The 116,984-nt window shown below is 50.2% G+C and overlaps 3 protein-coding genes across 3 annotated transcripts; 1 reads left to right on the forward strand and 2 right to left on the reverse strand.

Annotated features, from left to right (window-relative positions):
- Positions 1–2,505: 2,505 nt before the first annotated feature.
- Positions 2,506–14,326, reverse strand: LOC149431337 (spermatogenesis-associated protein 2-like protein). Its single transcript, XM_089665651.1, is given in 5 exon segments — positions 2,506–8,532; positions 10,943–11,008; positions 11,010–11,247; positions 13,398–13,591; positions 14,187–14,326. Coding segments are annotated over 3 exon segments (1,266 nt in total). The 5' UTR covers position 11,247; positions 13,398–13,591; positions 14,187–14,326; the 3' UTR covers positions 2,506–7,569.
- Positions 14,327–27,086: 12,760 nt separating this feature from the next.
- On the forward strand, positions 27,087–45,897 carry LOC149431338 (uncharacterized). Its single transcript, XM_089665650.1, has 6 exons — positions 27,087–27,281; positions 31,253–31,360; positions 34,704–34,843; positions 36,970–37,066; positions 41,880–42,004; positions 44,498–45,897. The coding sequence occupies exons 1-6, from the start codon at positions 27,197–27,199 to the stop codon at positions 44,672–44,674; spliced, it is 732 nt and encodes a 243-aa protein (XP_089521776.1). The 5' UTR covers positions 27,087–27,196; the 3' UTR covers positions 44,675–45,897.
- Positions 45,898–54,278: 8,381 nt separating this feature from the next.
- LOC149431339 (VPS9 domain-containing protein 1-like) lies at positions 54,279–115,758 on the reverse strand. Its single transcript, XM_089665649.1, is given in 16 exon segments — positions 54,279–55,952; positions 58,185–58,289; positions 70,816–70,882; positions 76,128–76,318; positions 78,763–78,892; positions 85,889–86,313; positions 89,062–89,147; positions 93,027–93,111; positions 93,178–93,230; positions 93,369–93,431; positions 96,256–96,367; positions 96,423–96,615; positions 96,618–96,677; positions 107,285–107,374; positions 108,897–108,969; positions 115,568–115,758. Coding segments are annotated over 16 exon segments (1,932 nt in total). The 5' UTR covers positions 115,667–115,758; the 3' UTR covers positions 54,279–55,852.
- Positions 115,759–116,984: the final 1,226 nt, after the last annotated feature.

Below are 116,984 nucleotides of genomic sequence, written 5' to 3' on the forward strand. Positions count from 1 at the left end.
CCACTGCAGGACGAGAACACGTCACTCCCGGGGCCCGAGATACACTCCACTGCAGGACCAGAAACATGTCACTCCCGGGGCCCCAGATACACTCCACTGCAGGACCAGAACACGTCACTCCCGGGGCCCCAGATACACTCCACTGCAGGACCAGAACACGTCACTCCCGATGCATGGTGCCACCCGGGAACCGAGATACACTCTACCGCAGGGAGAAGGAATTCCATTGGCTCTCAGTCATTGCGTTCCTCACAGGTGTCAAACACAAGGCCCACGGGCCGAATCTGGCCCTCCAGGCCATTTCATGTGGCCCTTGCACCTCTCCTGCAGGTACCCTTGTCTCAGCAGTCGGCAGCAGAGGAGGATAGAACACCTCCGCCAGATCCTGCATTTCTCAGTACAGCTGCAGCCCCCCCTCATCTCTGCCTCCCCCGGTCTCAGCATTCAGCAGACTCTGGTAACTGACTCCAGCCCTCCTCTGGTCCTCCTCCAGACCTGGCACTTTCTGCTTTCCAGCTCTGCCCCTAAAGGGGGTGCATGGTGATGTTATGGAGGGTGGGGGATTCTTGATTGGGGTGCTCTGGACATCTAGTCAAGTGTAAAAGACTATGTTTATATGTTTGCCGCCTGCAGGAGTCCACTTCCAGCTGTTGTTGTTATTTTACTGTCGTGGTTTTAAATGACATCCTGGAATCTGGTTGGTCCCTTTGGGCGACAGTAAATTCTGCCCTTTAGTACATTTCTCCCCCATCAGACCCCCCAGGATACATTTTTACAGAAATAACACTTTTATGTAATTTTTGCTTTTTTTCAGCTTGTGAGCCGCAGCTGATGCCGACGTTCCCTCATCACCGCAACAAGAGGGTGAGCAGCGTCGGGGTGGAGAGCCAGGCTAAACGCTGCAAACCGTGAACCGCCGTACTTGTGTCTGCGAATAGGAGTGGAGCCGCCATGTTTTCCAGTGCAATGTGAACTGTCTGGAAGATGTCTCTGCAGTAAGAGCAGACAATAGTGTAACCGGGAATTCGGTGTCACCTGTCATTGGGCAGCTCGAGTATGAGGACCGAACTATGGAGAACCACGGCCAAGGTTTCCTCTGGGTGCCTGGAGTCATCCTGGTCCTCTCTGATGAGGACTACATTGCAAAGCGTGACATATGGGGGGAGGGGGTTGGCTGCCCTTTCTGAAGGTGGGAAAGGGGTTTGGCTGCCCTATGTTGGGAAGGGAGTTGGCTGCCCTTTGTGGGGGGGTTGGGTTTGGGTTGTTTGCCCTTTGTGAGGGTGGGGGTTGGCGGCGGCTGCCCTTTGTGGGGAGGGATACTCAGCGGTGATCTATGAGTGTTTCTGATGGCTGCCAAGGGCTGTCCAACCAACTGCCATCCTTGCTGAGCTTTGTGGTGCACCCTCTTCTGTTGTGGACATCGATTTCCTGTAGCTGCTGTGGCATCGGACTACGCCACCCCCCCCCCCCCCAGCGCTTATGAGGACCTAAACCAAGAATGGCGTTCCTTACCCCTGTCCCTTGTGTATATCAGGATGGGGGGGGTGGTCCTCCTGCACTGGCATCAGTGTATATGAGGGGGAGGGGGGGGGGGGTCCTCCTGCACTGGCCTCAGCCTATTCATTTCAGAGGTGTCTGTCCTGTCCGCCATTTTTATTTGAGAAGTTTTATAACAAAGTAAAGAAAAACGTTTCCCGACATTTGTAGTCTTTTCTGCAGAAAAAATAACCCCCCCCCCCCAGCTCCACTTGCACCACACAGAATCGCATGCGATGTGACTGTGATCCAGGGCTGAAGGAGTGGCAGTGATCTGCAATTGTTTGAACGAATCCCGGGGGTCTGCGATCCTTTTGCTCCCATCAACTTCCATTGGTTCCCTGAGGTCACCCTCCTTGGCGGGAGAGACTCCGTGTTACCCAGAACAAGAAGAATCCGAATATCAATCAGCGAGAAAGCTCCAGTCAGTCCTTCTGCTGTCGAGGGACTACAAGTCCCAGAATGCTTTGCCAGCTGTGCCGCCAGCACTTTTCATGAGGAGCATCCTGCAGGCCATACACGGGTCAAATACTGAACAAATGTTCTTTTGAAAATTGTCATTAAGAATTTAAGTTGGAATTTCGCACCATCAGTGGGACCGATTTTGGAGCGGCCATCCAATGTAAGCGATCGGGCACAATGGAAATTTTTTTGAGAAGCAAACTAATTTCTAATCAATGATGGGAGAATTGTGCGAGAAAGGAAATCGACAAAGAGATGAGCGCGAGCCGCGACCTGGAAAGAAAAAAAAAAAAAAGATTCTCGGCCACGAAAATAATTCTTTTCTGTAGCAACATGTGAAATGAAAGACTCGGTTGGTCAAATTTCAAAATCAATGGCGGCGCCATCGGGTTACAAAACGCACAAAATTTTCCGATTTTCTAAAGAAGATTTAGGATTTGACCCGTGTATGGCCGGCGTTATTATGGGGGAGAATCGGGGAAAACATGAATTAAAGAAAACAAGAAATCTGATCAATAACATTTATTTGTTTTCCTCGTACAATCGCTTCATTGGAATATTTATTAGTAAAAATCTACAAAAAAAAAAGAAATCCATTCACGTTAAAAAACAAGGAAAGTTCATCGGCCGCCATCCCCCTCCCCTATAGATTTGGATCTGGTCACTCTCCTATCTCAGACAATAAATCGCAGCTCTGGGCTGTAGTTGTGACGCCCCATGCAGACGGGGAGAGACCATACGGCAGGGTTGCTATGCCGACGCATTTGAGGCGTGGCCTACTTTATCAAGTCAAGCTGGCGGCTAATGGAAAACTCCCGATCTCTACTTGCGATTGGGAGCTTTCTGGTCATGTGACAGCCAATCACGGCAGTCATGTGATCAGAAACCTTGCCCCACCTCCCGGCATCTGGAACCCCTTAAAAAAGCCTTAAGGTGCCAACGCCAAGAGGTTGCAGTGGTTGTATCGCCGAAACATTTCTTACATTAATGCATTCCCTGCATAAAAGGTGAAAGAATGTCCCAGTATTTGTATCGCCCCTCCCCCTCCTACCTACCCGAGCCTGAACTTGGTACAGCACTGTGCCCATCTGCAGAGGCTCTTCTCCCCGCTCTCAGGTTTTGCTGGATGGTTCCCGGTGCTGTCAGTCAACTCCTACAATACGGGGGGGGGGGGGCGGGGTTGGTTTCTGGCCGAGCCTCACTATGTCTATAGATGCAGGCAGCGCAGCTCAGGATCAAGCCCTCAGGTGTGCCACCATAGGAAGCTGAGAAATGAAGGCGACAGTGAGGCACCCGACGAGGAGGATCAGAGCTGCTCTGCGCCAAACCATCATACAGACCAGGGAAGTATATTATGTTTGTTATTAAGAAAAAACAAATTGACTTTAGAAGTGCTAGAAAATTTATTGTACCTAAGCAGTACCTTAAAAAATTGACAATTTTCTAATTCGTACTAAAAAATATCTGTGCACTTCCTGTGCCGAAACACTGGTGTACCTACAACCTCATAGCTGGATATCTGCAGCGTAGAATCATCTAAGGCACTGCTGCCTCTGACTGCTGGTCTCAGGAGATTGAGTGAGGGCTCTGCTGGTCTCGGGATTGGGTGAGGGCACCACTGGTCTCGGGATTGGTTGACGTCACCGCTGGTCTCAGCAGATTGGTTGAGGGCACCGCTGGTCTCAGCAGATTGGTTGAGGGCACCGCTGGTCTCAGCAGATTGGTTGAGGGCACCGCTGGTCTCAGCAGATTGGTTGAGGGCACCGCTGGTCTCAGGAGATTGAGTGAGGGCTCTGCTGGTCTCGGGATTGGGTGAGGGCACCACTGGTCTCAGCAGATTGGTTGAGGTCACCGCTGGTCTCAGCAGATTGGTTGAGGGCACCGCTGGTCTCAGCAGATTGGTTGAGGGCACCGCTGGTCTCAGCAGATTGGTTGAGGGCACCGCTGGTCTCAGCAGATTGGTTGAGGGCACCGCTGGTCTCAGCAGATTGGTTGAGGGCACCGCTGGTCTCAGCAGATTGGTTGAGGGCACCGCTGGTCTCAGCAGATTGGTTGAGGGCACCGCTGGTCTCAGGAGATTGAGTGAGGGCTCCGCTGGTCTCGGGATTGGGTGAGGGCACCGCTGGTCTCAGCAGATTGGTTGAGGTCACCGCTGGTCTCAGCGGATTGGTTGAGGTCACCGCTGGTCTCAGCGGATTGGTTGAGGTCACCGCTGGTCTCAGCGGATTGGTTGAGGGCACCGCTGGTCTCAGGGGATTGGGTGAGGGCACCGCTGGTCTCAGGGATTGGGTGAGGGCACCGCTGGTCTCAGGGGATTGGGGGAGGTACTGCTGGTCCCAGGAGACTGGGTGAGGTCACTGCTGCTCTCAGGGGATTGGGTGAGGGCATTGCTGGTCGTAGGAGATTGGGTGAGGGCACTGCTGTACTAATCACTGTTCTCCTTGCTGGAATAGCAGCTGTATCTAGAGACCTGCAGTGCAAGGATCTCCCTGCTTCTTGCTTTGGCTCTGTGCTTCCTCTACCTTCTGAATATTACTCCTCCAGTCATCAAGGGACAGCTCTGACCTAAAGAATCAAAGCCCCGCCTCTACCAATAGGTCCACTTCCACACTGAAACAGTGCAGACTATGGTATGGAAGACTGCAGGGTGCAGACAGAGTGCAGGGTGCAGACTATGGAACGGAAGACCGCCGGGTGCAGACTATGGAACGGAAGAGAGCGGGGTGCAGACTATGGAACGGAAGAGCGCGGGGTGCAGACTATGGAACGGAAGAGCGCGGGGTGCAGACTATGGAACGGAAGAGAGCGGGGTGCAGACTATGGAACGGAAGAGAGCGGGGGTGCAGACTATGGAACGGAAGAGAGCGGGGTGCAGACTATGAAACGGAAGAGCGCGGCGTGCAGACTTCGGAGCGGAAGAGCGCAGGGTGCAGACTATGGAACGGAAGAGCGCGGGGTGCAGACTATGGAACGGAAGAGCGCGGGGTGCAGACTATGAAACGGAAGAGCGCGGGGTGCAGACTATGAAACGGAAGAGCGCGGGGTGCAGACTATGGAACGGAAGAGCGCGGGGTGCAGACTATGGAACGGAAGAGCGCGGGGTGCAGACTATGAAACGGAAGAGCGCGGGGTGCTGATGGAGTGCAGGGTGCCTGGTCCCTTGTCCTCTGCTGGACTTTTTGTGCTATCGCTGTACAGGTCCTCTTTAAGGAGTCTCATTAATTTACTACCATCCCCTTCTGAAACCGCTATATGCCTGTCAATGATCCAATCCCGCACCTTCAGTACCCCGAACATAGAGGCAGATCAGATCTGACACTTCTTATGAGGAGACAGAAGATGGAACGATCCAGAGGAGTTACAACGGAGCGAATCATTGGTGTGACTATAAATAATTGCATAAACACCGTCACTGCGTGTGGGGGGGGGGGGGGGGGGAATGGCACCATATGATGGAGTTCCCAATTTCAACAACCCCTCCATCCTAGCTGAGGCAGACGGATGTAGATTTCCCCGTCTACATTCCAGCCAGTCCGCTGTCACCCGCCTGTGACACCGCCGCAGCTCCGACACCGCCGCTCTCACCACCGCAGCTCCGACACCGCCGCTCTCACCACCGCAGCTCCGACACCGCCGCTCTCACCACCGCAGCTCCGACACCGCCGCTCTCACCACAGCAGCTCCGACACCGCCGCTCTCACCACCGCAGCTCCGACACCGCCGCTCTCACCACCGCAGCTCCGACACCGCCGCTCTCACCACAGCAGCTCCGACACCGCCGCTGTCACCACCGCAGCTTCGACACCGCTGCAGCTCCGACACCGCCGCTCTCACCACCGCAGCTCCGACACCGCCGCTCTCACCACCGCAGCTCCGACACCGCCGCTCTCACCACCGCAGCTCCGACACCGCCGCTCTCACCACAGCAGCTCCGACACCGCCGCTGTCACCACCGCAGCTTCGACACCGCTGCAGCTCCGACACCGCCGCTCTCACCACCGCAGCTCCGACACCGCCGCTCTCACCACCGCAGCTCCGACACCGCCGCTCTCACCACCGCAGCTCCGACACCGCCGCTCTCACCACCGCAGCTCCGACACCGCCGCTCTCACCACCGCAGCTCCGACACCGCCGCTCTCACCACCGCAGCTCCGACACCGCCGCTCTCACCACCGCTGCAGCTCTGACACCGCCGCTCTCACCGCTGTTCGGCTTTCAATGTCTTCCTGAGATGAAGCCGCACTGCACAGAAATGGGAGAAGCAGCTCGCCGTCCTCCAGCACCCAACAAATGTATAGTCATGCTGACCAATGGGGTCCTGTTGACCATGGAGGACCTTGTAAGGTGCAAAACAAAGAATCTGCTATTGCTACCATGGCGACCGCACGCTCCATAGGTGTACTCCTTTACCGACCTGAAACAAGTATGGAAGTTCTGACTTCACTGGATGCATACTTGTTTCTGGTCAATGACTCGCCAAGCAGTGGAGGAGGGATAGGGGTGACGGCTTTGAAGGTTGTCATGGGGGCTGCTGCAAGTCTGGACAGGCACCTACATCCTCCCAGACCATCCTGGCATTTCAAAGACCTGACAACACTGATGTTTTCCCGCCCCTTCCTGCCTTCTGCACATTTCTATTGGCTGTGGATGACTGAGGGCTGAGCTAACACTACAAGGATGGGTCAGGGCTTTGTCTGTCAAAATGGTGGCTGTAAACCCTCCATATCCCCAGTGACCGGCCTCAGGTGATACACAGAGAGGAAAAAGACCCTCCTACATACGTTGTACCTGTGTATCTGCAGTCCTCTCTACATCTGTTTACAGTACATAATTTATACAGCTTGTCTGAGCTTTCAGAAAGCAGGAGGCTGAAGTTACATTCTGCAGAGATCAGTGAGCCGATTGAAGGAAGGGAAAAGGAGCTCCCTCCCCCCTTCACACAGCAACAAAACTGAGGCTGTCAATCACAGGCTGTGCGCTGGAGCTCCCGTCACCTTTTTATCTCGTCAGGAGAACTTGTCAGAAGTGACTCATGCAGAGGAAGGAGGCAGCAGACAGAAATGACACTAAGCCCTGGTTCACATATATGCGGCTGTGCGGGCACAAGAGCCCATTCATTTGAGTGGACTCCCGTGTCCCGGGACACGCAGGGAAGTCCCTACACTTCTTTGGAAACCACAGCCCACCCCGGAACCTCGGCTCCCAGTGCGGTTGCAATTTTCAGTGCAGGCGGCGTGCCATTAGAATTAATGGCACCCGCCCGCGGGTCCACATTCTTTTGTGGGGGTGGTGCGGCTGTACGGATCCACAGCGTCACCACCCGCACAGATGTGAACCGAGCCTTAGTGCTCTGGACTGAGACAAGGACACACTACAGAGGGATGCGCTTTGTTCACATTTCATGTCTGAGGTTTAGAACCACTTTAATGGAAGGATCTGGGATGCTGGTACAGCAATCAGCAGCAGTTTGCAATTAAAAAAATTTGGGAAGAGTAGATTCCATTTCTGTATCCTGATTGGTTCCCTGGTGGTAACCGCTCTGCCCATTCCCCTAGAAATGACGGTAGAGATCTATACTTCACTTCCCCTCTCCAGGGCGCCGTCTACACACAGCTGGGTCAGGTCCATGAGGCTCCTCCGTAGCCACAGTTGCTGGTCCTTCTCCAGCATGATCATTCTGGCGCAGTGCTGCCTCCCTCGGCACTCCTCCAGCTGCTTGCAGTTTATGTAGTGCAGCTCCCTGCACTGGGAACAGCGGTAATGCGGTAAATTCCCCGGGTGTAAGCAGATGTGCAGCTTGTACTGCCTGCCCTCTTCCTGCATCACGGCCTCCCGCTTCTTGGTCGGAGTCAGCGGAGTGAGCGCATGGCCGGAACTCCTACACGCGGTCAGCCGCGGACAGGAAGAGCTGTGGAGAAGGCGGCACTCCGCACAGCACTGCTGTAACGATCCATCCGTGTACACGCAGTCATGCATGGTATACTCCGCCTGCATCTGGAGCGACGCAGAGCCGGCGTCCTCTCCTTGCGGGAGAAGATCCCCTTTCCTCTTGAGGAGCACAAGCCGCTCCGTTCTTTCCCTGCATCTCCCGTTCACGTGCTGCTCCCAGGTCTCGTGGCAATGGTCGCAGAATTTGGGTCGGTACAATTCGCCAACTTTATCAAAGTCACAGCTATTGAGTGCGTCCGCGGTGGGAGGAGACTTGGGAACCTGGGCGGCTTCCTGGATGAGTTTCTGCAGCCTCTCCATACATGCAGCTTCTCCTCTCCACGTCTTCCTCTCCTGGATGAGGTCGGCTCCGTTCACCAGCGCCGGTCCGGAGATGAGGACGATGTCCGCCAATATGCGACACTCCAACTGAGCAGCAAGGAAGCCCAGGGCTGCCGTACTGAGCATGTGCGCTAAAGGCGGGGCACGGAGAGACAGGCAAGCCCCGCCTTCCTGAGGTTCGTACCCCAGTTTGCCGAGAGCCAATAAAATTCCATCTTGAGAGAGCGCCGGCTCCAGGAGGTGGACATAATGGCCAGAGTAGGTCTGTAGGGAGACAAGGGAGATGACCAGCGTGGGTGTGAAGCCAGAATACAAAAATACAGCATTCAATCCAGATTACCAAAATATCACAGAGAGGGGTTCTAAATTCTGTACTCAGGTTCCGGGTGTGTCCCACTCACTCATACAATGATGATAGCAAAGATACAGCGTCATGAAAAACTATTCATACCCCTATAACAGAAAAACACAGAGAACACCGAACTCAGAAGTGCCACCTTGGCGTGAACTCCACAGGCCGGATATGATGTCACTGGTTAACTCTGCCCAACACGTTTCGTCCCTCCCCGTGATGTCCTATCCGGCCTGTGGAGTGTGCGCCGAGGTGATGCTTCCGGTTTGGCGTTGGCAGGCGTTTTGCAATGCAGTGAAACATGTATGTATGTAAAGTTGGCTTTACATGCAGCCAGCAACCCGGGACATCCAAATATATTGGTCTTTATTCACCACAGGGTGACCACAGGATAAAACATCTTCCAAGGTAGCCATGATGAAGGCCTTATGGCCGAAACACGTAAACTGTTTTATCCTGGGATTACCCTGTGATGAATAAAAAACAATTTACTTGGATGTATGTAAAGCCAGCCATCTTCACCTCCTTGAGACCACCAAAATGGGAAGCATCACCTCAGTGAGCACTCCACGGGCCGGATAGGACATCACCGATGATGGGGAGGGGCGAAACGTGTCGGGCAGTTAACCAGTGACGTCACATCCAGCCTATGGAGGGTACACCAAGATGGCACTTCCGGGGGTTCGGTGTTCTCATCTGTTATATTATGTTTTTTACCGCTTCCCCGCTGCCCTGTAGCAGATATACTGCTAGAGGGTGGCACGGGTGCGCAAAATCGTATATATATATATATATATACACATACGTGATTTCGCATTTCCGGGTAGGGGGGTGCGCACTCTACCCGCATCGCCATTCGTGGCCGTCAATCACCGGGCTCCGCCCAGTAATTACCGAGCATCTCCAACTGGGAGGAAGATTGTTTTGTTTACTAACAGTCCTCCTCCCTGTCGGCTCGGGCACACTGCACAGCACAGCCATCCAGATCAGTGTGATCACAGTGAAGCACACAGACACCGCCCCCCCTAGTAAATCACTCCCTACATATAGTTAACCCTTTGATAGCCCCTCACATTAACCCCTTCCTGCCCAATGCCATTAGTACAGTGTCAGGGCTTTTTTTTTTTTTTTTAGCACTGATCACTGTATTGGTGTCACTGGGGATGTCAGTGACACCAAGTCAGTTACCCCCAGTGTCAGCATCGCTGATCGCTGCCATTACTGGTAGAAAAACAAAATCCCCGTATCTATACCGCCATTTGTAGACGCTATAACTTTCACGTAAACCAATTAATTTACACGTATTGGGTTTTTTTTTTTTAGCAAAGACACGGAGCGGGATACATTTTGGACGAAATTTAGGACGAAATTTGATTCAATTGTTTTACTGAACACGTTTTATAGCAAAAAGTCCAAAATATTGTTTTTTTTTTTCTCAAAATTGTCGGTCTTTTTTTTGGTTATAGCAAAAAAAATTAAACCGCACAGGGGATCAAATACCACCGAAAGAAAGCTCAATTTGTGGGAAAAAAGTTCGTAAATTTGAGTGCAGTGTTGCATGACCGCGCAATTGTCAGTTAAAGTAATGCAGCGCCGTAATGCAAAAAATGGCCTGGTCAGGAAGGGGGTAAATCCTCTGGAGGGGGTAAACCACTGAAAGATCCCCTTATAGCAGTTTTACCGCTACAGGGCAGTCCTCCAGTACAAAATCAGGTCTATATACACGTGATTTTGCACTTCCACCATAGGGGGAGGGCACGCCGCCGTCGGTTTGCTTCTGCTGTGAACACTAACAAGAGAAGCTGATCTGTGAGTCCCGGTAAACAGATGTTCGCCGGCACCCGCCAATCGTCAGGCAGGACAAAGAACAGAGCTCTGCCTATGTAAACAAGGCACTGTTCTGACAGGGAGGGAAGTGAAGGATCTTGTGTCCCTGCGAACATGAGCCTTCACTTCCCCAAGTAACATCGCCACCTACTGTACACCAAGCACATTGCAAGGCACACAGTTAACCCTTTGATCACCCTAGATGTTAACCCCTTCCCAACCAGTGACACCAGCACAGTGATCAGTGTATACTTTAGCACTGATCACTGCATTCGTGTCACTGGTTCCCACAAAGTGTAAAAATGCCCGCCGCAATATTGCATTCCCACTATAAGTTGCTGATTGGCGCCATTATTAGTATAAAAAGAGAAATCCATTTCCAGTAACCGTCCCGCAGTTTTTCAGACGCTGTAACTTCTCCGCAAACTAATCAATATATGCGTATCGGGATTTTTTGTAGATGTAGCAGAATACATTTTGGGAGACCTCACTCACCTTTATGGTATAAAACTCTTTTCTCCAAGGAGTGAAGTAAAGATGAAGGGCCGCCTGCTCCAGGGCCCTGGAAGGCATTGGCCATACGATTCAGGGCGGAGAGAAGATCTGATTGGTCCTGGAGGCCGCTGGCAATCAAGGAGAAGGCATCATTGTGGAGAGCGTTGTGCAGGTCGGGCTCTTCCAGGATCGTCCGTCTCACCGCGTCAATCAGCTTGGTGTCAGCGCAGGGAGCGGCATCATCCTGAGTGCAGGCAACGAGCAGCCAGCTCTGGTACTGAGCCAGCAAGGAGTCCACCGCCATCCTGGGGGAGACAATGGAGACAATTCTACAGATCTGTAACCAATCGGCTGGGAACACAAACAGATCCCAGAGCCGTGACTTCCTATCTGTTGTATGTAAAGTCCTCACATTTCAGCAAAGAGAGAGAGATTTGCTACACTCTTTGCTCCGGGTACCCTGCTCCCTGTCTCTCCCGAGTGTCAGTGCTCCGGGTATCCTGCTCCCTGTCCCTCCCGAGTGTCAGCGCTCCGGGTCACCTGCTCTCCGTCTCTCCCGAGTGTCAGCGCTCCGGGTCACCTGCTCTCCGTCTCTCCCGAGTGTCAGCGCTCCGGGTACCCTGCTCTCCATCTCTCCCGAGTGTCAGCGCTCCGGGTACCCTGCTCCCTGTCCCTCCCGAGTGTCAGCGCTCCGGGTACCCTGCTCCCTGTCTCTCCCGAGTCTCAGTGCTCCGGGTATCCTGCTCCCTGTCCCTCCCGAGTGTCAGCGCTCCGGGTATCCTGCTCCCTGTCCCTCCCGAGTGTCAGCGCTCCGGGTATCCTGCTCTCTGTCCCTCCCGAGTGTCAGCGCTCCGGGTATCCTGCTCCCTGTCCCTCCCGAGTGTCAGCGCTCCGGGTACCCTGCTCTCCGTCTCTCCCGAGTGTCAGCGCTCCGGGTACCCTGCTCTCCGTCCCTCCCGAGTGTCAGCGCTCCGGGTACCCTGCTCTCCGTCTCTCCCGAGTGTCAGCGCTCCGGGTACCCTGCTCTCCGTCTCTCCCGAGTGTCAGCGCTCCGGGTATCCTGCCCTCTGTCCCTCCCGAGTGTCAGCTCTCCGGGTATCCTGCTCTCCGTCTCTCCCGAGTGTCAGCGCTCCGGGTCACCTGCTCTCTGTCTCTGCCGAGTGTCAGCGCTCCGGGTATCCTGCTCTCCATCTCTCCCGAGTGTCAGCGCTCCGGGTATCCTGCTCTCCGTCTCTCCCGAGTGTCAGCGCTCCGGGTATCCTGCTCTCCGTCTCTGCCGAGTGTCAGCGCTCCGGGTACCCTGCTCTCTGTCCCTCCTGAGTGTCAGCGCTCCGGGTACCCTGCTCTCCATCTCTCCCGAGTGTCAGCGCTCTGGGTATCCTGCTCTCTGTCTCTGCCGAGTGTCAGCGCTCCGGGTACCCTGCTCTCTGTCCCTCCTGAGTGTCAGCGCTCCGGGTCACCTGCTCTCCATCTCTCCCGAGTGTCAGCGCTCCGGGTATCCTGCTCTCCATCTCTCCCGAGTGTCTGCGCTCCGGGTATCCTGCTCTCCATCTCTCCCGAGTGTCTGCGCTCCGGGTATCCTGCTCTCCGTCCCTCCCGAGTGTCAGCGCTCCGGGTACCCTGCTCTCCATCTCTCCCGAGTGTCAGCGCTCCGGGTATCCTGCTCTCTGTCCCTCCTGAGTGTCAGCGCTCCGGGTATCCTGCTCTCTCTCTCTGCCGAGTGTCAGCGCTCCGGGTACCCTGCTCTCTGTCCCTCCCGAGTGTCAGCGCTCCGGGTACCCTGCTCTCCATCTCTCCCGAGTGTCAGCGCTCCGGGTATCCTGCTCTCCATCTCTCCCGAGTGTCAGCGCTCCGGGTACCCTGCTCTCTGTCCCTCCCGAGTGTCAGCGCTCCGGGTACCCTGCTCTCCATCTCTCCCGAGTGTCAGCGCTCCGGGTATCCTGCTCTCTGTCCCTCCTGAGTGTCAGCGCTCCGGGTATCCTGCTCTCTCTCCCTCCTGAGTGTCAGCGCTCCGGGTACCCTGCTCTCCATCTCTCCCGAGTGTCAGCGCTCCGGGTATCCTGCTCTCTGTCCCTCCTGAGTGTCAGCGCTCCGGGTATCCTGCTCTCTGTCCCTCCTGAGTGTCAGCGCTCCGGGTATCCTGCTCTCTGTCCCTCCTGAGTGTCAGCGCTCCGGGTACCCTGCTCTCCGTCTCTCCCGAGTGTCAGCGCTCCGGGTATCCTGCTCTCTGTCCCTCCTGAGTGTCAGCGCTCCGGGTATCCTGCTCTCTGTCCCTCCTGAGTGTCAGCGCTCCGGGTACCCTGCTCTCCGTCTCTCCCGAGTGTCAGCGCTCCGGGTATCCTGCTCTCTGTCCCTCCTGAGTGTCAGTACTCTCTGAGTGACTGTTCTCTCCTGTCTGCCCCCCCCCCTCATTCCTCCCAGACAATGATCTCAGCACTCACTGCACCTCACTCACCTGCCAGCATCCCAAGCTCACTGCTTGCTGCAGCCCCGCCCCATCAGCTGATTGGTCCCAGGCGGTGATTGGTGGATGAACCAGAGAGTGGTGATGACACGGGAAGCGTCTGGTCAGAGGCAGCTCTGTGCATACAGAGTCCTCCTCACGCTGCTGATCCTCGGGGGAGGTGCTGCTCCGTCATCTGATGGTAACTGTAATAAAGGGAACATGGAATGTCACTATCAGGGAGCTCTGACATCCAGCACACCTCCCCCGCCACCAACAACCATGTGGGGAGAAGGAGGGGGGGGAAGAAGGAGGGGAGGGGGGGGGGAAGAAGGAGGGGAGGGGGGGGGGAAGAAGGAGGGGAGAAGGAGGGGGGGGAAGAAGGGGGGAAGAAGGAGGGGAGGGGGGGGGGAAGAAGGAGGGGGGGGGGAAGAAGGAGGGGAGGGGGGGGGGAAGAAGGAGGGGAGGGGGGGGGGGAAGAAGGAGGGGAGGGGGGGGGAAGAAGGAGGGGAGGGGGGGGAAGAAGGGGGGGGGAAGAAGGAGGGGAGGGGGGGGGGGAAGAAGGAGGGGAGGGGGGGGAGGGGAAAGAAAGGGGGGGGGAGAGGAAAGAAAGGGGGGGGGAGGAAAGAAAGGGGGGGGAGGAAAGAAAGGAGGGGGGGAGAAGGCAGGAGGAAGAAAGGAAGGAGGGGGGGAAGAAAGAGGGGGGGGAAGAAAGAGAGGGGGGGGAAGAAAGGAGGGGGAAAAGGAAAGGGGGGGGGACCATCCCCGGGAACAGTCGGTAGGTCCCCCTCCGGTACTCACCGTCCATCCCCCGCTCTTCCTCCTCTTTCCTCATCAAGACTTCCGGGTTCTTGCAGTCGCCGGGCTCCAAAAATCTCGCGAGAGGACACCGTTAGACGGGGGCGGGACCCAGCCGATCACATGACTGGTCCTGCAAGTCACATGTGTGCCCTTAGTTGGGCGGGTTGTGGTGGGCGTGTCTTGGGTGAGATATGTGTAGGCGGGGCTGGAAGTGGTGTCTGCCTGGCTGTGTTGTGGAGCTCCATTGATGGCAGTGCGCTCCTCTGTATACACCGCGGGGAGGGGTGATATCTGTGACACTCCACCCACCAGGAGCGCAGGAGAAGTCGCTGAGCATTACTCACAGCCAAGCGCTGCAGTTTCCCGCACAGAGAAATGGGGTTGTGCTGATGTGAGGGGCGCCATGGAAATAATGGGGTCCCTGGACGTCTGATACCGCGCCAACTGCAGATATGTGGCTCGACGCACAGCCAGTTACACCGCAGTGCGCAAATGCACCAATGATGGGGCACTATTCCTCCCACTGACACCAACGATGGGGCACTATTCCTCCCACTGACACCAACGATGGGGCACTATTCCTCCCACTGACACCAACGATGGGGCACTATTCCTCTCACTGACACCAACGATGGGACGCTATTCCTCCCACTGACACCAACGATGGGGCGCTATTCCTCCCACTGACACCAACGATGGGGAGCTATTCCTCCCACTGATACCAACGATGGGGCGCTATTCCTCCCACTGATACCAACGATGGGGCGCTATTCCTCCCACTGACACCAACGATGGGACGCTATTCCTCCCACTGACACCAACGATGGGGCGCTATTCCTCCCACTGACACCAACGATGGGGCGCTATTCCTCTCACTGACACCAACGACGGGGCGCTATTCCTCCCACTGACACCAACGACGGGGCGCTATTCCACTGACACCAACGACGGGGCGCTATTCCTCCCACTGATACCGATGATTGAATGCTATTCCTCCCACTGACACCAATGATGGGGCACTATTCCTCCCACTGACACCAATGATGGGGCACTATTCCTCCCACTGACACCAATGATGGGGCACTATTCCTCCCACTGACACCAATGATGGGGCGCTATTCCTCCCACTGACACCAATGATGGGACGCTATTCCTCCCACTGACACCAATGATGGGACGCTATTCCTCCCACTGACACCAATGATGGGACGCTATTCCTCCCACTGACACCAATGATGAAACGCTATTCCTCCCACTGACACCAACGATGGGGCACTGTTCCTCCCACTGACACCAACGATGGGGCACTATTCCTCCCACTGACACCAACGATGGGGCACTATTCCTCCCACTGACACCAACGATGGGGCACTATTCCTCCCACTGACACCAACGATGGGGCACTATTCCTCTCACTGACACCAACGATGGGGCACTATTCCTCTCACTGACACCAACGATGGGGCGCTATTCCTCCCACTGACACTAACGATGGGGCGCTATTCCTCCCACTGATACCAACGATGGGGCGCTATTCCTCCCACTGATACCAACGATGGGGCGCTATTCCTCCCACTGACACCAACGATGGGACGCTATTCCTCCCACTGACACCAACGATGGGGCGCTATTCCTCCCACTGACACCAACGATGGGGCGCTATTCCTCCCACTGACACCAATGATGGGGCACTATTCCTCCCACTGACACCAATGATGGGGCACTATTCCTCCCACTGACACCAATGATGGGGCACTATTCCTCCCACTGACACCAATGATGGGGCACTATTCCTCCCACTGACACCAATGATGGGGCACTATTCCTCCCACTGACACCAATGATGGGGCACTATTCCTCCCACTGACACCAATGATGGGGCACTATTCCTCCCACTGACACCAATGATGGGGGCACTATTCCTCCCACTGACACCAATGATGGGGCACTATTCCTCCCACTGACACCAATGATGGGACACTATTCCTCCCACTGACACCAATGATGAAACGCTATTCCTCCCACTGACACCAATGATGGGGCACTATTCCTCCCACTGACACCAACGACGGGGCGCTATTCCTCCCACTGATACCGATGATGGAATGCTATTCCTCCCACTGACACCAATGATGGGGCACTATTCCTCCCACTGACACCAATGATGGGGCACTATTCCTCCCACTGACACCAATGATGGGGCACTATTCCTCCCACTGACACCAATGATGGGGCGCTATTCCTCCCACTGACACCAATGATGGGACACTATTCCTCCCACTGACACCAATGATGGGACGCTATTCCTCCCACTGACACCAATGATGGGACACTATTCCTCCCACTGACACCAATGATGAAACGCTATTCCTCCCACTGACACCAATGATGGGGCACTGTTCCTCCCACTGACACCAACGATGGGGCACTATTCCTCCCACTGACACCAACGATGGGGCACTATTCCTCCCACTGACACCAACGATGGGGCACTATTCCTCCCACTGACACCAACGATGGGGCACTATTCCTCCCACTGACACCAATGATGGGACGCTATTCCTCCCACTGACACCAATGATGGGACACTATTCCTCCCACTGACACCAACGATGGGGCACTATTCCTCCCACTGACACCAATGATGGGACGCTATTCCTCCCACTGACACCAATGATGGGACACTATTCCTCCCACTGACACCAATGATGAAACGCTATTCCTCCCACTGACACCAATGATGGGGCACTGTTCCTCCCACTGACACCAACGATGGGGCACTATTCCTCCCACTGACACCAACGATGGGGCACTATTCCTCCCACTGACACCAACGATGGGGCACTATTCCTCCCACTGACACCAACGATGGGGCACTATTCCTCCCACTGACACCAATGATGGGGCACTATTCCTCTCACTGACACCAACGATGGGACGCTATTCCTCCCACTGACACCAACGATGGGACGCTATTCCTCCCACTGACACCAACGATGGGGAGCTATTCCTCCCACTGATACCAACGATGGGGCGCTATTCCTCCCACTGATACCAACGATGGGGCGCTATTCCTCCCACTGACACCAACGATGGGACGCTATTCCTCCCACTGACACCAACGATGGGGCGCTATTCCTCCCACTGACACCAATGATGGGGCGCTATTCCTCTCACTGACACCAACGACGGGGCGCTATTCCTCCCACTGACACCAACGACGGGGCGCTATTCCACTGACACCAACGACGGGGCGCTATTCCTCCCACTGATACCGATGATGGAATGCTATTCCTCCCACTGACACCAATGATGGGGCACTATTCCTCCCACTGACACCAATGATGGGGCACTATTCCTCCCACTGACACCAATGATGGGGCACTATTCCTCCCACTGACACCAATGATGGGGCGCTATTCCTCCCACTGACACCAATGATGGGACACTATTCCTCCCACTGACACCAATGATGGGACGCTATTCCTCCCACTGACACCAATGATGGGACACTATTCCTCCCACTGACACCAATGATGAAACGCTATTCCTCCCACTGACACCAATGATGGGGCGCTATTCCTCCCACTGACACCAATGATGGGGCGCTATTCCTCCCACTGACACCAATGATGGGGCACTATTCCTCCCACTGACACCAATGATGGGGCACTATTCCTCCCACTGACACCAATGATGGGGCACTATTCCTCCCACTGACACCAATGATGGGGCACTATTCCTCCCACTGACACCAATGATGGGGCACTATTCCTCCCACTGACACCAATGATGGGGCACTATTCCTCCCACTGACACCAATGATGGGGCACTATTCCTCCCACTGACACCAATGATGGGGCACTATTCCTCCCACTGACACCAATGATGGGGCACTATTCCTCCCACTGACACCAATGATGGGGCACTATTCCTCCCACTGACACCAATGATGGGGCGCCATTCCCCCCACATTGTATCATTATATACATTCCATTATACATTGTATCTCTCTAACTCCTGGCATAGAGAGAAAAAAAAAGTTTGTTAAAAAAAAAAGATAAATATTAAAAAAGAAAAAATAATGAAAATCCCCAGATGAAGGTTTGATCTGGTACAGTGCCGGGGTTAGTGTTTGGATCTAAAGTCCAAAGGTCAGGATTTCCTAGATTGTAAGCTCCCAGGATCAGGGCCCTCCATCCCCTCATGTATCACATTGTATTGTTCTGTCACATGTTCTGCCCCCCCTGTAATGTACAGCGCTGAGCCAACTATGGGGGCTTTATAAATACTCTATAATAATAATAACAACTTGGTGTCAGTGTGTTTTAGGCACTATTTCCGGGCCGTACTCCGGGTACAAACAACACATAACACACATATATGGTGTCGCTGCGATCGTCAGGAGATGGAGAATTTATTTTGGGTTGTTCTTTGGTGGTCGGTTATGGTCGTAACAAGAAACACAGCTAAATAAAACAAAATGTTTTTTTACTATTTTTGGCCAGTTTTCCTTTGATAATAAAAAAAATCAAGAGATATCCATTATCATTCACCACAAATGAAACCCAATTTGTCCTAAAAATCTCGGTATAATCCGCCCGGATGTACGAAGTAGTGTTGATGATACGGACGGTGCGGGAAACTGCAGCGCTTGGCTGTGAGTAATGCTCAGCGACTTCTCCTCCTGCGCTCCTGGTGGGTGGAGTGTCACAGATATCACCCATATCTGTGACACACCACCCACCAGGAGCGCAGGAGGAGAAGTCGCTGAGCATTACTCACAGCCAAGCGCTGCAGTTTCCCGCACAGAGAAATGGGGTTGTGCTGATGTGAGGGGCGCCATGGAAATAATGGGGTCCCTGGACGTCTGATACCGCGCCACCTGCAGATATGTGGCTCGACGCACAGCCAGTTACACCGCAGTGCGCAAATGCACCAATGATGGGGCACTATTCCTCCCACTGACACCAATGATGGCACACTATTCCTCCCACTGACACCAATGATGGGGCACTATTCCTCCCACTGACACCAATGATGGGACACTATTCCTCCCACTGACAACAACAACGATGGGGCACTATTCCTACCACTGACACCAAAGATGGGGCGCTATTCCTCCCACTGATACCAACGACGAGGCGCTATTCCTCTCACTGACACCAACGACGGGGCGCTATTCCTCCCACTGACACCAACGACGGGGTGCTATTCCACTGACACCAACGACGGGGCGCTATTCCTCCCACTGACACCAATGATGGAACGCTATTCCTCCCACTGACACCAATGATGGAACGCTATTCCTCCCACTGACACCAATGATGGAACGCTATTCCTCCCACTGACACCAATGATGGAACGCTATTCCTCCCACTGACACCAATGACGGGGCACTATTCCTCCCACTGACACCAATGACAGGGCACTATTTCTCCCACTGACACCAATGACGGGGCACTATTCCTCCCACTGACACCAATGACGGGACGCTATTCCTCCCACTGACACCAATGACGGGACACTATTCCTCCCACTGACACCAATGATGGGGCACTATTCCTCCCACTGATACCAATGATGGGACACTATTCCTCCCACTGACACCAATGATGAAACGCTATTCCTCCCACTGACACCAATGATGGGGCACTATTCCTCCCACTGACACCAATGATGGGACACTATTCCTCCCACTGATACCAATGATGGGGCACTATTCCTCCCACTGATACCAATGATGGGGCACTATTCCTCCCACTGACACCAATGATGGGACACTATTCCTCCCACTGACACCAATGATGGGGCACTATTCCTCCCACTGATACCAATGATGGGACACTATTCCTCCCACTGACACCAATGATGGGGCACTATTCCCCCCACTGACACCAATGATGGGGCACTATTCCTCCCACTGACACCAATGATGGGACACTATTCCTCCCACTGATACCAATGATGGGGCACTATTCCTCCCACTGACACCAATGATGGGGCACTATTCCTCCCACTGACACCAATGATGGGGCACTATTCCTCCCACTGACACCAATGATGAAACGCTATTCCTCCCACTGACACCAATGATGGGGCGCCATTCCCCCCACATTGTATCATTATATACATTCCATTACACATTGTATCTCTCTAACTCCTGGCATAGAGAGAAAAAAAAAGTTTGTTAAAAAAAAAGATAAATATTAAAAAAGAAAAAATAATGAAAATCCCTAGATGAAGGTTTGATCTGGTACAGTGCCGGGGTTAGTGTTTGGATCTAAAGTCCAAAGGTCAGGATTTCCTAGATTGTAAGCTCCCAGGATCAGGGCCCTCGATCCCCTCATGTATCACATTGTATTGTTCTGTCACATGTTCTGTCCCCCCTGTAATGTACAGCGCTGAGCCAACTATGGGGGCTTTATAAATACTCTATAATAATAATAACAACTTGGTGTCAGTGTGTTTTAGGCACTATTTCTGGGCCGTACTCCGGGTACAAACAACACATAACACACATATATGGTGTCGCTGCGATCGTCAGGAGATGGAGAATTTATTTTGGGTTCTTCTTTGGTGGTCGGTTATGGTCGTAACAAGAAACACAGCTAAATAAAACAAAATGTTGCTTTTTTACTATTTTTGGCCAGTTTTCCTTTGATAATAAAAAAAATCAAGAGATATCCATTATCATTCACCACAAATGAAACCCAATTTGTCCTAAAAATCTCGGTATAATCCGCCCGGATGTACGAAGCAGTGTTGATGATACGGACGGTTTTACTAACACGGGTCAATGTTGCAGAATTGTTTTTAGGCGTTTAGATTTGTTTTCCCCTCAGGCATGACGGGGTTAAGCAGCTGAGAACAGAGGTCAGCCAATCACTTATTTCGAATAAAAAGCAATTTATTATACATACATACACAATGTTTTACCTTTTTCATCTCTGTGTTCATCTGCTCGGGTTGCTTCATAAGTTGCGGGTCGCACGGACTTTCAATTTAAAGCTGTTTTTTTTTTTTTGCATGGTTCCATTTTGTCCAGCTTGGCACAATGTAAAGCCGAAAGGTGTAACAAAGGTATAGCGAGCGCTACAAGCAAATTAGTGTAAGCGGCTGGAACACCAAGAAAGGTAACCAAACAACCTTACAATAATCAATAAAAGGAGAACAATAGGTGCAGCGCTTGAATCAAAGTGCAAAAAGAATGCTCTGTGAAGGTATATAAGCATATAAATATAAATGCTCAAAAAGGTCGGTGAACAGTGCGCTTAATTAATAGAAAATGTTAAAACAAAACACACAGTCCACATCCCAAGTCAATGGTTGTAGGAGGGGTGAAAAAGAATCCTAGGAGCGAATAGAGTGCGCACTCACCAGAAGTGCGTATATAATACGCATGTAGAGAGGTATACTTTGCAGAATGCCTCTGGCATCAAAGCTCCGGTCAGATCACACTCCACACCATCCCCTGTCTCACCACGAAGAGCAGTATCCGTCAAACAGTATGGGCGTCAAAAGTACTCCTTAGTCCAGATAGGCACTGTGGGAGATGGTGCTCTCAAGGAGAGCCCAATAAAGGACGCCACATAGTGTAATGCTGTTTGACTTGGGTTTATTAGTCAAAGCAAATACATGAAATACTGACCATAGAATGCTGGCCACATGTAGTGGCTAGATGTCCATGTGCTGTAGCCCCCTCTGACGCGTTTCGTGCAATGCACGTTCTCAAAGGGCGTAGGGCTGAGAACATGCATCGCACGAAACGCGTCAGGGGCCTACAGCACATGGACATCTAGCCACTACATGTGGCCAGCATTCTATGGTCAGTATTTCATGTATTTGCTTTGACTAATAAACCCAAGTCAAACAGCATTACACTATGTGGCGTCCTTTATTGGGCTCTCCTTGAGAGCACCATCTCCCACAGTGCCTATCTGGACTAAGGAGTACTTTTGACGCCCATACTGTTTGACGGATACTGCTCTTCGTGGTGAGACAGGGGATGGTGTGGAGTGTGATCTGACCGGAGCTTTGATGCCAGAGACATTCTGCAAAGTATACCTCTCTACATGCGTATTATATACGCACTTCTGGTGAGTGCGCACTCTATTCGCTCCTAGGATTCTTTTTCACCCCTCCTACAACCATTGACTTGGGATGTGGACTGTGTGTTTTGTTTTAACATTTTCTATTAATTAAGCGCACTGTTCACCGACCTTTTTGAGCATTTATATTTATATCTATATGCTTATATACCTTCACAGAGCATTCTTTTTGCACAATGTAAAGCCGACCACATGCGGGTCGAATTGTTGAAGAATTCTCTTTCGAAAATCTTTTCTAAGAATTTTCATTCGAATTTCGCACCATCAACGGCCAATTTTCAAGCAATCATCGAATCTGAGTGATCTGGAATGTTGAAAATTTTTTGAAAACTGAACAAATTTCTAATCAATGACGGGAGAATCGTGCGAGAAATGTCATCGAAAAAGAAACGAGCCGCGACCTGGAATGAAAAGGAAATTCTGGGACATGGAAATTCTTTTCTGTAGCAACACGAGGGGAAATGAAAGCTTCGGTCAATTTTCGATATCAATGATGGCGCCATTGGATTACAAAATCCATGAAATGTCTGATTTTCTAACGAAAAATTGTTCGGAATTTGACCCGTGTATGGCCTGCATAAGTCTACACTCACCGGCCACTTTATTAGGTCCACCTGTTCAGTTGCTCGGTAACACAAATTACTAATCAGCCAATCACAAGGCAGCAACTCAATGCATTTAGGCATCTAGACGCGGTGAAGACGACTTACTGAAGTTCAAACCGAGCCTGTAGCCCATAGTCCCATGATTCCATAGCCTGTAGCCCATAGTCCCATGATCCCATATTCCGTAGTCCATAGTCCCATGATTCCATAGCCTGTAGCCCATAGTCCCATGATCCCATAGCCTGTAGCCCATAGTTCCAGGATTCCGTAGCCTGTAGCCTGTAGCCCATAGTCCCATGATCCCATAGCCTGTAGCCCATAGTCCCATGATCCCATAGCCTGTAGCCCATAGTTCCAGGATTCTGTAGCCTGTAGCCCATAGTCCCATGATCCCATAGCCTGTAGCCCATAGTCCTATGATCCCATAGCCTGTAGCCCATAGTCCCATGATTCCATAGTCATTAGACCATAGTCCCATGATCCCATATTGCGTAGCCCATAGTCCCATGATAGTCCCATGGTCCCACAGTCTATAGCCCCCCATTCCATCATCCCACGGTCAATAGCCCATAGTCCCATAATCCCATAGCCTGTAGCCTATAGTCCCATGATCCTAGAGTCTATAGTCCCATGATCTCATAGTCATTAGCCCAAAGTCCCATGATCCCATATTCCATAGCCCATAGTCCCATGATAGTCCCATGGTCAAACAGTCTATAGCCCATAGTCCCATAATCCCACAGTCTGAAGCCCATAGTTCCATGATCCCATATTCTATACGCCAAAGTCCCATGATCCCATAGTCCGTAGCCCATAGTCCCTTGATACCATAGTCCCATGATCCCATAGTCCATAGTCCCATGATCCCATAGTCCGTAGCCCATAGTCCCTTGATCCCATAGTCCCTTGATCCCATAGTCCCATGATCCCATAGTCTGTAGCCCATAGTCCGTAGCCCATAGACCCATGATCCCATAGTCCATAACCCACAGGCCATAGTTCCATGATCTCATAGTCCATAGCCCATTTCGGGAGCAACCAAGAGAAGGTGGCTACATTCCTACATACAGGGGGACGATGGAGAACAAACATAGCCGAGGGTGGAAGTCAGGTCACAGCAGCAACAAATCTATATATCAACAACAGATCTCCCAGCAGCCAGCATCAATACACTCTTCAGCAACAATGGACTCCATTTCTCAACAGTAGATCCCTTCCAGCAACAACAATAGAACCCCCACCAGCAACAATAGATCCCCCACAGCAACAATAGAACCCCCGCCAGCAACAATAGATCCCCCACCAGCAACAATAGACCCCCCACCAGCAACAATAGACTGCCATGCAAAAATAGATCCCCTCCAGTGACAACATATCCCCAAGCAGCCAGCATCAGCAAACCTTCCAGCACCCTTTGCCATTACATACATTCAGTGCTGGAGGTGCCGGAACTGCGTTCCCCCGCATTGCTGCTGAACAAACGCCCTTTGTTTGTGGCGGTATCACACGCTGTATTTTTCAGATGTAGCTCATAGGGGTCTGGTTTGGATACTAAGGAGAACCCCAGGCCAACATTTTTTTAAAAATGGCGTAGGGTCCTCCCAGATCCATACCAGACCCAAAATCCCTTAGGATTGGGAGGGGACTCGCACACCTTTTTCTTTTTTTTTTTTATTTTGGTGTGGGGTTCCCCCAGAGCCCAGAGCAGACCTAAGGGCCGTTTTTTTTTTTTTGTGTGTGTGTGTGGGGTTTCTTTAAAATCCATACCAGACCCAAAGGGGACCGTATGGAGGGGGGGGGGGGCAGGGGGGCTTCACGCTGTTTTATTCATCAATTGTAATTGCCGGCATGTTTTGTGTTCATTCGGCTGTCAGTGGGACCCCCGCTGACAGCTGTGAGTTATCCGTTGTTAAGGATGCGGCGGCCGGCTTCCCTAACAACCAGCCACCGTGTGATAAATTACCGCATGAAAATATACATTAATTACCGCAATAACGATATTTTACCGCAAGAGTTACTTATCGCAAAATTCTTAGTGAATTGCACATTTGCAAAAAAAGTACCGCATGCGTTATTTTACCGCATTTTTTTCAGTCGTTATTTAACCCCCTCACGCTGACCGTACGCAAAAATATGGCCTCTTGGCAGCTGGGCCTTGACGCCGAGCGGCCGTATATTTGCGTACCATTGGAAAACACACATGTGCTGAGAGTGCACGCCCTGCGTGCTTCCAGCACACGTGTCGGTGTCCCACGGAAAGGTCCCGATCTCCCCTTGCGATTGGGACCTTTCCGATCATGTGACCGCCGTGACAGCGAATCACGGCGGTCACATGACCCTAAAACCCCACATCCCGTCGTTTGAAACCCCTTAAAGAGCCAGGAGGCGCCGGCGTGAAGAGGGTAACTCTTACTGAATTGACTCCTTGGACCAGGGGTCTGCAAACTTTCGAAACAAAGTGCCAGTTTACTGCCCTTGAAACTGTAGGTGGGCCGGACTGTGGCCAGTGGGACTATAAAATGCCCTGGCATTGGTGGAAGTAAACAGTGCCATAGGCTTGGTGGTCACTTGGGGAAAACAAATTATATCACTGGTGTCAGTGGGAGTAATAGAGTCCCATCACTGGAGAGAGGAATAGTACCCCATTGTTGGTGTCAGTGGGAGGAATAGTGCTCCACCTTTGGTGCCAGTGGAAGGAATAAAGTCCCATTGCTGGTGTCAGTGGGAGAATTAGTTCCCTATCTCGGGTGCCAAAGGGAGGAATAGTACCCCATTGTTGGTGTCAATGGGAGGAATAGTGCTCCACCATTGGTATCAGTGGGAGGAATAGTGCCCCATCATTGGTGTCAGTGGGAGGAATAGTGCCCCATTGTTGGTGTCAGTGGGAGGAATAGTGCCCCATCATTGGTATCAGTGGAAGGAATAGTGCCCCATCATTGGTATCAGTGGGAGGAATAGTGCCCCATCATTGGTATCAGTGGGAGGAATAGTGCCCCATCATTGCTATCAGTGGGAGGAATAGTGCCTCATCATTGGTGTCAGTGGGAGGAATAGTGCCCCATCATTGGTGTCAGTGAGAGGAATAGTGTCCCATCATTGGTATCAGTGGTAGGAATAGCGCCCCATCATTGGTGTCAGTGGGAGGAATAGTGCCCCATCATTTGTGTCAGTGGGAGGAATAGTGCCCCATCATTTGTGTCAGTGGAAGGAATAGTGCCCCATTGTTGGTGTCAGTGGGAGGAATAGTGCCCCATTGTTTGTGTCAGTGGGAGGAATAGTACCCCATTGTTTGTGTCAGTGGGAGGAATAGTACCCCATTGTTGGTGTCAGTGGGAGGAATAGTGCCCCATCATTGGTATCAATGGGAGGAATAGTGCTCCACCATTGGTATCAGTGGGAGGAATAGTGCCCCATCATTGGTGTCAGTGGGGGGAATAGTGCTCCACCATTGGTATCAGTGGGAGGAATAGTGCCCCATCATTGGTGTCAGTGGGAGGAATAGTGCTCCACCATTGGTATCAGTGGGAGGAATAGTGCTCCACCTTTGGTGTCAGTGGAAGGAATAGTGCCCCATCATTGGTATCAGTGGGAGGAATAGTGCTCCACCTTTGGTGTCAGTGGAAGGAATAGTTCCTCGTATCAGTGGAAGGAATAATTCTCTAAGGCCTGGATAAAGGCAAGCAAAGGGCCACATCCGGCCCGCGGGCCGCAGTTTGGAGACCCCTGCCTTAGAGACATTGATAATGAAGTGTTGCCCTACAGATCAGCCAGCAGAGGGCGTCCGCTGACAACAGAAGCAGTGTGCACTATGTGATTGCTTGTTTGCTTCCTATGGGGTCACCAATAAAATATTTATGAAGTGTTCGGCCATGCCGGGGATTATGCGGAGCACCCCTTAACGTATTATCACAGCGCCCTTCTTGTGATATCAACATTTTGCTTAAAAAATAAATAAAAATCTAAATCCAGATGCGTGTCATGCTGAATTTATCAAGACTGTAAAGACACTGACCCCAAGAGCTTGCAATTCATCCTTCAACACACCTAAGTATTTAGACATGTCTGCAATAATTGCAGTGGCAAGGCATCTATAGAGTTAGGAGAAGGATGGGTCGGAGGGTGGGATTTGGCTAGTTTTGGGGGGGAGCTGTTGGGGAGGAATGAGGGATTTCGGGGAGGGACCATATAGAGCCTGCTATTAATATTGGATCTGAAATCCTGATCCCAAACTGATTGCTTTGTCCCCTCTGAGTCTCACCGAGCTTGTCTTCAGCGGACGTCTCGTCTGGTCACCATGTCCACCTCTCACAGGCTGGTTTTGGTTCTGGGTGGAGCCGGCACTGTTGGATCCGGAATTGTGAAGTGTCTCCTGGAAAGAGGTACATTTTGGGTTATTCTTCTTCTTCTGGTTAGATGATGGAAGAAATGTGAGAATTGCCAGCAGGGGTGACCCCAGAGCTTTGTCATCACGCCATGAGCCCAACCCAACCCAACCCAACCGACTGGTGGGAAGAGGTGGCAGATCTAGAGGCAAGCTTAGATAGACGCCATAACCCTTCCTTGTCCATCCTTCCTTCATCACATAAACACTAAATGTTCAAAATAAATCATTTCACACATCTACACACACCTACACACACCTACACACACCTACAGACACCTACACACACCTACACACACCTACACACACCTACACACATCTACACACACCTACAGACACCTACACACACCTACACACATCTACACACACCTACAGACACCTACACACACCTACAGACACCTACACACATATACAGACACCTACACACATCTACACACACCTACACACACCTACACACACCTACACACACCTACACACATCTACACACACCTACCGACACCTACAGACACCTACACACATCTACACACACCTACACACATCTACACACACCTACCGACACCTACACACACCTACAGACACCTACACACACCTACACACATCTACACACACCTACAGACACCTACACACATCTACAGACACCTACACACATATACAGACACCTACACACACATACAGACACCTACACACACATACAGACACCTACACACACCTACAGACACCTACACACATCTACAGACACCTACACACATCTACACACACCTACACACATCTACAGACACCTACAGACACCTACACACACCTACACACATCTACACACACCTACACACATCTACAGACACCTACACACACCTACAGACACCTACACACACCTACACACATCTACAGACACCTACACACACCTACAGACACCTACACACATCTACAGACACCTACACACACCTACACACACCTACACACATCTACAGACACCTACACACACCTACACACACCTACACACATCTACAGACACCTACACACACCTACAGACACCTACACACATCTACACACATCTACACACATCTACAGACACCTACACACACCTACACACATCTACACACATCTACAGACACCTACACACACCTACAGACACCTACACACATCTACAGACACCTACACACATATAGAGACACCTATACACATCTACACACACCTACACACATCTACAGACACCTACACACATCTACACACACCTACCGACACCTACACACACCTACACACACCTACACACACCTACACACATCTACAGACACCTACAGACACCTACACACACCTACAGACACCTACACACATCTACAGACACCTACACACACCTACACACATCTACACACACCTACAGACACCTACACACACCTACAGACACCTACACACACCTACAGACACCTACACACATCTACACACACCTACACACACCTACAGACACCTACACACACATACAGACACCTACACACACCTACAGACACCTACACACATATACAGACACCTACACACACCTACAGACACCTACACACACCAACACACACCTACACACATCTACACACACCTACAGACACCTACACACACCTACAGACACCTACACACATATACAGACACCTACACACACCAACACACACCTACACACATCTACACACACCTACAGACACCTACACACACCTACACACATATACAGACACCTACACACACCTACACACATCTACAGACACCTACACACATCTACAGACACCTACACACATCTACAGATACCTACACACACCTACACACATCTACACACACCTACACACATCTACAGACACCTACACACACCTACACACATCTACACACACCTACAGACACCTACACACACCTACAGATACCTACAGACACCTACACACATCTACAGACACCTACACACATCTACAGACACCTACACACACCTACAGACACCTACACACACCTACACACATCTACACACACCTACAGACACCTACACACATCTACAGACACCTACACACACCTACAGACACCTACACACACCTACAGACACCTACACACACCTACACACATCTACACACACCTACACACACATCTACAGACACCTACACACATCTACAGACACCTACACACACCTACACACACCTACAGACACCTACACACACCTACAGACACCTACACACACCTACACACATCTACAGACACCTGCACACACCTACACACATCTACACACACCTACAGACACCTACACACACCTACAGACACCTACACACACCTACAGATACCTACAGACATCTACACACATCTACAGACACCTACACACACCTACAGACACCTACACACACCTACACACATCTACAGACACCTACAGACACCTACAGATACCTACACACACCTACACACATCTACACACACCTACAGATACCTACACACACCTACACACACCTACACACACCTACAGACACCTACACACACCTACACACACCTACAGACACCTACACACACCTACAGACACCTACAGACATCTGCAGACACCTGCACACATCTACAGACACCTACACACACCTACACACACCTACAGACACCTACACACATCTACACACACCTACACACATCTACAGACACCTACACACATCTACACACACCTACACACATCTACAGACACCTACACACACCTACACACATCTACAGACACCTACACACATCTACAGACACCTACACACACCTACAGACACCTACACACACCTACAGACACCTACACACACCTACACACACCTACAGACACCTACACACGCCTACAGACATCTACAGACACCTACACACACCTACAGACATCTACAGACACCTACACACACCTACACACATCTACAGACACCTACACACACCTACACACATCTACAGACACATCTACAGACACCTACACACATCTACAGACACCTACACATACCTACAAACATCTCCAGACATGTCCAGAAGAAGGCAGGTAGGAGATGTCTGGAGTTGTGTCCAGAAGAAGGCAAGTAGGAGATGTCTGGAGTTTTGTCCAGACAAAGGCAAGTAGGAGATGTCTGGAGGAATGTCCAGAAGAAGGCAGGTAGGAGATGTCTGGAGGGATGTCCAGAAGAAGGCAGGTAGGAGATGTCTGGAGTTGTGTCCAGAAGAAGGCAAGTAGGAGATGTCTGGAGTTGTGTCCAGAAAAAAGCAGGTAGGAGATGTCTGGAGTTGTGTCCAGAAGCAGGCAAGTAGGAGATGTTTGGAGTTTTGTCCAGACAAAGTCAAGTAGGAGATGTCTGGAGGAATGTCCAGAAGAAGGCATGTAGGAGATGTCTGGAGGGATGTCCAGAAGAAGGCAGGTAGGAGATGTCTTCAGTTGTGTCCAGAAGAAGGCAGGTAGGAGATGTCTGGAGGGATGTCCAGAAGAAGGCAGGTAGGAGATGTCTTGAGTTGTGTCCAGAAGAAGGCAGGTAGGAGATGTCTGGAGTGGTGTCCAGAAGAAGGCCGGGACGGACTTTCTTAGCACATAAATGGAATTCATTATACAAAAGATTTAAAATACTTTACAGGATGCAATTAGGGGGTATTTCTGCATATCTAGACCAGCATTTCTCAAACTTTTCACTCCAGGGGAACCCTCAAAGAAAAAAAACAGTTCTCAAGGAACCCCTGCTGAAACCAATTCATTGGGGGTCAGTGGGAAGAATTCTCCTTACAGTGGAGATCAGAACTTCCACCCTTGCAGACAGGTAAAGTCATGGGTGTCATGCAGCTGACTCTGCCATGTGACGTTGACCCCTATGTAGGAACCATCAGATGGGAGGTCAATCATCTACAGCTCAAAGAACCCCTAGCAACCTCTGGAGGAACTCCGAGGACAGTTGTGGATGAAAATCCAGGTGGAGGCAGTTGGAGCTGCCATAACATACATATAGTAAATGGGATCATACGTGAATTTTTGTGTCGCAGGGTTCCAGGTCGCTGTGATTTCCAGGGAAAATTCCCGTCTTGAGAAGATGAGGAATTTTGTACCAGCACAGTACAGAGATAACCTGCACACCATGGTCGGAGATGTGGGTAAGAGATAGAGGGGGAATCATATGTCATGTATCCTGCCTATTACCTGCTACCATGTATGTATGTATTTATGTTTGTATGTATGTTTGTACGTATGTATGTATGAGTGTTTGTATTCATGTATGTATTTATGTTTGTATGTATGTATGTATTTATATTTGTATGTATGGATGAGTGTTTGTATGCATCTATGTTTGAATGTATGTATGTATGTTTGTATATGTGTATGGTTGTATGTATGTTTGTTTGTATATATGTACAGTATGTATGTATGTTTTAATGTTTGTGTGTATGTATGTTTGTATTTGTGTATGGTTGTATGTATGTATGTTTTAATGTTTGTTTGTATGTATGTATGTATATTTGTATGTATGCTTCGTTGTCTCTGCTGGAAGGCTGAATGTAATCAGCTCCATCTGGACTTGATAGCTGAAAACCTAAAGCTGGCCATACATGTGGCCATTTTCAGACATTTTCAGCCACTTTTTATCCAAAGAGAACTGCAAATACAATTGCAAGTAACCGCAAAAAAAAAAAAATGAAGCAACTTATCACCCGCAAGTTTGATTGATCAACAGAATCTGATCGATTGTGAAAATCAAACTTTGCAATATATTAACGACTTCGATACAACTTATTTTTGATCCAATCTAATTGACAGTCGGGGGAAAAGCAGCACTTTCGTAGAAAGCGATCGGATATTTTGTACGTGTTCAGTCGGGGGGTTTTGATCCCGTCTCCTTGCGGTCAGTCAAATCCAACTTTTTATGTCTTGCTTTGTTTTGTGATTTAAACAAAAAATGGAAGGAAAAGTTCGATTGCTCATCAAATTGTCACGTGTACGGCTCAGTGTCTGCAATCTCCATTCCATCCATAACGTATTACCAGAAGAGCTGCATAGACCGACCATTAGAGGTAGAAAGGGTTTCTCACTTTGAAGTATCGCTGTCTCAGCTAAACAAAATGAACTGGCGCCATTTTTTTGCCCATTGATTTCGGTTAAATATTTTCATGTATTGTTTGGAGGACTTTAGTCGACCGCAATATTTATTGAATGATTTATTGTGCATTCATTTTCACGCTAAAGAATATTTTATATGACTGAATCAGCTCTGTACTCATTGTTATATGGCGCCATTTTTTGGCGGAGACCCGGTTTTTGGCATCAGGTCGGTTTCGGGGAAGATTTCTTGAACATTTTCTTTAAGTTTCACAAATTGGATTTCACCTTTGAAGTGCCGGTCTGGTCACACTACAAGGACAAGTCTGCTGCTATGCATTATTGACCGCCATTTTTGGCTGAGACCCGGCTGTGTCCCCCCCCCGACATTTAATAATACCAGACGTGCTGTCTGGCATCAGGTCGGTTTCGGGGAAGATTTCTTTAACATTTCCTTTAAGTTTTACAAATTGGATTTCACCTTTGAAGTGCCGGTCTGGTCACACTACAAGGACAAGTCTGCATCTATGCTTTATTGACCGCCATTTTTGGCTGAGACCCGGCTGTGCCCCCCCCCCCCCTTCTCAAGATTTAATAATAACAGACGTGCTGTCTGGAATCGGGTCGGTTTGAGGGAAGATTTCTTGAACATTTTCTTTAAGTTTCACAAATTGGATTTCACCTTTGAAGTGCCGGTCTGGTCGCACTACAAGGAAAGGTCTGCCGCTATGCTTTATTGACCGCCATTTTTGGCTGAGACCCGGCTGTGTCCCCCCCCCCGACATTTAATAATACCAGACGTGCTGTTTGGCATCGGGTCGGTTTCAGGAAAGATTTCTTTAACATTTCCTTTAAGTTTTACAAATTGGATTTCACCTTTGAAGTGCCGGTCTGGTCGCACTACAAGGAAAGGTCTGCCGCTATGCTTTATTGACCGCCATTTTTGGCTGAGACCTGGCTGTGCCCCCCCCCCCTTCTCAAGATTTAATAATAACAGACGTGCTGTCTGGAATCGGGTCGGTTTGAGGGAAGATTTCTTGAACATTTTTCTTTATGTTTTACAATAGGATTTCACTTTTGAAGTGCCGGTCTGGTCATACTACAAGGACAAGTCTGCCGCTGTGCATTATTGATCCTATTGACCGCCATTTTTGGCTGAGACCTGGCTGTGCCCCCCGAGATTTAATAATAACAGACGTGCTGTCTGGAATCGGGTCGGTTTGAGGGAAGATTTCTTGAACATTTTTCTTTAAGTTTTACAATAGGATTTCACTTTTGAAGTGCCGGTCTGGTCGCACTACAAGGACAAGTCTGCCGCTGTGCATTATTGATCCTATTGACCGCCATTTTTGGCTGAGACCCGGCTGTGCCCCCCGAGATTTAATAATAACAGACGTGCTGTTTGGCATCGGGTCGGTTTCAGGGAAGATTTCTTTAACATTTCCTTTAAGTTTTACAAATTGGATTTCACTTTTGATGTGCTGACCTGGTCACACTACAAGGACAAGTCTGCCGCTATGCATTATTGATCTTGTTGACCACACATTGGCCAAGCTTCAACTTTCTGAGTCAGGGTGGGCACATATGGGATGATAATAGGTAAATGAAGGATGGGGGGTTAAAAAGAGAGCAAATATGAGCAATTTAAAGGAATTGTTTGTTACTAAATGCCAAAATTTCCTAAAAGACTAAATTATGGAAACATGGCAAAGCATAAACGGCCATATTGGGGTTGATGTACTAAAACTGGAGAGTGCCAGATCTGGTGCGGCTGTCCATGGGAGCCAATCAGCTTCTAACAGTTCAGTTAAGCTTTGACAATAGAACCTGGAAGCTGATTGGTTTCTATGCAGAGCTGCACCAGATTTTGCAACCTCCAGTTGGGTTGATTTACTAAAGGCCTGTGACGTTGGCGTTGCTCCAGAGCTTAGTAAATGAGGTAAAGCTTTACTTTGCAAAGAATACCCAATCACATACAAGGAAAATTTTCAAAAACTGCAGATTGGATGATGGAAGTCAACTGAGCTCCCCCTCATTTACTAAGCTCTGGAGCAACTGCACTTGCAAGGTCTATTTGCCTTTAGTAAATCCACACCATTGCCTCTCCTCGATGAGGGATCTCAGTGTGGGCAAAACATGACCAGTTCTGATCCAACAATAATCTGTGCAGTCTGGTTTACTCTAGAACACAGGACCTAGAATTCCTTTTCGTCTAATCCCAGGTCCATGGGACAGACCTTTAGCTTCTCCACATTCCTTACCATTTTTCGATGTGTCACCACATCTGTTGGGCAGATCCGGAGGATGAAGGGTGTGCGTTGCTATGATGGGAGTTGGCTGTGCAGCAGTCGAGCCCGTGGCTATGTCTGCCTTTCTGACCTTTTGTGTTTGGGTTGTGTGCAGGTTCGGAGGAGGGGGCGCAGAAGGCGGCAGACGCTCTCACCAGTCGCGTGGGGAAGGTGACCGATGTGGTTTCATCGCTGGGGTTCAGCTGGTGGCAGGGTGGTCCGCCCCACACACAGTCACTTCAGGAGCTGCAGAGGGTACAACAGTCTGATATAATGTGTGAAACCATTTTTGCCACCATTTTTTATTTTTTCTTCAATGAGAAATGGAATGAAATGTTAATGTTTTGGAACCAGTAGTTCCCCCAAGCAACCAGATTCCATGATCCAGCTGGTAGATTAAAACTACTTGACTGTCAAATTTGTCCAATAGAAGCCCATGAAAGTAACTTACTGTTTCATGGATATGCTGGTCCTTGTGTTGAACATCCAATGTCTTTAAGCAATTACTCACCTCCTAGGCCTCCATTTACCCCCCTCCCTAGCCAGCATACCCTCATTCTGAGCTTACAGGTAAACCATATTCACAGGGCTTTTTTCTCAGAAAATAGGTACAGGTACTCCCCACTTTAGGAGTCACCCCATGCCTCCGCCCCCTACCCACCGCCGAGTACATCCCTTGGCTCCACACCTTACCCACCTTCCAGAATCACCCTTTAAAAGAATACACAAGTATCATTTTGAGGTGATAAGTAATTTGTATGGATTTGTTAAAAATAACAAGAAAAGCAGTAGATAGATGGCTGCCTCGGGAGGAGAGCTGGGTGAAGGTCTCAGCAGGAGGGTGAAGGTCTAAGCGGGAGGAGAGTTGGGTGAAGGTCTCAGCTGGAGGAGAGCTGGGTGAAGGTATCAGAGGGAGGAGGAGAGCTGAGTGAAGGTCTCAGCGGGAGGAGAGCTGGGTGAAGGTGAAAGTGGGAGGAGAGCTGGGTTAAGGTCTCAGCAGGAGGAGAGCTGGGTGAAGGTCTCAGCAGGAGGAGAGCTGGGTGAAGGTTTTAGAGGGAGGAGGAGAGTTGGGTGAAGGTTTTAGAGGGAGGAGGAGAGCTGGTGAAGGTGAAAGCGGGAGGAGAGCTGAGTGAAGGTCTCAGCAGGAGGAGAGCTGGGTGAAGGTCTCAGCAGGAGGAGAGCTGGGTGAAGGTTTTAGAGGGAGGAGGAGAGCTGGGTGAAGGTCTCGTCGGGAGGAAAGCTGGGTGAAGGTATCAGAGGGAGGAGAGCTGGGTGAAGGTATCAGAGGGAGGAGAGCTGGGTGAAGGTATCAGAGGGAGGAGAGTTGGATGAAGTTATCCGAGGGAGGAGAGCTGGGTGAAGGTATCAGAGGGAGGAGAGTTGGGTGAAGTTATCCGAGGGAGGAGAGCTGGGTGAAGGTATCAGAGGGAGGAGAGCTGGGTGAAGGTATCAGAGGGAGGAGAGTTGGGTGAAGTTATCCGAGGGAGGAGAGCTGGGTGAAGGTATCAGAGGGAGGAGAGCTGGGTGAAGGTATCAGAGGGAGGAGAGCTGGGTGAAGGTATCAGAGGGAGGAGAGTTGGATGAAGTTATCCGAGGGAGGAGAGCTGGGTGAAGGTATCAGAGGGAGGAGAGTTGGGTGAAGTTATCCGAGGGAGGAGAGCTGGGTGAAGGTATCAGAGGGAGGAGAGCTGGGTGAAGGTATCAGAGGGAGGAGAGTTGGGTGAAGTTATCCGAGGGAGGAGAGCTGGGTGAAGGTATCAGAGGGAGGAGAGTTGGGTGAAGTTATCCGAGGGAGGAGAGCTGGGTGAAGGTATCAGAGGGAGGGATACTAGCCTATTAGCCTTTCCAATGCTCCCCTATTGCTCCAGCCACTTGTAGAGGGGAAGCAGGTCATTAATCCTGCTTCAGCTCCAATACTGGGGGTTTAGATCGATAGCTGCCTCATGCAGAAAAAGAAAGCTGAGTGAAGAGAGCTGGGTGAAGGTCTCATTAGGGGGAGAGATGGGTGAAGGTCTCATTAGGGGGAGAGATGGGTGAAGGTCTCATTAGGGGGAGAGATGGGTGAAGGTTTTAGAGGGAGGAGGAGAGCTGGGTGAGGGTCTCATCAGGAGGAGAGCTAGGTGAAGGTATCAGAGGGAGGATTGCTGGGTGAAGGTATCAGAGGGAGGATTGCTGGGTGAAGGTCTCAGCGGGAAGAGAGCTGGGTGAAGGTCTCAGCGGGAAGAGAGCTGGGTGAAGGTCTCAGCGGGAAGAGAGCTGGGTGAAGGTCTCAGCAGAAGGAGAGGATCCCCTAACGAGAGAACCTGTCCCTCTGCCATGGATGGTTTTGTTACTCAGGAACATGTCAGGTGCTGATGTCTTTCCTTTCTCCTTCTCTCTAGGTGCTGGACACTCTCCTCCTCAGCACATTCACCTCCTGGAAGGCCTTCTTCCCACTGGTGAAGGACAATCCCAATGGAACCTACACATTCATCACAGGTAGGTTCTCCTGTGAGAAGGGGGGTGCAGGTTCTAAAAGGGACAATTGGGAGTAATGCTAAGAGGCCAATCACAAGGTCCAAGCTTTATCGCAGTCTTAGAATTCTGGGGCCATTTTATACAAACTGATATGAGATGTCTGTACTCCTAATAATGACGGGAAGAGAAAGGGGGGAGTCTCCTCCTTCCACCTCTGTCCAGAGTCTGATGGTCAGTTATGTCCTGTCTGCTGTAAGCCCATCACTACGCGACCTGCGATCTGTGACCTGCGACCTGCGACCTGTCCTCCTATCACCCACCTGTCCCAATGTCGGCCGCTTTGTCCTGACCTGGCTGGAGGGATGGGATTTACATACAGAACTTCACCTGAGCAAGACAAACCAGAGATACTATTTACAGGCATTCATTTCTAATATTCAAAGTAAACTGCCCCATCCATCTATCCCATCCTTGTGTCCATCCATCCATCCATGTCTCCACCCATCCATGTGTCCATCCATCCATCCATCCATCCATGTCTCCATCCATCTATCCATGTCTCCATCCATCCATCAATGTCTCCATCCATCCATGTCTCCATCCATCCATCAATGTCTCCATCCATCCATGTCTCCATCCATCCATCCATGTCTCCATCCATCTGTCCATGTCTCCATCCATCCATCCATCCATCCTTGTCTCCATCCATCCATGTCTCCATCCATCTATCCATGTCTCCATCCATCTATCCATGTCTCCATCCATCTATCCATGTCTCCATCCATCCATCCATGTTTCCATCCATCCATCTATCCACCCACCCAAGTCTCCATCCATCCACATCCATCCATGTCTCCATCCATCCATCCATGTATTCATCCATGTACCCATGTCTCCATCCATCCATCCATCCATCCATCCATCCATGTCTCCATCCATCCATGTCTCCATCCATCTATTCATGTCTCCATCCATCTATCCATGTCTCCATCCATCTATCCATGTCTCCATCCATCCATCTATCCACCCACCCAAGTCTCCATCCATCCACATCCACCCATGTCTCCATCCATCCATCCATCCATGTATTCATCCATGTACCCATGTCTCCATCCATCCATCCATCCATCCATGTCTCCATCCATCTATTCATGTCTCCATCCATCTATCCATGTCTCCATCCATCCATCCATGTCTCCATCCATCTATTCATGTCTCCATCCATCCATCCATGTCTCCATCCATCCATCTATCCACCCACCCAAGTCTCCATCCATCCACATCCACCCATGTCTCCATCCATCCATCCATCCATGTATTCATCCATGTACCCATGTCTCCATCCATCCATGTCTCCATCCCTCTATTCATGTCTCCATCCATCTATCCATGTCTCCATCCATCCATCCATGTCTCCATCCATCTATTCATGTCTCCATCCATCCATCCATGTTTCCATCCATCCATCTATCCACCCACCCAAGTCTCCATCCATCCACATCCATCCATGTCTCCATCCATCCATCCATGTATTCATCCATGTACCCATGTCTCCATCCATCCATCCATGTCTCCATCCATCCATGTCTCCATCCATCTATTCATGTCTCCATCCATCTATCCAAGTCTCCATCCATCCACATCCATCCATGTCTCCATCCATCCATCCATGTATTCATCCATGTACCCATGTCTCCATCCATCTATCCATGTCTCCATCCATCTATTCATGTCTCCATCCATCTATCCATGTCTCCATCCATCTATCCATGTCTCCATCCATGTCTCCATCCATCCATCCATCCATCCATGTTTCCATCCATCCATCTATCCACCCACCCAAGTCTCCATCCATCCACATCCATCCATGTCTCCATCCATCCATCCATGTCTCCATCCATGTCTCCATCCACCCATCCATGTCTCCATCCACCCATCCATGTCTCCATCCACCCATCCATGTCTCCATCCACCCATCCATGTCTCCAGCCATCCATCCATGTCTCCATCCACCCATCCATGTCTCCATCCACCCATCCATGTCTCCAGCCATCCATCCATGTCTCCATCCACCCATCCATGTCTCCATCCACCCATCCATGTCTCCATCCACCCATCCATGTCTCCATCCACCCATCCATGTCTCCATCCACCCATCCATGTCTCCATCCACCCATCCATGTCTCCATCCACCCATCCATGTCTCCATCCACCCATCCATGTCTCCAGCCATCCATCCATGTCTCCATCCATCCATCCAATGCGTACAATGAGGCATTGCATACTAGCACATTATGAAGGACTTACCTTATAACAAAGCCCTCCAGTGACGCTCTGTCACCACTGCAAAGGCTTCCATCTTCACCCGATCTTCCTTCACGAACTGCTGAACGGCCTAGCCGCGATGACGTCACCCTGAGACATGCGCCGGCTCTGGTAAAGAGCGAAGGTCTGCACGGCGCGGGTCTCGCAGATATTCATGTCACCTCCGGGTACACTTTGTTATAGGCTCACCTGAAATAAAGAGTTGACTACGGCTGCAAACCGATAAATGGCCGACACTCGTGGGGGTGTCTTGTGAAGCAGCTCACAGAACAAAACATATATATTGTCCAATCTTTAAGAAAAACTGCAGCGCTAGGAGTGAGACCAAAACTTCCACCATCCCCCATCCAGAACAAAAGGGACTAGAACCCAGTGACCCCCCCAATATCATGACCTGGTTCCAGTAAACACCATAACGGGACCGCCACCAAAAAACCTCCAGGATAAAACTCAGCAGATTGCAAGGATTGCCCCTGATGACGTCCCATAGGATGAAACGCGTAGGGTGGAGCTAGAGCGTGATGACGTCATATGCTGTCAGCCTATGATCTGGCAGTGTTTCTATTTGAGTTTAGGCTGAGATTCCCTTCATTTCGCTGTATGTTGGAGCGTAGTCACCCTCTCTTGGGGCGTACCATGGGATGTGTAGTGTGCAGAGCCGTGTCACCTGACTACCACTAAGGTGCACTGCTTGTTCCAAATAAATGGTAGAGAGGGGGAAAAGGAGAGGTTTGGGCGGGGCCAGATTTAGAGCTCAGGGGGGCCCAGAGCACCTCAGGTTCAGGGGGGGGGCCCTAATACAAAAAGTTGGTTTATATTCTCAATGACAGTCACACATTTTTTGAAAATGCATTTACACCTCATCCTGAGGTCATGCGTGTGCACACGCATGCAGTCATAGCGCCCTGGGTGTGGTTCACTTGAGCCACCAATATTCATTTTTAAATGGGATACAATATACCAGCCCAGAGCAGAGCTTTGTTCAGCGGGAACGCGGGAGGGGGGGGGGGGGGGTGCGTAGTTCAGGCACCTGAATGTATGTAATAACAAGGGGTGCTGGGATGTGCTGGAGGATCTATTGCTGCTGGCTGCTGGGAGTCACTGAAGGGGATCTATTTTTGTGTGGTCTATGGTTGCTGGAAAGGTCTGTTGTTGCTGGTGGGGTATATATTGTTGATGGGGGATCAATTGTGTCTGGAAGGGATCTACTGTTGGGGGAGGGGTCTTTTGTCAAGTGTTGCTGGCTGCTTGAAAATCTATTGATGCTGGCTGCTGGGAGATCTGTTGTAGCTGCTGGGGGTCTATTGTTTTTTTCGGTGGTATTTTGTTTTGGGGGTCCATTGTTGCTGGAAGAATCTGTTGTTGTTGGGGGGGGCTATTGTTGGTTGGGGGCAATTGTTGCTGAAAGGGATCTACTGTTGAGGGAGGAGTCTAATGTTGTTGGAGTCCATTGTTGCTGAAGGGGATCTACTGTTGAGGTAGGAGGTCTTTTGTCAATTTTTGCTGGTTGCTGGAGAATCTGATGCTTGCTGCTGGGGAGATCTGCTGTAGCTGCTGGGAGGGTCTATGGCTGCTGGGGGGGTCTATGGCTGCTGGGGTGGTATTTTGTTTTGGGGGTCCATTGTTGCTGGAGGAATCTATTGTTGCTGAAAGGCATCTACTGTTGAGGGAGCGGTCTAACGTTGAGGGAGGGGTCTAATGTTGAGGGAGGGGTCTAATGTTGCTGGCTGCTGGGAAATCTGTTGCTGCTGCCAGGGGTCTATTGTTGCTGAATTAGCACGATTTCAAAGCCGCAGCAGTGTGAACCGGGGCTAAAAAGCTTTCCTGTAGTCCTGCGATAGGTTTTCTATTGGTTGTCAGGCCGAATCTCACCCAGAAATCGGAGGAGGGCGTGCGGGGAGGGAGCGGGCGATAGATAAGGCCTTTATACTCACCTGTAGCCATGGTTACCAACAATCCAGCCCTGACTTCTCCTCTTCTGTTTACTTCCTGTTTGGGGTCCTTCTTCAGATGTCCACATCACTGCCTGCCTGACACTTCCTATTATATGGTCTGGGGGGATCTTGGGTGGGGGGGGGAAAACATTATTGGTATGAGGTGGGGGGTGTCATAAAAATAGATTTTTCCCGGAGTGGGACCCTCATATAGAACTAAACCCCCTCCTGTCCTTTACAGCCCAGGAAGCCGCCATCTTTGACCTGGCGTTGCCATGGCGCTGTGGCTTTTGCTGAGTAAAGCTGGGAGATCGCCATCTCTGGCCCGTTTTGGAAATGCTCGTTGCCCTGCCGTCATCCCTGACTTCTGTACTCACCGAATTACTGACCTGGAACAAGCATGCGGGCAGTGAAGTCAGAGTTCTTCATTTGCTTTCTTGTTCTAAGGAGAGTTTGAAGCCATTAGGTCAGCTTGAAAGCCAGGCAATCAGCATTTTCAGAAGACGCTCATAGTTCTGTATTTTGCACGGCATTGCTCAGGCTTTACATGGTGTCCTTGTGTCTCCCTCCTACAGGTGGCGCCGGTGAGCGCCTGCTGATGCCCGGTACAGGATTCCTGACTTTAGGCGCGGCGGGGGCGTTGGCCTTCTCCCAGGTGGTGCGGGAGGAGTATCCGGATATTCCCTGCAAACTAAACGAGGTTTGTAACACATTGCACCTTCACACAGCGGCTGGGGGGGGGGGCTGTAAGATTAGGCAACTGACCCACAGTTTTACCTCCCCCTGTCCACCCAAATGCTAACAAAACCCCCAATTCTTTGGGGTCAATGGGAAACACACCCCTTTCATTGGTGGCCAGTGGAAAGCATGCTCCCCTTACCTTGGTAACCAGGGGAAAGCATGCTCCCCTTACATTGGTGGTCAGTGGAAAGCATGCTCCCCTTACATTGATGGTCAGTGGAAAACATGCTCCCCTTACATTGGTGGTCAGTGGAAAGCATACTCCCCTTACATTGGTGGCTAATGGAGAGCATGCTCCCCTTACATTGGTGGTCAGTGGAAAGCATGCTCCCCTTACATTGGTGGTCAGTGGAAAGCATGCTCCCCTTACATTGGTGGTCAGTGGAAAGCATGCTCCCCTTACATTGGTGGTCAGTGGAAAGCATGCTCCCCTTACATTGGTGGTCAGTGGAAAGCATGCTCCCCTTACATTGATGGTCAGTGGAAAGCATGCTCCCCTTACATTGGTGGCCATTAATATTACAATTGTCCTTTTATGGTAACAAGGGGCGTTACATAGGCGGGCTCATCTCTAATCAGGACTTGAAGGGATGCAAACGTAATGAAAACTTTATTAGCATCGTGTGTGCAGGAGCGCCGTGTGCAGGATTACCGTGTGCAGGAATGCCGTGTGCAACAATGCCATGTGCAAGAGCGCCGTATGCAGGAATACCATGTGCAGGAGCGCCGTGTGCAGGATTACCGTGTGCAGGAGCGCCGTGTGCAGGATTACCGTGTGCAGGAATGCCATGTGCAGGAGCGCTGTGTGCAGGAATACCATTTGCAGGAGCGCCGTGTGCAGGATTACCGTGTGCAGGAATGCCATGTGCAGGAGTGCTGTGTGCAGGAATGCCGTGTACAGGAGCGCTGTGTGCAGGAATACCATGTGCAGGAGCGTCGTGCGCAGAATTACCGTGTGCAGGAGCCCCGTGTACAGGAATACTGTGTGCAAGAGCACCATGTGCAGGAGCGCCGTGTACAGTTCCTTTCAAGGTTCCTGCCTGTAGGTAGGCCCCTTCCCCCTGGGCCCCCTCCCAGGCTCTTACAGCTCTTCCTCACACTCCTCCATCTTCCACCTGAACTCTCAGCCACACTTAATGGTTGTCCTGGCCCCATGCCAAGGTTCCTACTTGGGGATTGGGCAGAATCCTCTAAGTGTGTAGACCAGCTCCTCCTCACCCCCACCCATTGCTTCTAGAACTTTCTCCAATTTTCTAGAGCAGGGGTAGGTATCAGGGAACTGACCTGCAGAGCCTCCCAGCCCTGACCTAAAATAACCCTCTGACTCAGTCCAGGCTGCCATTCAGCCTTTCTAGCTGAAAAGACCTAGCTAGCTCCCCCTAGCTACCTAGGAGGGTGCTACAGTTAGAATGATGCTTTCCACACTCCTGTCTTCTGCCCACAGCCTCTAGGTGGGGATGATGTCACTTTCCTTCCGGCGAGATGCTGGGGAATACAGAGGAGCCTAAATCTTAGGAGAAGACACTCTCGCAATGGATTGAGGTGCCTTTTCAGGAGACTTCACCTGCTCTGTATTCCCCATGACCAGAGAGCCCCCACCCAGCAATGCTGCAGAGGGGGGTAAGTTTAGTGACAACATAAACAAGTGTAACTATGTGGTGTCACTGATGAATATTGAGTACTAATATATCCCTAGTCATCCCAATAATTTCAACAGCATCCAGTATACATGAGACTTTAAATACACCTTCCTGGGAGGAGCCGCAAAACATATGATTGCCACAGAAAATTTGTTAAAATATTACAATTTTATTAAATATAATATTCTATAAAAAAAGGTTCCCCCGGCGTATCCAGGGGGACGGGAAAAAAAGGCCGCAGGTGAGGAGGAGAAGTCCCCTTCTTGCAAGTCCCCAAATTGCCAGGAAATACCGGTGGTCCCAAAACCCAAGAACCGCCAGTAACAGATGCAGCTGTCGGGCCAGGAATGACACCACCGGAAATGACATCAGTCACAACAGGAAGTCACGGTCAATTTCTCGCCAGGCGCCATAGAACCAAAGTGAGATTAAATCAGACTTTGCACATCTAGCGTTCGATGTTCCCGTATTGTACATATATGTTGTCGTTAATATAAGGATCCTGTCCCCGGACACGTTGGGGAAATCTCATTTTTGGGAATATTTAATAAGAGTGTCATATTATATTTGGTATTTTCTTTGGCAATCCTGTATTTCGGCTCTTCCCAGGCGCTGGTGTGTAAAGTCCCATGTCTACTGGATGCCGTTTCAGGTAAGTCAAATTTAGCTTTTTTTATTTAAAGATACATTGTGCACCAAGCAACAGGGGGTGATTCTTAGGGAGGGGCCAGAAAGGTTGGCGTGGTACTGTATGGTCTGCATGAAAGTCGATTTGGCTTCTGTCAGAGACTGAGAATTTCTATTATTTGCAGGTGAAGATCAACATGGGAGTGGCCCTTCCAGAACGCCTCGGACCCGGCTACGTGAGCCACCTGGAGGTGGGAGAGGCAGTTGCCTCGCTGGTGGAGAAAAGACGAGTGTCACATACTGTGTTGTGCGCCAATTCCACCACTGACCTCAAGACTCTTAGCTTAGAAGGCAAGCTGTGAGCACCGGGACACTTCTCCACCTACCGCCCGATTCCCGGTGTACTGTGACCACCCATCCACTGCTACCTTCTCAATAATTTCATCACTCAGCATCCTGCCCAGATCACAGAGGGCCCCACACAAGCCACCACCCTCCATCTGCTTCAGACCGCCATTGTTCAGCATCATTCAACATTGTACTGAAATATCCCACGAAAAGTAAGTATATAGCAAGATACCAAGAGCTTCACGTTGTCCATCACCACCTTGCAGTGGATGGAGAAACCCTACACAAGTGGATTATGAAAGATGACATTTGGAACATACCATTCTGTTGAAGGAGACAGGAGGACTGACTGTACTTTGTACGAGTTTTTGAACAGGGGAGGGTATCTCCTAAAGCATTGTTGTTCACCCACCAGCAACTTCTATGCATTCCTTGTCTTAAAAGGGCTGTCCACATTTTACTAAAGGTTGACAGTTGTGTCCGATCCAGAAAGGAAGAGGCGGCATCTACTCCCTCCACCGTTGCTGACCGTAGCAGTGGAACAGCTATGCCTTGGCACCCAAGGTGTGGGAAGTGAGTCACCTGACTTTCCTCCTAGATCTTGGCCATGTGTGTTTGCCATCGTACAACTTATTGTTTTCTAATGGGGTGCAGTGGCATACCAAGAGGGATATTTACTAAAACTGGTCTGCATGGAGCCAATCAGCTTGTAACTTCAGCTTTGACAATAAAAACTGGAAGCTGATTGGTTACAATGCACAGCTGCACCAGTTCTAGTAAACTTTCTGTTCACTTTTAGACTTTAGTGTCAGACGGGAAGTGTATTGGAGCCATCAGAGGAGAGAGAACAGAGGGAGAGCAGAGATGTATTCTATCCTAGTTGGGAGACCTGATGGTGCCCAAGGTCTGGAGATCCATTGGTTACCCTGGAGGTCACATCTGGAACAGTGACCCACCTAATGTGCTAACTGGGAGTGGAAATCCCTCTGCTTTACTCTGGATCAAGAGCCAATGTCATTTATTGCACTATATTGGACAACTTTTGTTACAAACGTCCACATTTATCTCATGGCCCTAGTGTTCGGAATTTTTAAAATTGAAGAGATGGTTGAAGCCGCCCCCTCAGTACAATATAACCTCTGACAGCTCCCAGTCTGGACCTTCTCCTTGCCTCCCATTTTATCTCGGTGGACCTAATCTGTGCAAATTAAAGAATAAAAATCTAATAAAAAAACAATGCTGTCTGTATGAGAGAGTACAAGCTTGGATAACCCGCTGCCCCCTGAGCAGTGCCGGATTACCAGACAGGCAGAGTAGGCACCGGCCTATGGGCCCCACACTGTTTAAGGGCTTTGTGAGAACAGATCAACGTACTATTGATCAGGGGTGGACTGACAACTCATGGGGCCCCCGGGCAATAGGGGATCATGGGCCCCATGTCCTTGCCCGCACTCAAACCACACCCAAAAAAAGCCTATGAGAGGTACCAGGGGCATCTCATGGGGCCCCCTACTAAATGGTGAGTCCGCCCCTGCTATTGATGTGATCTTGAAAGAAAATGGAAATGAAACTTTCTTCAATTATTTAGATAGAAAACAATGAATCAACTGAAACAAAAACTTTCCACTAAAGACTGTAGAGAAGATCCTGTATGAATGTAATGCACCCAAATCACAACCTCCAGTCCATAAAGCAGAGACATCGGCTTCACATTGTCGTTTGTCTCTTAGAATCTCATCTTTCAGCCGTCAGTTATGTTGGTGCAATCTCCGGCGGTGCAATGTACAGGAGTGATGATGTACACAGGGCGTGGATAAGGGGGTACCACCAGGGCTCCTGTACGGGCCCCAAGCCTTCCCCCACTCTCCCTCCTGAAGGATCCTATTGTGCGTTTGCCATTCTCAGTGGGAAGGAGAGGAGGCAAGCCGGAAGTACTGCGGTGGGGGCCTGAGCATCAGGGGAAACGTATGGTGCACAGGGTGGGTGATGGGTGCGGTGGGGGGGCAATTACCGGAACCGATCCCCTGTATGGTTCTCTCTGCTGCAGCTGTAAGCCGGCTTCTTCTCCTCTCCCTCCCGCTGGCTTTCAGCTGCTGCAGAGAGAACCATACAGGGGATCGGTTCCAGTAATTGCCCCCCCCCCCGCCGCACCCATCACCCTCCCTGTGCACCATACGTTTCCCCCTGATGCTCAGGCCCCCACCGCAGTACTTCCGGCTTCCCTCCTCTCCTTCCCACCGAGAGTGGCAGGCATACAATAGGATCCTTCAGGAGGGAGAGTGGGGGAAGGGTCTGGTAAATATGTCACACTTACCAGCCTCTTCCTTACCCGAATTAACACAATGGGTGATTGATACTGATCACTGTGTTCACTCATAATTGAAGCATAGCAAACTGTTGTTTTTTTTTGGGGGGGGGGGGGGGGTACTGTCAGGTTGGCTGTATGAGGCCCTGTGGTTTCTAACAGCAGCCCAGAATGTACAGGAGTCAACAGTCAGTTGTATTCTGACCCTACCGTCTGACTGGTGCAGCACCCAGTCTGCCCATTCTCGTCTGACCTCAACAAAGCCTTTTCCTCCACACAACTGACACTCTCTGGAGATTTTCTCCTTTTCGGACCATTCCCTGTAAACCCCAGAGATGGTTGTGCGGGAAAATACCAGCAGATCAGCAGTTTTTGAAATTCTCAGACCAGCCCGTCTGGCACCAAAAACCATGTCACGTTCAAAGTCACTTCAATCCTCTTTCTGATGTTCGGTTTTAACTTCAGCAAGTCGTCTTCACCACGTCTAGGTGCCTAAATGCATTGAGTTGCTGCCATGTGATTGGCTGATCAGCCATTCGTGTTACCGAGCCATTGAACAGGTGGACCTAATGGAGAGTTCGGTGAGTGTGTCATTTTATAAACGTATCAATAGAACAAAAACGTTTTAAATGCCGGCCAAGGCAGGGGGACCATGGATGAACTTTGTATGTGCCACCAGAAATCACACAAAAATGATACAATCACCAATTGTTCTACAGATAAAAATCTATCCATTCACTCACATCGGACCCTTCGCGATTGGCGATTGGATGGATCGTCACTCGTAAGTGACTTTTTCCATGAATTCTCTTAGCAATCATTTTTACAGGGTAGGTTGCCAGGTCTTTCCCCAACCCCCACCATGCAGGAGATCCCACATGGCCAGGGATGAAATGAGGACAATTTAGACAGGAGCCAATTAACCTACCAGCATGTCTTTGGAGTGTGGGAGGAAACTGGAGTACCTGGAAGAAACCCACGCAAGCACAGGGAGAACATGCAAACTCCATGCAGGAGGCGCCATGGTCGGGAATTGAACCCATGACCCATTTACCGCACGGCCGACGTGCTAACCACTAAGCCACTGTGCTGCCCACAGATAAAAATAGTACCCTACAAAACACCATTCAAAACAATACCTATACAGGTCGTCTTGCAGTATGAAGACATACAGGAGCAGGGTGCCAGTCACACAGTCCATGCAGTCCCAGCCTTGGCCATTTTCAGTGAGAGGCTATCGGCAGTAAGAACAAGACCCTAAAGTCCCATTAGTGTCCCTATCCTATCAAATGTCCCCATTGTTGATTCAATACCAGCAGATCTGCTTCTCGTTTTAGTACAGTACCTGCCTTCGATGAAGTGTGTGGAAGCATTTGAAGATAAGGGGAAAAAATGAAAGAACATTTTCAGGAATCCCTTTAGATGTGCATTCTCCCTGGTTACCCCTGTAGGCTGAACGAACACCGAGAGAATGTACATCGAAATCAGTGCTGGGATTGTTTTGGCCTTGGCACCATAACCAACATCCTAAAAAGTGCGGCATTTGATTTAAAAGGTGTGTGCTTAAACAAACGTCATTCGCCAGACTTTCCTGCGAGTCTTTTCTGAACATAGCAAATAATGTAGACGCCTTTCATTATAAATACATTCTTAAGCATTTCAAGATGTAACCCGAGATTTCACAATAGACAGCGTTCGGCTTTCCATACAATGTTGATGTTCTGAATAGTTGGACGTCTTCCCAACATGAAGAATTCTCTCTCCATTGTCCTCCATAATGTTCCACGACACGCAGTGAAATCTTTTGTAAAATTCTTTATTGAAAATAACTTAATTTCAGTCACAAAAGTAATAAACCTTCATAGTTTCCGGCCACAGTCTGGGCTTTCCCAAGCATCGTGCAGCTACTTTCACCAGCATGCTTTGGCCTAGCTGAGCCTTGTAGTTCCACGATAACGAGAGGGCCGCAGGCTGCCTAACCATTCTACATACAACAAAAATAGACCCAAATAGAATATTCAATGTACAGCGATTTGTCAGAACACGTCGGTTTTATCCCGCTAAGGGCAGCCATACAGGAAATGATAAAAACAAGTGAGACAGCAGAATCCAGCATTGGGTGCAATGACCTGGCAGAGGAAATGACGGAGGAACGTGGCAGCTGCAGATTTGTGGCCGGGCTTATATATCGAGAATTTCTACCAATCACTGATTTCACCGAAATAAGAACCTTCATTTAGTTATGTGCCTCATTGGTGCATCGGAGGATCCTGGGAGCAAAGGGCAGAGCTCCTGGTGGTGTAAGTATCAAGGAATATCAGGCAGACGTGTCACCGCACCTCATTCCAATGACAGATCTGCCCCTTTGGGCTGGAAAGCCTTAACACTTGGGGCGCCATTATTCCAAATCTCTGCCGAAAGTCCCAGGGGCCACTACTGCTGTCTGCACTGACGCTGGAGAGGAACCCTTGAGATACCTTTCCAATCACAGGGAACCCCTCCTTTACTGTATCTACAACTGATACATTAGTGTGATGGTCAGGGAGAAGAATGTCCCTTACATTGGGGGGGTCAGTGAGAAGAATGTCCCTTCCATTGGGGGTCAGTGAGAAGAATGTCCCTTCCATTCGGGGTCAGTGGGAAGAATGTCCCTTCCATTGGGGGTCAGTGGGAAGAATGTCCCTTCCATTGGGGGGTCAGTGGGAAGAACGTCCCTTCCATTGGGGGGTCAGTGGGAAGAACGTCCCTTCCATTGGGGGTCAGTGGGAAGAACGTCCCTTCCATTGGGGGTCAGTGGGAAGAACGTCCCTTCCATTGGGGGTCAGTGGGAAGAACGTCCCTTCCATTGGGGGTCAGTGGGAAGAACGTCCCTTCCATTGGGGGTCAGTGGGAAGAACGTCCCTTCCATTGGGGGTCAGTGGGAAGAATGTCCCTTACATTGGTGATCAGTGGAAGAATGTCCCTTACATTGGGGGTCAGTGAGAAGAATGTCCCCTACATTGGGGAGTCAGTGGGAAGAATGCCCCTTACATTGGGGGGTCAGTGGGAAGAATGCCCCTTACATTGGGGGTCAGTGGGAAGAATGCCCCTTACATTGGGAGTCCCTTACATTGGGGGTCAATGGGAAGAATGCTCCTTACATTGGGGTCAGTGGGAAGAATGCCCCTTACAACGAGCTAAAAAGATCAATGGTGTCCCTGGGAATTTTTTCAATGCTCAAGAAACCCCTGGCAACCTCTGGAGGAACCCTTAGTTAATAAACCATGATCGAGAGCAGTGGTTTCCAAACTGCATCCCGGGGGCCAGATGTGGCCCTTTGCCTTTAGCCAAACCTTGGGGCGCTATTCCTCCCACTGACACCAACAATTAACCATAATTACTGCCACTGGCACCAACAATAGAAGGAACTATTCCTCCCACTGACACCAACAATGGGGCACAATCACTGCCACTGCCACAAATGACGAGACATTATTTCAATCACCATTCCTTTGTGTTCTCAGTTAAGTTACATTGTCCTTAGTGTGTGTATTTCTTCCATATCTGTGCAGTAGCCCAGCATGAAACAACTTCTGTAATTTGCCTGTGTAGGAGCTTCCTGTGATAATGACCAGTCCCTGACGCCCTCTCTCCTTGTGCAGGGTGACTGGTTTGGTCTATGCCCCCTCCTGTAGTGGGTGGAGCCTGATGGACCCCTCCCACAACTCTGCCCTCTCTCTTTGCGCAGGGTGACTGGTCTTGCTTCCACCCTCCTGCAGACAGCCTGAAGTGGGAGGACCTGCTCTGCTCAGGCTATCTGCAATGCAGCCTTATCACTGCTACTTTAACAAGGTGATATCTGGGTTTGCACTGGCATTTGGTGCACACAAGATTATGTCTATTATTTGTGATTATTAGAAAATATAATGAAAAATACAAGTTTTTGGCCCAGAGTTAAGGTTTATAACAGACCACAGAACACTAGCTGACTGTCACTCATGGAGGGCTGTGGTTCCTGCACTTCCCCTCCCTAGACGAAAGCATGAGATAAGTGACAGAGATACCAGAGAGGGGACAGGAAAAGATCCGACAGGTAGGTACAAACACACATGCCCGAGTGCAATATCCGGTGCAGCTCTGCATAGAAACCAATCAGCTTCCAGGTGTTATTGCCAAGCTGACCTTAGAAGCTGATTGGCTGCCATGCATGGCTGCACCACATTTGAAGTCCACCAGCTTTAGTAAATCTCCCCCGGAGGGAAAGAACTGAAAGAGAAGCATCCCATGTAGCATCCAGGGGCGCAACAGTCCTGCATTTGATATTCTATGGCCACCCTTAGAGGATACGACTTTATCTATGTCAGGTTCCAGCAGTTGGCATTTATATAAAAACTTTAAAGGCAACCAGTCATGAAAGAAATACATTGGCAGATAGCGTACCTCCTTCTGGAAAGGACCATGTGCACCTCAATACTTCTGAATCAGAAAGGCATAGCAAAGCCTGACATTTCTTGTTCAGGTCAGAAGTCAGAGATTTACCTTCACAGACAGGCAACTAGCATTTTCAGGAGGAAGCCAAAGTAGTCCCAATGACAGGTTTCCTGTAATAACATCATCATTTCCACAAGCTCATGGACATTGCAAATTCAGTGCCAGAGAAAGCATTGATCAGTAACTATAGAATGTCTTCAGCCCCAGTGTATTCAATATAAACGAACCAAAAGTTTGTGGACACCTGACCATTGGGGTGTCTGTGGGGATTTGTGCCCCTCTGTGAGGTCTGATACTGAAGCTGGACTAGAAGACGTGGCTCACAATCAACGTTCAAGGTGTTCAGTAGGGTTGAGGTCAGGGATCTGTACAGGATACTGGAGTTCCTTTCACACCAAACTGGGCATCCATGTCTTTATGGAGCTGGCTTTGTATACAGGGGACAGTCATGAGGAGACAGAAAAGGGTCTTCACCAAACCATGTCTTTGTGGACCTTGGATGGCTCATTCCAAAAACCATGGCTACTGTTATGGAGTTCCCCCATGACCATTATTATGGAGTTGCTCCCTTTTCAGCTATAACATCCTCCACTTTTCTGGGAAGGCTTTCCACAAGATTTTTTTTTGGAGGGGGGGGGGGTGTCTGATGGGAGTTTGTGTCCATTTGTGAGGTCAAGTACTGAAGATGGATGAGAAGACATGGCTCACCATCGGTCTACCATTTCATCCAAAGGCTGTTCAGTAGGGATGAGGTCAGGGCTCATTGCCAGACACTCCAGTTCCTCCTTGACCTCAAACCTACTGAACACTTTTGGGGTGAGAAAAACCTCATGCCAAAGGTGTTACATAGGGTTAAGGGGAGGTACTGATGTTGGGTGAGAAGACCAAAGATCTCCCAAAAGTAGGGTTGAGGTCAGGGCTCTGTACAAGACAGTCAAGTTTCTCCTCCAAACTGGTCATCTATGTCTTTATAGAGCTGGCTTTGTACACAGGGGATGGTCATGGGGGACAGAAAAGGGTCTTCACCAAACTGTTACCACAAAGTTGGAAGAGCACAATTGTCTACAATGTCTTTGTATGGTGGAGTATTACCAGGACCTCTCAGGTACCAATGTTGGATGAGAAGACCCGCTTCACATGCTGGGCCTCACGTTGGGCACCAGAAAAAAAAAGTCCTGGCTCACAATTGGTGTTCCAGTTTATCCCAAAGATGTTCAGTAGGGTTGAGGTCAGGGCTCTGTGTAGCCACTCGAGTTCCTCCACACCAAACCAGGTCTTTATGGAGCTGTCTTTGTACACAGGAGACAGACATGGGGCGAAAGAAAAAGGACCTTCCCCAAACTGTTGCCACAACTGTCTTAAATGTCTGTTTGCTGCAGCATTAATAGTACCATTCACTGGGAACATCAATCATTTGGAGTGTTCATATACATGTGATGGTCAGGTGTTCACAAACTTTTGCTCATACAGTGTAGGTAATCATATGTTTTAGTAAAATGTAAATTGTCCAAAGAACCAGATTCCAGAGTTACAGTTAGAAATTGTCACCTAACTTACTGGTTCCTACAGGCAACACCCGGTCATCCCTTTCAGCCTCATCTCCGGTGATTCTGTAGATCAATAAAGTAGTCATTTAAAGGAGAACACCAGCTGGTGTTCACTGCCAAAACGTTGCTGCCGGGAGGAAAGACATCTAGGAGAAGTAGGCAAACGCCCCGTGTGCAGGAGGCCTAATGGTCACCAATCTGGTCCCCATAGCGGAGCGCACATTTCTAATAAATGTAGCTTGCATATATGGGGAGTCACAAAGATCTGGCTAGCTACTGTCTGCAGTTCCCCATAAACAGGACGACCGGCTTTGAGACCAATTTTTCATAAGCAACTAATTATGCCTTGAAGAAATGAATCCGAGAACATCCTACACAGGTAATCTACTGCTTTCCACGCAATGCGTTTTGCTGAAGTTCTCCTTTAAATTGCCTACAAACCCACATGGAAGAAAAATATATTTCAAATATATTTAAAAAATTTTCTTCCCAAATATATTGAAATATATTTTAAATGCCACAATTTTGGCCGTATTCAATATATTTAAAAAAAAAAATTATATACATACATATACACACACACACACGTTGAAATGTGTTTTTATTACAAAATATATGAAAATAATTTAAAAAAAATACATTTCAAATATACTGTATGTCTTTAAAAATACAAATCTACATTTTTGGAATGCATTTACAAAAATATATGTTAAAATGACTTTTTTATATGTTAAAAAAAAATCTGACTATATTTAAAAAATATATATTTTTAAAAATGTATTTTTTTAAAATATATTCTTCAGATTTTTTTTATCTTTAAAAAGATATTTTTTTTTAGATATATTCAGATTTTTTTTTAACATTTAAAATAGTCATTTTAACATATATTTTTACATATTTTTGTAAAGGCATTCCAAAAATGTAGATATGTATTTTTAAAGACATACAGTATATTTGGAATGTTTTTTTTTTAAATATTTTCATATATTTTGTAATAAAAACACATTTCAACATACAGTGTGTGTATATGTATGTACGTGTGTATGTACGTGTGTATGTATATATATATATATATATATATATATATATATATATATATATATATATATATATATACATACATATATATACACACACACATATATATATATATATATATATATATATACATACATACATACAATTTTGATCTTATTCAATACATACATACATACTTACACACATTTTTATATATATATATATATATATATATATATATATATATATATATATATATATATAAATAATGTGTGTAAGTATGTATGTATGTATTGAATAAGATCAAAATTGTAGCATTTCAAATATATGTCGATATATTTGGCAAGAATATTTTAAAAATATAATTCAAATAAATGTTTCTTCCATGAGGGAAGCTTATCTTTCTAGACACCAATGGGCATCTTTCAGGAATAACGGGGGGGGGGGGGATACTGTCAGGGGGTATAAACCTGAGCAACAGCTATGCCCGGGACCTGCAGAGAGCGACGTTCCATGCACAATGCATGACATGCGAACGACATACTGCGATTGCATGGACTTTAGTGGTTGCAGCTTGGACGGGTCACATCTGAAAGTCCAGCTGGGGCATCACTTTCTTGCGCATACTCCAAGCATTTTATTCATATCAGCTCTTTGGCTTCCATGCACAGGATCCCCAGATTCTGAGTGCTCCAGCCTTATGCAGGCCATAAATGGATCCAATTCTGAATTAATTTTCTTTAGAAAAATTGGAAATTTTGTGCGTTTTGCAATCCAATGGTGCCCACCAGTCATTTCGAAATTCGACCAACCAAGCCTTCAAATCCCCCTCGTGTTGCTACAGAAAAGAATTTTTGTGGCCAAGAATTTTCTCTTCTTTCCAGGTCGCGGCTCATTTCTTTTTCGATTACATTTCTCGCACGATTCTCCCATCATTGATTAGAAATTAAGCCGGCCGTATGCGGGTCAAATTCCGAAATAATTTTCTTTTGAAAATCTATTTAGGAATTTTCGTTCGAATTTTGCACCATTAATGGGTCACAGAAACGGCCGATTTTTGTGTGACCATCAAATTTGAGTGATCGGCATGTTGGAACATTTTTTGAAAAACTAATGAATTTTGAATCAGTGATGGGAAAATCGTGCTGGAAATAGAAGTGAAAAAGAAATGAGCCGCGACCTGGAAAGAAAAGAAAATTCTTGGCCACGAAAATTCTTTTCTGTAGCAACACGAGGGGGAATTAAAGGCTTTGTTGGTTGAATTTCGAAATCAATGGTGGCGCCATCAGGTTACAAAATGCATGAAATTTCAGGTTTTCTAAAAAAAAATTAGTTCAGAATTCGACCCGTGTATGGGCTGCATTAGTTTGTATTTCAAGAAATTTCCAACAGGCCCGATCACTCAAATTCGATGGTCGTTTGAAAATCGGCCATTGTTGTGGCCACACTAATGGTGTGAAATTGAAACGAAAATTCTTAGAAAAGATTTTCAAAAGAAAAATCTTCTGGAATTCGATCCGCGTACGGCCGGCTCAACCTCAGCTTGTTCAGTCAAGTGTTAGCAAGAACACCCGTAAGCTGATTGGTTCCAGAACTGCACAGGATTCTGGGTGATGCAGCTTTAGTCAATAAAGCCCTGAATCCAGAATCAGCTGCAGCTCATCAATGCGGATGAACCTTTTGGGGTGCAGAATGAAGAAGGCTGGGAGGTCAGAATTTGGGGTTCAGTTGCTCAGTTCTATACCCCCTTTGGTTTTCAGTTTCACATTCATGGGGAGCAGATTGACCAGTGTGTGCCATTGGCTGTATCTACAGAGATAAGGTGCATTATAAGATATTCCCGTATTGGCCCCTCAGATAGCAGGCGGTGATGGGGGGACCGGGAGGGACTCCAGATATACCAGAGCGCTCTGCAAGGAGGTCAGACAATATCCTTCTTCTCCGATCAGATACCTGAGGAAGAGGAGCAGAAAGAGACATTTCCAGGTAAGAAGTCATAAAATCCAACATTCACTATATCCGCTCTCCCCGGACCCCGCATTCACTATATCCGCTCTCCCCGGACCCCGCATTCACTGTATCCGCTCTCCCCGGACCCCGCATTCACTATATCCGCCCTCCCTGGACCCGGCATTCACTACATCCGCTCTCCCCGGACCCCGCATTCCCTACGTCCGCTCTCCCCGGACCCCGTATTCACTGTATCCGCTCTCCACGGACCCCGCATTCACTATATCCGCTCTCCCCGGACCCCGCATTCACTATATCCGCTCTCCCCGGACCCCGCATTCACTATATCCGCTCTCCCCGGACCCCGCACTCACTATATCCGCTCTCCCCGGACCCCGCATTCACTATATCCGCTCTCCCCGGACCCCCCATTCACTGTATCCCCTCTCCCCGGACCCCGCATTCACTATATCCGCTCTCCCCGGACCCCGCATTCACTGTATCCGCTCTCCCCGGACCCCGCATTCACTATATCCGCTCTCCCCGGACCCCGCATTCACTATATCCGCTCTCCCCGGACCCCGCATTCACTATATCCGCTCTCCCCGGACCCCGCATTCACTATATCCGCTCTCCCCGGACCCCGCATTCACTATATCCGCTCTCCCCGGACCCCGCATTCACTATATCCGCTCTCCCCGGACCCCGCATTCACTATATCCGCTCTCCCCGGACCCCGCATTTACTATATCCGCTCTCCCCGGACCCCGCATTCACTATATCCGCTTTCCCCGGACCCCGCATTCACTATATCCGCTCTCCCCGGACCCCGCATTCACTATATCCGCTCTCCCCGGACCCCGCATTCACTATATCCGCTCTCCCCGGACCCCGCATTCACTATATCCGCTCTCCCCGGACCCCGCATTCACTATATCCGCTCTCTCCAGACCCCGCATTCACTAACGCGTTGCCAGGTCTGATGAGTCTGGATTTCAGCTGCGACATTCAGATGGTAGGGTCAGAATTTGGTGTGAACAACATGAAAGCATGGATCCATCCTGCCTTGTATCATTGGTTCAGGTTGGTGGTGGTGGTGTCATGGTGTGGGGGAGATTTTCTTAGGTCAGTGGCAACCCTAGGTGGGTGCGTTCCGCACTGGGTGAAACCTATCTCACGGGGTGACACCAAAACGTTTTACAGGAAGCCGATGATCTCCGCAAGATGGATGGTATCTGCGGTAACATGTGGTGTCACCCCTCCAGAGGTGGGCGGTCCCTGTCATGCACACACAGCCTGGTTCTTCCCCTCCCCGTGTCCCCGTCATTCCCCCGGACCGGTGTTGCAAGATCAGTTAACCCCGTGTAGGTTGCAAGCCGACGATCCCGGCAAGATGGACCGGATCTGATGATTGGGGAGCATAATGGATCGGAGTCTGGTCCATTCTGCTCCCCAATCCGCACATCCAATCCATCTTGCGGGATCGTCGGCTTGCAACCTACACGGGGTTAACTGATCTTGCAACACCGGTCCGGGGGAATGACGGGGACACGGGGAGGGGAAGAACCGGGCTGTGTGTGCATGACAGGGACCGCCCACCTCTGGAGGGGTGACACCACGTGTTACGGCACCGGGTGACACCAGCCCTAGGGACACCCCTGAGCAAGGTGGACCTAATAAAGTGGCCGGTGAATGTATATTGTACATTCCCATCAGTCCCCGTCCTCAAGCAGCGTACAATCTAGAGGTTTTATGGATTCAGTCCGCGGAGAGGGGTGTGGTGACAGGGTCTCTTTACTAAAGACTTTTTTTTTGTACAAATTATTATTTTTAGATACATTTTCCAAATCTCTCATTTTTTTCAGACCGTCCTCTTAGATCTGTGGGTGACTTCAGAGAATTCTCCCCTCATTAGGAAAAGTAGTGTGAAAAAAAAATAATTCCCAGCAAATCTATCAGAAAAAAGGGCGACCAGACAGCAGATGTGGTGGGAAGAGAGTCGGAGTGGCCGAAGGAAATCGAGGGAGACGGCAGTCTGAACATTTAGCTCAGGGAAATCTCGTCAGACAATAAAGCTGTCACAGCAGCAGACATGTCAGCCGGGCGGCTAGAAGTGAGTGACATTACAAGGCCAGAGCGCTTGCCGTTCATTAATGAATCGCGGGGCAGAAAATCGTGACACTTACATAAACTGTCACATTAAAGTGCATGGCGGGCAAGGAGACGCGTACTCACCCCTCGTATATGAACTCCTCCAACGCGGCGCACTCTGACACCAAGTGGGACATGCCGCTCCTCAACACCACAAAGGCCAGGATGGGCAAAAGGTCGTCCGCGCCACTGGAAAGGTCAAAGAGAAAGCATGGTGAGCGGCTGGGCACCGCAGACAATCAGCGTACAAAGAATCTCCTAACCCCTCGCCTACCGGGCACTGACACCCCCTTCCTGCCTAACGGGCACTGTCCCCCCCTTCCTGCCTACCGGGCACTGTCCCCCCCTCCCTGCCTACCGGGCACTGCCCCCCCCTTCCTGCCTACCGGGCACTGCCACCCCCTTCCTGCCTAACGGGCACTGTCCCCCCCTTCCTGCCTACCGGGCACTGTCCCCCCTTCCTGCCTACTGGGCACTGACCCCCCCTTCCTGCCTACCGGGCACTGTCACCCCCTTCCTGCCCACCGGGCACTGTCACCCCCTTCCTGCCTACCGGGCACTTCCACCCCCCTTCCTGCCTACCGGGCACTGCCACCCCCCTTCCTGCCTACAGGGCACTGCCACCCCCTTCCTGCCTACCGGGCACTGTCCCCCCCTTCCTGCCTACCGGGCACTGACACCCCCCTTCCTGCCTACCGGGCACTGCCACCCCCTTCCTGCCTACTGGGCACTGTCCCCCCCTTCCTGCCTACCGGGCACTGCCACCCCCTTCCTGCCTACTGGGCACTGACACCCCCCTTCCTGCCTACCGGGCACTGACACCCCCCTTCCTGCCTACCGGGCACTGTCACCCCCCTTCCTGCCTACCGGGCACTGTCACCCCCTTCCTGCCTGCCGGGCACTGACACCCCCTTCCTGCCTGCCGGGCACTATCACCCCTTCCTGCCTACTGGGCACTGTCACCCCCTTCCTGCCTACCGGGCACTGCCACCCCCTTTTTACTGCCTACCGGCACTGTCACCCCCTTCCTGCCTACCGGGCACTGTCACCCCTTCCTGTCTACCGGGCACTTCTACCCCCTTCCTGCCTACCGGACACTTCTACCCCCCTTCCTGCCTACCGGGCACTGTCACCCCCTTCCTGCCTCCCGGGCCCTAACCCCCCCCCCCTGGCCTACCGGACACTTCTACCCCCTTCCTGCCCACCGGGCACTTCTACCCCCTTCCTGCCTACCGAGCACTTCTACCCCCTTCCTGCCCACCGGGCACTTCTACCCCCTTCCTGCCTACCGAGCACTTCTACCCCCTTCCTGTCTACCAGGCACTGCTACCCCCTTCCTGCCTACCAGGCACTGTCCCCCCCTTCCTGCCTACCTGGCACTGCTAACCCCTTCCTGCCTACCAGCCACTGTCCCCCCCTTCCTGCCTACCTGGCACTGCTACCCCCTTCCTGCCTACCGGGCACTTCTACCCCCTTCCTGTCTACCAGGCACTTCTACCCCCTTCCTGCCTACCGGGCACTGTCACCCCTTCCTGCCTACCGGGCACTGCTAACCCCTTCCTGCCTACCGGGCACTGTCACCCCCTTCCTGCCTCCCGGGCCCTAACCCCCCCCCTGGCCTACCGGACACTTCTACCCCCTTCCTGCCCACCGGGCACTTCTGCCCCCTTCCTGCCTACCGAGCACTTCTACCCCCTTCCTGCCTACCAGCCACTGTCCCCCCCTTCCTGCCTACCTGGCACTGCTACCCCCTTCCTGCCTACCGGGCACTTCTACCCCCTTCCTGTCTACCAGGCACTGCTACCCCCTTCCTGCCTACCAGGCACTGTCCCCCCCTTCCTGCCTACCTGGCACTGCTACCCCCTTCCTGCCTACCAGCCACTGTCCCCCCTTCCTGCCTACCTGGCACTGCTACCCCCTTCCTGCCTACCGGGCACTTCTACCCCCTTCCTGTCTACCAGGCACTTCTACCCCCTTCCTGTCTACTGGGCACTGTCACCCCCTTCCTGCCTACCGGGCACTGCTAACCCCTTCCTGTCTACCGGGCACTTCTACCCCCTTCCTGCCTACCGGGCACTGTCACCCCCTTCCTGCCTACCGGGCACTGTCACCCCCTTCCTGCCCAGGCCAATTCTCAGCTTTCAGCACTGTCGCACTTTGAATGACAATTGCACGGTCATGCAACACTGTACCCAGATGACATTTTTAGAATTTTTTTCACACAAATAGAGCTTTCTTTTGGTGGAATTTAATCCCCACTGTGGGTTTTATTTTTTGTGCTATAAACAAAAAAATTGCAAAAAAAAAAAGATTTTCTTTTGTTTCTATTATAAAATTTTTCAAACGGGTAATTTTTCTCCTTCACTGATGTGCAATGATGAGGCTGCACCGATAGGCAGCACTGATGGGCACAGATAGGCAGCACTGATGGGCACAGATAGGCAGCACTGATGGGCACGGATAGGCAGCACTGATGGGCACAGATAGGCAGCACTGATGGGTACAGATAGGCAGCACTGATGGGTACAGATAGGCAGCACTGATGGGTACAGATAGGCAGCACTGATGGGTACAGATAGGCAGCACTGATGGGTACAGATAGGCAGCACTGATGGGTACAGATAGGCAGCACTGATGGGTACAGATAGGCAGCACTGATGGGTACAGATAGGCAGCACTGATGGGCATGGATAGGCAGCACTGGGTTCACACTAATGCGGTGCGGAATTTGCATCGGTTTCTGTGCAAATTCCGCGGCGCATCATAATTGCACCCCGTTCATGCGAAGAACTGAGAAGAGTCCTGCACCTTTTTGGTGCGGTGCAGTGCGATTAGAGCTATACAGAATGTATGGCTCAAATCGCACCGCACAGAATTCGCATGTGAATTGCACAGGAATGCGGTGCGGTTTCTGTGCGAATCGCATGTGATACGCTGCATCACATATGTGTGAACCTGGACTCAATGTGTTAGTCTAACACCCCCCCCCCCACACCCCCAAGTATGAAATCCAAAAGGAACAAAACTGTGACTGTAACGGATTATAACATGTCAGCTGAAGTTTGGTTTCAATGTGTTAGTGTAGCTAAATCTGCTAGTCCATCTAACACCCCCCCTCCCCCTAGACTGACAATGCTGCAGTCCCCCTGTGCCCCCTGTGCTCCTTCCTCCAGAGTGGGGGCGCTCTAATACAGAAGGTGTGTTGCTGGGCAGATCACCAGGTGAAAACAGAGGGGGAAAAACGGAAAAAAAAAAAAAAAAAAAAAGGGAAAACGAATGCACCTAACGATTGGTAAGCTGCAATATAAGACATTTTTGGTTTTGGGTTTAATATCGCTTCTTCCACCTCTCGGGGCACGTCGGTGAGTTGTCGGTGCTGGGGTCCCAGGTCTTTGCCCATTATGGGGGGGCTGACACCCTCCCTGCTGGATTTTGTATTCATTTGTATTATAAAGAATGAACAGAAGGAGCGGGAACGCACAAAGCGGAGTCAGGAACGATGGCGGAGAAGTACGGACTTGGCTCCCACTAGAACCAAACTATGACCTTTGAGTGGACATTTCCTGTGTCACCAGAACAGACGGGGAGAATCTCCCCCGAGGGGACGCCGCCATCGCTGACATGATCTGTTCTGGCTGTTTAACCCTTTTACCGCCACCGCCACAAGCCTTACAGCAGCGGGAGGGTGGGGGTGGGGGTGATGCACACTCCTGGCAGATGCGGCCGCGGGGAACATGTGCACACTTCACAGGCTAATGAAAGCGATCTAATGAAAGCGTCGCCTATGAAGAATATAGGACATCGAATTTTGGGGGTTTTGGGGTTTTTTTCGTGGGTGAGAAAATGTAAAGCTTGACATGCTGGGTATCCATTTCCTCAGAACAACCTCCTCCTTTATGTTTTTCCAAATAAATGGGAAATATGTTGCATTTTTGTGCCCTAAAATGAACTCAAATGCATTTTTTTTTTTGTGCTTGATAAACGGTTTCACAAATATCATGTAACAGAAAACCGCTATTTTATTCTCCAGGATCTCTTTCTGAAAATAGAGAATGTCTATAGGCTGTGGACAGAGAGATGACAACCAAGGATGGAGGAGGGGCTGGAACACAGGCACCGGGCTGCACTTCTGGGAGTTGAAGCAAACTCTGTATGTAGAAGGATAGAACAGGAGGGCGCTTCTAAGTGCAGTATATCCAGATGAACTGTAATGACGACAGAAACACAAACTTGCAGTAAAATCAGGCTCAGAAAATCCGTCAGGATGAGGGGCTCTATCCACCGCATAAGAACCCGCTATGTTGACCAGCAGCTGCAGGAGGAACTGAGGGTAGGATGTCCAAGATGGCCGCCGCAAGTTCCAGGATCGCTGGAACACACACTGTCCAGGAGACCGCAACCAGAAGTGGAACGGCGACACGTTTCGAAGCATGCGCAGAGCTCCTTCTCCTGGACAGCATGCGTTCCAGCAACCCTGGAACTTGTGATGGCCATCTAGGACATCCTATCCTCGGCTCCCCCTTCAGCTGCTGGTCGACATAGCGGGTTCTCGCACAGTGGATTGAGCCCCCCGCGTCCGAACTGACTTTTTGAGCCTGATTTTAGTTTGTAAGTGTTTCTAACTGTTGTCATTAAAGTTCACCTGGATATACTGCACTTAGAAGCGCCCTCCTGTCTTATCCTCAAGTGCAGAACCCCTCCTACAGATCCTGAACCTCCCTGTGCAGCCGCAGCACCCCCTTGTCTCAGCAGTCAGTAGCAGAGAGGCCAGAACTCCTCCTACAGATCCTGAACCTCCCTGTGCAGTTGCAGCGCCTCACCCCCCTACATTGTCTCAGCAGTTGGCAGCAGAGAGGAGGGCAGAACCCCTCCTACAGACCCTGAACCTCCCTGTGCAGTTGCAGCACCTCACCCCCCCCCACCTTGTCTCAGCAGTTGGCAGCAGAGAGGAGGGCAGAACCCCTCCTACAGACCCTGAACCTCCCTGTGCAGTTGCAGCACCTCACCCCCCCCACCTTGTCTCAGCAGTTGGCAGCAGAGAGGAGGGCAGAACCCCTCCTACAGACCCTGAACCTCCCTGTGCAGTTGCAGCACCTCACCCCCCCCACCTTGTCTCAGCAGTTGGCAGCAGAGAGGAGGGCAGAACCCCTCCTGCAGATCCTGAACCTCACTGTACAGCTGCAGCACCCCCTCATCTCCTCCCCCCCCACCTTGTCTCAGCAGTTGGCAGCAGAGAGGAGGGCAGAACCCTCCTACAGATCCTGAACCCCCCTGTGCAGCCGCAGCACCCCCTTGTCTTAACAATCAGTAGCAGAGAGGCCAGAACTCCTCCTACAGATCCTGAACCTCCCTGTATAATTGCAGCACCTCCTCCCCCCCACCTTGTCTCAGCAGTTCGCAGAAGAGAGGAGGGCAGACCCCCTCCCTACAGCACCCCCTCATCTCCCCCCCACCTTGTCTCAGCAGTCGGTAGCAGTGAGGAAGACAAAACTCCCCCTACAGATTCTGAACCTCTCTAGGCAGCCGCAGCACCTCCTTGTCTCTGCCTCCCTGATTTCAGCAGACACCAGCCCTCCTCTGATCCTCCTCCAGACTCTGCATTCTCTGCGTCCCAGCTCCACCCCCAGCAGCATAAGGTAAGGGGGTGCACTGTGATGTAAGGAAGGGTGGACGACTCTTGACATCTGATGTAAGGGGGGGGGGGGGGGGTGCACTGGATACCTAGTCTTTGGAGGGCAGCCATAATGCTGATGCGGCCCGCAATGAAATGGAGTTTAGCCCATAGAGGGATATGCTTTGTTCAGATTTCACATCTGAGGATTACAGCCACTTTAAGGCAGACTCAGCTTCAGTGCGACTTGCCATGTGAGTTTCATTGTCCACAATCAAGTCATATCGGTGCGTTTCTGACTTGGTTGGAGTCGCACGGATTTCTATAGAAGTGAATGCACCACTTCCAGATGCGACCTCCATAGACATCGGTCTTCCAAGCCGCAGATGTCCTGCAAGTCGCACCTGAAGTCAGAATGACACCCGACTTTGAAATGGCGCAGCTTCACTGGAAGTCGCAGGATTTCAGAGTGGCATCGGAGTCACCGGGGTCTTCATGTGTGTTGCATCATGGGAGCGAAGCTACTTCTTCCTGCGGAGGACTACTCCACTGCGACCGGGAGCAGCCATGGTCAGCGGCAAACATTCACACGCGTGTTTCTCCATCCGTGCTCGAGGCACGAGGACGCCATACAAGTATGACTTTCATAGGAGTCGTGGCTGACGGCTTCGTGTTATCAGACGAGGTTGGCCGGGACCGCCGGGATCCTCGTTAGAACATTTTCCATCCGATGCCGGGAGGAATTCTTTTGTGTCGGAGTTTGGGGTCGTGACATTTGTGTCTATGCGAGCTGCTGGGGGTGGTGGGGGACCCACAGAGGAGATATCACGAGGTTACTCAACAAGGTGCCCCGTGTGCCTGGGGTCAGCATCCCAAAGCTGCCCCCTGCTGTCCGGGGTCACAGAGGGGCCACTCTGGATGCTGATGTGTCTGGATGTGTGGCTCTTTCGGTCTCATTATGAGCTGACAGTTGCACCCAGAGCGTGCCCTCAGCGACTGCGACTGCCGCCTGTGTACAGCCCCCCCACCGAGACAGACTTGTCTCAATTCGTCTGCATTACCCTCAGCCCCTATCATCTTCCCGGCTTCTCTCCAGATCCTTTCCCGGATCCTCTCTGCTACCTAACCCCCAGGCACCATGCGGGCTCTATGTGAGGCTCTGTAGAGGCTGAAGGTGCATTCTATGCATGACGGTAGAACACCTTCCGTGTGCTGCTCCCCCACAGCCCCCCCCAATACTCACCTGAGCCCCATCCCGATCCTGCAACGTGCATGGGAGCCTCAGCTGTCCCGGATCCTCTCTGCTACCTAACCGCCAGGCACCATGCGGGCTCTATGTGAGGCTCTGTAGAGGCTGAAGGTGCATTCTATGCATGAATGTAGAACACCTTCCATGTGCTGCTCCCCCACAGCCCCCCCCAATACTCACCTGAGCCCCATCCTGATCCTGCGACGCGCACGGGAGCCTCGGCTGTCCAGGATCCCCATTGCTACCTAACCCCCAAGGCACCATGCAGTCTCTATGTGAGGCTCTGCAGAGGCTGAAGGTGCATTCTATGCATGAATGTAGAACACCTTCCGTGTGCTGCTCCCCCACAGCCCACCCCCCCCCCCCCCAAAATACTCACCTGAGCCCCATCCCGATCCTTCGATGCGCACGGGAGCCTCAGCTGTCCCAGATCCTCTCTGTTACCTAACCCCCAAGGCACCATGTGATCTCTATGTGAGGCTCTCTAGAGGCTGAAGGTGCATTCTGTACCTTCTGTGTGCTGCTCCCCCACAGCCCCTCCCCCCCCCTCCCAATACTCACCTGAGCCCCATCCCGATCCCGTGACATGCATGGGAGCCTCGGCTGTCCCAGGTCTCCCTCTCTCCTCACTGGCTGCCACAGCTGCCCTGTGCAAGCTCAGAAACACGTTGCACTTGGATGACATCAGACGCCGACGCTGCTGTCCACAACTGCATGCAGCGGGCGAGAGATGCTTTTTGCTGAAGAGGTGAGTTTTTAGAAATCGCCTAAGAAGGGACAGAGTAGAAGATAACCAGACAGATTGGGGGTAAGGAGTTCCAGAGGATTAGAGAGACTCTGAAGAGTATTTATTAGGAGAAGGTGACCATGGAGCTAGAAAGCCGGAGATTTTAGGTAGAGTGGATTGGACGGTCCTGGTGATTGGTCCTGGTGAACGGTCCTGGTGATTGGTCCTGGTGAACGGTCCTGGTGATAGTTTGCAGTGAGGTCGATGCAGTGGCTCCGGGTAGAGAGGGGATAGCTTTGTATGTGGCTAGTATTGGATTTTTCCTTGGGAGAGCAGAAGCCAGAGGGGAGGCTGACAGAGAGGGGTAGCAGACACTGCTCACCAGCACCTTCAGAATTCATTGAGAACTACAAGCTGTCTGCTGCAATGGAAGATGGTACGTGTAGTCCATTCATTCACAGAATTCTGTGAATGAAGGACACAGCTGAGTGGGCGGAGCCCCACAGACACACTATATTTGAATTGTGACAGCGGGTGTAAGGAGAAGATCCCCCACCCACTGTCACAATGGGGGATCGGGTCGGGGTGCCGGCAGGTGCTTTAGTAATATGCATGTAATATGTAACATGTTACTGAAGGCAAACTTACCCTTAAAGCGGAGCTCCACCCAAAAGAAGGGGAAGTTCTGCTTTAAGCCTTCGTCCCCCGCTCCCCATTAAGAATTGGCACCTTTGGGGATTGGGGGGTACCCGAATTTTACAGGTACCTGCTCCCTCTTCAGCTGCAATTGCCTAGGCGATCGGAAGCGAAAGTTGTCCTCCTCCCCCCTCCCTCCCCGTAGTCTTCTGGGACACATGACAGGTCCCAGAAGACTACGGGGTCATTCACAAAGTGCAGCGCTTCTCGCACATGCTCAGTGAAGTGATGTGAAGCCGCAAGTTTTGCCCACACTGAGGATTCCGGCGCCAGGGAGAGAAGACACCCGGTGAAATCAGCCATGGTGAGGACACCGCTGGACCCAGGGACAGGTAAGTGACTGTATTTTAAGAGTCAGCAGATACAGTTTTTGTAGCGGACTTTTATTTATTTTTTCCAGGCGGAGCTCCGCTTTAACACCCCGGTCACATCGGGTGCGACTTGCCATGCAATCTGCATGCCCTGTGACTTGCAAATCCTATGCCAAGTTGCCCCTATTGTCCGCTATGAGAGCAGTCATATCAGTGCGGTTCCAACTTGCTCGGAGCCGCACCGATTTCCAAAGTAGTTCATGTGCTGCTTTTGTTGCGATTTGCATAGACATCTGTGTTGGACGTCTTGCAAATCACAATGAAATCGGCAGGTCACCCTATTTTGAAATCGCACGACTTCGCCGTAAGTCGCATGATTTCAAAATCGTCTCTGATGTGACCGGGGTGTTAAACTGTATTTTCTTCTGTGTCCCATTAGGGAAATTTCCATCGACTTCCTGTCCTGGATATACAACCGGAAATGAAGGAGAAATCTCAGAGAAGTGAAGGGAAATCTCCTCTGACACAGGACAAGTGTCCCCATTGGAAGATCAGCTTTCATCACTTTTCTGGTCACTTTACACCAACGGGACAAATACAGAGTGTGAATCTCCTCGGCAGGGGCCCAGACACCAATAAAAACCCAACAGAGGTTCCGAGTTCATTTTCAGTTTTTGAGCTGTTAGGCGATCAGATTTTATGTAGTGCCCCCCTATCCCCCAACCCCACCTACCCACATGGCAAAGAAGCTCCATATCCCTGACACAGGCACATTTCCATGCGTTCTGTGCATAGCTGCCCTCCAATGCCTGTGTACGTCGGGGGGTTCTCTCCCCTCCACTCTTCTCACTCGCTGTGCCCGGCTCCATTCCTGCCCCCGTCTTCTGTCTCTCTACGCTAATTAGATCGGACAGCCGCTGTGCTTGGGAGCTGCTGCTCTGCGGAGCGCCGCAGCCCCCCTGTGCTCTGCAGGACAGGCCGTGTTCTGCCCGACACTGTCACATCTCATCCATCAGTGAAGATCCCTGCAGGGGCCTCCTATCTGTACCCAATACACATCATATATTGTGCAATCTGGGCACACGAGGAGAGAGAGGCACAGACCCAGAATACAGAGACTCACATATACAGATGGAAGGAGACTACAGGCACCATCCCTGCTGTCCTGCCTGTCGCTGCGCCGGGGCGGCTGGGTTGCTCACAGCAACAGCTTTCCAACGAGTGACAACCAGAACAGTCTGCAAGCTCCGTCTTTCCAGGAGTCACTCTGGGAGGAATATAATAATCCTGAACAAGTCCAGCTACTAAGACATCTCAGAGACTTCAACGTGTTCCTGTTATTTCACAAAACAGTATTTCAATATTTCTAAAGAAATAGAAATCTGGTCCTGGCATATAGACAGGAAGTGGCTGCACAGAAGCAGCAGGAGATCAGCAGAACTGAGATGAAACAAAGAGAACAACCAACTATTATTGTATAGGACACTCAATGCTTTAGCTGTGCCATTCAGTCAGGGGCTGAACTCTGATGATAGTGAATATTCCAATAATACAGCAATGGCGGCTCATTTAATTAGGAAAATATATTCTATCCGAATATATACCGTATTTTTCACTCCATAAGACGCACCTAGGTTTTAGAGGTGAAAAACAAGAAAAAAAAAATATTCTGAACCAATGGACTGCAGACACAGTACAGGGGATGACCAAGAGACTGCGGACATAGTACAGGAGATGACCAGAGACTGCGGACAGTACAGGAGATGACCAGAGACTGCGGACACAGTACAGGAGATGACCAGAGACTGCGGACACAGTACAGGAGATGACCAGAGACTGCGGACATAGTACAGGAGATGACCAGAGACTGCAGACACAGTACAGGAGATGACCAGAGACTGCGGACACAGTACAGGAGATGACCAGAGACTGCAGACACAGTACAGGAGATGACCAGAGACTGCAGACACAGTACAGGAGATGACCAGAGACTGCGGACACAGTACAGGAGATGACCAGAGACTGGGGACACAGTACAGGAGATGACCAGAGACTGCGGACACAGTACAGGAGATGACCAGAGACTGAGGACACAGTACAGGAGATGACCAGAGACTGCGGACATAGTACAGGAGATGACCAGAGACTGGGGACACGGTACAGGAGATGACCAGAGACTGGGGACACGGTACAGGAGATGACCAGAGACTGCGGACATAGTACAGGAGATGACCAGAGACTGCGGACACAGTACAGGAGATGACCAGCGACTGCAGACATAGTACAGGAGATGACCAGAGACTGCGGATACAGTATAGGAGATGACCAGAGACTGCGGACATAGTACAGGAGATGACCAGAGACTGCGGACACAGTACAGGAGATGACCAGAGACTGCAGACATAGTACAGGAGATGACCAGAGACTGCGGATACAGTACAGGAGATGACCAGAGACTGCGGACACAGTACAGGAGATGACCAGAGACTGCAGACACAGTACAGGAGATGACCAGAGACTGCGGACACAGTACAGGAGATGACCAGAGACTGCGGACACAGTACAGGAGATGACCAGAGACTGCAGACACAGTACAGGAGATGACCAGAGACTGCGGACACAGTACAGGAGATGACCAGAGACTGGGGACACAGTACAGGAGATGACCAGAGACTGCAGACACGGTACAGGAGATGATCAGAGACTGCGGACACAGTACAGGAGATGACCAGAGACTGCGGACACAGTACAGGAGATGACCAGAGACTGTGGACAAAGTACAGGGGATGACCAGAGACTGCGGACAAAGTACAGGGGATGACCGGAGACTGCGGTCACAGTACAGGAGATGACCGGAGACTGCAGACACAGTACAGGAGATGACCGGAGACTGCAGACACAGTACAGGAGATGACCGGAGACTGCAGACACAGTACAGGAGATGACCAGAGACTGCGGAAACAGTACAGGAGATGACCAGAGACTGCGGACATAGTACAGGAGATGACCAGAGACTGCGGACATAGTACAGGAGATGACCAGAGACTGCGGAAACAGTACAGGAGATGACCAGAGACTGCGGACACAGTACAAGAGATGACCAGAGACTGTGGAGAAAGTACAGGAGATGACCAGAGACTGCGGACACAGTACAGGAGATGACCAGAGACTGCAGACATAGTACAGGAGATGACCAGAGACTGCAGACATAGTACAGGAGATGACCAGAGACTGCGGACACAGTACAGGAGATGACCAGAGACTGCGGACAGTGCAGGGAATGACCAGAGACAGCAGACAGTGCAGGGAATGACCAGAGACTGCTGACCTTTGGGGAGGGAGGGGGAGCGGGTACCTGAATTTGACAGGTACCCGCTCCCACTTCCGCGGAGTTGCCTTCCCTCTTCTTCTCGGGCCGGCTTCTGTGACAGCCGGGTGCCCACTGCGCATGTGCGAGAAGCGCTGCGCTTTGTGAATGGCCCGGCGCCTTCTGGGACCTGTCATGTGTCCCAGAAGACACCGGATCATTCACAAAGCGCAGCGCATGCGCAGTGGGCACCCGGCTGTCACAGAAGGACCGCTGGACCCAGGAACAGGTAAGTGATCGGTGGTGAGGACACCGCTTGACCGAGGGACAGGTAAGTGATCGGTGGTGAGGACACCGCTGGACCCCGGGGCAGGTAAGTGATCGGTGGTGAGGACACCGCTGGACCCCGGGGCAGGTAAGTAATCGGTGGTGAGGACACCGCTGGACCCCGGGACAGGTAAGTGATCGGTGGTGAGGACACCGCTGGACCCCGGGACAGGTAAGTGATCGGTGGTGAGGACACTGCTGGACCCAGGGATAGGTAAGTGATCGGTGGTGAGGACACCGCTGGACCCCGGGACAGGTAAGTGGCTGTATTTTAAAAGTCAGCAGATACAGTTTATATACAGTTTATGTAGCTGCTGACTTTTATTTTTTTTTTTTTGGCACTCCGTTTTAAATCAAGCCTTGTATATCAATTCCTTCTTTTATTATGGTGCATACTGACAGTGCTAAGTCTGGCCTGGCCACGGAGGCCTCAATATGTCTTCTGCTTAGAAAAACATTATGATAGTATTTATTGCAGGATACTCACATGGATGCAGTCCCTGGGGTGGCACAGTACTCATCGGCACACTCGCATATCCCCCGCAGGGTCCTCGCTAGGAAACACAGACATACAGGCGTGTTAGTAAATGCTACAGTGATTGCAGGAATGTCTACATCAGACTCAACAAAGAGGAGCAACTGCTGATAGATTAGTGTGATGGACAGTGGGAAGAATGTCCCTTACATTGGTGGTCAGTGGGAAGAATGTCCCTTACATTGGGGGTCAGTGGGAAGAATGTCCCTTACATTGGTGGTCAGTGGGAAGAATGTCCCTTACATTGGGGGTCAGTGGGAAGAATGTCCCTTACATTGGGGGTCAGTGGGAAGAATGTCCCTTACATTGGGGATCAGTGGGAAGAATGTCCCTTACATTGGTGGTCAGTGGGGGGAATGTCCCTTAAATTGGGGGTCAGTGGGGGGAATGTCCCTTACATTGGTGGTCAGTGGGAAGAATGTCCCTTACATTGGGGGTCAGTGGGAAGAATGTCCCTTACATTGGGGGGTCAGTGGGAAGAATGTCCCTTACATTGGGGATCAGTGGGAAGAATGTCCCTTACATTGGTGGTCAGTGGGAAGAATGTCCGTTACATTGGTGGTCAGTGGGACGAATGTCCCTTACATTGGGGGGGGTAAGTGGGAAGAATGTCCCTTACATTGGGGGTCAGTGGGAAGAATGTCCCTTACATTGGTGGTCAGTGGGAAGAATGTCCCTTACATTGGGGGGGGTAAGTGGGAAGAATGTCCCTTACATTGGGGGTCAGTGGGAAGAATGTCCCTTACATTGTGGGTCAGTGGGAAGAACGTCCCTTACATTGGGGGTCAGTGGGAAGAACGTCCCTTACATTGGGGGTCAGTGGGAAGAATGTCCCTTAGATTGGTGGTCAGTGGGAAGAATGTCCCTTACATTGGTGATCAGTGGGAAGAATGTTCCTTACATTGGGGGTCAGTGGGAAGAATGTCCCTTACATTGGTGGTCAGTGGGAAGAATGTCCCTTACATTGGTGATCAGTGGGAAGAATGTTCCTTACATTGGTGATCAGTGGGAAGAATGTCCCTTACATTGGGGGGGTCAGTGGGAAGAATGCCCCTTACATTGGGAGTCAGTGGGAAGAATGTTCCTTACATTGGTGGTCAGTGGGAAGAATGCCCCTTACATTGGGAGTCAGTGGGAAGAATGTCCCTTACATTGGGGGTCAGTGGGAAGAATGTCCCTTACATTGGGGGGGTCAGTGGGAAGAATGCCCCTTACATTGGGAGTCAGTGGGAAGAATGTTCCTTACATTGGTGGTCAGTGGGAAGAATGCCCCTTACATTGGGAGTCAGTGGGAAGAATGTCCCTTACATTGGGGGTCAGTGGGAAGAATGTCCCTTACATTGGGGGTCGGTGGGAAGAATGTCCCTTACATTGGGGGTCAGTGGGAAGAATGTCCCTTACATTGGTGGTCAGTGGGAAGAATGTCCCTTACATTGGGGGGTCAGTGGGAAGAATGTCCCTTACATTGGTGGTCAGTGGGAAGAATGTCCCTTACATTGGGGGTCAGTGGGGGGAATGTCCCTTACATTGGTGGTCAGTGGGAAGAATGTCCCTTAAATTGGGGGTCAGTGGGGGGAATGTCCCTTACATTGGTGGTCAGTGGGAAGAATGTCCCTTACATTGGGGGTCAGTGGGAAGAATGTCCCTTACATTGGGGGTCAGTGGGGGGAATGTCCCTTACATTGGGGGTCAGTGGGAAGAATGTCCCTTACATTGGGGGTCAGTGGGGGGAATGTCCCTTACATTGGGGGTCAGTGGGGGGAATGTCCCTTACCTTGGTGGTCAGTGGGAAGAATATCCCTTACATTGGGGGTCGGTGGGAAGAATATCCCTTACGTTGGGGGTCGGTGGGAAGAATGTCCCTTACGTTGGTGGTCAGTGGGAAGAATGTCCCTTACATTGGGGGTCAGTGGGAAGAATGTCCCTTACATTGGGGATCAGTAGGAAGAATGTCCCTTACATTGGGGGTCAGTGGGAAGAATGTCCCTTACATTGGGGGTCAGTGAGAAGAATGTCCCTTACATTGGGGGTCAGTGGGAAGAATGTCCCTTACGTTGGTGGTCAGTGGGAAGAATGTCCCTTACATTGGGGGTCAGTGGGAAGAATGTCCCTTACATTGGGGATCAGTAGGAAGAATGTCCCTTACATTGGGGGTCAGTGGGAAGAATGCTTCTTACATTGGGGGTCAGTGGGAAGAATGTCCCTTACGTTGGGGGTCAGGGGGAAGAATGCCCCTTACGTTGGTGGTCAGTGGGAAGAATGCCCCTTACGTTGGTGGTCAGTGGGAAGAATGTTCCTTACGTTGGTGGTCAGTGGGAAGAATGTCCCTTACGTTGGTGGTCAGTGGGAAGAATGTCCCTTACATTGGTGGTCAGTGGGAAGAATGTTCCTTATGTTGGTGGTCAGTGGGAAGAATGTCCCTTACATTGGGGGTCAGTGGGAAGAATGTCCCTTACATTGGGGGTCAGTGGGAAGAATGTCCCTTACATTGGGGGTCAGTGGGAAGAATGTTCCTTACATTGGGGGTCAGTGGGAAGAATGTCCCTTACATTGGGGGTCAGTGGGAAGAATGTCCCTTACATTGGGGGTCAGTGGGAAGAATGTCCCTTACATTGGGGGTCAGTGGGAAGAATGTCCCTTACCTTGGGGGTCAGTGGGAAGAATGTTCCTTATGTTGGGGGTCAGTGGGAAGAATGTCCCTTACATTGGGGGTCAGTGGGAAGAATGTCCCTTACATTGGGGATCAGTGGGAAGAATGTCTCTTATATTGGGGGTCAGTGGGAAGAATGTCCCTTACATTGGGGGGTCAGTGGGAAGAATGTCCCTTACATTGGTGGTCAGTGGGAAGAATGTCCCTTACATTGGTGGTCAGTGGGAAGAATGTCCCTTACATTGGGGGGTCAGTGGGAAGAATGTCCCTTACATTGGTGGTCAGTGGGAAGAATGTCCCTTACATTGGGGGTCAGTGGGAAGAATGTCCCTTACATTGGGGGTCAGTGGGGGGAATGTCCCTTACATTGGTGGTCAGTGGGAAGAATGTCCCTTACATTGGGGGTCAGTGGGGGGAATGTCCCTTACATTGGGGGTCAGTGGGAAGAATGTCCCTTACATTGGTGGTCAGTGGGAAGAATGTCCCTTACATTGGGGGTCAGTGGGGGGAATGTACCTTACATTGGTGGTCAGTGGGGGGAATGTTCCTTATGTTGGTGGTCAGTGGGAAGAATGTTCCTTACGTTGGGGGTCAGTGGGAAGAATGTCCCTTACATTGGGGGTCAGTGGGAAGAATGTCCCTTACATTGGGGGTCAGTGGGAAGAATGTCCCTTACATTGGGGGTCAGTGGGAAGAATATCCCTTACATTGGGGGTCAGTGGGAAGAATGTCCCTTACATTGGGGGTCAGTGGGAAGAATGTCCCTTACATTGGGGATCAGTGGGAAGAATGTCCCTTACATTGGTGGTCAGTGGGAAGAATGTCCCTTACCTTGGGGGTCAGTGGGAAGAATGTTCCTTACGTTGGTGGTCAGTGGGAAGAATGTCCCTTACCTTGGGGGTCAGTGGGAAGAATGTTCCTTACGTTGGTGGTCAGTGTGAAGAATGTCCCTTACCTTGGGGGTCAGTGGGAAGAATGTCCCTTACATTGGGGGTCAGTGGGAAGAATGTCCCTTACATTGGGGGGTCAGTGGGAAGAATGTCCCTTACATTGGTGGTCAGTGGGAAGAATGTTCCTTACATTGGGGGTCAGTGGGAAGAATGTCCCTTACATTGGGGGTCAGTGGGAAGAATGTCCCTTACATTGGGGGTCAGTGGGAAGAATGTCCCTTACATTGGGGGGTCAGTGGGAAGAATGTCCCTTACATTGGGGGTCAGTGGGAAGAATGTCCCTTACATTGGGGGTCAGTGGGAAGAATGTCCCTTACATTGGGGGTCAGTGGGAAGAATGTCCTTTACATTGGGGGTCAGTGGGAAGAATGTTCCTTACATTGGGGGTCAGTGGGAAGAATGTTCCTTACATTGGGGGTCAGTGGGAAGAATGGCCCTTACATTGGGGGTCAGTGGGAAGAATGTCCCTTACATTGAGGGTCAGTGGGAAGAATGTTCCTTACATTGGGGGTCAGTGGGAAGAATGTCCCTTACATTGGGGGGGGTCAGTGGGAAGAATGCCCCTTACATTGGGGATCAGTAGGAAGAATGTCCCTTACATTGGTGGTCAGTGGGAAGAATGCCCCTTACATTGGTGATCAGTGAGAAGAATGTCCCTTACATTGGTGATCAGTGGGAAGAATGTCCCTTACATTGGGGTCAGTGGGAAGAATGTTCCTTACGTTGGGGGTCAGTGGGAAGAATGTTCCTTACGTTGGGGGTCAGTGGGAAGAATGTCCCTTACATTGGTGGTCAGTGGGAAGAATGTCCCTTACATTGGGGGTCAGTGGGAAGAATGTCCCTTACATTGGTGGTCAGTGGGAAGAATGTCCCTTACATTGGGGGTCAGTGGGAAGAATGTCCCTTACATTGGTGGTCAGTGAGAAGAATGTCCCTTACATTGGGGGTCAGTGGGAAGAATGTCCCTTACATTGGGGGGTCAGTGGGAAGAATGTTTCTTACGTTGGTGGTCAGTGGGAAGAATGTCCCTTAAATTGGGGGTTAGTGGGAAGCTAAAAAGGTCAGTGGGAACTTATCTAAGAGGCAGAAATTGCTCATTGCTCAAGGAACCCCTACAACCCCTGGAGGAACCCTAGGGCTCCCTAGAACCCTGGTTGAGAATCCTTGGTCCAGTTCCCCCCACCCACCTCCCTAAATACTTACCTGATTTTGATCCAGCACTGTGCCCGAGAGCAGCAGCTCTCCCTCTCCTCACCGGACAAGGAGGCAACAGTGTGAGTCATTGGCTCCTGCTGCTGTCAATCAAATCTAGTGACAGGGAAGCCGAAGGGGAGGGGTGGGGGCGGGCCCCGACCCAAGTACATAGTGCAGCTCGGGATTAAGCCCCGAAGAGGCTTGCTATTGGGGCAGAAGCACTGGTGGGGGACCCCTGAAGAGGAGGATCGGGGCTGCTCTGTGCAAAACCATTACAGGCAGGAAAGTATAACAGATTATTTAAAAAAAGAAAAAGACATTTACAATCACATTAATCAGCAGTAAGGTCCACGTGTGCCACCAAAAAGGTAAAACATGGCACTGCAGCACAACTATAGGGACCCCACATAGGACCTCAGCAGAAGAGGGATTTCGGTTTCACATGGAGACCCCCTCTGAACGTTGCTTACCTATACACTCCAGCTTCCTGTGGGGGGAGTTCTGATGGGTCACTTGTTCTAGGACTTCTGCGGCTGATCTGTACGGGTCTGTGACGTCCTCAGGGTACAGGTGTTGTGGCACGCCTACTACAGATGGTGGCGCTGTGCTGTATAATTCCATGACCTGCAGAAGGGATTCCTCCCGTGCCAAGAGGACCTGTCTGAGAACATTGAAACAAAGACTCACATTAACAGGATAATAACTGAACAAAACAGCTTATTCCAACTTTTTTTTTCTTCGGATATAGTGAATGCGGGGTCCGGGGAGAGCGGATATAGTGAATGCGGGGTCCGGGGAGAGCGGATATAGTGAATGCGGGGTCCGGGGAGAGCGGATATAGTGAATGCGGGGTCCGGGGAGAGCGGATATAGTGAATGCGGGGTCCGGGGAGAGCGGATATAGTGAATGCGGGGTCCGGGGAGAGCGGATATAGTGAATGCGGGGTCCGGGGAGAGCGGATATAGTGAATGCGGGGTCCGGGGAGAGCGGATATAGTGAATGCGGGGTCCGGGGAGAGAGGATAGAGCGAATGCGGGGTCCGGGGAGAGAGGATAGAGCGAATGCGGGGTCCGGGGAGAGAGGATAGAGCGAATGCGGGGTCCGGGGAGAGAGGATAGAGCGAATGCGGGGTCCGGGGAGAGCGGATAGAGCGAATGCGGGGTCCGGGGAGAGAGGATAGAGCGAATGCGGGGTCCGGGGAGAGAGGATAGAGTGAATGCGGGGTCCGGGGAGAGCGGATATAGTGAATGCGGGGTCCGGGGAGAGCGGATATAGTGAATGCGGGGTCCGGGGAGAGCGGATATAGTGAATGCGGGGTCCGGGGAGAGCGGATATAGTGAATGCGGGGTCCGGGGAGAGCGGATATAGTGAATGCGGGGTCCGGGGAGAGCGGATATAGTGAATGCGGGGTCCGGGGAGAGCGGATATAGTGAATGCGGGGTCCGGGGAGAGCGGATATAGTGAATGCGGGGTCCGGGGAGAGCGGATATAGTGAATGCGGGGTCCGGGGAGAGCAGATATAGTGAATGCGGGGACCGGGGAGAAAGGATACAGTGAATGCGGGGTCCGGGGAGAGCGGATATAGTGAATGCGGGGTCCGTGGAGAGCGGATATAGTGAATGCGGGGTCCGGGGAGAGCGGATATAGGGAATCGTCATTCCGCTGAGTGCAAACAGCCACAGCCTACATGAGAGTGACAATGCTGCTCTGAATTCAGGAGCAGTGCAGCATCGTTGCCACCCCATCACAGGAAGCGGCTTCAGGAGGACTTTACCGACAGGATGAACAGGTATTTGTGGGACTTTGCAGGGGATTAGGTGAACAGTGGAAATGGACTTAATTTAAAGCTGTACTACAGGTACGATCTTAAATGCACATTTACGTTGGTCCAGCTTGGAACTATGTAAGGTTCCGTATTTCATACCTGAAGGATCGCTGTGGAAGCTGATAATCACTGAATCGCAGTGATCGCCGTAATCTTTTGGGTCCAGCGCTCGCCCTTTATCGAATGCCTTGAAATCTTTTTTTTAATGAATACACACAAATCTGATTGAAAGAGGTGGAGAGGAGGGGTGGTGATGTCACAATCTTCACCTTGTCCAATCAGAGAACTCTTTGTATTCATTGAAAAAAAAAAAAAAAAAACATTCTGAGAAAGGCAGCAGTGCCAGGTGAGCGACCCCCTGTGGTCAATACGCACTGGAGCAGCCGCTCAGAACAGGAAGATGGCGGCTATCGCTGTGATAGTGCCAACTACTATACCGATTGTCAGCTCCCACAGGGGTCTCCCAGTGATGAGATATGAACACTTACATTGGTTCAATGTAGAGAACATATCCGGAGTTCAGCTTTAGGTACTGCAGTACATACTTGTTAATGAGAGGCCATACTTCTACTCGGCAGGGACAAAGGGTGGGCGGGAGGGGCGGCTGCCCTGGGCACAAGGGGTGGGCAGAATGAGCGGCTGCCCTGGGCACAAGGGGCGGGCAGAATGGGCGGCTGCCCTGCGCACAAGGCGCGGGCGGCTGCCCTGGGCACAAGGCGCGGGCGGCTGCCCTGGGTACAAGGGGCGGGAGGGTCGGCTGCCCTGGGCACAAGGGGCGGCTGCACTGGGCACAAGGGGCGGGCAGGAGGGGCGGCTGCCCTGGGCACAAGGGGTGGGCAGGAGGGGCGGCTGCCCTGGGCACAAGGGGCGGGCAGGAGGGGCGGCTGCCCTGGGCACAAGGGGCGGGCGGGAGGGTCGGCTGCCCTGGGCACAAGGGGCGGCTGCACTGGGCACAAGGGGCGGGCAGGAGGGGCGGCTGCCCTGGGCACAAGGGGTGGGCAGGAGGGGCGGCTGCCTTGGGCACAAGGGGTGGCTGTCCTGGGCACAATGGTTTACTGAATGGATGGGGGAGGTGCCTTCCTTCTGTTGCAAAGCTGACAGGAGTAGTGACCGTGGCAATGATTTTGAAAAGTCACTGCTGGGTGTAGGATCTCCTACAGCTTGCGAATCATGACGGGGGCGGGGAGATGGGTGCAGTTTGGCAACTTTGCCCTGGGCGCTGGGAGACCTTGCCCTGGCACCGCTTGTACTTTAATAGGAAATACAAATGGCGCGGCTACCTGTAGAGAGCCAAGAGCGCCGACCATAGAGGAGGAAAGAAGCTTTCATCTATACAGTCCAGGCAGACTTCTTTCACTGGTGGAGTGGTGGGAAGATCCAGAGACAGCACAGACGACGACACCAACAAGTCTGGAGAGGGGAGACATAATGGTGACATGTAAAAGCCATTTCTAGATTCCAAAATCTCGGAGGGGAGGGTGAAAAAACATGTCCGTTATAAAAAAAAAAAAAATTATATATCTCTATCTATCTATCTATCTATCTATCTATTATCTATCTATCTATTATCTATCTATTATCTATCTATCTATTATCTATCTATTATCTATCTATTATCTATCTATTATCTATCTATTATCTATCTATTATCTATCTATCTATCTATCTATCTATCTATCTATCTATCTATCTATCATCTATCTATTATCTATCTATCTATTATCTATCTATCTATTATCTATTATCTATCTATCTATCTATTATCTATCTATTATCTATCTATCATCTATCTATTATCTATCTATCTATTATCTATCTATCTATTATCTATCTATCTATCTATCATCTATCTATTATCTATCTATCTATTATCTATCTATCTATTATCTATCTATCTATCTATTATCTATTATCTATTATCTATCTATCTTTCTATCTATCTATTATCTATCTATCTATTATCTATCTATCTATTATCTATCTATCATCTATCTATTATCTATCTATCTATTATCTATCTATTATCTATCTATCTATCTATTATCTATCTATTATCTATCTATCTATCTATCTATTATCTATCTATCTATCTATCTATCTATCTATCTATCTATCTATCTATTATCTATCTATCTATCTATTATCTATCTATTTATCTATCTATCTATTATCTATCTATCTATTATCTATCTATCTATCTATCTATTATCTATCTATCTATCTATCTATCTATCTATCTATCTATCTATCTATTATCTATCTATCTATCTATCTATCTATCTATTATCTATCTATCTATTATCTATCTATCTATCTATTATCTATCTATTATCTATCTATCTATTATCTATCTATCTATTATCTATCTATCTATCTATTATCTATCTATCTATTATCTATCTATTTATCTATCTATCTATTATCTATCTATCTATTATCTATCTATCTATTATCTATCTATCTATTATCTATCTATCTATCTATCTATCTATCTATCTATTATCTATCTATCTATCTATCTATCTATCTATTATCTATCTATCTATTATCTATCTATTATCTATCTATCTATTATCTATCTATCTATTATCTATCTATTATCTATCTATTATCTATCTATCTATCTATCTATCTATCATCTATCTATTATCTATCTATCTATTATCTATCTATCTATTATCTATTATCTATCTATCTATCTATTATCTATCTATTATCTATCTATCATCTATCTATTATCTATCTATCTATTATCTATCTATCTATTATCTATCTATCTATCTATCATCTATCTATTATCTATCTATCTATTATCTATCTATCTATTATCTATCTATCTATCTATCTATCTATTATCTATCTATCTATCTATCTATCTATCTATCATCTATCTATTATCTATCTATCTATTATCTATCTATCTATTTATCTATTATCTATCTATCTATCTATTATCTATCTATTATCTATCTATCATCTATCTATTATCTATCTATCTATTATCTATCTATCTATTATCTATCTATCTATCTATTATCTATTATCTATTATCTATCTATCTTTCTATCTATCTATTATCTATCTATCTATCTATTATCTATCTATCTATTATCTATCTATCTATCTATTATCTATTATCTATTATCTATCTATCTTTCTATCTATCTATTATCTATCTATCTATCTATTATCTATCTATCTATCTATCTATCTATCTATTATCTATCTATCTATCTATTATCTATCTATCATCTATCTATTATCTATCTATCTATTATCTATCTATTATCTATCTATCTATCTATTATCTATCTATTATCTATCTATCTATCTATCTATCTATTATCTATCTATCTATCTATCTATCTATCTATCTATCTATCTATCTATTATCTATCTATCTATCTATTATCTATCTATTTATCTATCTATCTATTATCTATCTATCTATTATCTATCTATCTATCTATCTATCTATCTATCTATCTATTATCTATCTATCTATTATCTATCTATCTATCTATTATCTATCTATTATCTATCTATCTATTATCTATCTATCTATTATCTATCTATCTATCTATTATCTATCTATCTATTATCTATCTATTTATCTATCTATCTATTATCTATCTATCTATTATCTATCTATCTATTATCTATCTATCTATTATCTATCTATCTATCTATCTATCTATCTATCTATCTATCTATCTATCTATTATCTATCTATCTATCTATCTATCTATCTATCTATCTATCTATCTATCTATCTATCTATCTATATATATATATATGAGATCCTTTATTACAATACATTTAAAGCAAACCTGTCAAATCTAAAACTGAAACAAAAACAAAAAAAACTGGGGTCTGTGATAAAACACAAATGGATAAGTAAAGGTTATCTGCAGTGAAAACAGAATTTCAAAAAAGTGAAGGATCTGTCCGCAGCTTTGCAGGGACACGCAATCCTTCACTTCCCTCCCATTCAGAACAGAGCTCTGTTCTTTGTCCTGCCCGACGATTGGCGGGTGCCGGCGAACATCCGTTTACCGGGACTCAAAGACTGGCTTCTGCTGTGGGTGTTCGCAGCAGAAGCGAGCAGCCGGCGGTGTACATGCGCGCACAATATGGCGGAAGTGCAGAGTCACGTATATACAGGCGTACCTCGGTTTACAAATTTAATTAGTTCTGTGGGACCTTTCGTATTGCGAAAAATTCGTAAACCGAAATGCAGTTTCCCATAGGAATGCATTGAAAACCAATTAATCCGTTCCAAAGTGAGAAAAAAAAAGTATTTTATCCATTCCAAACTCTTTATAAAGTGCACTGTAAAGGCATAAATACTGTACAGGGACGTGATTAAAAATGAATTCGTAAATGCACTGAAAACCAATTAATTTGTTCGTATTGTGGAAAACAATTTGTAAACCGAGACGTTATTTTTCAATGGATTTTTATTCGTAAACCGAAAATTATATTAACCGAGGCGTTCGTACACCGGGGCGTTCGTACACCGGGGCGTTCGTACACCGGGGCGTTCGTACACCGGGGCGTTCGTACACTGAGGTACGCCTCTACCTGATTTTGCACAGGAGGACCGCCCTGCAGCAGTAAAACTGCCATTGGCCGATTTTCAAGTGGTTAATTTTTCCTTTAGAATCACTTCCATATAATTTGGTGGTGGTGATGCACTAGGTGTTTGCGCCCTCCTGTGTCTTTTCACAGTTCTGTCCAGAGTTTCCCCACTTGAGGAGGGCAGCCTTGGTTTGAGTACTCGGTGTACACCTGAGATATACAAAAAAACTTGACATTTCAGTGCTCAAAAGTGGTGGAGGCCACCAGGGCTGCTGTTAGAAACCACAGAGCCCCATACAGCCAACCTGACAGGGCCCCTCCCCCCTCCCCCCCCCCAAAAAAAAACAGTTTACTATGCTTCAGTTATGAATGAACACAGAGAGTGATCAGTACTGATCACTCATTGTCTTCCTTCAGGAAAGAAAGGGGCTGGTAAAAGGTGATATATCTACTAGACCCCTCCCCCCACTCTCCATCCTGAAGGATCCTATTGTGTACTTGCAGCTGCCGGTGGGAAAGAGAGGAGGGAAGCCAGCAGCACTGCAGGGGTGGGGGCACACAGGGGTGCTTGAGCAGCGGGGGGAAACTGATAGTGCACAAGGAGGGTGATAGGTGTGGCGGGGGGGGGGGCAATTAATGGACCCAATCCCCTGTACAGCTCTCTCTCTCTGCAGTAGGTGAATGCCAGTGGGAGGGAGAGGAGAAGAAGCCAACTTTCAGCTGCTGCAGAGAGAGCCATACAGGGGATCGGTTCCAGGAATTGCCCCCCCTCACTGTGCCAATCACCCTGCCTGCCGACATCCAAATCACCCAGTTGCCTGGGCCCCCCTGCTGGCCTGGAGGACTGGTGGTACCCCCTTATCCACAGCCCTGGAGGCCCCCATCCTATGCCGCAGAGTTGTGCCAGAGTCCAGCAACCTGGAAGGGTAGGTGGTGCAGCGCTCCTCAGCTGGGGGAAATTCAATACTAAAAAAACCACAAACAGAAAAAGGCGCGTTCTCGGAGCATTTTATTGGATGAAAAAAATAAACTCAGAAGCTCGATGGGCTGAATGAATGTAAAACACAAAACAGGCGTCTGCTATCTAACTTCAACTGGTGAATGGACGGCTCTGAGGAAGGGGACCAGTTCCCCGAAACACGTCAGCTGGCTCAGTCATCCATTCACCAAATGGATTGCGGATGTCTTTACTCCATGCCTTGGATGTGCCTTACCTGCATTCAGTGTATCAGGCTTGGGAGGATATTTTTATTTGCTCCCCCCAATAAAGTGCCCTAGGCGATGGCGCCCTGTTTGTGTTTTTTACCACCATGGAATGTAGGACGGAGTGAGCGCCGAAGGGGTTTTACATTCCTGTAAACGAAGATCTCTGCTGGCGAGACGCCGACTGACCTACGAGGAAAATGTAATCGTAAGAGAAATACGGGGCCGTCACGGCTGGCTTTCTGCTAAACACGCCAACATGTGGATGTGAGGCCGGCCCCTCCTCCGTCTGACCTACAATCTACGCCGAGCTCCCGATGTGTTCCTATATACTGACCTCTACTGGAGGGAAATGTGAAAGGATCGGCATAATCCTCATCAGCGATCGTTATGTAATCAAGGACGAGGTTAACCCCTTCGTGACCAATGATAATGCCTGAAGACAATTCTGCAGCTTTGAAATGCGCTAGAAAAATCTGTACAGATCATCGCATGTACTTTGTGTATCCAGGTGGATTACAGAGATTTTTATGTGGGGGGGAATTGTGTTTTTTTGGTTGTAAATGGAAAGTTATCAAAGAAAAACTGGCCTAAAACCGCTAAAAATGTTTTTTTCAATGTAGCTGTATATATATATATATATATATATATATATATATGTGTTCTTTTGTTTGTAAATGGTAACTTATCAAAGATAAACTGGTGCTGTACAGGAGGTCGCAGGAGACTGACAGCAAGTCCATACATTGTCTGAATTTAAAAAAAGAAATAAAAAAAAAAAAAAATCAGCACACATTTCATGATAAAGCATTATTAAACCCAAAAGAAAACTTTTATGATATTGAATTCTAAGATGTGATGGCTGCATTAGTGTTTTTTTTTTTTCAGACTTTTATTTTCATCTGGGGATCCAGACAGTAAATCTATTTTTCAAAAGAACAAGCCGTCCTGCAGATGTATCGATTACAGAGATGAGTCAAACTATTTACCACTGCTAAAAGGTGCTTACAATGATCAGCTTTTATTTATGTACAACCTTTATCCCAAAATGGAACAAAAAGGGTTTAGGCTCTGAAGAAGAGGATTGTCCTCGAAACGCGTTAGCCGTGTTCCGGGTTCCCTGGCGATACCAACCTGGCATTGAAAGGTCCTCTTGGTTTGTACCGGCACCGTGACATCACCAGATATGCAAGCCTTGTATTATGTTTGTGAGTATACTTGTATCAGCATTCAATAAACATCCCCTTGGATAATGCACTGAGCCAGCGCGCTCTCTGTTTTTTGTGGTTTGCTGGAACTGCTTATAAAGTGTGAGCTGTGTGGCTTCAATTCCAAATCTGCTAATGCATCTAACACTCCCCTCCTCCCAGACTGACAATTACATTACATGGAGTTTATATAGCGCCAAAGGGTTTGCTCAGCGCTGTACAATAGAGGGGGGGGGGACAATACATGAAACATTACAGTAACATCAAACAGCACACGAGGGGTTCGAGGGCCCTACTCTTTCCAGCTTACAATCTAGGAGGGAGGGGGTAGTGGTACAGGAGGAAGTGGCTGTGGGGGATGGAGTGGTAGGAGGAGGGAAGGGCAGCGGCTGTAAGGTGAGGGTGGGGTAGGCTTCCCTGAAGAGGAGGGTTTTCAGGGAGCGCCTGAAGGTGAGGAGGGAAGGTGACAGTCTGATGGATTGGGGTAGTGAGTTCCAGAGGATGGGGGAGGACCTGGAGAAGTCTTGCAGACGTGCGTGGGAGGAGGAGACCAGGGAGCAAGATAGAAGGAGGTCCTGTGAAGAGCGAAGGGTACGGGTAGGGTGATACCTGGGAATTAGGTCGGTGAGGTAGGTAGGGGCAGTGTTGTGAATGGCTTTGTAGGTCAGAGTTAGTAGTTTGAATTTGATGCGTTGGGCAATAGGGAGCCAGTGGAGGGATAGGCAGAGGGGGGTGGAGCCAGTGGAGGGAGAGGCAGAGGGGGGTGGAGCCAGTGGAGGGAGAGGCAGAGGGGGGTGGCAGAGGTGGAGCGGCTGGTGAGGTGGATGAGTCTGGCCGCTGAGTTCAGGATGGTCTGAAGCGGGGAGAGCCTGCACTGGGGTAGGCCGGTGAGGAGGGAGTTGCAGTAGTCCAGGCGTGAGATAATCAGGGAGTGTACGAGTAGTTTAGTGGTGTCTGGGGTAAGGAACGTACGTATCTTGGCGATGTTCCGGAGGTGGAGTCTGCATGTGTTTGTAAGTGATTTGACATGAGGTTGGAAGGAAAGGTTTGAGTCCAGAATGACGCCAAGGACTTTGGCTTGCGGGCTCGGTTTTGGAGAGATTAAGCTTGAGGAAATGGAACGACAATGCTGCTGTGCCCCTTGTGCTTCTTCCTCCAGAGTGGGCGGCTCTCTAATACAGGAGGTGTGTTACTGGCCGGATCACCAGGTGAAGCCTAAAATAGAAAACGAATGCGGCCGCCACATCTAAAGATTGGTAAGCTGCGATATCTGATGGTTTTGGGTTTAATACTGATTTATTGAATACAGAGCAACATTATTTTGTGTCTTTTGTATCGACCCGACCCGCCCAACCAGACCCGCCCCGCCCCTGCCCAACCAGACCCGCCCCCGCCCAACCCGACCCACGCTTACCTCTGGCGTTGTGAATCTCTTTCACGACCGTATTTAAATACTGCGATGCCGACAATCTCTGCAGAGCGGCCAGTCCGGAGAGGGACGACGGAGACAACAAGTGTTCCAAGTCTTCATAGGAGCTCTCCATGTCCTTGTGGCCCCAATCTGTACGAGTCTCCAGGCTCTGCAGATCCCCGCCTATAGAATGGCTGTGCTGGATGGAGGGACGGGGACAGCTGGAGAGGCAATACAGACTCTGGGAGGTCTTCAGTTTAGAGGCTCCGGCGGCCGGTAAGGAAATCAGTTCTGTGGGGAGGGACTGGTGACCAATGTCGGAGGCTGAAGGTTCCTGAGGCGGGTCCTTGCTGATGATCAGGTATAAGCGGCTGTATATCTGGCACTGGAGACGCCGGACTAGTTTGGCGATTGGATGTTCCGGGGTGCTGATAGCAGGAAAACAACAAGAATTAGTTACATTTGTTATTTATTGATTTCAGGTACTTCTATAGAGAATTGCTTGATTCCTCCATCAACACAATCAGTGTTGATGAGGGAGATCCTCCCCCACAGAGCTATTGTGTTCTGCTGACACGGAGCCTTCCCAGACTACAGAACACAATGATTAGTGCGAGTGGCTATGGCCGCCAGCAGTAATCTCATGTAAAACAACAGGCTGGTTGTACCCAAGTCAATTGATGGATAGACTTCTGTACAACCGGCCTGCCCAAAGATGGATCGAATCTTGTCTGGTCCCAGCTGAACCAGCCGAGATTCGATCCATCTACAGCTGGCTTTACTCTCATGGACTCATAGGTATAGCATACCTCAGGGTCCCACCTATCATGCAGCGTATGCGGAGGTCCTCACTCTCAGGTACTCATAAGTATAGCATACCCCAGGGTCCCATCTCTCATGCAGCGTATGCGGAGGTCCTCACTCATGTACTCATAAGTATAGCATATTCCAGGGTCCCATCTCTCATGCAGCGTATGCGGAGGTCCTCACTCTCATGGACTCATAGGTATAGCATACCCCAGGGTCCCACCTATCATGCAGCATATGCGGAGGTCCTCACTCTCAGGTACTCATAAGTATAGCATACCCCAGGGTCCCATCTCTCATGCAGCGTATGCGGAGGTCCTCACTCATGTACTCATAAGTATAGCATATTCCAGGGTCCCATCTCTCATGCAGCGTATGCGGAGGTCCTCACTCTCATGGACTCATAGGTATAGCATACCCCAGGGTCCCACCTATCATGCAGCATATGCGGAGGTCCTCACTCTCAGGTACTCATAAGTATAGCATACCCCAAGTCCCATCTCTCATGCAGCGTATGCTGAGGTCCTCACTCTCATAGGTATAGCATACCCCAGAGTCCCATCTCTCTTGCAGCATATGCTGAGGACCTCACGCTCATGTATTCATAGGTATAGCACACCCCAAGTCCCATCTCTCAGGCAGTGTATGCTGAGGTCCTCACTCTCAGGCACTTATAGGTATATCATACCCCAGGGTCCCACCTACTATGCAGCGTATGCTGAGGTCCTCACTCTCATGGATTCATAGGTATAGCATACCCCAAGTCCCATCTCTCAGGCAGCATATGCGGAGGTCCTCACTCTCAGGCACTTATAGGTATAGCATACCCCAGGGTCCCACCTATCATGCAGCATATGCGGAGGTCCTCACTCTCATGCACTCATAGGTATAGCATACCCCAGGGTCCCACCTATCATGCAGCATATGCGGAGGTCCTCACTCTCATGCACTCATAGGTATAGCATACCCCAGGGTCCCATCTCTCATGCAGCGTGTGCTGAGGTCCTCACTCTCATGTACTCATAGGTATAGCATACCCCAGGGTCCCATCTCTCATGCAGCGTGTGCTGAGGTCCTCACTCTCATGTACTCATAGGTATAGCATACCCCAGGGTCCCATCTCTCATGCAGCGTATGCTGAGGTCCTCACTCTCAGGCACTTATAGGTATAGCATAGCCCAGAGTCTCATCTCTCATGCAGCGTATGCTGAGGTCCTCACTCTCAGGTACTCATAGGTATAGCATACCCCAGGGTCCCATCTCTCATGCAGCGTGTGCTGAGGTCCTCACTCTCATAGGTATAGCACACCCCAGGGTCCCATCTCTCATGCAGCGTATGCTGAGGTCCTCACTCTCATGTACTCATAGGTATAGCATACCCCAGGGTCCCATCTCTCATGCAGCGTGTGCTGAGGTCCTCACTCTCATGGACTCATAGGTATTCCAGGTACCAGGGTCATGTCTCCCATGCAGTGTGTGCTGGAGGCCTGAGTCTATGTAGAATGTGCTGCATCAGTGGTTCATATAGTGAACTCGGTGTAGTTATTCCCCCTGAGGTCATCACAGAGGACATGGGGGTGCTCTTTACATCTGGAGGAAAAAAAATGTCATCTCCAAACACAGAAAGGTTTCTTCACAGTAAGAGCTGTGAGAATGTGGAATAGACTCCCTACAGAGGTGGGTGTGGCCAGCTCAGTGGATTGCTGGAGGAAAGTCCTGGATTCTTTCTTGGATACACAGAATATAACTGGATATAACATTTATAGGGGAAGGTGATCCAGGGAATATCCGATTGCCTCTCGGGGGATCAGGAAGGAATTTTTTCCCTGCAGGAGCAGATTGGATCGTGCTTTGCTGGGTTTTTGCCTTCCTCTGGATCCACTGTGTGTAGGATAACTTGTTTTTTTTTTTTAATGGTTGAACTGGATGGACTTTTGTGTTTCTTCATCCAGACTATGTGACTATATTCCATGCTGTAGGACTGCTGCCGGTCACATCTGGTTCACAAGCAGCACTTTGCATGTGTTAATGCTTTTACAGATCTTTAGCACTTGAATTTTGCATTTAAATTAGATGGGGTGTGTGCCTCTGCTTTCATCTACATTCCAGGCTACCTTCCTTTGTTGGGGGGGGGGGTGGTATATACAGGTCTATTCACTCTTTATTTTCCTCCCATTTACGTAGCCATGAGAAGCCATTCCCACAACAGAGCTGAGATTGTGGAGCTTTGTGAACATAATCTGGTTAGCAGGCGGAGGGACAACACAGGAATCACAGATTTGTACTCCATTAAAATGCAGAGCAGAGAGCTGAAGCCGGAAGATTTACATCTGCGACTGATATCCTGCAAACGTTAAATCGGGAATTACCTGAATATCTGATGCACATAGCTGGAGATGGGGCCGGGGTCATTGGGGTCGCTCTTTATCTTCTCCTTGCAGATTTGTGTCCATCTCTAGAGAGTGAAAAAGGAACGATTTAATGACACATCATGGCTGATACTGAGCAGGAATTATATTGGCCATAGACGGGTCGTTTATTGGCCGAATTTTGTCCGCACGAAAAATCAGCCGATAATCACGCCGTTAGTGGGGTCAGCCCGACGGCCGTTTTTCGCGGATCTGCTCATTTATTTTTATCGGTCATGCTGGAAAATCCACGAAAAACAGCTGTTTTTCGTGGACATGAATGGCAGCATCAGCAACGGGGCCGACCGATTTTTTGTTTATCGGACATAAATTCGGCTGATAAACGGCCCGCCTATGGCCTGCCTTAGACTCATCGCCATCATCGAAAACTCCACCTCCAGCCCGAGTTCACACTGATGCGGTGCGGAATTCGCAGCGGTTTCTGAGCGAATTCTGCCCCGCATCAGAATCGCACCCCGTTCATGCGAACCGCTGCAGGTGTGTATGTTAAGTTAACAACACCCCGAAATCGGTCCACAAAATGCGGTGCGATGGGCCGAATCGGATCCCATAGGTGTGATGGGCCGAATCGGATCCCATAGGTGTGATGGGCCGAATCGGATCCCATAGGTGTGATGGGCCGAATCGGATCCCATAGGTGTGATGGGCCGAATCGGATCCCATAGGTGTGATGGGCCGAATCGGATCCCATAGGTGTGATGGGCCGAATCGGATCCCATAGGTGTGATGGGCCGAATCGGATCCCATAGGTGTGATGGGCCGAATCGGATCCCATAGGTGTGATGGGCCGAATCGGATCCCATAGGTGTGATGGGCCGAATCGGATCCCATAGGTGTGATGGGCCGAATCGGATCCCATAGGTGTGATGGGCCGAATCGGATCCCATAGGTGTGATGGGCCGAATCGGATCCCATAGTGTGATGGGCCGAATCGGATCCCATAGGTGTGATGGGTTGAATCGGATCCCATAGGTGTGAATACCCGTGTGATCAGATTCTAGTGCGGACCAAAAAAAGGGTCGTGCGCCTTTTTGGTGTGGCTGCGGTGCAATCTGAGCCGTACATAATGCAAGACTCCGATCGCACCGCACAGAATTCACATGTGATTTGCACAGCAATGCGGTTCCTGTACGAATAACATGCGATACACCGCACTGCGCAAGTGTGAACCCAAGCTAAGTCCTCCTGCATGCGGAACGTTTTTACAGCGGCTGTTTTTGGCGTCAGACGGTTTTTTCTACAGCCAGTAAACTCCCCAGCATCCTCGGTGTCCATACACACACACACACAGACTGGAATCAGCATTTTTTGTAAAAAAAAACCCGGAACTAGCGGGATTCTAGAGGAGTATTTTAGCTGTAAAAACACCCCAACGCTAAAAAATCCAGTAAATTGCGGCAAACCAGCATTTGTGGACTTTTTTTTACTAAAAAAAATTTTTGGGGGTATAAAAACCCCAAAACGAAAAAAAAACAAAAAAAAAAAAAACACACAAACGTGGGCAAATGCAAAAAACTGGGGGGGGGATTCCTCCAACCACATCAAATGTATGGGAAATGAGGGAATCTTTTTTTTTTTCCAATCCTCCTTCTGGCAGAGGCACCTATGGCCAGACTACAGCGATTTCATTGCAGTTTTATCTGTATTTTTTACAGTCTCAAGTAGATGTGAGTCACTAAAATCCTATAAAAGGTTCAAACTGGAAAGAAGTCATAAAAAAAAAAAAAAAAAAAAGAGAAACCGCTCTCCTCTCTCCGCCAGGTACAGGCATGATGTGCTGGTACCGATGGAGTACCGGTATGGATTGCATACTAGCACACTATGAAAGACTTTCCTTTACCAGAAGCCCTCCAGCGCGTCTCAGAGGCTGCCATCTTCACGCGCTCTTCCTTTCGGGTTCGCGAGCTGAGCCCCTTGAATGGCCGAGCCGCAATGATGTCACTCGCATGCAGGGCTGCTGATAGAAACCATGGGACCCCATACAGCCAACTTGACAGGTGCCCCCTCCCCCACCCCAAAAAAACAAAACCGTTTGCAATGCTTCAGTTATGAATGAACACAGTGTGTGATCCAAAATTACTTGTAGGACAGAATAAAAATTCGGAAGTGATGTCACGTATTTGTATTTAAAGCTTTCTCCAGAGCTTTTAGAAGTTTTGTGTTTTTCTACACGTTTTTGACGTGTTTTGTTCAGCTTCTTTTTTTATGTTAAAAGTGGAATTTTTTTTCTTTGTTGCTGGGCAGCATAAAAATGCAAAACGCGGCAAAAACGAACTACCACGCATTGCAACAGCATCTCCACTGAACTCTATTGTAGCAAAAAGGCTGAATTTTGCTTTTTAAAAAGTCCCGACCCTTTCCAAAAATGCAGCAGCCCAAGAAAAAAAAAAACAACAACAAACAAAAAACCCCACAGATGTGCACATGTTCCATAGGAAACCATGTTAAATGGACTGTAGTGCGCACATTTTTCTACACACATTTTTGGCGCGTTTTGTTCAGTTTTTATTTTTTTATTATGTTAAAGTGGAATTTTTTTCCTTTGTTGCTGGGCAGCATAAAAATGCAAAACGCGGCAAAAACGCACTACCACGCATTTCAGCAGCTTCTCCATTGAACTCTATTGTAGCAAAAAGGCTGCATTTTGCTTTTTAAAAAGTCCCGACCCTTTCCAAAAACGCAGCAGCCCAAAAAAAAAAAAAAAAACACAGATGTGCACATGTTCCATAGGAAACCATGTTAAATGGACCGTAGTGCGCAAAAAGCACTAAAAAACCGCATTGGTGTGAACGGAGCCTTAGAAGATCTCCTCTGTTGTGTTCTGAAAGATCAACAGCTTCAGTCAGGAACAGGAATAATTACAAGGACAGATCTGGAACACACGACCCATCAGATGCCACCGAAAATTGAAGCCCAGAATCAGTAGAGCGAACGTGGGAAATAAAGAAATGGGGGAGATTTACTAAAACTGAAGAGTGCAAAATCCGGTGCAGCTCTGCATAGGAACCAATCAGCTTCCAGGTTTTATGGCCAAAGCTTCACTGAACAAGCTGAAGGTAGAAGCCGATTGGCTGCCATGCAGAGCTGCACCGGATTCTGAGGGCTCCAGCTTTAGGCTTGGTTCACATATATGTATTTTGCGTTTGAAGGTTTCTCCAGAGCTTTTTGCAGCTCGTTTTGCGTTTTTCTACATACGCTTTTGACACATTTTGTTCAGCTTTTTTTTCTTAATGTTAATTGGAATTGGAATTTTTTTCCTTTGTTTCTGGGCAGCATAAAAATACAAAACGCGGCAAAAACACACTAAAATGCATTTCAGCAGCTTCTCTAATGAACTCTATTGTAACAAAAAGGCTGAATTTTGCTTTTAAAAAGGTCCCCAACCCATCAGATGCCACTGAAAATTAACACCCAGAATCACGAGAGTGAACTCGGGAAATAAAGAAATGGGGGAGATTTACTTAGGCTGGCCGTAGACGGGCCGTTTATCGGCCGAATTGTCGGCCGATAAACAAAACATCAGTCGTTGCCGCCATGGATGCTGCCACCAATGCTCACGAAAAACAGCTGTTTTCGTGGATTTTCCAGCATGACCGATAAAAAGAAACGAGAAGACCTGTGAAAAACGGCCGACGGCATTGCCCCACTAACAGCATGAACAGCCTGCGGACGAAAATTCGACCGCTAAACGACCCGTCTATGGCCTGCATTAAACTGGAGAGTGCAAAATCCGATGCAGCTCTGCATAGGAACCAATCAGCTTCCAGGTTTTATTGCCGAAGCTTCACCGAACAAGCTGTAGGTAGAAGCCGATTGGCTGCCATGCGCAGCTGCACCAGTTTTAGTAAATCTCCTCCATTGCTTAGGTCTGGAGGAGGATTTTTGGAAGAGTGCGCTGTACTCACATGGTCCTGCTCATATTCCAGCACGGCGGTATACAGCATCTTCTGCTCGGTCTGCGCTGGGCTCACGCGTTCGCTTTTGAAGCGTCTGCAGGAAAAACAGAAGTAGAGGGACAAGGCTTTGTACAACTTGCGGAATATCATGTCGGTTTACCTGTCCGACTCTTCCTGAAGCCTGATCCTGCGTTCCTCGGCCTTTCTCTGCAGCTGGGGGGGGGGTGGAGGTTAAGGAATTAGCATCTCTTAGGCCATTGTTAGCACTAGGTTGGAAAACTTTATTATTCAAATGAACAGAAGTCCTGGCACAGGGCCAGACCAGTGGGCTCCGCCCACAGTGAAGGATACGGTCTCTTCCCTGGCCTTAGCTATCCCCAGGTTTTCCATCATTTGCCGCTGAAGTGACAAAGTCTAAAAAAGAAAAATCATCCAGTTACAACGTGCGACACCATCCGCTATAGAATAGCCAACTGCTTTCGTTTTCTAAAATGAAGGGAAACCCGAGCAGGAAAATCTTACTTCAAGTTTTTTACATTTTTGTAAATTTGCAGATTTCATTTAAAAGATACCCGGCGATCCTGACAGAAAGATCTGTGTTCAGAACTGCCTGCTGTGGGGTGACAACTGCCTTGTAATTCAGCTATCGTGCTGCCACCATTTCAAAGTGAACCCCTGGTGGAGACTACAAGGGGCCACGTCAATGCACTTTGTGGTAGCATTGTGCACCGTTGTCACCATCAGGAAGCTGGACCAGAAAAATGGTTTGCAGTTGTCGCTGAGTGAAGGTCGGTTCGTCCTGCGAAGCGTAAGGTGTGCGGTGCGTTCCGGCTGAGATCCAGTGATGATGCGTTGAACTTGGCGGAATGCTTTTTTTTTTTTTAAACGAACTTTATTGAGATCTCACACAGCCATCTCGTAAAGTTCAATGGCTGGCCCCGCACTGTAAGGCAGCGGATTGCCTCGCGTCGCTCGTAACGCCTGCTATACTTTTTTTCCGTGCATCGTGCCTGGACACCATCGCAATGCAGTGCTGTGAATCAGATATGTAGGAGAAAAGGCATTGTGCCTCGTCCATGTGGTGGGAATAACCGCCCAGCACAGTCCCACCGCAGCAGGTGAGAATCTGTCCTAAGGGCATGAAGAAAGGAAGCAGCGAAAAGAGGTTGAAGGAGATCAGCAGCACTGAGGAGCAAAAAAAAAAAATTGAAATGAAAACAAAAATGGTAACTGTTCAGTGGCACGCAGAGGTTTTGGAAACAAAGGTCCTCCCAGAACTGGGCGCTGTAGCCATCATTTGGCTATAGCATGGTTACCAAGTGGTTAAAAACAACAACAAAAACCCCAAAACAATAAAAATTGTGGTTTCTACAGTTTTGTGTTTTTCCTGTAGAAGCAGCTCAATGTTCTCCTATGAGCCCATCCATACACATTAGGATGTCATTGTCAGCACGGCGTTTAGAGGCAGAAAAAAACCTCCTGGTTTGTGGTTTTGAGAGCAGTTTTCTGGCAAAAAAAAAAAAGCTAACATTTTTATCTGCCAAGGGAACTGGTGTGTTTTTTTTGAAGGCCAGTGTGCATGGACCCTAAATCTGATTCTAGTGTCTCCCACTGGAATCCCATCTTCCCGACACCGCAGCCCCAGCTTCCCAGACACCGCAGCCCCATTTTCCCCGACACCGTGGCCCCATTTCCCCCCGACACCACGGTCCCATTTTTCCCCCGACACCACGGTCCCATTTTTCCCCCGACACCGCGGTCCCATTTTTCCCCCGACACCGCGGCCCCATTTTTCCCCCGACACCGCGGCCCCATTTTTCCCCCGACACCGCGGCCCCATTTTTCCCCCGACACCGCGGCCCCATTTTTCCCCCGACACCGCGGCCCCATTTTTCCCCCGACACCGCGGCCCCATTTTTCCCCCGACACCGCGGCCCCATTTTTCCCCCGACACCGCGGCCCCATTTTTCCCTCGACACCGCGGCCCCATTTTTTCCCCGACACCGCGGTCCCATTTTTTCCCCGACACCGCAGTCCCATTTTTTCCCCGACACCGCGGTCCCACTTTTCCCCCGACACCGCGGCCCCTTTTTTACCCCCGACACCGCGGCCCCATTTTTCCCCCGACACCGCGGCCCCATTTTTCCCCCGACACCGCGGCCCCATTTTTCCCCCGACACCGCGGCCCCATTTTTCCCCTGACACCGCAGTCCCATGTCCCCCCCGACACCGCAGTCCCATTTTCCCGACACCGCAGCCCCATGTCCCCCCCGACACCGCAGCCCAATTTCCCCCCCGACACCGCAGCCCCATTTCCCCCCCGACACCGCAGCCCCATTTCCCCCCCGACACCGCAGCCCCATTTCCCCCCAATACCGCAGCCCCATTTCCCCCCAATACCGCAGCCCAATTTCCCCCCCGATACCGCAGCCCCGTTTCTCAGAGGTCATTGTGTGTTCAGTAAACGGTTGCTTTACTAAACAGGAAAACTCAGGGAGTTCCCAGATCACCAGTAAAAGGACGCGGACCACAAAGAGCCTCCAACACATTTTGAATGGCAACACTAAGGCCGGCCATACATGGGTCGAAATTCGACCGATTTTTCATCCGTACATCGGACCTAAGAATAATCAGCCCATTTTCTCTCTGTAGTGGGTCCATTGCACCGGCTGACTTCCGTGGTTCCTCCCCTTTTCAGTGATCGGGCATGTTGGAAAATTCGTGAAAAACGACCAGATTTCGACTCAATGATGGTCAAATCCTACAATAATTTTTCCGAAAAGAATATGCGCATGAGTTGTGACCTGGAAGGAACAGAAGTTTCGCCGGTTATATGGGGTGAACTTTATGACTCGGCCGGCCGATTTACAAAATCACTGATGGCGCCATCGGATTACCGAGCGAACGACGCTTTCGATTTTTGGACGAAAAATCGTTCGGAATTCAAATCATGTATGGCCTGCATAAGTGATTCCTCGAAAAATACATCAGAGGTTCTTTCTAGCAGCTGATGTGTAACCTTGAAGTTCTCAAAGAACAGAAAGTTTGATTACCAACGTGCTTTACCTCTTGTATTGTATGGTTGAACTGGATGGACTTTTGTCTTTTTTTCAGCCAGACCAACTATGTATTTTTTTTTTTATGCAGGTGGATAAAACAAAGCTGGAATGACACTGGCGTTGTCACTAAAGCGGTTTCATGGAACATAATCCAGACCTGGTACTATGGAACCACTAACCAGGGAGGTTTTCTGTGCGGCCTGCCTTGGGTCCAGTCTGGAGAGCCGGGCTTCATATGCAGCTCTGAGCTTCTGGTTCTGTATGGAGGCCTCCTGCAGGGGTGTCAGCTCCCTGTGGATAGAGGACATGCGGTTCACCAATGAACTGCTCACTACGGACTTCCTACAAGTTATTCATTCTTACTTTTTTGGAGCTTTGAGCCTCGGCTGCTCTGAGCATCTGAAAGACCTCTGGAGAAGGAAAGCCACCGTGTTTCTGGACCTCATCAGAGCAAGACCTACGATGACCCCAGGAATGGCCAAAGGAAGCCCGGGGGGGTACAGAGGTAGTTGTGGCAGTAGCAGAAACATCGGTTGTGCTGGAAGACCAGGGACCTCCGAGATACGATTCTTCAGAGTCATCAAGTCTACATCAGCTTTACCTGTACAAAAGGACACAGTACACAGTCATTACCCACTTGTGCTGCTTTTACTAAACAGATCTTTGTTTGTTGTCCCAGTTTTGCAGAGATAAGAAACAGAGAGATTGTTCCCTCTGTACAGAGCCCTGTGTTGCTTGTCAACACAGAGCTCTGGGCTGTGATTGGGAAGGGAAAATGTCACCAACACACGAGGATCACTAATATGGGCCCAAAGGTTTTAATGAACGATCACATAGTTACAGCAAGGCAACATTTCGGAGGCATGTGACCTGATGAAGGGGTCCTGCAAGACTCCGAACGTTGCCTTGCTGAAACTATGTGATCGTTCATTACAACATTTGGCCCCGTATTGGTGATCCTCGGTGTGCTGGTGACATTCTCCCTTCGTGATTCTGTTCGGTTCCAGCCGACGGTCACTGCAGCACCCACTTATACACACCGCCATTTGTAACGCAGGAATGTGTGCGTTTGGATTGTACTCTTGCATTCTGGGCTGTGATTGGACACAACCAATTAGCAGGTCTCCAGCCATGAACCATTGGCCAAGACTTGCGGACAGACTCCTGCAGATTGCACACGCATGCGCACGCCCGAAACCAAGAAACCTGCAGCGACGTAGCAGTATGTCGCTGTGCCTGCACAGTCCATCCTTCCGCAGTACAGTCCTTAAGTGGTTAAAATATAACTAAAAGGCAAAATTTTTTTTTAGTTATGGAAAGAGTGGCGATGGCGGGTTTTATTTGCTGTCTGTGCCCCCTGTCCGGGACATTTACCCTCTTTATTAGTACATCACTGAATTCGAAAGTAAAAGAAAATCTTACATTTTGGGTTGTCCCAGAACAGGAAATAGTATGGATATCTTCCAATGGGGACACTAGTTCTGGTGACAACCATGGATTCCTTCATTTCAGATACATTTTTAACTCACTTCCTGTGTTTGGCTATAGGACAGGAAGTGAAAGGAAATCTCCCTATTAGGATACAGATGGCAAAAATAAACCTTACAGGTGTCATAACCCTCCATTACTCTACCCAAGAACGGTCGCATGCTGGATATTACAGGAATTCAAGCTAAGACAGTAGCATTCAGCCGGGAGCGCAGGGAGGGACAATTATTATTAGTTGCATAAATAAAGAACATCAATAGTCGGTTCAGCAAGGACTGGCTGAATTTCGATTCACGTATGACTGTTCTTGCTTGACAGTAGCCAATCGAACAACCAACTTCTACCAAATTTGTTTGTTGGAAAATGTTCCTTAATCAGTGGCTGCAGCGGCTGATCAGTTTATTCTGACAGTGGAAAGCCCTGCTGTCAGAGGGGCAATGGCACAGGGGAAGGGGGGGGGGGGGGGGGCGCGATTCCTCTATCCACCTCAATTTTTGGGGGTGGAGGAATCCAGTCTTTTTTTTTTTCCCATCAGCTCATTGGCTGTTCGAAAAAGAATGATGCATCTATTGCCCCTATCCCTATGACTAAGTCGGAAGTGACGAAACGTGTTAGGGTGGGGCTGTACGGCGACCGGAAGTGATGCTGTGAACCAGAAGTGACGCGGGATCTGGCGCCATTGTTTGGGATCCTGCAGCGGTGAGAGCACAGCTCATGTATCCCACATTACAGGCGCTTTTTATTGATTTATCGTGAGTAGCGATCTACTGTATACATTTAATAAAAGGTGTTATTGATTACTGCACCATTGGAGTTTATCTCTTGTTTTTACATGATTATTATCTGGTGGAGAGGAGACTTGTGGAGAGTTTTGTATGGAGATACCCTGTTGGAGATACACAAGCGATACATTCAAAACATGGCATTGGACACACTTTTTAAAGCTCTCTGCCAACCAAAGTGTCCGTCATTAAATAAAATGGTTAGCTTACAGTCCTGTTTACACGTGGCATTTGCCACAGAGCATCATCGAAGCACCACAGAAACTTCATCAAAGCAAAACCAAAGCATCATTGAAGCACCACCGAAACATCATCGAAGCACCACCGAAACATCATCAAAGCACCACCGAAACATCATCAAAGCACCACCGAAACATCATCAAAGCACCACCGAAACATCATCAAAGCACCACCGAAACAACAAATTGTCATTGAAAAACCACCGGAGCATCATCAAAGCACCACCAAAGTTTTATCAAACTACCGCCGAAGCATCAAAGCACCACTGAAGCACCACCAAAGTGTCATTGAAAAACCACTGGAGGCATCATCGAAGTACCACCGAAGCTTCAACCAAGCACCATCGAAGCATCAACTAAGCACCAAAGTGTCATTGAAAAACCACCGAGGCATCACCAAGGGCATCATCAAAGCATCATCAAAAGGTCCACCAAAGCGTCATCAAAGTGCCATCAAAGCACCACCTAAGGGCCATCAAAGCATCATCAAAAGGTCCATCAAAGCACCACCTAAGGGCCGTCGAAGCACCACCTAAGGGCCGTCGAAGCACCACCTAAGGGCCGTCGAAGCACCACCTAAGGGCCGTCGAAGCACCACCTAAGGGCCGTCGAAGCACCACCTAAGGGCCATCAAAGCACCACCAAAGCGTCATCAAAAGGTTCACCGAAGCGTTATCGAAGCGCCACCGATGCGTCATCGAAGCGCCACCAAAAGCACCATCAAAGCCCCACCAAAGCACCATCAAAGCCCCACCAAAGCACCATCAAAGCCCACCAAAAGCACCATCAAAGCACCACCAAAGCACCATCAAAGCACCACCAAAGCACCATCAAAGCACCACCAAAGCGTCATCAAAGCACCACCAAAGCATCAGCGAAACACCACCAAAGCGTCATCGAAGCACCACCAAAGTGTCATCGAAGCACCACAGAAGCATCATTGAAAACTCACCGAAGGGCCACTGAAGTGTCACCAAAGCACCACCAAATCGTCATTGAAGCACCACCGAAGCTTCATCTACATGCCATCGAAGCAAAACCAAAGCACTATCAAATAATCACCAAAGCACCATTGAAGCATCACAGAAGCATCAAAAACACATCAAAGTGGTCGGTGGTTTGATGTGTGTTGAAGTTGAAGCGAGTGTAAATGAGCCCTAAAGGATTACTGCTGCTCAGGGGCTCTGGGCACGATGGCCGCCTCCAGCAAGAAGAATGGAGCAATGCTGAAGGCAATTTACAGCACACATGGATTTTGGAAAAGGAGTTATTGCCGTGGAAGGGGGGGGGGGCGCTCCTTCACTAAAGGACATTATTTTGACGTTAAGGGGAAAGGTGACTTTAAGGTCAGCCATACATGGATGAAAACTCATCCGGATCAGCAGGCACTGGCCAAATGTCGATCCATGTATGGGCAGGGAGCCTGTACAGAAGTCGATATACTGATTGCCCCCACCCTGTCAGATTTTCCCCGCTCGATCAGCGCCACAGGCTGCAGCAGTGACCCGTGTATTCGTTCAGCAGGGAATTCTCCCCACGGTCAGAGTACAATAACTCAGCAGGGGAGGATTCCCCCCAGCCACATCGTGCTGGTGGATGGGGGGGGGGGAAATCTGGGCTGCCCAAAATGGGCCACAGAAACCTGAATTTAGAAAAAAAACAAAACAATAGATCGACTGGTATGGTGAAGCTCTGCATAGAAACCAATCGGCTTCCAGGTTCTATTGTCAAAGCTTAACCCCTTCATGTCCGGACACTTTCCCCCCCTTCCAGTCCGGACGCTTTCCCCCCTCCAGTCCGGACACTTTCCTCCCCCTCCAGTCCGGACACTTTCACCCCCTTCCAGTCCGGACACTTTCCCCCCCTTCCAGTCCGGACACTTTCCCCCCTTCCAGTCCGGACACTTTCACCCCCTTCCAGTCCGGACACTTTCACCCCCTTCCAGTCCGGACACTTTCCCCCCCCCTCCAGTCCGGACACTTTCCCCCCCTTCCAGTCCGGACACTTTCACCCCCTTCCAGTCCGGACACTTTCACCCCCTTCCAGTCCGGACACTTTCACCCCCTTCCAGTCCGGACACTTTCACCCCCTTCCAGTCCGGACACTTTCCCCCCTTCCAGTCCGGACACTTTCCCCCCTTCCAGTCCGGACACTTTCCCCCCTTCCAGTCCGGACACTTTCCCCCCCTTCCAGTCCGGACACTTCCCCCCCCCTTCCAGTCCGGACACTTTCCCCTCCTTCCAGTCCTGACACTTTCCCCCCTTCCAGTCCGGACACTTTCCCCCCTTCCAGTCCGGACACTTCCCCCCCCCTTCCAGTCCGGACACTTCCCCCCCCCTTCCAGTCCGGACACCCCCTTCCTCCCCCCAGGCCAATTTTCAGCTTTCAGCGCTATCACACATTGAATGACAATTGCGCGGTCATGCAACACTGTACCCATATGAATTATTTAGCATTTATTTGAGACAGATAAAGCTTTATTTTGGTGGAATTTATTTTTTTTGCTATATAAATGAAAAAGTCCAAAGATTTTGAAGAAAAAAGTTTTTCTTTTTGCAAATAAATAATCTTTCTTCATAAATCTTCACCAAAATGTATTATATTTAAAAAAAAAAAATTTTTTTTACATTTTTATATTATGTTTTTTGTTAACATACTGTCACCCTAGCAGTGTGGGGTCACCATGGTGACACTGTACTACTTGTGGGGGGTGATGAAGATTATTTTTTCTGTTTTTACACTGATTGCTTTTACACCCATAAAGGCTGTAAGAGGAACCATTTCTCCTTTTCTCTGGCTGCATTCTTGCAGCCAATTAGAAATACTATGAGAGCTGCGATTGGTCACAACTTGTCACATGGTATAAGGCTGCTGTGAATGGCCCTGTACCATGTGACCTCTGTGATCATTCACAGATTTTACAAGTAGTAAGCAATGATGTCAGGAAGTGACATCTTGCTAACTACTTTTCATGTGATCACCGATTGGCCAATCAGTGATCACATGAATTGGGACCTCACACAGACCTCCGGACACAGTGGACACCGGGTCACAGTGCCGTTGTCTCCCAGGGAGCGCGCACTGCCTGTAAATGCGGGCGCCGCTTCACTGCCAGTTTCCCTTAGTCAAGATGGCGGCGCCAGCACCCAATAGCCAGTTGAAGAATGTGAGCACTGCAGGTCTCACAGACCCCAACACGGCGATCAGTCTGCTGCCTCTCCCTCCTCCTGACCATTCACAAAGCACAAGGCCTCAGCCCTGGTTAACATCGATGCGAACGGTCAGGTCGATTCAATCGTTCAAATCGCATGCAATGATTGGCAACGGAACCGTCAGAGTCGCACGGATTAGAAAAAGTAGTTCCTGCACTACTTTTGCTGATTTGAGGTGCAGCTTTGCATAGACATCTGTGCATGAAGTCAGACAGATCAAGTGGCACCCCAAGTCGTCCTGCTGTCTGACTTTGAACCCATTTCAGAGTCGATGCAGCGTGAACCAGAGCTCAGACATTTTACTGACTGTAACACCCGGGAAAGATCCTGCAAAAAGGCAGCAGGAGCAGCACAACAGAAGTTGACTGAAGCGACGCGCTGGAAAACGTATTGAGCCGCGGTGATCACCTACACCTGCCGATCAGTGTACTCTACTCTGTACAGCAGCAGCAGCCACTGTGGAAATCCGGCTGAGCCCGGGGTCACATGTGCGGTGCGGTATATCGCATGTGATTCACACAGGACCCGCACCGCATTCCCTGCAGATCACTGCGAATTGTGTGCGGTGCGTACATTTTATTCGGCTCAAATCGCACCAAAAAGGTGCAGGACCCTTTTTTTTTGGTCTGCATTAGAATCTAATCTCATGGGTATTCACGCCCGTGTGACCCGATTCTGCACATCACACCGCGGTTGCGCACCGATTTCAGGGTGTCGTTAACTTAAAGTGGAGTTCCACTCACACGGTCAAAAACTAAAAGTCAGCGGCTACAAAAACTGTACAAAAACTGTAGCTGCTGACTTTTAAAAAACAGCCACTTACCTGTCCCTCGGTCCCGTGGTGTGTCCCCCGCTGCCCGTTTCACTGGCCGTCCTGTATTCCAGGAGGCCGGCATCTTCAGTGTGGGCGCCCGGCGGGGACAGCTTGCGGCTTCACAGCCGTTTGTCCACTGAGCATGTGCAAGAAGCGCTGCGCTTTGTGAATGGTCCTGTAGTCTTTTGGGACCTGTCATGTGTCCCAGAAGACTATGGGGGGGGGGGGGGGGGGGAGGACACCTTCAGCTTCTGATCACCTAGGACAGGGGTAGGCAACCTGTGGCTCTCAAGCGGTTGTGGAATTATATTTCCCATGAGGCATTGCAACATTACAAAACTGACAGTTACAGCTATTACTTGCAGAGGCATGATGGAACTTGTAGTCCTGCGGCTCTCAGGTTGCCTACCCCTGGCCTAGGCGATTGGACCAGAAGTGGGAGCGGGTAGTTCGCATGAATGGGGTGCGATTGTGATGTGGCGTGGAATTCTCACAGGAACCTTTAAGAATTCCGCACCACATCAGTGTGAACCCGGGCTGAGGGGGGGGGGGGGGAGGGATTCATTCTTCCATCCACCTCGTTTATGTGAATGGAGGAATCTCTTAAGCCGGCCGTAGATGGGTCGAAATTGAGCTGCTTCAGTAGAGACTGGCTGAATTTCGATCCATCTACGGGCAGGCTGGTGGTACAGAAGTTGAGCTCTCGACCTGTTGGAAAATGTCTACTCGATCAGTAGTTGTAGGCCACAGGTGTCAAACACAAGGCCCGCAGGCCGAATCCGGCCCTCCATGCCATTTCATGTGGCCCTTGCTCCTCTCCTGCAGGTACCCCCTTGTCTTTGCCCCCACCTTGTCTTAGCAGTTGGCAGCAGAAAGTAGAATAGAACTCCTCTGATAAATTCTGCACCTCACAATACAGCTGCAGCACCCCCTCATCTCTGCCTCCCCCGGTCTCAGCATTCAGACTCTGGTGACTGACTCCAGCCCTCCTCTGGTCCTCCTCCAGACCCTGCACTATCTGCTCTCTAGCTCTGCCCCACGGTGATGTTAGGGACGGTGTGGGATTCATGACATCTGATGTAATGGGGGGGGGGGTGGTGGGTGCTCTGGACATGCAGTCTTACAGATACAACCGGCCAATTTGAGGGCACCCATAATGCTGATACGGCCCTCATACGGGGATATGAAATGGAGTCTGACACCCCCTGCTGTAGGCTATAGCTGGCAGTGATAATGAGTGTTTTCTGATGGAGGGGAAGGCTCCCTGCTGCCAGGATACAAAAGCTCTGCAGGAGGGATTCCCCCATCAACTTCCAATGTGTGGATGGGGAAATAAGATTTCTTTTCTTCAACCTGAAGGCTGAACAACAAAAAGAAAGCAAATCCCGTATTGCCTGCCTTTGGTGGGTTTGTATTTTTTTTAGTTCAGCCATCTGGCTGAATGAAATAACCGTCTCTGGCCAGCTTTAGGGTTCATGTACACGGTGGGGCGTTTGGAAAACTCTTCTGAACGATGGAAACGGACTGCTGGAAAACGGAGGTTAAAAAATGTTAGTTTAGCTGCGTTTACATACCGTGTTTAGGCGCGTTTTTTGCGTTTAGAAGAGTTTTTAAAAGATAACCTCAGGAGACCCTCCCAAATGCAGCAAATACTTTACTCCTGCGCTGGGGATGGACTCAGCAGAGGCTAGGATGATAATGTCAATGTTCTGAAATATGAACTGCTTGCTGCCCTCAACGGACCGGAGCGGCTCAAAGTCACTAAATGCAAATGAAAAAAAACAAAAAGAGGGCGCACCGGCAGAGTGCATTATTGTTTAAAATATTTATTGAAAGAATAAAAAAGTAGGTATCACACTCACAATAGACATATAAAACACAGGCACATCACAATGAACTGGCTGACGCGTTTCGAGGACTCAGCCTCTTCCTCAGAGCCCTCAGAGTCCTCGAAACGCGTCAATCAGTTGGTCATCCACGGTTCCATCGTTGTGGACTCAGATGCTATATGGATTGAACACCTTTGTTCATTGTGATGTCCACTGTGAGTATGATACCTACTAGGCCGGTGCGCCCTCTTTTTGTTTTCATTTGACCTTCACAAATGCCCAGAATGCACTGAAAAATAGTAAATAATTAACTATTTCAGACATTTTGAGAGAAGCCGGGAGAGCGGAGGAAGCCGGGAGGGCGGAAGAAGCCGGGAGGGCGGAGGAAGCCGGGAGGGCGGAGGAAGCCGGGAGGGCGGAGGAAGCCGGGAGGGCGGAAGAAGCCGGGAGGGCGGAGGAAGCCGGGAGGGCGGAGGAAGCCGGGAGGGCGGAGGAAGCCGGGAAGGCGGAAGAAGCCGGGGAGAGCGGAAGAAGCCGGGGAGAGCGGAAGAAGCCGGGGAGAGCGGAAGAAGCCGGGGAGAGCGGAAGAAGCCGGGGAGAGCGGAAGAAGCCGGGGAGAGCGGAAGAAGCCGGGGAGAGCGGAAGAAGCCGGGGAGAGCGGAAGAAGCCGGGGAGAGCGGAAGAAGCCGGGGAGAGCGGAAGAAGCCGGGGAGAGCGGAAGCCGGGGAGAGCGGAAGCAGAGAGAGCGGTATGTGTTGAGATGACCGGTCTTTTCTGGTTGTAGTCACTATGGATCCCATCATGAGCAGAATGCGGTGTGTTCCACCATTGTTTCCTTCACATAAAACCTGCAACTGACTGCGCTGGTGTTCCGGGTCCATTTGAATACATGGAAAACGCTTTGCATGCATTTCTGATGAAGAAAAAAAGGCTCCGGACAGCATCTGGACATGGGACAGTTAAAAACGCTTCTAAAAGTTTCTCTCTATAGCTCCCTTGTCTCCTCCTCCCATGCTCGTCTCCAGAGCCTCCCCCATCCGCTGGAACTCTCTACCCTAATCTATCAGACTATCGCCTACTCTGCTCACTTTTAGGCGATCTCTGAAAACCGATCTCTTCAGGGAAGCCTATCCTGCCCTCAGCTAATAATGGAATCTTCTACTCCTCCTACCAGCCCCTCCACCAGTTATTACCTTTTGTACCACTAGCCCCTCCCTCTTAGATTGTAAGCTCCCAGGATCAGCCCCTCCCTCTTAGATTGTAAGCTCCCAGGATCAGCCCCTCCCCCTTATATTTGTAAACTCCCAGGATCAGCCCCTCCCTCTTAGATTGTAAGCTCCCAGGATCAGCCCCTCCCCCTTAGATTGTAAACTCCCAGGATCAGCCCCTCCCTCTTAGATTGTAAGCTCCCAGGATCAGCCCTTCCCCCTTAGATTGTAAGCTCCCAGGATCAGGCCCTCCCTCTTAGATTGTAAGCTCCCAGGATCAGCCCCTCCCTCCTAGAGTGTAAGCTCCCAGGATCAACCCCTCCCTCTTAGATTGTAAGCTCCCAGGATCAGCCCTTCCCCCTTAGATTGTAAGCTCCCAGGATCAGCCCCTCCCCCTTAGATTGTAAGCTCCCAGGATCAGCCCTTCCCCCTTAGATTGTAAGCTCCCAGGATCAGCCCCTCCCTCTTAGATTGTAAGCTCCCAGGATCAGCCCCTCCCTCCTAGAGTGTAAGCTCCCAGGATCAGGCCCTCCCTCTTAGATTGTAAGCTCCCAGGATCAGCCCCTCCCTCTTAGATTGTAAACTCCCAGGATCAGCCCCTCCCCCTTAGATTGTAAGCTCCCAGGATCAGGCCCTCCCTCTTAGATTGTAAACTCCCAGGATCAGCCCCTCCCCCTTAGATTGTAAGCTCCCAGGATCAGCCCCTCCCTCCTAGAGTGTAAGCTCCCAGGATCAACCCCTCCCTCTTAGATTGTAAGCTCCCAGGATCAGCCCCTCCCTCCTAGAGTGTAAGCTCCCAGGATCAGGCCCTCCCTCTTAGATTGTAAGCTCCCAGGATCAGCCCCTCCCCCTTAGATTGTAAGCTCCCAGGATCAGGCCCTCCCTCTTAGATTGTAAACTCCCAGGATCAGCCCCTCCCCCTTAGATTGTAAGCTCCCAGGATCAGCCCTTCCCCCTTAGATTGTAAGCTCCCAGGATCAGGCCCTCCCTCTTAGATTGTAAGCTCCCAGGATCAGCCCTTCCCCCTTAGATTGTAAGCTCCCAGGATCAGCCCCTCCCCCTTAGATTGTAAACTCCCAGGATCAGCCCCTCCCCCTTAGATTGTAAGCTCCCAGGATCAGGCCCTCCTATCCCTCTTGTATTGATCTGTATTGTTGCTGTATTGTCTCCCGTTATATTGTACAGCGCTGAGCACACTGTTGGCGCCATAAATCCTGAATAATAATAATTATAAACGCAAACGCTTATAAATGTGGTTAGCTGCGTTGAGAAGCGTTTGAAATGCCAGTAAAATCTCCTCCTGAATGCGTTTGGTGCGTTCTAAATGACTGCAAACTCCACTGCCTGTACAGGACTCTGTGTACACGGAGACATAGAAGGACATTAGGGAGAGTTCAGGGGCTGCTGGGAAAAAACACAGAACATCTCCTGAACGTCAGTTTATCAGCTGCAGTGTACATGGAGCCCTTTGGTGCGTTTACTTTTCTCAGTCTGGAAGGGTTCTCGTGCCCAGAGTTGGGTTACTCCAGCCAAACGTTTTGGCGACATTTGTTGTGCGCATCATTTCCCCAGAAGTTGAACCCCCCCCCCCTCCCCCATGTTCAGGGGGGGTATTAGCGGGTGTATATGGACTCACCTAGATTATCTGCTGTGGTCCGCGCCCTCTCCAGGCATTGCTCAGCCACCTTCAGCATCTTGTGTGAGTCAGGGTTCAACGACTCCCCCCCTGCCAAGCCAGAAAAAAAATCATTGTAGGATCTCTCTGAAATAAATAATCTGACCAATCACAGCGCCTGATGAATCCTCCGGCATCCCATTCACCATGTATGGGGCTGAGGATACACAGAACAACGATGTAACAAATCCTGCCTGGACCCCTTGTGACCGACAAGAAGAAAACACAGCGCTGCACTTAGGGGGGGTCATTCAATATGGGGTCGGGAGAGCCAAAAGTTTTCGGTTTAGTTTGGGATGGAGTGGCAAAGGGGTGGAGCCTCCGGCAAGTTCTCTGTCATCACTGAGGAGATTCATCCTCGACATTCGGGAACCGCTGCAGTGGAAAGAGAAAGTGACGGGAAACCCAACAGTTGTCACCAGACCGGAGGGGAAATCTTCTCATGGGAACATTTATTCCTGTAACTAAAACTGGCCGTACAATAAAGTGGCTGCAAACCTCAGACATGAAAGATGAACAAAGCACATCCCTCTATAGTGTGTACTTGTCTCAGTCCAGAGCACAAAAGTGTCACTTCTGTCTGCCACCTCCTTCCTCTGCTATCTGCATGAATCAATTCTGACAGGTTTTCCTGACACCAAGAGATAAAAGGTGACAGGGAAGGAAGCTCCAGCACACAGCCTGTGATTGACAGCCTCAGTTCTGTTCCTGTGTGAAGGGGCGGGGGGGTATTCCTCTTCCCCCCAATCAGCTCTCACTGAGCTCTGCAGGGTGTAACTTCAGCACCTCGCGCTTTCTGAAATCTCAGACAAGATGTATAAATTCTCCACTTCAAACACCTGTAGAGAAGAGAGTACTGTAGATAAACAGGTACAACTTCTGTAGGAGGATTTGTTTCATCTCTGTGTATCACCTGAGGCCGGTCACTTCACTGGGTATATGGAGGGTTTACAACCACTTTAACTACTTCCGGACCAGCAATGTACCTGTATGTCGGACTGTCCGCAGTTGTACCGGAGTGATGCTGGGACCGTTTCTTGGAGCTGGCGCTCGGCTCTCTCAGTCAGAGGAACTACTAGGCACTTGTGGCTTCATAGCCGGGTACCCACTGCGCATGCGCAAGTCATGCTGTGCATTCCGATTGGTCCGGCAGTCTTCTGGGACCTGTGAAGGTTCCCAGGAGATTGTGGGAGGGAGGAGGGAGCCGCGGTGAACTGAGCCGGAAGTGGGAGCAGGTACCTGTCAAAATTAGGTACCGATTCCTCCCCTTGCCCCCAAATATGGCAGTGGGGGGGGTTTAGGCCAATAAGCCGAGCTTCCACTTTAAGAGGGGAGCCCTACTGCAGGAAAACACATTATGACCACTAGATGGCACCGAGGAGCATATGTATTTCCTATTATATGCAGTGCCATCTAGTGGTCATATGCAGTAAGTTCCACATTTACTTGAACTGCAGAGAATCATCTGAGTATTCGATGCGCCTCGGTCCCACACAGCGACTTTCCATGCAGTGTCATTAGATAGGTTGTTATGAAATGTTCAGCTTTGTATGGAGGGGAATAGAACGGTTACCTCTCTGCTCAGCCTCATCCGCCAGGAACTGGGATATAAAAGTGACGTTCCTCAGGTACTCCACATAGGCCTCCTGCAAGAGAGAAGCCAGGAAAAATCATCCTGCGCGCTGGCAATGCTACAGAGGGACACTGTACTAAATACCGAGGAAACTTCCATCCCCATCGGGGGAAGGGCCGGGATAGCTTCACCAAGTGGATGTTCTGTGTTATTCTGAGCCTCCGTCATTGATGGAACTGGAATCCAGTGTATGAAAGGGGAGGAGCCTGGGACAGGCTGGGGAGGAAGACCAACCCACTTCTTGCATCAGGGAGGGGTTATGCAAATATCAAAATACCTTTATGGCTGGATGGCAGCCTGTGTGTGTGTAGGGGGGGGGGGGGGCTGTGTGTGTTGGGGGTGGGGCTGGATGATGCTGGATATCCTCCAGCCAGGATATGAGGTGGGCACTACTGAATGAAAGGGGCGGGGCCAGAGACAGGCTGGGGAGAAAAGACTAGATGATGCAGGTACACCTGTGCGAGACTGAAGGGGAGGAGCAGGCACACCTGTGCGAGACTGAAGGGGAGGAGCCGCTACACCTGTGCGAGACTGAAGGGGAGGAGCCGCTACACCTGTGCGAGACTGAAGGGGAGGAGCCGCTACACCTGTGCGAGACTGAAGGGGAGGAGCCGCTACACCTGTGCGAGACTGAAGGGGAGGAGCCGCTACACCTGTGCGAGACTGAAGGGGAGGAGCCGCTACACCTGTGCGAGACTGAAGGGGAGGAGCCGCTACACCTGTGCGAGACTGAAGGGGAGGAGCCGCTACACCTGTGCGAGACTGAAGGGGAGGAGCCGCTACACCTGTGCGAGACTGAAGGGGAGGAGCCGCTACACCTGTGCGAGACTGAAGGGGAGGAGCCGCTACACCTGTGCGAGACTGAAGGGGAGGAGCCGCTACACCTGTGCGAGACTGAAGGGGAGGAGCCGCTACACCTGTGCGAGACTGAAGGGGAGGAGCCGCTACACCTGTGCGAGACTGAAGGGGAGGAGCCGCTACACCTGTGCGAGACTGAAGGGGAGGAGGAGCTAAACCTGTGCGAGACTGAAGGGGAGGAGCCGCTACACCTGTGCGAGACTGAAGGGGAGGAGCCGCTAAACCTGTGCGAGACTGAAGGGGAGGAGCAGCTAAACCTGTGCGAGACTGAAGGGGAGGAGCAGCTAAACCTGTGCGAGACTGAAGGGGAGGAGCCGGCAAGCCTGTGCGAGACTGAAGAGGAGGAGCAGGCAAGCCTGTGCGAGACTGAAGGGGAGGAGCCGCTACACCTGTGCGAGACTGAAGGGGAGGAGCCGCTACACCTGTGCGAGACTGAAGGGGAGGAGCCGCTACACCTGTGCGAGACTGAAGGGGAGGAGCCGCTACACCTGTGCGAGACTGAAGGGGAGGAGCCGCTACACCTGTGCGAGACTGAAGGGGAGGAGCCGCTACACCTGTGCGAGACTGAAGGGGAGGAGCCGCTACACCTGTGCGAGACTGAAGGGGAGGAGCAGGCACGCCTGTGCGAGACTGAAGGGGAGGAGCCGCTACACCTGTGCGAGACTGAAGGGGAGGAGCCGCTACACCTGTGCGAGACTGAAGGGGAGGAGCCGCTACACCTGTGCGAGACTGAAGGGGGGGAGCCGCTACACCTGTGCGAGACTGAAGGGGGGGAGCCGCTACACCTGTGCGAGACTGAAGGGGAGGAGCCGCTACACCTGTGCGAGACTGAAGGGGAGGAGCCGCTACACCTGTGCGAGACTGAAGGGGAGGAGCCGCTACACCTGTGCGAGACTGAAGGGGAGGAGCCGCTACACCTGTGCGAGACTGAAGGGGAGGAGCCGCTACACCTGTGCGAGACTGAAGGGGAGGAGCCGCTAAACCTGTGCGAGACTGAAGGGGAGGAGGAGCTAAACCTGTGCGAGACTGAAGGGGAGGAGCCGCTACACCTGTGCGAGACTGAAGGGGAGGAGCCGCTAAACCTGTGCGAGACTGAAGGGGAGGAGCAGCTAAACCTGTGCGAGACTGAAGGGGAGGAGCAGCTAAACCTGTGCGAGACTGAAGGGGAGGAGCCGGCAAGCCTGTGCGAGACTGAAGGGGAGGAGCAGGCACGCCTGTGCGAGACTGAAGGGGAGGAGCCGCTACGCCTGTGCGAGACTGAAGGGGAGGAGCCGCTACGCCTGTGCGAGACTGAAGGGGAGGAGCCGCTACGCCTGTGCGAGACTGAAGGGGAGGAGCCGCTACGCCTGTGCGAGACTGAAGGGGAGGAGCAGGCACGCCTGTGCGAGACTGAAGGGGAGGAGCCGCTACACCTGTGCGAGACTGAAGGGGAGGAGCCGCTACACCTGTGCGAGACTGAAGGGGGGGAGCCGCTACACCTGTGCGAGACTGAAGGGGGGAGCCGCTACACCTGTGCGAGACTGAAGGGGGGGAGCCGCTACACCTGTGCGAGACTGAAGGGGGGGAGCCGCTACACCTGTGCGAGACTGAAGGGGAGGAGCCGCTACACCTGTGCGAGACTGAAGGGGAGGAGCCGCTACACCTGTGCGAGACTGAAGGGGAGGAGCCGCTACACCTGTGCGAGACTGAAGGGGAGGAGCCGCTACACCTGTGCGAGACTGAAGGGGAGGAGCCGCTACACCTGTGCGAGACTGAAGGGGAGGAGCCGCTACACCTGTGCGAGACTGAAGGGGAGGAGCCGCTACACCTGTGCGAGACTGAAGGGGAGGAGCCGCTACACCTGTGCGAGACTGAAGGGGAGGAGCCGCTACACCTGTGCGAGACTGAAGGGGAGGAGCCGCTACACCTGTGCGAGACTGAAGGGGAGGAGCCGCTACACCTGTGCGAGACTGAAGGGGAGGAGCCGCTACACCTGTGCGAGACTGAAGGGGAGGAGCCGCTACACCTGTGCGAGACTGAAGGGGAGGAGCCGCTACACCTGTGCGAGACTGAAGGGGAGGAGCCGCTACACCTGTGCGAGACTGAAGGGGAGGAGCCGCTACACCTGTGCGAGACTGAAGGGGAGGAGCCGCTACACCTGTGCGAGACTGAAGGGGAGGAGCCGCTACACCTGTGCGAGACTGAAGGGGAGGAGCCGCTACACCTGTGCGAGACTGAAGGGAGGAGCCGCTACACCTGTGCGAGACTGAAGGGGAGGAGCCGCTACACCTGTGCGAGACTGAAGGGGAGGAGCCGCTAAACCTGTGCGAGACTGAAGGGGAGGAGCAGCTAAACCTGTGCGAGGACTGAAGGGGAGGAGCCGCTACACCTGTGCGAGACTGAAGGGGAGGAGCCGCTAAACCTGTGCGAGACTGAAGGGGAGGAGCAGCTAAACCTGTGCGAGACTGAAGGGGAGGAGCAGCTAAACCTGTGCGAGACTGAAGGGGAGGAGCAGCTAAACCTGTGCGAGACTGAAGGGGAGGAGCCGGCAAGCCTGTGCGAGACTGAAGGGGAGGAGCCGCTACACCTGTGCGAGACTGAAGGGGAGGAGCCGCTACACCTGTGCGAGACTGAAGGGGAGGAGCCGCTACACCTGTGCGAGACTGAAGGGGAGGAGCCGCTACACCTGTGCGAGACTGAAGGGGAGGAGCCGCTACACCTGTGCGAGACTGAAGGGGAGGAGCCGCTACACCTGTGCGAGACTGAAGGGGAGGAGCCGCTACGCCTGTGCGAGACTGAAGGGGAGGAGCAGGCACGCCTGTGCGAGACTGAAGGGGAGGAGCCGCTACACCTGTGCGAGACTGAAGGGGAGGAGCCGCTACACCTGTGCGAGACTGAAGGGGAGGAGCCGCTACACCTGTGCGAGACTGAAGGGGAGGAGCCGCTACACCTGTGCGAGACTGAAGGGGAGGAGCCGCTACACCTGTGCGAGACTGAAGGGGAGGAGCCGCTACACCTGTGCGAGACTGAAGGGGAGGAGCCGCTACACCTGTGCGAGACTGAAGGGGAGGAGCCGCTACACCTGTGCGAGACTGAAGGGGAGGAGCCGCTACACCTGTGCGAGACTGAAGGGGAGGAGCCGCTAAACCTGTGCGAGACTGAAGGGGAGGAGCAGCTAAACCTGTGCGAGACTGAAGGGGAGGAGCCGCTACACCTGTGCGAGACTGAAGGGGAGGAGCCGCTAAACCTGTGCGAGACTGAAGGGGAGGAGCAGCTAAACCTGTGCGAGACTGAAGGGGAGGAGCAGCTAAACCTGTGCGAGACTGAAGGGGAGGAGCAGCTAAACCTGTGCGAGACTGAAGGGGAGGAGCCGGCAAGCCTGTGCGAGACTGAAGGGGAGGAGCCGCTACACCTGTGCGAGACTGAAGGGGAGGAGCCGCTACACCTGTGCGAGACTGAAGGGGAGGAGCCGCTACACCTGTGCGAGACTGAAGGGGAGGAGCCGCTACACCTGTGCGAGACTGAAGGGGAGGAGCCGCTACACCTGTGCGAGACTGAAGGGGAGGAGCCGCTACACCTGTGCGAGACTGAAGGGGAGGAGCCGCTACACCTGTGCGAGACTGAAGGGGAGGAGCAGGCACGCCTGTGCGAGACTGAAGGGGAGGAGCCGCTACACCTGTGCGAGACTGAAGGGGAGGAGCCGCTACACCTGTGCGAGACTGAAGGGGAGGAGCCGCTACACCTGTGCGAGACTGAAGGGGAGGAGCCGCTACACCTGTGCGAGAGATGACAGTGATCTGCAGTATCCTGTAGACCAGGACAATCATGTCATTAGAAGGTGTAATACGAGTTTGGTGAGTACAGTCCACACAACACAGGATTGTCACAGATTTCCTGTCTTCTGGAAGGAATGATAGCACAGTGACCCCAATGGGGAGCATCCGGAGTTCACACTGTGCTGCAAGCGCCATTCTTCACAGCATGCAGAGACACGGGTCCTAACCCCCCACCTCCTCATCCACAACAAATACAAACACTTTATATACATTTTACACTGAGGGGTCCGGGGAGAGCGGATACAGTGAATGCGGGGTCCGGGGAGAGCGGATATAGTGAATGCGGGGTCCGGGGAGAGCGGATATAGTGAATGCGGGGTCCGGGGGAGAGCGGATATAGTGAATGCGGGGTCCGGGGAGAGCGGATATAGTGAATGCGGGGTCCGGGGAGAGCGGATATAGTGAATGCGGGGTCCGGGGAGAGCGGATATAGTGAATGCGGGGTCCGGGGAGAGCGGATATAGTGAATGCGGGGTCCGGGGAGAGCGGATATAGTGAATGCGGGGTCCGGGGAGAGCGGATATAGTGAATGCGGGGTCCGGGGAGAGCGGATACAGTGAATGCGGGGTCCGGGGAGAGCGGATACAGTGAATGCGGGGTCCGGGGAGAGCGGATACAGTGAATGCGGGGTCCGGGGAGAGCGTATACAGTGAATGCGGGGTCCGGGGAGAGCGGATATGGCGAATGCGGGGTCCGGGGAGAGCGGATATGGCGAATGCGGGGTCCGGGAGAGAGGATATGGCGAATGCGGGGTCCGGGGACAGAGGCTATGGCGAATGCGGGGTCCGGGGACAGCGGCTATGGCGAATGCGGGGTCCGGGGACAGCGGCTATGGCGAATGCGGGGTCCGGGGACAGCGGCTATGGCGAATGCGGGGTCCGGGGACAGCGGCTATGGCGAATGCGGGGTCCGGGGACAGCGGCTATGGCGAATGCGGGGTCCGGGGACAGCGGCTATGGCGAATGCGGGGTCCGGGGACAGCGGCTATGGCGAATGCGGGGTCCGGGGAGAGCGGATACAGTGAATGCGGGGTCCGGGGAGAGCGGATACAGTGAATGCGGGGTCCGGGGAGAGCGGATACAGTGAATGCGGGGTCCGGGGAGAGCGGATACAGTGAATGCGGGGTCCGGGGAGAGCGTATACAGTGAATGCGGGGTCCGGGGAGAGCGGATATGGCGAATGCGGGGTCCGGGGAGAGCGGATATGGCGAATGCGGGGTCCGGGGAGAGAGGATATGGCGAATGCGGGGTCCGGGGACAGAGGCTATGGCGAATGCGGGGTCCGGGGACAGCGGCTATGGCGAATGCGGGGTCCGGGGACAGCGGCTATGGCGAATGCGGGGTCCGGGGACAGCGGCTATGGCGAATGCGGGGTCTGGGGTTACAGCTAGAGGGTGGGCGACTTGGTGAAGATCCCCCGCTAGCTGTCAAAATGGGTGATGGGGGGCCGGTCTATTCATAGCAGGTTACACTACAATTGGGTGTCATGTTATGAAAGGTGAACGTATCCTTTAAGTCTTGACACGTTTGGTATCTTCTTACTCGTCATGACATCTTCCAATCGGGTATTATATTGCATTTGCTGAAATTCATTTAGTGTTTTTTTTACTGAAATCTGACATTTGATAAATGGCTGCACACCAAAATAATTGCAACATCTGCCATTTTATTCCCCAGGGTCTCCGTCTCCAGAGAATAGATGGAGTTTTGGGGTTCCATGTCATTTTCTAGCAAAAAAAGAAGAAATTCTGATTTATTGGGTATGTGAGAAATAAAACGATTCCCCCGGACACAAAGCGGATATCGAGGGGCCCGGGGCCCAGCCCCTCACCAGGGTCTGTGATCAGTGAGTGTTGATGTCAATGAATTCTGAATGTCCCCAGTGATGACAAGCATCAGTCCTGTGCATGGTGACACGGCCTCCCATCCCCCTCCTCACCCGGTGCCGGTTCCCCGTGTCCAGCTGGATGGCTCTGTTCGCCAATTTCATGGCTCTCTGCAGCGGCTTCAGAGCCCCATCCCCGGCCAGGGAGGCCATGGCTGCACACGGCTGACGGACCAATAATAAACACACGGAACCACCCAGCTTCCGGAACCCGAGAGGACGCCGCTCCGCTTCCCGGCCGGAAGATCATTTGCAGCGTACACAAACACAAAGACGTTCTCTGATTGGTCCACAGAGTAGCCCGAGGCAGGAGAGTTGTATGCGGCGACACCTACTGGTCGGAGGATAACACGACAGGGATTCGTGTAATTAGTATTGCTGAGCATGCAGCTGGGGAGTTCATTCTATTAACTATCATTTTTTCATTTTAATTTTCATTCTTTTACATTTTAATTCCAATAATCATTTTTACATAGTCATTTTAATTAATTTTTACATTTTAATTCTATCATGTTTACATTTTAATTATAATTTATTTTTACATTTTAATTCTATTAATCATTATTATATTTTCATTTTAATCATTTTCATTTTAATTCATTTTTACATTTTAATTCTATTAATCATTTTTATATTTTAATTTTAATTCATTTATACATTTTCATTTTAATTCATTTTCATTTAATTCATTTTTACATTTTCATTTTAATTCATTTTCATTTTAATTCATTTTACATTTTAATTCTAATTTATTTTTATATTTTAATTCTATTAACAATCACTTTTACATTTTAATCATTTTATATTTTAATTCATTTTCATTCATTTTTACATTTTCATTTATTTTTACATTTTAATTCTATTAATCATTTTTACATTTTCATTTTCATTCATTTTTACATTTTAATTCTATTAATCATTTTTACATTTTAATTTTAATTCATTTTCATTTTAATTCCTTTTTACATTTTAATTCTATTAATCATTTTTACATTTTCATTTTCATTCATTTTTACATTTTAATTCTATTAATCATTTTTACATTTTCATTTTAATTCCTTTTTACATTTTAATTCTATTAACAATCATTTTCACATTTCAGTCTCTGGTTCTGGATCATTAGGAATGCTGATATGTAATATATTCTCAGGTCTCCTCTGTTTCCTCCCGGGCAAGTCTTCATTTTGTGAAAAGTATTTATAAAGAATAAAACAATAAATCAAAGAATTGCGATATGTGGAAGCGTTGGCTCTGTACACCCGAGGATCGCCCCCAAAAGGTCGCACACATTCTTTGTTGCTGGGCAGATGTTTGTACAGAGCTGGAAATCCAATGAGAGTCATCCCCTGCAGTCGGAGTTTGGTCTTTCAGGGCCGGTTCACATCATAGAAATGCGGTCTGGATGCGTTTCTGATTGTGTTTTGATGCCTTGCAGATGCTTTGTTCCTCCTTTTTTGGGTCATTTGGGGTC

This window comes from Staurois parvus, unplaced genomic scaffold (genome assembly GCF_062004578.1).
Source record: "Staurois parvus isolate SC_StPar_1 unplaced genomic scaffold, SC_StPar_1.0 ptg002289l, whole genome shotgun sequence".
Taxonomy (NCBI): domain Eukaryota; kingdom Metazoa; phylum Chordata; class Amphibia; order Anura; family Ranidae; genus Staurois; species Staurois parvus.

Bases quoted from the DNA above. Each gene is read 5' to 3' on its own strand.
- LOC149431338 (XM_089665650.1), top strand. From the start codon at position 27,197: ATGTCCACCTCTCACAGGCTGGTTTTGGTTCTGGGTGGAGCCGGCACT. The intron at 27,282-31,252 runs GTACATTTTGGG...TTTGTGTCGCAG, and splicing joins GAAGTGTCTCCTGGAAAGAG to GGTTCCAGGTCGCTGTGATT. The intron at 34,844-36,969 runs GTACAACAGTCT...CCTTCTCTCTAG, and splicing joins CACTTCAGGAGCTGCAGAGG to GTGCTGGACACTCTCCTCCT.